The sequence below is a fragment of the Siniperca chuatsi genome, linkage group LG22 (assembly GCF_020085105.1).
Source record: "Siniperca chuatsi isolate FFG_IHB_CAS linkage group LG22, ASM2008510v1, whole genome shotgun sequence".
Taxonomy (NCBI): domain Eukaryota; kingdom Metazoa; phylum Chordata; class Actinopteri; order Centrarchiformes; family Sinipercidae; genus Siniperca; species Siniperca chuatsi.
The window spans coordinates 2,819,391-2,936,290 of NC_058063.1; the positions used below are offsets into that span (position 1 = coordinate 2,819,391).

General features: G+C 40.8%; 3 protein-coding genes across 13 annotated transcripts in view; 2 read left to right on the forward strand and 1 right to left on the reverse strand.

Annotated features, from left to right (window-relative positions):
* Positions 1-16,218, forward strand: part of LOC122870523 (PC-esterase domain-containing protein 1A-like) — a 40,532-nt gene extending 24,314 nt beyond the window's left edge. For 6 of the 9 annotated variants that reach the window (XM_044184772.1, XM_044184773.1, XM_044184771.1 and 3 more), the window contains one exon: positions 7,550-8,032. In XM_044184772.1, the coding sequence (XP_044040707.1) occupies positions 7,550-7,686 (137 nt within the window). In that variant the 3' untranslated portion in view covers positions 7,687-8,032. The other 3 variants (XM_044184776.1, XM_044184774.1, XM_044184775.1) reach the window with 3 other exon arrangements.
* Positions 16,219-21,401: 5,183 nt separating this feature from the next.
* On the reverse strand, positions 21,402-87,268 carry lrch4 (leucine-rich repeats and calponin homology (CH) domain containing 4). Of its 2 annotated transcripts, none has more exons than XM_044184763.1 (18): positions 86,875-87,268; positions 54,217-54,361; positions 53,224-53,353; positions 52,781-52,886; positions 50,924-51,170; positions 48,365-48,461; positions 47,119-47,230; positions 46,905-47,008; positions 46,718-46,770; positions 41,904-42,056; positions 40,301-40,369; positions 40,049-40,103; positions 39,891-39,951; positions 36,727-36,828; positions 36,536-36,627; positions 34,602-34,739; positions 33,152-33,229; positions 21,402-21,690 (listed from the first exon to the last, which is right to left on the reverse strand). In XM_044184763.1, exons 1-18 carry the CDS (start codon positions 87,044-87,046, stop codon positions 21,541-21,543), a joined length of 2,064 nt encoding a protein of 687 aa, XP_044040698.1. In that variant the 5' UTR covers positions 87,047-87,268; the 3' UTR covers positions 21,402-21,540. The 2 variants fall into 2 exon arrangements, with proteins under 2 accessions (XP_044040698.1, XP_044040697.1); XM_044184762.1 differs by lacking the exon at positions 21,402-21,690 and adding an exon at positions 27,813-32,741.
* A 19,496-nt stretch (positions 87,269-106,764) lies between these two features.
* On the forward strand, positions 106,765-108,519 carry LOC122870525 (histone H2A.Z). Of its 2 annotated transcripts, none has more exons than XM_044184780.1 (5): positions 106,765-106,919; positions 107,188-107,258; positions 107,424-107,544; positions 107,645-107,774; positions 108,226-108,519. In XM_044184780.1, the coding sequence occupies exons 1-5, from the start codon at positions 106,917-106,919 to the stop codon at positions 108,285-108,287; spliced, it is 387 nt and encodes a 128-aa protein (XP_044040715.1). In that variant the 5' UTR covers positions 106,765-106,916; the 3' UTR covers positions 108,288-108,519. The 2 variants fall into 2 exon arrangements, with proteins under 2 accessions (XP_044040715.1, XP_044040714.1); XM_044184779.1 differs by having other exon boundaries at positions 106,769-106,919; positions 107,188-107,265; positions 107,431-107,544.
* The last annotated feature ends 8,381 nt before the right edge of the window (positions 108,520-116,900 follow it).

The following is a 116,900-nucleotide window of genomic DNA, read 5'->3' on the forward strand; positions in this document are numbered from 1 at the left end:
GGCTGCTCCAGTGACGATGGTGTGTCCTGTTAAAGGGGGTGAATACTTACGCAATCATTTATGTTGTAATTTAAATGTGTAATCAATTTAGATGACTCTGTAGAGATCTGTTTTCACTTTGACATCCCAATGTTAAATATGATCGGGGTCCAAGCAGATTGCGAGCGTTTTGATGCTCGTTTCTTGAAATTTCTTAAACAATGTAAGACCAGTGAAGTCCGTAGATGATCCTGACTAAGTTTTGGGATAACTGGCCCAGTGATTTCTGTCAAAAAAAGGATTTTAAGAAAACTGAGCTGAGTTCAGCTTTCAAACAATCTCGTTTTTCTACGTAACTTTCTAAAGCAGTTTTCGTCTCACCCATCTTGCGAAGTGCCCTCAGCTTTTGAAGCATGTTGTTTGATGATCCGGAATCACTCTTTTCTGTCTTGAACTTGTTGAAGTGAAATTAAAAATACATTTTCAAAGTTCTAATCCTGTGTCAATGTGTGCATGAAGCCAACAGTCCTCTGCAGCTTTATATCTCTCCACAGCTCCATATTGCGTTGTATTCACTGAGCCACGCCCTCTATTGAGCAATCCAATCAAATCTGTAGGATTTGATTTAAATCCCTCTAGTAACTCAGCTGTTTCACTCTGAAATACGTCATCCCACTGCTGCTAAAGACTCTCTAACTTCTGTTTTATGTGACTTTAAGTTTTTACACCACTTGCGGCCTCTGGCAGCCATCTTCAGCCTCCCCCAAAAGCCTGTAGGAAGGAATTTTTTTTTTTTTTTTTTTAAATATCTTACTCAGATATTAAGTGAGTATCTTCAAATATCTTACTCAGAGTATCTAACTCAGGAATACATTGTGGTAAAATTAAAAGGTACTAATTTAACCCCAAAAATCTATTCTGGAAAGAATGGTGACTAAGGACAGTCTAAGAAGAACTGAAGAAGACTTAGAAACTGATAGAACAGTGAAGGACTGGGAATCAGCTCACCACAACGGTGCTGCATCTCTCGCTCTCTCTCTCCTTGCCGTCCCTGTGTCTCTTTACTGTGACTATCAAATAAAGCCAAAATGCCCAAAAAGTCATCTTAAAAACAAAATGTGATTTGAACAAATGTCACTCCAATCATATTAAATCAATATAATGCATTTATGCTCTAGATGTACATAGGTGAAGGGGACATTGTCAAACTGGGTTTGGTGATGCAGAAAAATACAACTTTTGGGAAGAGGTAAGAGTGGAAAAGTTTTTATTTATTTTATATCAAGAACAACACTATTTTTCTAAGAGGGAAAGAATAATAGAGGTTTGATTGTTTGCATGGCAAAAGACTGATTGCACTATTTTTGGAAAAAGACAAACTCAGTATTGAACAATGAGCAAGGCAGATGCTCGTAAGTCTTCCATTAGAACAGGTTACTTGTATATTAAAAGGAAAAAACAGTTATGTTTTGAAAAGGATTGGGGACCATTTATTTTTGGATTTAATCAAGAAGAGTTGTAAACCTTGCATTATGTTTTGTGGGAGCTCTTCAGACAGTAATTATATGAAGTTAATTCATGAAATATCATTTAATAATTTAATTCCAGTTCAGAAATGCTGCATTAGGGATTAGATATATGAAAAGACTGATTTGTGTCTTTGTTTTTAAATGCCTTAATGTATGCTTTCTGTTTGTGTGTACACAAGGCGATGAATAATAAGTATACAGTATATTGTAACTTCAACCTAAAGAGTGCGGTTATTGTCTTGTATGTGGATGAAAGGCGGAGCAGTGAACAGCAGACGGCGCTGGTGCCGGCGCAGACGGCTGGTCACCACTCCGGAGGTCATGCGTCTGCCTGCAGTGGAATTCATGTATGCCTAGAGAGTAACTGGGCTTGATGAACACTTATACTATTCCCACCTTTTCTTTATTATTCTCTTCAAAACTTTAGACATTGCCTGCTTCCACACACTTGCTGCAATAGACTTTCCAATTTTAAAATATATAGCAGGTTTAGGAGTTTGTGCTATTGTCTATACTAAAAGTAAAAAAGTAGAGTTTTATTAACTGGCACATAATAAATAGCCGGCTGAGTAACGCTTGACCTTTCAACCTTTCTAGCTGTCTCGTCTGTCTGTGGTTCCACACAATTTATTTTTCATTGTTCTCTTCAAATTATATCAACCTTAAATCTCTGGTTTGAATATACTTTTTAGCTACACTTAGACACTAACTTAATGCTTCTGGTACATAAAGAGACACACCTGCATTATGTATTTTGTTTTCCATGTAGTCTACTTTCTAGAAATTAGACAGAGCGAACGGTGACATCCGGTGGTCAGTTCAAACGCTTTTCAGCCATTTTCATCTAAGCTAACGAATTATGTCAAAGTAATGGACTTGCATATTTGAATCAGAAACTCTAAAGAATGTCTTCTTGAGACGTCTTCAAAACGTGGTTGGGATCCACCGCTGCGTACGCCTGATTGCATGTGATTTAGAGAGTTACATACTAGTCTTTACAAAGTCCCACAGTTCAGTGAATGTCTGAGCAAAAGAAACCAGCTATGAAGTGTCTGGAGGCCTGTGTCTGCGTAGACAGACTCGTGAGCTTCAGAGGTTCAATGGCCTAAAGGTTAGAGAAGCAGGCTGTTAGATGCCCAGTCCAGCAACATGCTTCTGGGTGGGAGGCATTGGCAGCACCTTCAGGCTTCCGAAAGCTTAAGTACGCTTCTGTGAAGATGCACATCTCTCCGAACGTGTGCAGAGAAGGGTGTTATGGGTAACCGTAGTAACAGGGGAGTCAACGTGCACTCGTCCCAAAGCTTAACAATGCGTTGTGTGGACCAGCATGCTGATTGGTTGATTCAGTTCCTTTCTGCCGGTGGGTTTGAAACCCACGAGAACGTCTCTGAACGGAGAAATGTGTTTCAACCTTCACACTCTGTTTGGCCATACCCTGTCTCTGCAAGAAACCACAATCAACACAAGTTTGTACCAAAGACCAGAAAACGTACTCGTGGCATTAGGGACTGCACGGCCACAGTGAATATTCACATACCTGTAGGGGAAAGACTGAGATGCTTCATTGCTAGCACACTGAATAACATAACGGTCAGTCCTGATTCTGTGCTGCTTCAGTATTTGCCTCCACAAATTCACTTAGTCCTGATTACTTTTGTTTTGCTGTAGCTCTTATAGCTATGAGCAAATGTCTCTTCCTCACTCATTTGTGCCATGTTCTCGTGAGGCTAGGAAGCTTCCCAAACGACATGTGGACCACAATGGGACACTAAAACTTTTCAGCAAGTCCCGCTAGCAACACTAGTGAAACTACTGACGTTGACGATAATGTAATACTAATACAAATATAAATCCTTATATCTGCAGAGGGGATGCAACTCAATTTAACTCAATTTAACCCCTTGTTCATATAACATTTGCTTCTCAGCAAATCATGTATTCATAACCATAACTTTATCCAATGAACATATTACACTGGGGCGCCCCACTAGCTCACCTGGTTGAGCCTGACATTGTTGTCGCTGTGATCTTAGTAACGGTGGTAACATAGTTAAGGCGGTAAGCTCAGGTTCGCTGCTACACTCTTCTCATTGCAACATATATCCAGCGCAGCCTTTTGATTGTGGCGGTGTACTTGCTGTACTCGCCCTTTTGTTGTCATGCCTGCTGCCACAACACTCGCCCGCAAGCTATGCTGACATTTGCTGCCATGGCTGCCGCCACCGCAGATGATAATATAGTATTTCAAAAGCCCCACCTCCACCACAGAGTTCAGTTTTCCCCTTGTCTGCGCCGTGCTTGGTGATTCCATGTGAGGAGTAACAAGGTCAGAACCTGGACGCCAAATATCAATGCTGTCCATATTACATTCACATAAAAACCTTTTTCACATTACTTGGGTCAGTGACCTATTAAAATAAGAGCCAAGATGTAATAAATGAGAATTATTCTTTAGGTATCTGAAATTATGTTCCCTAAATAAATACTTAATCATAATTGGCATATGTGAGAGTAATTTAAATATGCTGAAGTAAAAGGAAAAATGATTTTATCTACCAGCCCGGTGTCCCTACACCCAGTCAAGGGAAACTGTGTGGAGGCTAAAGACTGGGGCTTTGAAGGCAGTTTGGGGCCCAACAAGACTGCTCCCCAGTAAGTTAAGAGTCCCCATTTTTATTGGTCCCTCAAGTTTAGCTCTGTCACTCACTGCGCGTGGAGTCGACAGTGCAGATAGGAGGCTCCACTCTGTGAATGATGCTAATAAAACAGCTGATTTGTTTTATATAAAGAATTCTGGCTTGAATGTCCCCAGGTGACTTTCATCACAACAGTTTGATTTCATGTGGACAGAATTTTTACATTATTGCTCAATGAAGCTTAAATATGACTACACAATTTCATCATCTTCAAACATTTGTGAAATAGGAATTCAATATTTTTGAAACATGAGGCATTTTTATCAACAAGCCACTGGTAGATAATACTGCTACCTATAAAGGTCCCACAAGCCCTGTGTCTGCTGTTCCATCAGGCATTTTATATTTTTTATAGCTGCACTTGGCAATCAGACGTGTCTCCCCACTCGGCAGGGGCCATTGATTGCATCAGTACAGCAATCAGCCCTCATTCAGAGGAGAGCCCTCACCTGTTGGCGATATTCACAATAGCTAATAAAGAGCCTTTTGAGAGTTCTAAAAGCCTCCTGCTCACCTTTCGTCAGCCAGAGAGAAGAATCACCAAGTCATGCTCTTGTTTCTCAGCTGCGGTTTGTAAGTCAACTAACTTTAACACATATTCCTTCATGTTTGACTATCAGAGGTAGACGGGTTCAATCAAAAGTTGCCCTTATATCTAATTTGTGTTTAGTATATTCTCATATCACTTATTTTTTTAATACACCCTACCAACACTGTAGCATAAAATACTTGCATTTTCATATTGTTGCTTATGTAGTGTGTCTACTTTCAGTTGTGTTAAATGTTCCTCAGTTTCCCCACTGGGGCAGTTCAGTTTTATTTTTTTTACATTTCCTACCCTGCTCATCTAAAACCTTCCCAGGTTTCCGTGGGCGGCTCCTCAGTCTGTATTTGCCAACATTAAAGGAACAGGAAACTGCAAGTTGGGAATTTGTAGCAATGTCATCAATTGCTGTTAGTTGCTTATGTGAAATCAAAAATGTGTGCTCATGTAGGATGCCATTGCCTTGGCCTTGTTATCATATTGACTTCCTGGTTCAGACACTGGGGTTGAAAACATTTGGGCCCGGTTTCGTCTCAGTATAAAAAGGTATTCCCTGGCTGCCTCCTTTTAATGTGACAGTCTTTAGTGTAATTAGCAACTGAACTGTGAAGTCACCTATCGCAGGACAATTACAGGAGAAACATTTACACTTGGCTGATTTTTCTCCATTAAACTTGAGATGGAGGATATTTGTATGCAGAGAAATTTCAGCAGAACTAGAAACAAAACAAACTGGACTGGTAAACTCTTTACTGCAGGCGGTGGCAGCCAGCTCCATTGCTGAAATTACGGCGATCAGACACAGTTGAGAGCTGTGATATACATTTACCTACACGTGTTTTACTGTTACAACTGTTGGAGTGCACGTGTAACATTGAACAACTTGTCTGCTTCGTTAACTCGTCCCTCTCTCTGCGGCAAACAAGGTGCACACAAAGTCAAATATAGAGCTTACTGTATTTTGTCATTCATGGAGGACTTGAATTGATTTGGTGTATATGACACGTGAGACGGGCTCTTTTATCAGAGGTGTTGATACTCCATCAGCATTCAGCACAAACACTTTCCATTTGGTTTCTTGCGCTGTTAAAACCTACATTATATTGAACAAGAAAAATAGAAGTACATATTTATGTATAATTGTTCTGATCAAAATGTCATTAAAAGTAGTTCAGGTTGAGGTTTTTCTAATCTGGAAACTGGTCAGCAACACAGATTCTAACCCTTTGCCCCCTGCCAACCTGTGGCTGGGGCAGCAAGTTCATCTTCCGATCAGAGCCACCTGCTCACAGATGGACTCCAGGTTCAGTGCAGGTATGATGCTTTCTGTGTTGTGATGATAGTATCAGCTGTAGTTTTGCTGAAGCACTGTGGTTCTCGTACATTAAGAAGAGATGACACAGTGGCCGTTGTAATTCAGCACAACCTCCTCCCATTCATCTGTTGACTGAAGACATGTATTTACTTTGCATTGATTGATTAACTAAACTCACTTCAATGGAACCAAAAATACTTACAACCAGAGTTACCTAACTCCGGAAGAGTCCCTGCTTCTAGTGCTGAAACAATTAAATGATCAATTAGTCAATCAACAGAAATTATATTGTTGTTTTTTATTTTGGGGAGGCATTACATGCCTTTATTAGACAGTGGCAGTAGAGAGATGACAGGAAACAAGCGAGAGAGAGAGATGCCACAAAGATGGATTCAAACTGTAATGTGAAGCAAAAATGCCTTCATTCACTGGTTGCAGCTTCCCAGTTGTGAGGATTTGCTGCTTTGCTGCGTTTTGTATCATTGTAAATTTAATGTTAGAGTTTTGGACTGTTGGTCGGACAAAACAAGAAATTTGAAGATGTCGCCCTGGGACATTGTGATGGCCATTTTTCACTATTTACTGACTTTTCATTGACTTTTTCACACAGGAGCAAGGCATTATTACTTAACAGTGGCTTACTTGTAGTTAGTTTACTCTATGAAACTTTATTAGGAAACCAAGCACCAGAGGTGTGTTGGCACCCGTTTTTGTTTTCTTACTTTTTTTCAATGGCAGTCTGTGGCAGCTAGTAAAACTGATTGTTTGGCCTTGACATGCAAATGGATGTAGCTGTAAACATGCAGAAACAGAAAGTGAGCTCTTTCTATAGTTTTCTTTGCAAGGAAAAAAATCCTGCATCTGTAGGCCCACTGTGAAAAGTTCCTCTAGTGCCAACACTAGTCCAAAGTTTAACGGACATTTGTGCCTGAATCACTCGAGTCAAATTACTGTATGCATTAACAAGCCTTTTCCTGAGTTTCTTAGATCAAGACAACTTAAATACATTTTGATCAGTTTCAGCTGATTAAAGGCACCCTGTAGGGTTTTTGACCACTAGGGGCACTATGAAGCAGTGTTTTTATGAATGGGTACCTATAGCGCTTTGAGTAGTCAAAGACTAGAAAGGCGCTATATAAGTACAATCCATTTACCATTTGTGTGGGTAAATGTGTGGGTGATGGGATAAACAGTCCTGCCGATGGTTTCATGCTATTCCACTGATCGACATTTGGACATGTTAACATGCCAAGAAATGTAGCAATGCGTCAACAAAGGCAGAAGTTTGATACTTTGGTCATAACATGAATTTATTTGGCCAAATTGTGCATAACCCTATTCACAAAAGGGTTAGGTAGATTTAAGCCCAATTCATACTTACTGCAGCCGCTTGGCCGTGTGGGTTTGCGTGGTGTCTGCAAAGGGCCCTGTGAATGCAAATGGGCCAGTATAAAAAAGCCTAAGTTTTGTTGTCTTTTCTATCCAGGTCGAGGTTTCAGTCTCCACCCTCGTTTCCAAGCAGACGATCACTGTATAAGGAGGAGGAGGCCTAAATTCAGGACTCACCCATACCCCCCCCACCTTCCCTGGGTGACGCCAAGACACCATGCATATGGATGGTGAGCTGCAGATACAGAAACCTATTACAGCAGGGACACAAGGACACAACATTAATTGAGTGATTTCCAAAACAAAATGATTCACAGATGATGGGTCACTGTCGGTGTCGAGAAAACTTGTTAGGAAATAAGGCAAGTAAGGGAAAAGGAGGTTAAGTGAATTTAAAGTCACAGGCTGTTTCTGGTTGTTGATTAGTAATTAAGGTTGGTTGGAAGCACAGTGACGTACAATACCTGCATTAGAATACACTGATCAGTGTTTCTACATGTTTCCAAAACCAATATAATTTAGGTTTTAAATGATGTTTTTGACACAAAATGGTGATAATAAAGATTTTCTTCTTCCTGTCTGTGCTTCCTTAGTGGAAAGACTCAGTGCTGTAGTTCCTCACATACACTACCCCTGTTCTTTCTTTCACTTCATCCCCCACAATGTCGAATCCTATCATCTGTACAAAGGGGTTCATGTCTACCAAATCTAATCCACTGCTCTCCTCATCTAATGCCTTGATCTCTAGCCTCAGGCAGCCGGCCACCCACAGGTACACTGTGTTCACACAGTGAACAACGCGTTCAGCTAGTCAGCATTTGACCCAGAAATGTGGACTGTGTGCTTTTCACCTGATAGTTTTTCAAGTCACCAGTCAAATCAGGCTTTTGTGTTTGCAATTTGACATGTTTTTATAAACAGAGCAGAAGAATGCAAAATGGTGGAAGAATTGTTCTCTTCAACCCGAGTTTGAAGGGGGAACACACAACAGAAAACAATGTCAGGTGTAAGTAGTCTTATTATATTTCTGTTTCTATGCTTTATGTTTTTATATCATGTTTTCAGGTTGTCCGTCTGCCCCATTCTCATGAACGCGATATCTGAGGAACGCCTTGAGGGAATTTCTTTTAGATTTGGCACAAATATCAACTTGAGCTGCGTTTTGATTAGTAGTTCCACTTCCCCTCAGCCCTTGGTATTATGTAACAGCATACGTCGCACAGAGGCCACTTGGACAGCAGAGGGAAAGTGGGCAGGGGAAATATATGAAACATACCCAGCTGGATTCTGTACAGTCTGCAGTCGTGTCAAAGTTTTTTGCTATGGAAAAACAGACTCCTTAATGCGACATAATCTGATGTAATGTTTAAATACCTTTTTTAAAAAGCAAAACAAACATGTCAGGAGAAACAGCTGGATTTTGAAAGTATGCAGCCAAGAAAATTCCACCCCCTCCCTTCAAGCCTCCCTCCAAAGCCACTCCCCCAAAACACTTTTTCATGCACAATGAGTGGACGGGCAGAGTGCGCGCAGGTAGGTAGGTAGACAGGCAGGTAGGCTAGCGAATCATTTATTCAGGCCGAATGAAATGATTGGATGGGATTATTACGGGCCTGTGACAGCCACAGATTTTTTTCATTTTTTCCCCCAGAGCATTTGATTTGTTGATTGCTGTCGGGATGTAAAGAGAATTTCAACAAATAACAAAAAATGCTTCTGAAATACATTACCTACCCTAGCTTTGAGACGTCTCGTTTTTTCATAAACGTGCAACTACCTGTCACAGACAACAGGGTGTTAGAAAGGAAGTCCGAGGCACAGCATTTTTTGGCAATTGCTGTTCCCAGCTGATCAGGTTGTGGAGAACACAAACCAAAATATTAGGCTAAGCTATGGCTCACCTGTAGTGAGTGCCTGTAGTTAACTTTATCATGATGATGATGCACTGTTTATCCCATTCAATTTCAGTATCAATAACAATCATTTCCAAATCTGTGTCTGCTTGTAATGTTACCAGTCTAGTAACTAGGCGTTACTATGCACATTCACATGTTTGTCCCATCAATTAATAAAGCTGAGTGCCCAGCAAGTATGAGCAACCATGTATGCCTGATCTTTAACATGGAATTCCGCTTTATGCTGATGATCCTGTAATGTTTTGGTATGTACTTAGCAGTGGGCTACACACGCATCACAATATTTCTTCAGAAGAAAAGAAAATTAGATTCTACTATCCTGGTGCTCAGAGATGTTTACAGATTAAGTAAACTATGACAGGCAGAGCACCGCTCTAGTCAACAATGTTATGGAGGGATTTTGTCTGAAATCGTATCACCTAAATGTATACAAAACAAATGTAGTAGTGGATTATAGATGGCACTGATCTTGAATCTTGAAGAGTGGACATTGAGGTCGTCGTCAAGGTGGCTCTCTTCCTTCACTCACTTTCTCAGCGATACGCACAAGTTTTAGTCCAGCGACTGATATGGAGGGGTGAAATTTGTCAGTGGCTAGTCGAGGGGAGGATCGCATATTGAAAGACAACATTTATGGCACATCGGCATATGAACATTAGAAAACAAATGACTTTGTCCTAACCATTGAAGTTCTTAGTTTATCAGGGATTTTCAGTTATGCAAGAGCTATGAAACTGAACATTTAATTCACAGTTCTTGAAATGTTTCCAGTCAGGTTAAATGGCCAATGTGGTTATTATTATTATTATTATTGGGGTCATTCAGCTTCTATGACAACACTTCCAACACACACACATTGATGCAACCCTCTTCATGAATATATATATGTCCTTTATTGGCCACAACCAGAACAGGCACATTAACGCCAAAATGACACATCTTAAGGTGTAGAAAATCTACATGACATGTATATAAACACAAACAAGACGTTAATTGCGCAAATTGCAAGTTGCATCACCACCCACAACAGGAAGACTGGAGTGTATGACATCATCATCATCACCAGACCAAAGCCACTCACAGCATCCACTGGGAAGAGGTCAAAGGACATCGACCAGGAGTCAGTAGGCAACCAGGGAAGGATCAAGGAGGACATTCACGTCCAACACCTAAGACCATTTTTGAACAGAGACAGGGGTTACCACCTCCCTTCATATACAACCACCTGCTATCGCCTGGCTGAAGCTCCATATGTAAATAACAACTGAGAAAATAGGCACTAAGGAAGACCGTGAGATTCGGTTGAAAGCCTGGAAAAAGCTAGTACGTGGACCTTGCGTTAAACTGGAAACAGTTTCTATTGTCGTCTGCTGCTTCTGTTTCTGTATTTGGTTGTTTTCTCACTTTTTCTAAATTTGCTTGTGTTTTTTCTATTTGCATGTGTTTAATTTAGTTGCCGTGCGTTGAGCTTTCAGGGCCACCGTATTATGGGGTATTGAGTGTAGACTGATCAGGGGGAAAAAAATATTTAAATGATTTTAGCTGCAACAACAAAATGTGAAAAAAGTGAAGGGGTCTGAATACTTTCTGAATGCACTGTATAAATTGTATAAAAAATAAAAATTACAGTACAATTTCAAAACCGCAGAATCTTCCATAGATAGATCGATAATCTCTTAGATCTATAAAAGTCTTACATATAGCCTGCAAGAGGCCTTTATTAATTTAGATATGTAAATTGTTTAACAGCCAATTATTAGTGGTGTTATTACTGTTGTTGATGTTACTCATTTAATATTCCTTTTAACTCTTCCAATTTATCGTTCGTAATCTGGTAGGGCAAGTTTGGTTGTAAGCAAATACCAAAGATATTTATTAATAATTTAATCAATAAAATTATTAATAAGATTTAATAATTACAGAGCACCACCCTGGGATCAGGGACCAAACTGTGGATGCAGTCTCAAAAAGGGGTTGTTCACTTAAAAATGCCAATATTAAATATTAATATTTAATCACTATTTTACGTTCATAAGGTGAACAGTGAAGGACTGAATCTGAGAACTGACCATCACAGCTGCTTTTACAACACATACATCAATAATCACAGGCAACTGCACTTTAAATCTCTAAATGAGCGTAAGGCGTGTAGGTAAAAGGAAGAGAGGAAAAGGCAAACAAAGCAAGGTACAGAAGATTTGCTGCAGCAAGACACAATAATTGTCCCTTTACCACTCAGGAACCCGGCAAGCGAACTTGGATTCAACAGTCGTGGCACTGGTCTTTTAACTGAAAGTGCAGTTATTGGCTTCACATGTAGTGGCAGAAAAACTAACACAAGCAAAGGCCCAAGACAAGAAAGGAATGTGCTGTTGGGTCTTACCATGTGTGGGGAAACAAAGAACGGCCTGTATGTAAAAGGTAAAGCCTGAAATAAAGGCCTGAACTGAGAAACAACGCCAAATCCCCTCAGATTCATTAAGTCACACCTGAGTGTGAGGTTTAAGCTTGAATTTCTCCTCGCTGGACGAGAAACAGACTGCTTTGTGTTGGCTAAACACATTTTGAATCCTGAATGAGACTGTTATACTCCACATAACAATCTCCTACCTGCAGAATGAAGACTTCCCGTTGTCTTCACGGAGGAAAAGATAACTGCTGCGCCCTGTTTCCTCCACACCAACTCGACTCCGCTGCCACCTGAGGGCCCAGCCACCGTCAGTATCGGAGCTTGAAAAGATTCCCGCTTGATAATTCCAAACAGACTGAACTCGTCAAATTGCTATCAAGAAGCGGTATCAAGTAAGTGGCTTGTGTCTGGGCAGAGATTTATATCTGTGTTATTTTTACCTGTGCTTCATTGCTGTGATTTTGTTGTGCTTTACTGTGGGAAATAACAGACTGCTGTATTCTGTTTACTGCTGTGTGTTTTTGTGTTTAGCACGTTCCATTTTGTATCAGTGCACCGCTGTGGGCCCTTACATGCGTAAGTTTTCGCAACTGTGGAAGCCAATAATGGTGCTTTATCAGACCAAAGTCCAGTAACACGGCTGCCGAGTTCCTGTGTGATAAGACAATTATTGTGTCATGCTTCATGTACATCCACACACACATACATCTCAAACAACCCAGATAGCGTGGTAGCCTAGCCTAGCTACGCCCCACGCCATCATGAGGACAAGTAGCATGCGTCCTCCATTTTAGTTCTTACCCCTTTGTTGGCATGCCGCCATTTTGGATCTTAAAGTGGCAACCACCCACATGGTCACGTCCAGCATCTCTACCCCCCCCCCCCCGATTCACTTCAAGTGGCTAGCCACTTTTTGAGACTGTTTTCACGTTTTGGTTATTGGTCCCTGATCCGATTGTGGTGACCTGTTATTATTAATCCATATTAATAATAATAATAATAACCAAACCTGCCCTAGTAGATCCCAACAGTGCTAAGCACAGAAGCAAATAGCAGTAAACAGTACCCAGCGGTCTGTTTCTTCCCAAAAATAAAGCAAAATTCAAACCAAATTTCACACTCAGGTGTGATTTGCAAGGCCTGATGGGGTTTTGGCGCTTTTTCATTGTTCAGGCTTTTGTTTCTACATGTAGGACTCTCTTAGTTCACCCACGTGGTGAGCTCCCAACATTATTCAATTCAATTCAATTTTATTTATATAGCGCCAATTCATAACAGAAGTTATCTCATTTCACTTTTCCTACACAGCAGGTCTAGACCTTACTCTTTATAATATTAATTACAGAGACCCAACAAATCCCACCATGAGCAAGCACTTGGTGACAGTGGCAAGGAAAAACTTCCTTTAAGAGGCAGAAACCTTGGACAGAACCAGACTCAAAGGTGGGCGGCCATCCGCCGCTGCCGTGTTAGGTTTTGAGAGAGAGAGAGAGAGAGAGGGAAGGGAATTGGGGGGAGGCACAATGCAAAGTGCATGTAGATTATTTTTTAAATGGTAGAATAGTAATTGTAGTGTTAATATTAATAAATTAGTAATAACAGGAATGACAGCTATAGGATAAATAATGTCAGCATCAGTAACAGAGCCAATAACAACTGTAGTAGCAGTTGTCGAGCAGGAACACGGGGGCAGCAGGTGGCCCACAACCACAGATCCAGACTCTGCAGAAATACCTGCTGAAAGCGACAGAAGGAGAGAGGAGAGAGACGAGAAAGCACAAAACTACGGGAGAGAGAAGATGTTGAGTTAGTAACATGCAGTGGAATAAAAATGCATACAGATGGAGAGGGAGAGGAGGAGAGAGGAGCTCAGTGCATCATGGGAAGTCTCCCGGCAGTCTAGGCCTATAGCAGCATAACTAAGGGATGGTTCAGGACTCGTCCAGCTCATCAAACTTTATCAAAGAGGAAAGTCTTAAGCCTACTCTTAAATGTGGAGATGGTGTGTGCCTCCCGAACCCAAACTGGGACCTGATTCCACAGGAGAGGAGCTTGATAACTGAAGGCTCTGGCTCCCATTCTACTTTTGGAGACTCTAGGAACCACAAGTAACCCTGCATTCTGGGAGCGCAGTGTTCTAGTCGGATAATATGGTATTAGGAGATCTTTAAGATACGATAGTGCCTGACCATTAAGAGCTTTGTAGGTGAGGAGAAGGATTTTAAATTCTATTCTGGATTTTACAGGGAGCCAGTGCTAATATTGGAGAAATATGATGTCTTTTCCTAGTTCTTGTCAGTACACATGCAGCCTGATAATAAGGAATTGCAATAGTCCAGCCTATTCACTCTTGTCTTTATTTTATCCTGAACAAATTACTATTTTAAACTAACTTAACTAAACTATAACAGCCACATCATATTTAATTTTTACTTTTCTAAGTAGATTATATGTATTTCTAACTTTCTAAGTCATTTTTCATTATTTCAATTTTTTTAAAGGTGCACACAATTATTTTATTTTACTGATTTTCCTCTTTGCATCAGTTTTAGCTTATGACAATAACGTTCCATATATTTTAAAGCAGTTGATTATCACAGCTTCCAGCTACAGACACATCACAGATGTGACAGGAGCATGTTGTCCTGCTCACAGTGAGTCACAGCAGACTGACTCAAAGACCATGTGTGTGAAAACAGACTCAGATCCCCAAGTATGAGCTGCTGTTTTATCAGTAGCTTCCCCATTTAATAATCACCTTCTTCACCTCTTTCCAGCCTTGTCTCACCGCAGGTTGATGAAGCAGGACAGCAGATCTGCTGCTGGCTGATATCCATCTATGTAGGAGCGTGGGGATTCATACCCATCTTCAATTACATCCCATAAATGTCAGGCTGCCTCTTAAGTCCCTGCCTCGGTTATCGGTAGACCCCACTGGGGCATCCGCTCAGACGTGAGAGGAATCGGACAGACGGCATTTCAAGTGTGTGTCTTATCGAGGAGTGAGACGATAAGCTGGCAGCAGACGATCCTCCAAGGCGGAGCGTGATAGAGCAATTAAGATGATAGTCAATTAGGCCACGCTGCTAATTGATGCATGATTAAAGCCAGAGCTGATTAATAAAGTGAAGGCAGCTCTCTTCTTCTTGGCCTTGATAGGGAGGAGGTTTGATAGAGAGCCTGTATGTGGTGATGCATAGAAATAAACAAAGGAACAGCTGGGCCTTTCACAAGCTCTATGCTGGATAGATTAGCACTTGGGAGTGAAACTGTCTTATTTATTTGTTTTTCATAATTTTTTCATCTCTAGATTCAGCAGTCTTTCTTTGCAATTAAAGATAAGTAAGAAAGATCGTTACTGTCACACAGCACAGAATGACCATCATATACAGCATCTGAGGAGCTTGATAGATTTGTTGCAAATAAAAGATTATTTGGCCAGATGCTGAGACTTCTGGCTTCCAAACTGGTGCTTTTGATAAACGTCATTAATCACGAAATGACGCTTTAAAGATTCATTGCATCCAAATAATAATTAAACATTTTTTTTCTCATTTCTAGTGGTATCTACAGTGGTGTGAAAAAGTGCCCCCTTCCTGATTTCTTTTTTTTTTTGCATGTTTGTCACACTTAAATGTTTCAGATCATCAAACAAATTTAAAATTAGTCAAAGATAACACAAGTAAACACAAAATGCAGTGTTTAAATGAAGGTTGTTATTATTAAGGGAAAACAAAATCCAAACCTACATGGCCCTGTGTGAAAAAGTGATTGCCCCCTAACCTAATAACTGGTTGGGCCACCCTTAGCAGCAACAACTGCAATCACGCGTTTGCGATAACTTGCAATGAGTCTTTTACAACAAATGAACAATAAATAAAAAAACGAATAAAAGAATAGAAATTACAAATTAAGCTTGTTCTAGATATTTAAACCTTTAGAATAACTCGGGATATAACCAAATGCAAATACATTATTTGGTAATGAACAGATAACGTGTTCTGAGAAGATGAATTTGTGCAATGATTTTTTTTCTTTGTCACAGATTGACACAATTTGCCTCAAAAGTTGCACCCCTTGTTCTCAGAATCAGAAACCGGTCAAAACTGAACTGAACATACAAATGTCATTCAACTGTTTTAATAAGCATAACTCCTTCCAGTGGTAATGGTATCTCAGATGACCATTGAGGATAAACTTTTAGAAATCTGATTTATTAATCCAGTAGACTTTTCACTTCACTTATTTCAGTATCAAAAATAATTTATGTGAATGTTGTTTGTCTGCTAACACAAGATTATTTTCTGGTGGAGATTTGCACCAGAAGAAAGCACAGAGGTGTAGATTGTTTTTCCATTCATTCCTTCCATTTTTTGTTTATCAATTCCCACTTTAATCCCCCCCCCCCCAAACAACACGAGAGAGGTCTGGAGTGGCATGAAGAGCATCACTGGCTTCAGACCGACTGGCAGCAGAGGAGTTGAAGGCAGCTTGGACAGGGCCAACGAACGCTCATCCCCCTCTAACTCAGCTGCTGTCTGCCCTCAGACTCCTCTGAGTCCACTGCTCCCCCCCTCCTCCATCTTCCTGGGAGAGTCCTACTCCCCCGTCAACCGGCTCTCAGGCTAACGGCCCTCTGCAGACTGACGACTCCCCCCCTAACCTGCCTGTAACCTCTGCTATGTGCATGACTGCTGACCAGGTGAGAAGACAGCTGATGAAACGCCACTCAAACAAGGCTGCAGGCCCCGATGCCGTTTGCCCCAGGGTGCTAAAAGCCTGTGCCCCCCAGCTATGTGGAGTCCTTCAACATGTCTTCAACCTGAGTCTGAGTCTTCAAAGGGTCCCTGTTCTGTGGAAGACATCTTGCCTCGTTCCCAGTGGCTCCAACGACTGGTGCTGGAACAGCTGCGGCCCATGGTCAGACCCCTCCTGGACCCCCTTCAGTTCGCCTACCAGCCCCGGCTGGGAGTTGAGGACGCCATCATCTTCCTGCTGAACCGCATCCACACCCACCTGGACAAGCCGGCAAGCACGGTGAGGATCATGTTTTTTGACTTCTCCAGTGCTTTCAACACCATCCGGCCAGCCCTGCTGGGTGAGAAGCTGGCAGCGATGCAGGAGGATGCCCCCCTTGTGTCCTGGATTGTGGACTACCTCACTGGCAGACCACAGCACGTGCATCTGCAGCACTGTGTGTCGGACAGCGTGGTCAGCAGCACTGGGGCCCCTCAGGGCACTGTCCTCTCTCCCTTCCTCTTCACCATCTACACCACGGACTTCAGCTACCACACAGAGTTCTGCCACCTTCAGAAGTTTTCTGATGACTCTGCTGTGGTGACGAGACTGAGTACTGGGCTGTGGTGGGGAACTTTGTCTCATGGTGTGAGCAGAACCATCTGCAGCTCAATGCGACAAAGTCTAAGAAGCTGGTTGTAGACCTATGAAGGGCCAAGGCACCCCCATCCAGGGGGTCAGATTGGACATTGTAGAGGAGTAAAAGTACCTGGGAATACACATAGACAATAAACTGGACTGGGCTAAGAACACTCAAGCTCTTTACAGGAAGGGCCAGAGCCGCCTCTATTTCCTGAGGAGGCTGAGGCCCTTCAACATCTGCCGGACAATGCTGAAGATGTTTTATGAGTCTGTGGTGGCCAGTGCTATCCTGTATGCTGTTGCATGCTGGGGCAGCAGGTTGAGGGTAGTGGACGCTAACAGGCTCAACAAACTGATCCGTAAGGCCGGTGACATTGTGGGGGTGGAGCTGGACTCTCTGTCGGTGGTGTCAGAGAGGAGGATGCTGGCCAAACTACACGCCATCTTGGACAGTGTCTCCCACCCGCTCCATGACGTGCTGGTCAAACAAAGGAGTACCTTCAGCGGAAGACTCATTCCCCCAAAATGCACCCCAGAGCGCCACAGGAAGTCATTCCTGCCTGTGGCCATCAAACTCTTCAACTCCTCCCTCTAAGTGTCAGTCTGTATGACCCTAAGTCACTAAACTGGACATTGATCATTAACATCACTGTAATACTTGAAATAATTGTGCAATATTCTCTGTTTAATTCTGCTGTGCAATATACTCTGTTTTCAGTGTAATATTCCTTATTTATTGATATTTATTCATACTTCTATTACTGCTGTGCAATATCCACCGTCTCATAATCATCTTAATAAGCTACACTTAACTTGACAGTACATGCACTATTACTTATTACTCATACTATTACCTTGTATTATACCGTACTATACTTATCAACCTGTAAATCCACTTTGTACTTTACACTTATTTTAGCTTTATACTATATATCCACTTTTGTACTTAATTTAAATTAGCTGTATTATAGTCTATTATATTTTGATTTGCACATCTCTTTTTTCTTACTAGAAATAATTGTCTGGACTTAATTTATTATTTTTATTTCTATTCCATTAGTACTTCTATTCCTGTTTGCATTGACGTGATAGTGAGCAGCTGTAACAAAAGAGTTTCTCCTCGGGGAACAAAAAAGTATTTCTGATTCTGAAATATAGAAACTTTTATGTGTCAATATATTGAAGCATATATAGTATTGTATTCTGTCAAATACAATTCAGAGGGATTAATCATTACAAAGTGTGCTGAAGCTGTGATGGTTAATTTGATGCAGCCCTAACGCATAAACTTTGGGTCATTGGCTGATTAAATGCTTGGGCAAATTTATTTGTAGTTCTTATTTTACAACACTTGCAGCACTGAAGAATCACACTTAGACTTTGCCAAAAGTTACCTTAGCCTCTTTTATACAAAGCTTTCAAGCCATTCTTAAGACCATATCTTATAGGTTACATACATACCGGCTGGATAATCCACAGACCTCACTTTAAACAGATTTCATTACTACAACTACTTTCTACAGAAGAAATAGTCCCTATGAAAATTGTTGGCAGCGTGTTTAAGGCTTTGAGACGGACAAAATTCCATTTTCCGCCATTGTGTTGATATTTGTCTCAGAGACACCTGGTCAAATGAAACCAAAACTGCATGGCCACAGGAGCTAAGTGAGAAAATCTGTGGCTAAACTGCCGTTTGAGAGAAAGGTGAGAGGATTGTTTGTGTTTGACAAAATGTCAAAATGGGAAAGAAACTAGATGGTTGAGATGTTGAGCGAGAGTTCCATCATCAGTCTCCTGGTTCACAGCATGCATCATGTGGTGCGTTCAGTGTTAAAAAAATCAAATAAAATAAACAACTTGAAATGTTTTTTCAGCTACAGCAGTATGTTTTACCCTTTCTAACAGTGTGTAACACTGTGCAACAGCCTTGCAACAGATCTGTTTCCTCAAGTTGGACGAATGAGTCAGAGGTGAAAACAGTGTTCCTATTAGACACCAACGCACCTTGGATTGGAGCATTTCGCACCATTAATTAAAGCTTCACTGTCAGTGTTTGGATGCGTGCCCACAGAGGACACACACAGCTGTATCCATTCACTGATGCAGTAGAGACTGGAACCAGCACATTCAGTTCAACACCCTGTATATTTAGTACGCTCTGCTACGCTTTGGCAGCACTGAATGAGACACAGGTTGACTCGTTCACAGGTTTTTCAAAAATAAACCTGTATCTCAGAATCCCCTCCAAAATGATCGCCTGTCTCTCATTTGACTTTGTCTGCTGTTGCTGATAACTACTGCTATTTTACATGCTGTTTTTGCACATTTTCATTGATGTTTTTACCTCATTTTAATGTTTGTAATTTTATAGTTTCATTTATATCCTGTTTTTCATTGGTATTGTGGAAAATATTGTCCTGTTAATCATCATTGATACAGACATACAGTATATGTACAATCAAGTTCAATAATCATTCAGGTTGTGTTGCTAAGTGAACGCAGCGGCCTGCTTGTCCTGCACCTACGTTCCCGAGGAAGGGTGCCCTTGTATGAAGGAGCTCTCTGCCTCTCCACTCCTAGTTGTGTTTACACTCTGCAGCACACAGGGCAGAGTGACCTTCCCCTTCCCTGTGTTCCCAGTGCATGAATTAGCTCACTCTTTGGTCGCAAGTAATATGTTTCCAGATTAATGCATATAGTGTTGTAACAAAGCCTTTATTTTTATATATTTTAGAACAAGTGTCTACAGTTGATGGACATACATGAGAGTTGAGAGAAGAAAATGTGCATGCTCTCTGTACACACGTAACACCAACTGCTGTGGGCTTTGATGTGTTTTACCGAAGGTCGGAGGGTGCTCGTTTGTTGCAGAGTTATGATTTGCTCCATTTTAATCAAAGAAACATTGAATTTATGATCCAGAAACAACACACGAAAGTTTGTATTTCGTTGAACAGAGCCTGGGAAGTTTTGTGATAAACTCTTTCAGACAGAAAAGACGCTCTTCCCAGGAGTCATATCTCTCTGCCCGGATCCTCCTGTTTTAGTTTCTCAAAAAACAACCTTATCTTTACCTAATGTATTCAAGGACAGTCGAGGTAATCATGTTTTCGTGTCTTTAATCAGAAGTTTCCTTTTGTAATGGCGCCCTCGCGTGGGTAAAAGTGTAATGGCATAATAATTCCTAAACAATCAGAGACATCTCAACAACCCGCCAGGAGGAGCATGTTTTGGAAATATAAGTGAATGCACAACTGAGCCTGTTCAGTTGCTTCATGAACCAACTCGGTTTTACATGCACTTTGTTTTGATATTACAGTAAAATCTATTCTAATATATTGCATCTATTCGACTCAAGTGTTTTATTGAAGAAGGATTAAACAGTGTGAGAGGACCTGAAGACATCTGGCCCAGCTGAAGGTTTTTCCTCCCACAGTATACACCGTCTGTAATTCCACTTTGATTAAAGGAATAGTTCAACGTTTTTGGAAATGCACTTATTATTAAATGACAGGACTGATATCACATTTATTTCTGTGGATTAAGAGTACTCCACCTGTTTACAATGGACAGTTTAAAAAAAAGAGGATCTAAATTTATGCAGCAGAATCAGACATATCTTTTCTATTCCACACATTCTTCTTCCTTGTCAAAACCTACATTACCCACAAAGCAACGCAACCGCTTCGGTCATAGATTGGGCTGTGTTATGGTAATGTAGCTTGGAGCGGGCTACAGAGGTCAGCTCACTTCTTTCTAACTCCACACCAACAGATGTTTTTCATTTTCAGACTTGTAGTCTTCAGCCCCAACCGACGCTGACTCATCACTTGAGGACATTTATCAGACTTCACAGCTCCCTCTGGAGACACTAAAGGCTTTATACTACCTTTTTTCACAAATGTATTAGTGCTCCGCAACACCTGGAAACACACTTGGATGTGGAAAATTTGTGGAATTCCCTTTTAAGTACGGAGCTGGAGCTTGGCAGGGAGAAACGGTTAGCCTCAGTGAGCGTTAGAGGTGTTGGTAGGTGTATGTTTGAACTCTGGACAGAGCCAGGCTAGCTGATCCTCCCTGCTTCCAGTCTTTATGCTGAGTTAGGCTAACCACATCCTGACTCTAGCTCTGAACACACAGACATGAGACTGATATTGAGCTTCTCATATAAGTTAAGGGAATATTTCAACATACACGTTCTTTCTACGAATTAAATAATTAAAAAAGACACAGCAAGGCTTTTATATCATTTACACAAGTCTTTATATGGTTACCATGTATTTGATGTCAAATATGAAACATGTTCAAAAAACAAACACTGGCCCTGAGATGGATCACACTGATGTGATACTGTTAAATCTTTGCAGATGCAGCTACGTGGTGCTAGCATTGTGTTGAGCCAGCAGCCCCCGCGGTTTCCTGTTTCGGGGCCCGCTGGGAGCTGTCGGCCAGGTCGACCAACACCTGGATGGTCTGGGCCAGCCGACTCAGCCCCTCGTCCTCCATGATGAGTTGGACGGAACACAAGGAATCCTGGGAAGGGAGGAAGAAAGAGCAGATTTAGGTAAGATACATACATATGTTTTTGGCATGAATTTTATACGTATATATATTGAATATTCGTATAAAATTCGTTACTGTCAATTTGCAGCTTTAATAATAATAATGATCTCCAACAAGCTCTACGTTACTGTTGTCTATACTGCAGACTTAGTAGAACCTACTGTCAGTAAAGAAGTCTGTTAATATACTTTAACACTAATTCACTGATGAATAAAGTCACATTGTGTGCCATTGTGTATGTCATTTGCCATGGATGTGTTGATCAGGGGGGCAAACATGATGAAACTGCTCCTTTTCTTGAGTGTTAATTTCGCATCACAGTTCCAGCACGTAACTTTCCCAACCAGTGACCCCGGTTTCCATCCAGGGGGTCAGATTGGACATTGTAGAGGAGTAAAAGTACCTGGGGGTACACATGGACAATAAACTGGACTGGGCTAAGAACACTCAAGCTCTGTACAGGAAGGGCCAGAGCCGCCTCTATTTCCTGAGGAGGCTGAGGTCCTTCATCATCTGCCGGACAATGCTGAGGATGTTTTATGAGTCTGTGGTGGCCAGTGCTATCCTGTATGCTGTTGCATGCTGGGGCAGCAGGCTGAGGGTAGCGGACGCTAACAGGCTCAACAAACTGATCCGTAAGGCCGGTGACATTGTGGGGGTGGAGCTGGACTCTCTGGCGGTGGTGTCAGCGCCAGTTCATGCACCATTACCTTATACCGTATTATTATCATCAACCAGTAAACCCACTTTGTACTTCACACTTGTTTTATTTTATACTCATACCCACCTGGTACTTAATTTATTTTCTGACCTGTATTATAGTGTATGATATTTGTTTGCTCAGTACTTCTCTTCCTGTGTGCACTGACTGACAGTGAGCTGCTGTAACGAAACCGTTTCCCCTCGGGGATCAATAAAGTATTTCTGATTCTGATTCTGAAAACCAATTTGTTGTTTTTACATTTCTGTAGGTGTACACATTAGACAAATGAGGTACAGTTTGTTAGGTTAATTCAGCCATGCTACCAACATGGCCTCTAAAGCTCATTAACTACATAGCAGCTTCATTTTACACTTAAAGACCCAGAAACCACCCACTACTGCTTTGCTGGAAAAATGCTACATGGCCCCAGGTTTTCTGTGTGTCAGTTAGTTTGTGGCACCATAAACCAAATGATAAAGGTCTTTTAAGTAGTTTTCGAAACAAGACAAGCCCACAAGATTAAGAAATAATGCAGGACCTGTCTGTACATTAGTGGTGAAAATTCAAAGTTGCAATGAATCAAATTGCCAAAATAAAACAACAGGACTTTTTGATTTGGCCCCAGAGTTGCCCTCTTTGCCTTGTTGGTAATTGGTAATTGTATTTTTGAACTTTGGACGAAGCCAGGCTAGCTGTTTCCCCCTGTTTCCAGTCTTTATGCTAAGCTAGGCTAAATATGTCCTGACTCCAGCTCCGTATTTAAAGCGAGACTGTAACTTTTGCTAAGCAGCGGCCACTGTGGCCACAAGGGACAATCACAGGATATTGGTGTGGGAAAGAGTCATAAAGTCAGCACTCAGTACAGTTACACAACATCTACTGTACCTAAAGTTTGCTAACATGAGCCACCATAAGCTACTGGTCATACCACGCAGAAACGTTGTAGCAGCAAAACCTCTGAGTGTGTTGAGTAATGGCAATTCACCTTTTCAATTGTAAGAGGAAGATTGTGGTATTTTTTTCTTTCAAAAGTTACATAGCTTTAACGCACAGAGATTGATATCAATCTTTTTATCTGACTCAAAAAGAAAGCAAATAAGCAAATTTCCCGCTGGGAAAATAAGCAATTTGTTGAATGACCTGTGACCTGTTTTGATGTTCCAAAATTTTCACGAGCCCAGCAATCGGTTGTTTAGTTGTCAGGTAAATGTGAGTAAGGTAACTTTTGTACTTGTAGATGTAGACGGATTACACCGAAATAACATCAAGTCTATTTAAAGCCACTATGTATGGGATTTGAAAATTCCTTACTTTGGCGCCATCAGGTGGTAGTATCAAGACAGCGATGCACGCTGCTACCCAGATTCAACCCATCAGAATAATTTGACATATGCTATAATCACATAAAAGTTGTTCAGGACTTTAAAATATATTAAATTAATTATAAATTATATTTGTCTATTTTTAATCCCCTATGATTATGAATCTCCTGTGATCTTATCTGGATATCACGTGACGCCCCACCATCAAGGACAGGAGGATAGTTATGGTTGGTGATGAAGTAAGATACTGTGATGTGTGAATATAAAGGCCAAGCTGGTGGTGGAGGAGTCGACACATTTATGAGACAGGCTCAGTGGCATTCTGTAGCAAAGCACGTCATTTCAATCTCATATACAGTGGATAGCAGAAATATCCACACACCCTGTCAGATGTGTTTATTGCCTCCAGGCCTGAAATGAAAAGCCATTAAATCAGATGTACTTCCACTTCCCTTTGGCACAAGCAACCAGGCGCATCAATAATGGCGTGGCTCTGTCATTCAACCCATGGCGTTCATGAATTCTGTATGTTTGTTAGCTATTTGGATAGCTGTAGGCTACAGTGGACATTGGTCAGATAGGCTAAATACGTCAGTTTTAGTAAATGCCTGGGCCGTGGTCTTCAAACCTCCAGCACTCCATGACTGGATGACATGGCACCACCTCTACAAATTATGACTGCAGATGCACAGTAGTAAATTTAAAGCTGAATAACCACTTTAAACAAATTTCAACTATGCAATAAACCTGCAAAAATCTACCATAAAGAAGATTCAACTCTGGAGATTAAACTCATTTCCATCATACATAGTTCGGCAACCTTACTTACTTTTACTTTACTTTACTATAATTTATAACACTGACTCAAATTTAACTGAAATGAAGTGTTTCAGTTCATCATACAATTTATACACATGATGCAACATTTCATACATTTTTTATTTAAATGACAAATTCAAATCAAAAGTGTCACATTTTATTATGTGTTCTGGAGTCAGTTGCACCAGCTGTTCATAAATTCAAACTTCACCTAGTTATAACGGTCTTTAACAGTCAGTTATAATAAGTCTTTACCAAGTGGAGATTTCTGCATCACTAAATAAAATGGGTTTCACCACACAAACATATATTTCTGCATGAATGCAGATGTAAATAAAACAAAGTAATATCTATACTTACAAACGAATGACAGTTAGGTTGAATATATCACTTGATCCCTACAGCGGTTGTACTGAAACGTATAAGTTATGTTACAGTTTGTTATTATAGCGATACTGGATTTTTGAGACCATTACTGATCGATATTTGGGAGTTTAAAAAAATCCAAAAAACTAGATATTGTTGAGTAGTAAACAATCTTAATATGGATTGCTTGAATTTGTTGTTTTTTGTTATATTTGTTTGTTTTTTTATTATGACCAAGATACATACAGTACACTAAGCAGGGCATTTTACTGTGTAAAAACCAATTTGTTGGTGCTCTCTGGTGGATAACTCTGTGATGGACACACAGTTCCTAAATTACCTCCAACCTAGATTGGCATTTCTTCCAAACTTCTGCCTGTACTGCAATTTCTTGTTACTTATCAGCCGACATATGCACCGATATAGATACATGTAGGTTTGGATTTTGTTTTCGCTTAATAATAACAACCTTCATTTAAAAACTGCATTTTGTGTTTACTTGTGTTATCTTTGACTAATATTTCAATTTGTTTGATGATCTGAAACATTTAAGTGTGACAAACATGCAAAAAAATATAAGAAATCAGTAAGGGGGCAAACACTTTCACACCACTGTATATGTACAATAAGCTAACATTGGCCGATATATCTGCCTGGTCGATGTATCTGTCTAGCTCTAGTTGTGATGCTACAGTGACTTCCTGTGTACATAGTCGATAGCTTGTAGAGACTCATGTAAAATATAAATGTGTTTCCCTTTTGGGGCACTGGGGCAGTTGCGGGTTCACCGAGTGTCAGCTGGGTTTTGGTCATTTGATTGTTTAGAAATTTGTTAGAGAATTTGGTACAATATCAACAGTGGGGCCTGCTTTTTGTCTAATCATGTGACCCTGTGTCAAAATCTAGTTTTAAGACTTCAGCGTGAAAACTGAGAACTGATCAGCATCTGCAGATGAAAGCTGTGAGATGTGGTTGAAAGCTCCAAAAAAAAAAACAACAAAAAAAAACAGGTAGTAGTCAAGATTATTTTGTCAAACTAGTATAAAGACTTAATATTACCACAAACAGAGTGACACACAAAAAACATGGGCCAAGCAGTGCTATTTAAAAACAAAACAAGTGTTCATTTGTTTCTGGGTCTCGGGGAATGTAAGGAAGCTGCCATGTAATGTCCGCGGTGTGCACCTTACTTGATGGGAACTTGGGGGCAACAGGGCATCTAGTGGTTCTCAAGCGTTTTCATTTTACAGTCAGATGGGCCCCTTGGATCATCCTCAGTGACCCCTGAACCCCCTAGAGGAACTCACTCACCCACAAAAACGTGACATTTCCTGGTAGGTGTCTGAGAAATGATTAAATCTACATAATCAGTGCTGCTGACTCCGTAGTGATTGCTTGATTAACTGGTGAACCTGGTGAAGTCTGACTATACACATGAAATGTAGATAATCCAGAGCTCGAAAATACACACTCACAGCTCCAGTGATGTGTGTGAGCAGCAGGCAGGCTGCAGGCTGAAGTGATGCAGAGAGGGAAAATCAGAAAAGCGACAGCCCTATTTATTGAGTCTCCTTGTGAATGGTGCAGTACAAACCTGCAGGCTGATTTCTGCCTTTTCTCTGACCACGGCTCAACACACTCACCTGCTCCAACATGCGCCGCTGGAATTTATGGCGGTAAACCTGCTGTTTGGAGAGCACACAGGAGCTTTTGAAGAGGTTAAAGCACAGTGGATTAACATCAGGATATCTGCACGCTTGCCCGCAATTTTAGCACATTTCATCAGTTTGAAGGTGTTGTGAAACTGACTTAAAGACCAAGTCAAAACCAACATTTGGAAGCTAGCTGGTAAAATCAGTCATTTTGTTAACCCTGTTCTGTACTGATCTGAGAGTGGATGTGCATGATTTTGTCTTGCTTTCCAACTCCACCCATTACTGCTGAAAGTTTTGTATTTAAATGATAAGTCTGGTGTTAGTCTAGATTTTTCTTATTGTCAACGAATCCCATGAAACCAACTGTAATGAATCAGTGTGCAAAACATAGAAGTTTTTGTCCAGGTGCTGTGCTGAGATTTCTTCCTCCCAAGGACACAGTTTTTGATTCCTCTGTACCTGATTTAGAGCCAGTTAGGGCTCAAATGTACGCTGTGAGTACCTTCTCTGTTTGGACTTGAAACATACTTTTCCTAATGTGATAACACTCCCTTCATTTCTGTTAACAGTGCTGTCTACAGGGGGCAGTAACGAGCCCATCCCAGCTTAATGCTTCTGTATGAGGCGACGAAGATGCCATGCTGGAAAACTTACAAGCTACATAAAGGTGACATTCATGTTTCACCACAAGTGTTAAACTGTATTTTTGTTTCGTTTTCGAAGGATCAGGACTCAGTGTTTGGTCTGCCAAATGTATGTCAGGTTAACTTCCTCACAGAAAGAGCTGTCTCCCACGAAGGAATTGACAGTCCAAAAACATCCACTGGTTCCTACTGAAGACAGAAATCTTTAAAGACGCCCGACAAAGATGAGATTTGTTGACAAGAAGAAAAATACAGAACATTTAGACCTTATCCTGTAATGAAAATCAATTTGAAATTAAAATCTAATCTGTCTTGACATGCTCTCTGACGCAATAAGGCTTAAGAAAATAGACATTTGACAATAAATCATTTCATACTAAGGTCACATAATGACAACTGAGCAAACTCCATCCTCTGAAGACCATGAGATGCAGTTGAAAGTTCCATATAAAGCTAGTAAGTGGACCTTGAGTTAAATGTGTTGGTCAATAAGAGTGTTAAGCAGCTGCAGATACCCTGATGACATTCACAGCTCTAGGCTGATTAAGCAAAGGCACGACAGCAGGCAAGCAGACAAACAGCACGTGATCAAAGTTGGTTTTTAATAATTTCTTTACAGCAGGAGGAAGAAGAACTTTAGATATAGATTTATATAAACTCAAAAATTATTCTTAATAATACAAGGGTATCATATAAATATAAAATACACCAGTATTTCTGTTCCACTAACATATTTAAGAATATAGCTTGGTCTAAGCCAGTGAATGAATTACTGTATGTTGCTTATCCAGTTTCATTTATAAAATATACATTTGAATTGAGTACAATTTCATCTTAACAGCAGGCTAATAAAAAACTTCAGACATGAAAGGGAGGTTTTTACAGTGGACATTCTGACCTCCAGACATCAGCAGAGATGTGGACATGAAGTGGACGGTGGACGAAAATAACCAGTGTGCTGTACACCTAGTTAAATAAGTAAATCAAGTTATAAAACTATACTGCAGTTTTAACAAATTAAAAAGGCCAAAGTGTTCATGTAAAATTAAATTAAGAAGTCATTATGAAATTAATAATCATGAATACATAGATGTAAAATATATACACGAGCCAATTACTTGTGAAATAATTTAAGAAATTGTTAAAACTAAATGTGTTAAATGAAATGTTATTTCATAAATCTTTCACATTAACAGTTTTAGTTGAGTTCTTTTTTTTTTTTTACATTGTAGAAATGTATTTCAAATTATGTGTACCAAAATAATTTGGTATTTTTGTGATACTTTCATTTCAGGTCACATTGGTGTTGTCACTTATGTTCAGCTAATCACATGCCCCCTTGCCTCTTAAGCAAGCAAACTCAACAAGAGGTCCAGCGTCATTTTTTCTCCCACCAGCTTTCTGCCAAGTCCCGCCCCTACTCTGATTGGCTAACCCTAAACCTAACCAACAGAAGCAACAGTACTAGCCAATCAGAGGGACTGCTGGTGGAAAACTGGTGAGAAAAAACATGTGAAAAAACAACGCGGTGGTCCTACATTTAACCAGTTAGCTTCTGTTAGCTAGAACAACAACAATGCTAAAGTAATTTTCACTCTATCAACCAACTAGAGGCTGAGAAAAAAAAAATAGAGGCTGCTGCTGTAAATAAACACAGTTATGGTACAATAACAAGGCTGCACATGCTATCTACGTAGCTGGCTAACTAGCTAGGTTGGTTTTCAGCTTGGATTATTACTGAGCGTCAAAGTGAAGAGCTAGTGGTAACAGCAGCAGCTAACTGGCTAATTCAGAGTTACCTTGGCAGCGTTTTGATTTTAATGAAAGAGACAACTCTGTGAAGAGCAAAAATACAGTCTTCTCTGTGGTCACTCAAACCAACAGGAACTAGCTAACACAGCTAACACTGTCTCTTCACTTTGATGCTGAGTTCAAGCTCACAACCCAGCCTAGCTAGTTAGCTTGTTAGATAGGTAGCATGCAGCTCAGTTAAGCTAACTAAAAGGAGCTAGTTTATTGATTCCGAATTAATTTGACATTGTTTCTCTAGCTAACAGGCGCTAACTGGCTAAATTTGGTAGCAGTCGTTGAGCTTGCTTAAGAAAAGCAGGGGGCATGTGATTGTGGGCACTGACACCATAAAAATACCATTGTGAAAAAGTGCATTTTGAAATAAAAGTTTCTATGACATAAATATGAACTCTGACTAAATGAAAATTAGAATCAAAATCACAGTGTTGTTTTACATAATTTATTCATATGATTATTTATTTCATAATAACTTGTTTAATATTGAACACTTTAGGGCTCCATATTTTAAGAGAAGCAGTCCTGCTCAACTGCTTAAGAGTACAGTTAGACCAACATATGGTTTGCTGATATGGGGAAAATATCAGTACTGTTCACCTCTCTGATATTATGATGCTGCTCTCTTACCACGGTTACAGAAAAAAGCCTAAAAAGATATTTAGGTTACTACTTCATTTAATTTCCCTCTGTGATTGAAGTTTTCCCTACGAACAACTGATGTTGGTCGACTGCTTTTAGTTCATTAATTTGAGTTTCAGTTGAACATTTTAGTGTCCCATGAGGATTTAAATGTTTCAGAGGCCTTGATAAGAGTAAAAACAATAAATTATGTGAATTTCTAGGGTTTAGCAGCAGAATTCTAAAAATCACTCACTATTGATATTAGCTTTCAAACCCCACAAGTCCAATAAGCATTATAATCAGATTCCAATCTGTGTTTAGTTGCAGGCATTGACCTTTTATGAGCAATAAGCCAGACACAGCGTGTGGTAGAAACAGCAGAGGATGTTCGACACTCTGTGTCGCAAATGTGTAGCCTCAAGGGAATCAATTGTTTACCAATCCAATGAAGGGGGGGGGGGGGGGGGGATCAATGTTATTTTCAGTCTGAATAATTGAATATTGATTACATTTAATTTACCTGTGAGTGATTTAAAGCCCACACACTGATTTCACAAAGCTTTATGAGGCTTTAACACTACTGGCTTACAGGCTTAACTAAGTTAGTGAAGCCTCTGCTGTTTCACCACAGAAACAAAAATAACCAAAAACAGAACAGAATTCAAAATAAATAAAAAGCAATAATTTAATAACTTGTTTACATTTATACAAACATGAAGACAACTGGTCAAACGTACCAGTGCCAACCAAAGACTTTACACACGCAACCTCGTGCAGGGGTTTGTACCGTCAGTTTGGACACGGGAAGCCTGGAGGGGGATTGATGAAGCGACATCGCCCCCTGCTGCTCACAGTTAACATAGCAGACATAAAAATAAGAGTGGTCTAGAGAGTGGTCTTAGTCAGTGTTCAGTAAGAGGCACTGTATCATTTATTTCACTGTCACATTGTTGTGTGAGAAATAACATCACTTAACATCCAGGTTCCCCATTTCACTAACTTGCATCTTCAAGGCTGAAAGCCACATTCACAGTTTAGTCTCAGGTTACTTCAACAGCTTCCCTCAGGACGAGAGACAAACGCAGACTGGAGTTTGAGTCTGAATGTTTCTCAGAGGTGGAGCTGCTGTAAATAATCTCAAGTTCAACTTTGGTGAGCAGAGTTAAAGAACCACAGTCTCTCTGGCTAAGTGATGCTGAGAAATAAGCAGTAAAAAAGGAATCAATCCAGCCATTAAGTTTTATAGGATATCTAGTTTGCCAACAGCAATAATAATAACTAGCAACATCAGCATTTAGGTAAGCTACATAACTAGTCTGCTGACCTCCTGAGATTTATCACTGTTTCCCAATTCCATACTATACACTAAAAAACATACACTATGCACTAATGTTAGGGCAGTGTGTCAGTAAACTGTGATGGATGTTTACGACTTCTTTCTCTTCCAAATACGTCTGCCTAACCTGGGGGTTAAGTGAAGTATGAGAGGAGTCACTCATAGTGATGAACCCACTGAGAATGATCAACTCTGCAGTTCCCCTCAGCTCTACAGAGCTTTTTAGCTTCTTTTAGCTCACTGTTTAACGGACCGCAACGTCACTGTTCTGTTTTCAGTGAAAAAGCTCTGACTGTACACTACCCGCTCAGCACCACACAGCAGCAAAAGTTAGAGGCTAGCTGGTGAACATAGTGGAGCATTTAGCAGCTAAAGAGACATGTTGTTCTCAAGAGTTGGTGGAGACCAAACCAGAGCGAGTGGTCAAAAAGCAACAAAACCAAAGAAAATCTATTCATGGCGCTTTAAGTTTAACTACCCTGCATATCTTCATTTAGAGCATTGATTACGTGCGTCCTCAGAAGTTAACACTATGTGTCGGCAAGATACTGAACATATATGTATACAGAACTAAGCATATGAATAGTGCAGGGTATCAGAATGTTAAGTAAGGTCAGCAGACAACAACATTGGAGGAAAGTTTTGACACTACTAGAGCTGGCTCCCGCATGCACATTTACTGCTGTGGTCTCAACATTAACAATACAGTGTCACCATGTCTAGTTATTTTTGCAATGCGCCAAATTAGACATTCTCAAGGAGGGTATTCAGGTACTGGCCAAAAATGATTGGGCTCCGATTAACTCCTTAGTGGCTACAACTTTAAATCTCTAAACCATGTACACACAAAGCACGCAGGCAAGTACATGAACAATGAAGCTCGCGTTGCAGCTGTTTGTGAGTGTGCATCCGTAAAAAAACATGTATGAACGCAAGGTAGAATATGTCATTGGGATTCAACTGAGGGTGTGGTTCCTTTGCTCCGCCCACTCATGTCTCAACCAATGAGATTGTTTCTGCCTGTGGAGCAGCTCTGCCTCAGACAGTTAAACAGAAAACTCCCATCTCCTCCGAACATGCTGTGCGTTACAGAGTGAAGGCTAAACTAGGCTAAGGCATTTCTCTGTTCATCTGCTCTCATACAGTATTTGTCCATCAGTGTAGTGCTTTCTATTCCTCTAAACATCTAAATGAAGAGCTGTAGCTTCAGTGTGCTGTAGTGTATTTCCTTAAAGGTGCTCGGCTGCATGCTCTGTATGGCTCTAACATCCAACCAGTGCAGCTATAGAGAGTCGACACACTCTCAGGTCTTATGCGAGCTGCTGTACAGCCATGGAGGGTATGCATACTGAAAAAACACACACAACGCAGAGTACTGTCTGAGATGACAACTGTGGGAGCAGCTGTGTATGTTGGCCTGAAACTCTACAACTGTGACTGCATGTGTGTGTGTGTGTGTGTGTTCAGTAAGTGTGTCATGTTAATATATAAGCACTGTGTGTTGCTCCTCTAGCTGAGCAGGTAGCAGTAGAGGACGTAGAGCAGGGCCATGGCCGCACAGTAGAAGAGCAGGAAATCTGTGGACAGCAGCGAGGAGGAGGAGGACGATGACGACGAAGGTGAAGAGTGGCGGGGGGACTGGTCCTCCGCCATCTCCCCCCCCTCCACGACCAGAAGTGCCGTCACACAGCGCAGCACAGAGGGCAGCTTACACAGAAGCACGTCAGAGCACACACACATGTCGGTCTGGTCAGGACAGACACACACACACACACACACACACACACACACACACACACACAGGAAAATACAAGTAGTTATAATGTAAAAACTAGGAGACAAGAGATGGACAAAACAGAGTGTAGAATTACACAAAGCAGAGTTAGGGTTGGACTGATATATGGGCAGATATTGGCATTTGATTGAAAATGTGATTCATTTCAGGACAAAAGGCCTTCAAACACCAGTCCGACCCTGACAGGAATAATGTAGCAACACAACTGAGCTTAAAGCACATGGAAAATTCTATTTCAACTAACTGCTTTTTTAAACAGTGCCTTATTGGGATGCTTTTAAGAAACAACATTAAATTAAGATGTATCAAAGAGTTGTAATAAAAGGACAGGAAAGTGAGAATCGTGAGACATGGTCTTTACCTCAGGGACTCCCAGCTTGCGACAGGCAGCAATGAAGTTTTCCACGTTGAGTCGACTCTTTGCTGAACTCAGTTTTGGCTGAAATTAATATCAGGCAACCACATTTAGGTAACTTCATGTTGGAGTGAAATTATTGCTTTGTATAAACAGTTTTCATTAGTTGGGATTAGGACGCCGTTATTATTATTTCAGAATTCTAAAAAAGCAGCTTTTATTTACCTCAACTGCAGAGGAAAATATATTTGATCATGTTAGTAAGAAGCCTCCCTGTTTTCATTTGCTGTTAATGCTAACTCAACATTTCCTCCATGTTTATGTGTTGACTTGATAAATTATAATGTACATTTCCACAGTACTAGTCAATTACGAGTCCTGCCACACTCACCACTCTGCTGCACTCAGAGAACACACTGTTTTCATTCACTAACTTCAGTCACTTTCAGTTTTCCGATCGCTGTTCAGCTACCACCAGCGAAAGTCGTCACTTCCTGCACAGATGTTTCACATTAAAAGCCTTCCAGTGGCTCAAAAGGCATAATCCCTCCTGTTCCTGGTAGGCTGTTCATGTGAAACATATGCAGGAAGTGTTGAGTTTCGCTGATGGTAAGAAACAGTAAAGTCGAGGTGACGGACAATGATTGTTGAATGAAAACAGTATTTGCAGAGTGGTGAGTAAGACATGACTCTGTAGTCCAGCTAATTCTAACCCTGTTTATTAGTAACTGGTCTTTATTCGTTTGACCACGCCCCTTGCTCTTATTTCAGAGTATTATTTGAACTGGCTTTTATTCAAGAACTTACAGTGTACATGTTGAAATGTACCAATATCATTTAACATTATGTTCCATGGATTTATGCACACAAACTATTAATTTGAGAGAAAGAATCAAGTATTTTGGGAAAATAATGAATTTGTGTGCACAAATTAGTTATACTTTCTCCATAACACTTTGAATACCAGCTCAGTCACTTTAGTGACGTGCTAAAATGTAGTGTAACAGTAGCACAAGTAGAGAAGAATCACAAACTCAGCAAACAGACTCAGTAATGTCAAATATGCACCAACATCTATCTAAAGTTTTCTAACATTAGCCACCGGTCAGACCGGACCAAGTAAGGCTGTAGCAGCAAAACCTCTGAGTGTATTAAACTGAGCAAAGTTGTGTTTTATTGTGTACGAATTTGACTTTTCATTTGTAAAAACAGACAATGTGTTATTTATTTCTTCTTTTAAAAGTCACACAGCCTTGTTTTAATACTACAGTTACCAAGTCAAGAAATTCATTGTTTAAATAACTCTGAAAATACCAGACGGGAAGTGGAATTATCCAATAAACAGGTGAGAAGAACATCATCATTGCTGTTTGATGTCTTGAACGTTCTCAAGAGAGGAAACTGACTGAGCGTTGACAGGCAGAAAGGACAGGATTTGGTGGTTTATCAGACTCACCACTGCTGGGGAGGGAATGTGGATGATTGACACGGAGCGTGGACGAATCTGATTGACCAGCTGGCAGAGGACAGTGCCGTTGGATAAGGCCTCGCCCAGATCCTCCGGTAGAGTGATCTTCAGCCGAGACTCCAAAGTCTGAGGAGGGAGACAGAGAATTATGTCAGATCATAGAAAAGGTTTCAGTCGTAGTCATCTGGACACTGTTTTCAGAATCAAGACGTTTCGGCTCCCATCCGGAAGTCATTCTCAATTGTGAAAAAAATGGGACGGGAACTAGAAATTCTAGAAACTAGAAAAAGCCCTGCCCTCAGGAAGGAATCTGCCTGAGTATCTGTTAATAGCTAGTTTCACCTGAAACTGACCTAACAGTTTCCAAGATGGCCCAGTAATCAGTAATCAGGCCTATTGTTCTCTGGCTGCATCTCCTTCATCACTGTTAAGTACCTGATTAGCATTAGCATAATTTCTAGTTCCCGTCCCATTTTTTCACAATTGAGAATGCCTTCCGGATGGGAGCCGAAACGTCTTGATTCTGAAAACAGTGTCCAGATGACTACGACTGAAACCTTTTCTACGATAGAACACTCCTGGACGAATGAGGGACTACACCGTCTTATTATGTTAGATCTTTATTCTTGTCAGCATTAAAAGGCTTCTTCAGTATTTACACCACAGAACACAAACTATTTAAACCCAGGATTATCATAATAATGATGTTTTGCATATGTGTGTAGAAACATCATACGATTGTTAGCATCTTACATCTTCAAACTGTGAGAAGAAGCTGATACAGAATATGTGTATCACATCAAGTGTGATACTGTCACAGTGTGGAAGAAGTTATTTAATTAAAAGAGACGTTTAACTGACACACACCACAGGAGTGTTTGAGGGCATGCAAAGAAAAAATAACCTCCCACACACTATAAATAGTTAGGGTTCATTTATTAAAAGCTACATTCAGTCAGATGACCTTTGTTAGTTACAGGTCGTCTTACGTAGCTTTCAATACATCTGTCCTGATAGTAATAATAATACATATGTTCATGCATTTTTGTGAAATTTCATCAGAACCACTTGAGACTAAGACAACCAGTGTAGTATTGACACATTTTACAATAAATATATCAGACTACATCATGTCCAATGACTGAACCAACTTCTATCTTTATTTTTAACAAAGTGAACAACAAACAGTAGATTACTCCTCGTGGCTCTAACTATCGCCAAGAAAACTCTCGTCATGAACTGGAAATCAAGGAGCACTACACATATTGCACACTGGAAAAACTTACTCATAGATTACATCTCTATGGAAAATGTCTCCACTTCTGTCAAAAACACTGCAACAGAACCCCACTCCATCTGCTCAGCTCTCATTCATTTCTTACAAACCTGATTCCATCCAATCTTTCTTGCCTGTCTACCAATCATGATTTGAACACCTACACGTCCATCGATACATACATGCAGACAGGCCGACATAAAAGGGAAAGGGAGCTAGACTCTCTCTCTCTCTCTCTCTCCCCCCTCCCCACCCCCTCCCTCTGACTTTGGTATAATTATTATTGTGATTTTATTAGTAGTAGTAGCAGCATTGGTGGCAGCAAAGGTAGGATTAGTATTAGTGTACATTTTAGGTTTGTTTTTTTTGTTTGTTTGGCTGTTTCTCTCCTATGCTTTCCCTTAGTTCACCACCTCCCCAACTTTTCACCACACACACACACACACACACCGACGACATATCAACACAACACGCAACAAATAACATCAACTTGGTTTCTTGTTCCCTGACAAATTGTACGTTTAATTGTCCTGTATCCATTGTTTTTGTCTTCCTGGTGTAGTTCTGTTAGTGTTTTGTCTTACAAAAAAAAAAAAAAAAAAAATAATAATCATTTTTAAAAAGGTGTGTGAATATTGTGGGTTACCTTGCGTAGTTGTGTGATGTCTGGTCTCTCCTCTTTGGGAGAACGCAGCATCGTGCGAGACTCACTTCTGCCAGACTCACCAAGAGTAAAGACTGACCCGGACAAAAAGACAATAAACAGTGTTGAAACATTTCTGAAGCACTGTATGAAGGTGTAAAGTGTGTGTGTTGTGTGGTGTGTGGTTTGTGTACCTGTGGGTTTGATGTTGCTGCGGGAAGAGGTGCGGAACAGGAAACTGTTGGGTTTCAGGGCCTGGCCGGGTGGAGGGGAAGTCTTCGGGGAGGACGGGACATCTGACACAAACATTTAGTTCAATGTTACAGTTGTATTATGTGAGATACACTCACACTGCACATTTTTATACCAATGAATTCATATGATATGACAAGACAGAAGTCTGACAATACAATCTTAACTCCATCTCCATTTTATTTCAGCCTTCCTCAGCAGATGGAGTTTGCTCAGAGAGATGAGGAGGGCACAAGATGGGATTGAAAGCTCAGGGAAGAGCAACTAAGTGGATCTTGTGTAAAAATGTTTTTGTCAAACTGCTGTTTACAAGGTCAAGAATGAACTTTCATGATCAAAATAATACAGATTATATGGTACTTCTTTACTTTTTCTTTCAACAAAAAGAGCAAAACTTCTGAAATCTGTAACAGACGGCTATAGGACACTGCAACCTGAAGAAAATACACTATAAAATCAACCTAAATCTAATTCATATAAGAAAATACCATGTCAAAGAATTATTAACCAAGACTAAAAAAGCATTTGATGCCAACCTTTGGTTCTGTGGCAGATTTCTGTACTCATTTGGGACACAGTTTGGCTGGTACTTAAAAGTACTGAGGTTCACTGTCCAGCACTAAATTAGTAAGTTAAAATTAACTACAATTACCGTTCTTGTCATAAGAAAATAACTGAGGTGGCGAAAAGCCCAGGACGGTGAAGGCGGCGGTGTTGAACACCTCTCTGATTTATGTTCTTTTTTCAAGTCTGTTATTTTCCATTACCACCTGAATTTACCAAAGGAAACGGAAAGGCTACCTTTGTGCCAAGAAAAAGAAAGTGAACCCTATGGAATTACCTACATGTATGCATAATTCACCCATAAATTGTGGTCTGATCTTCATCAAAGTCACTATAATAGACAAATACACTCAATGTAAACTAATAACACTCAAATAATTGTTTTCCGAATTGGCATATTTATTAAATAATCTCATTATTAACGGCTGTATGCCTCTACCAACCAGTCACGTTGTGAGTACTTGGAAGTGTATTTTTTGGCCAAATGGAAGTTATCACATAACTTCATATATTGATGATAGATATGTATTGATGATGATGATGTATTGGCTGAACAGGTACACATGTACTTGATTACTTTGTAAAGATGGATTCGTATAGAGTATAGCTGCACAAAATGTGGTGCTTTTGTTTTCTCCTGGCATTTTTAGATGTGAAGCCTCTCTATGAGCTGCAGCTGAAGCTCACTCACTCACAGGATCACGATTAGCCAGGCGCGCTCCAGTACGCTGTTTGCAGTCACGTGATTCCGATGACGGAGCCAGAGGAGAACTGGTCCTCCTCTCTGGGATAATTGTGCTTCGAGTTTGTGTTATGTGAGAAAGTAGACTATATGCTCTCCGGAGTTGCCGGGCAAGATAGCGGAGGAGCAAAGAGTAAGAAGAATGTTTATGAAAGCGTGTGTGTGCGCAATAAAACGGACAACGTAAGTGGACAGAACTGTGTGAGACTGTTTGTGTTGAGTAGAACATGTAGCAACACTGACTCCTGTTACACTGACACTCATCCAGGGATGGGCACCGAAACCCAGTATTAAACGGGCACCGGTGCTAAATTATTATATTAGGACCACAGCATTGATAAGCTCCAACATTATCAGTTCTTTTAAACTTTTTGGTGTAATTTATTATCACGCTGCAACCTGTCCCCTGCTCACACACACACACACACACACACACACACACACGAGCAAAGTCAGCGGCCAGCAGAGCCGAGAGGCCGGTGGAGCCAGTGAAGTGAACCAGGTGAAGTGAAGATAACTCGAGTTGAGGACTACGGTCGCTACTGTAAGTGCAATAAAACCTTCATGAGTAAAAAGCCAACACATTATTAATGCATCTGTTCAACAAGCATAAACATGTTAACATGTAGAAAGCGATATTTTAATCTGCGCTGTCTGCAGTCTCCTCTACCGCCACTATGTTTTACACAAGCACAGCGTGCTAGCTTGGCTAATGGCGAATTGTTACAAACAAGCTCAAACAGAAGCTGTGTGTATGTAGTTTAACTGTTTCTTAGTTTGCCACGTATCTTAGAATTTGGCAAATGCTTGTAAACTTACTGCTGGCTGAGACAAACGAGCCCCTCAATTTCAATTCAATTTTATTTCTATAGCACCAATTCATAACAGAAGTTTTCTCATTGCACTTTTCCTATAGAGCAGGTCTAGAACGAACTCTTTATAATATTAATTACAGAGATCCAACAGATCCCACCATGAGCAAGCACTTGGTGACAGTGGCAAGGAAAAACTTCCTTTAAGAGGCAGAAACCTTGGACAGAACCAGACTCAGGGTGGGCGGCCATCCGCTGCTGTGTTGGGTTTTGGGGGGGGCACAATGCAAATTCCACCTAGAATTATAAAATAATAATATGTAATGGTAGTGGTAATATTAATATTACTAATTATTAATATACCTCCTCTCTCTACAAGCGGTACCTGCAGGCAGTGAATCACAGCACCAGCAGAGAGAGGAGAGGTCACTGCTATAAAAAATGGTTAAACTAGTTACTAAAAGCAACCTTTTTCAACCTGACTTTGAATGTTCAAGTAAATAATTAAAAAAATACACCAAAACATGCAGTTGTTTTTAGGTTGCCATTTCAGATAGATGTAGCTTGTCCATTATGGTGACTTTGAAGAATATCAGACCACATTTTATGACTAAATTATGCAAAAAAGCAGGGAAATCCAAGGAGTTGGCTTACTATTTCTTGGCACTGTATGTATAAATCATCATCATCTATAATCAGTCTCACCCTTTAAACCAACAGGGACAAAAGTCCCTCAAGTGCTCAGAGAAAATGCAAATTTAAACATTTCTTTGACTTCTGGGCAAACTGCATCTACTGAGGAAGATTGTGTGATATGATCAAGAGCTCTATGAGGTATTTTCTGTGGCGTGAAATAATATGCCCTCATAATACCGTAGCTACGGCAGCTCCTGTATTATGTAATAAAATAATAATTATAAACTACTGCATGTTCAGATACATTTAAATAAACTAATCTATTTTAAAAACAGACATGTGTTTGTGGTACCTGTTCTGCTGCTGGAGCGTTGCAGAAGTGCTGGAGACACTGTGCTCATCTGGTCAGCACTCTAATTAAAAAGAAACAAAATTCAGATTTTCAACAATGGAAACACACAGTCCAGCTGTGCACCTCACAGCTCTATTTACTGAAGGGGCGCTACTCACTGCACATCTCTGCCGAAGGCCTGAGTGGGAGTTGCTGTTCTCTGGAGATGCACCACTAGGGGGAGACAGACACTGAAGTTTGTTCACTACAGAAAACCAACACTTTCCACACCCTCATCCTTCCCTCTATTTGTAATTCAGCATAGACGGATGAAATGCAAGAATGAATAGAAGTGAGTTTTACTTGGACAGTCACTCAAAGTCATGTGTCTCTCTGCTGTGTGTTTTATCTGTTCAACAGGCTTTACTTACGCTGAGCTACTTCCTGTCAGTGGTGCAGTGGCCACATTACTTCCTGTTTTGGAGGATGACTTCAGCAAACTGCAAAATTAGAGTTTTGACATGGAGAGTATATAATTAGATATGAGAAAGACAAAAAGAAGTCCAGTGAAAAGGTTTCTGTGAAAAAGAGCCGTTCCTTACTGTACGTGTGGAACACAAACCGCTCTACACATGACGACTTATAAAAGCTCATATCCACACTTGATTCTTGATTGTTCTACACTCAGAGGAGAGGACGGAAAGCTCCAGATAGAAGTGTACAGGAAACCAACACATACGGATCAATACCTGCTCTTTGACTCACACCATCCATTACAGCACAAGCTGGGTGTAATCCGGACATTACAACACAGAGCCCAAGAAGTGCCCACAGGCTCAGAGGGGAAGAAGAAAGAGGAAAGACATGTCCAGAGTGCACTCTCAGCCTGTGGTTATCCTACTTGGGCTATCAACAAAGTTAAAAGAGCCAAAAAACAGGACAAAAGTGTAACAGAACCAAGAAGGAACGGTGTCTCCATCCCTTATGTATCTCGACTGTCTGAAAAACTACAAAGGATCTTTAGACAGCACGATGTTCCTGTCTTCTTTAAACCAGGCAACACTTTAAGACAGAAACTCGTTCACCCTAAGGACAAGTTACCCACACAGAAACAGAGCAATGTTGTCTACTCCATTCAGTGCAGTGAGGAAAACTGCAAAGAACGGTACATAGGCGAAACCAAACAGCCACTTCACAAAAGACTTTATCAGCACAGACGACACGCTAACTCAGGATTACAGAGCGCCGTGCATTTGCATTTAAAAGCTACAAACCACACATTTGAAGACAGCGAGGTGAAGATTCTTAGTAGAGAGAAGAGTTGGTTTGAACGGGGTGTCAAGGAAGCCATTTTTGTGAAAAAAGAGAACCCCTCTTTGAACAGAAATGGTGGTCTGAGATTCAATCTGCCCAAAGTCTATCAGAGTGTATTAGCACCTTGGTCACGCCAATCACATGCTAATCAGGTACTTAACAGTGATGAAGTAGATGCAGCCAGAAAACAATAGGCCTGATTACTGATTACTGGGCCATCTTGAAACTGTTAGGTCAGTTTCAGGTGAAACTAGCTATTAACAGATACTCAGGCAGATTCCTTCCTGAGGGCGGGGCTTATGTAACTCAGAGTAGCTTAAAATCTAGTTCCCGTCCCATTTTTTTCACAATTGAGAATGACTTCCGGATGGGAGCCGAAACGTCTTGATTCTGAAAACAGTGTCCAGATGACTACGACTGAAACCTTTTCTACCATATCCACACTGTGTTCCAGTGACAGAAGGAAATACACTCAAATTCATGTCGCTAATGTCTTGTGATGGCTGTGTCCTATCCACTCATGCACTTCAACCCTGTTCTACGATGGCATCAAATGCATCTTCCACTGTCAGCAGTAAACTCTGGGCTATGAAGCTTTCAATCCTTTATGACAAACATTTTCTCTCCAAATAGAATGTCAAATTTCAAAATAAATTCAAATGTAATCAGCCCAGTTGAAAACATCTTATGTCTGGTTTAAGAGTGAAAAGGAGTATTTACCTGGCCTTTTCTCTCTGCTGCTGCAGACGCTCTCTCTCCTGCCAGATGAAAAGGGTGCCCGGCCTCCTCCGCTCCTCCAGGGTGGGGCTGGAGGGGGACAGGGGAGAGGAGGAGGCTGATGATGGGGGGCCCACCTCCACTTGGAGGCTGGACCTAGGAAGGAAAAGGAGTGAGGAAGAGAGTTAGAGATTGCCAATGAGGCAAATAAGACAAATGAGAAGGAAATATTTTAATCTGAATGTCTCTAAAAACAGGTATTTGTTGAAAAACCAAAAAAAAAAAATATTTTCCCCATTTTTTTCACAATTTTGAATGGCCAGTTTCCCTTTACTGCAGTCCCCATTACTGCCAACTCCACTGTTAGCCCCAGGAAGGAGTTGAGATATATTGAGATATAAACTTTTTGTATATGTTGCACACTCTAGGAGTGAAATTCCACCAAATTCTACAGGTTCATTTGGAGTCACAGTTGCCAGATTTGACTGACAGCAAATAGCTTGTCATTTAAGTAGCCCAATTGTTTGTTTTTCTTGTTTTTGATTGGTAGACCGTTTTTTTGGCCATCCGATATATATGTGTGTGTGTGACGTAATAACATTAAACTTAATTTAATAACAATATAACGTCGCTATAAAAATGGCTGTTATAGGGTTTACCCTCTGATGCTGGGAAGGATCTTCCCTGTTATGCTCTGGGACTGAATAGGAATGCAAAGAGAAGGGAAAAACAGCGTTCGGTCCTGGGACACACCTCCGGTCTTGGGTTTTAGCTAGCTTACCGGTAGCCTGCAGCTGCACTTTTCGAGACACCGAGGCCACTGTCGGAGTCGGACATGACAGAGAAACAACAGAACTTCCACCGGTGTGGCAACATTTTGCCTTCCCCGTGAGTTATGTCAACAACAAACACATCACTGCTATACGCGGGTATCATGCGCTCTTCACAGGCCTCATAAACAAAGCCATTAGAAATTATAATCCTGGTGGCTTTTTGCAGGTGAGGAAAGTCAAGCTGTTGTTCTAAAGTACCCTTCTGCAATCTAGTGACTCTTTTTGTTTTTGTGTTTAACAGTTTGTTCCCAATTGGCTGGTCAAATAAGTTATTGTTATTACATTTTAAATAAATTATTAAATTTGACCATATGGCCTTAGTGTGGCACATTCCCCCCCAAAATATGGCGGTTATATCACACTTGATCTTTTTAAAAGAAGAATTTGAAAATGTAAAGGACAGTTGTCAGGGCATAAAACCAATGATCTGTTGATCTAAATCAAGACTTGATAGTCTAACAACAGCGTTAGTGCTGAAAAAAAAAAAGTTTAGATCGAAAATCGAATTGTGACCTTAAAAATCGAAAGTGTAATCAAAACGTGGATTTGGAGAATCGTGACAGCCCTACCACTGAGTCTTTCGAAAAACGTTGAAATAAACATAAAAAGTCTTCAATTATATAAACAGAAGCTATCTCAGAGCCTAGTTGCAATGACAATTGGTTCTGTGGGTATCGGCCATCAGTTACTGCGTGAGCCTACAGAATTCAGTGCACTGTCAATCTCAATCATACCTACAGTATATTTATTAGAGGAGAGGAAGGGCCTGACTCGTTGGAATGTAGCCTTTAACTTTTCATTGGGGGAAACCGCCAAATTGTACAAAAAGGAGCCCAACGTGTCACAACAGAAAAATATTTTTACCAGTTAATAGCACAAAACGATCACAAGTTATGGCAGTTTTTGTGAAATGGGCCCAACCATTAGACCACCACAACATTGAAAATAGATTTTGTCCAGTCGTAGTAAATATCAAACAATCCATTTGATATGTTTTATGCATGACAATCCAAATATACTCTGCACCACATTGGGTGAAGATTGTACACGGGCTAGATTCAGGTTCCAAGCAGTTTAACAACTAAAAATAAAATCAGATAAAAGCTTAAGAATAGAAACTTAAAGACAACATATGAACTCAAGTCTATTGAAGTGATTTGATAGACTTGCACCTTTATTCTGAAGGCTGGTCTGTGTAAAATCATTTTTATCATTTTAATGTAAAAGTCTGTTTAGAAACTGCGTGTTGAGTTTCCATATTAGTTCCCTGTATTCTATTTTTAGAAGTCCCAGAGGAAGTGTTGCAAGCCAAGATTTGGAACATCCGTTTGTTCGTGATACAACATGATTGGAAGTGTTGTGTTTGTAGAAGAGATACAGGATTGTGCAACAGCTAAAATAAATCTCCCTCAATCAGAAAGAACAGAGTGGCAGTCCATTTACCAGATTGAAGTCATATACAGTATATGAGGCTTAATGAGGTTTTGAGCGCTGAATGAATGTTAGTAATTTGGCCTGACTACAGTTAATAAAACTCAAAGATTTAGAACAATGGAGCATGCTGCTTGTTGCTCGGGAGGCTGAGAACAATGGCCCTGCATCACATATTAATATGTAGCCAAGGGGACTGCTGGGACAGATCTCAACAATGTAGTTATCTTGGCTATGGAGCAACAGGGCAGCATGATAAAAGCTGCCTGCTGGGCTTCAGCACAAACAGCGGCGTGAATGCGAATGTGTGGTAAACATGGGTGCTAAAATAGAAGACATGTTACAAAGTTTTTATATAGGAGCCTGTGACCCAATCCACAATGTGACAGAGGTCAACAGCTACAAGGGAAATATGTAGCTGTATGTTCATCAAAAAAATGGAGCAATTCTTACAATGTTTCAGCCTGATAATCAGACTGCCATTTTGTTCCACTTCATTCCTTTAGACTGAGTTCATGCTCATGTTAGCCAATTTCTGTTTGGGAGTGTGGTTACTTTATTATGTTTTGCCCTAACCAATCAGCAGTGATATCATTTTCAGCCAACTCAGTTCTAAAAAGCAATTAAGCTGATATTTTTGTACATTACAAGTTATTTCTGTAAATTGACTTTCAACAACCTGTAAGACAGCTATATCCATCTCATCTGTCCCTTGTCACCATTTTTGTGGCCACAATTCTGTCGAAATATTTCATGGATGTAGCCATTTTTCCTGGTGTGGCATAGAAAGGTGACGTCCCCATTCTTAATCTCACCTACAAAGCTTTGAGTGGTCGATTGTTTTTCCAACTGGGGAAACAGTGGTCAATGGCTGCGCTCCATTTGTTACATAGCAGCAAGGGTGGGGGAACCTGGCTAAATGGAATGCAAGCAGCACATGAAGCAGTAGATATGCCATTGAATCATCAGCTGATAATCAAACAGCAGCAGGTGGTAGAGATGCTGCGAACAACTTTAATTTAATCTTTTTACAGCTTGGAAATGTTGGCAAAGGCGCTACGGTCCCTTTTCCATGCGGATCAAGCCACAACAAGCTGTCTGAAATATATTTTTATTAAGTCTGTATCATTTATGAAGCAGTTGGTACACGTGGCAGTTTGTTTACGTGCATTAAGGTGTTATGACATAGCTACGGAGCCTATGGCGTAGCTGACATGCAGCGTCTCCAAAATGTAACTACATGTCGGGGTTGCAGCAGCTGTGGAGACGAGACATGTGATTCCCTCACATTTGAGAAGCTGGAACCAGAGAATGTCGTTTTTCTTGATCACTGACTGCTTAATTGGTTACCAAATCTATTGGCTAGTTTTTCTTAAGCAAGTAATTGACTAATTGTTTCAGCACTGAATAATACCTTGAATTTACTGGTATCTCATTTTGCTCTTTCACTCTCTCTGACACTTTGTGTTACATCAGCTTTCAAAAGACACACCAAAATTTAGGCAATGTTGTTATGTTGCCACAATGTAATAAATGTAAAGACTGGGCGAGTCTGCGAGTCAAAACGCTTAACTCTCCAAGATAACAGCACCCACAAGCACTCAGCATGCAGAGTTTGAGGGGCAGTGAGTGACTAACACTGTAAGTAATGGGAACTGCAGTCTATTGACTTTTCCCAGCTCTTCAAATAGCATGTAAAGTGACCCTGTAAAACAAGGAAGGAAAAGAGAGAGAAAAAGTGATAAATCCTTGTCTGTCTTTGTCACTCCAAGTGAGTACACAGTTTCCAACCAGAGAAACCAACACACTGCTGTGTTTACATGAAGAATCGGCAGAGAAACAGGCTGAGCAGAATTAAAGGTGATATGTAAATGCTTTTCAAATATACTGGAATACCTTGGCACAAGAACAGTAAACAACTGAGGCCTTGGTAGAGGTCATTACTAGCGTCAAATGCCAATGGTGTTGCAGAAAACTGAGACACTTCCCATAACCCTTTGGCTTCTGGTCCTTCACCCCCCCTCCCTTTAGATGATTAACAAATTGCTCAAAAAGACCAGTGCCCTCTTCCAGTTTTGTGCTGACACACAATATTCCTATTTTGCACTTTGAACTGATATTCCTGGTTTGCACTTTAAATCAATAGTATTGTTTTGTGCTTTAAAGAGTAAGTGCACCCAGTCTAATGATTTGGCTTGCCCTGCCAACTAGTAGTGACAACATGCTGTTCCCACATCCTATGCAACAGTCATGTATCGTGGCACTATAGTACCAAGCTACATCACAGCTGGGTGTGGTCACAATTACAACAGACAACACCGGCAGGTCTGGTGTTGTCTGTTGTACTGTAGTGCCATGTTTTTACTCCTTCCAAAATTTAGTGTGGAGTTACTCTTTAAACCAATATTCCAGTTTTGTGCAATAAACCAATATTTCTTTTGTTGTGCTATAAATCACTATTCCTGTTTTGTGTTGTAAACTTAAGTTTATTCTGCTAAAAATTAGCAGTGCCATGCACAGGATATCTTTTACAGTATGTTTTACAAGACTTACCTGCATATTGTTGAGTCCTGGGTTTGGGACGGTAAGGAACTCTCCTTCTGCTCCTGGAGATCAATAACACAATCCTATCACATCAAATCACGTCAATAACTTCCCTGTTCTAAGATAACATTCAAGGCAAGATGTCGAGCAACCAGAGGATGTGACAACTGCTGATCAGTCTGTGAATGAGTAGTACCAGAGGTGGTGCTGTGAGAGGAGGTGTGGGTGGATCCATCCTGGTCTCCTCTTCCTCTGTCACACTGCTGTCAATGAAGTCCACGTGCTCAGCCGCTCCATTCACTGCAGAGAGCGTGGAAAAGATCTTCTCTAAATGTGCATGTATCTTTTTGGCTAGAAAAACGGAAAAATACAGACCTACAAAAGTACAGAGCAGGTGTGTCCTTCCTCACCTTTGTTAGCTTCCAGAGGAGATCCATCCTCCTCTTCCTCCTCCTCCAGATTCCTCTGGCCTCTGCTGACCTCAGCCATGCGAAGAGAACGCTCGGAGAAGTCATCTGCTGACTGGACACACAGACAGACAGACAGACAGTCACTGAGTCATTGATATGTAGTCGATTGTTAACACTATAGATAGGAAGGCTGTATTTGTATTGTTCTTGTATTTGTTTCATTTTTTTCAACCATGATATATTCATATATATTTTTTCAGGTTTATTGACATCAATGTGTGTAAGTTCGACAAAATTAACCTGGTTTCTAACATTATTAAGCTTTCTGATCACCTCGACAGACATATCTTTGACACCTCATCACACCAGACAGCATCTGAGCTTTTCTGTACTGACTTTGTCTTTATTTATTTTAATTCTAGTTTTGTTTAGCAGCGCTTTGAGTAGTCAGAAAGACTAGAAAGGCAGTAGACAAGTGCAGTCCATTTACCATGTACCATTAGTTTTTCCTTACATAACACACCAGTGCACACTTTGGCTACAGCAGGCCTACATTAAAATTTGTAAAGCATTAAGATGTAAACATAACTTGCATCACAGTTTCACTAAAGCTGTCCTATAGCATTGTGTATAATGTCCTATCTCCATGTGCTCTACCTGCCTCCATGTATTTATGTTTGTTTGTGTCATGCTGTTGTATGTAAATGTATCTTTGTTCCGGAGGCTCACATAATGCAAGCTCTGGAAACAAATTTCCCCTTTGGGGGATAATAAAATCTAGCTACAAAATTTTGTAGAACATCCGTGTCGCTCTGCGGTTGCAGGTAGGTTTGGACAGTGTATAGACAGCCTCCCTGCTGAGGCATGACCAAGATGCTGAAGTTCAAATGCATTTCAACCAACAGCAGTGTGGCATTGTGACTCTGTGCTATGCCAGTGTGTTCATCCTGATTACTAAAGTACTGTGCTATTTTCATATTGTCATACTTTGGCTGATATATCGTCACTCCTTTACTATATATTTTGGTTCATGTAATATCATATTGCATTGACTCTGTTGGGGTCAAATATGTCCCCGTACGCCTCTAACTGTTTTGGGTCATCAGCTCTTGAATGCGGCATGAGTACGTTTACACCTTGATTTTACACACGTCTGTTTGATCAACATATAGTGTAGTCACTGAGGACACGTTAGGGCAGTGTATAAATGACTGTGTGTGTGTGTGTGTGTGTGTGTGTCCAGTACCTCATTCCCAGACCACCGTTTGCTGCCGCTGTCCACACTGTTGAAGCCAGAGTCCAGCCCTCCAAACTGACCTGTGAACAGCTCCTGGTCTGACAGACTGCAGGAAACATGCAGAGCACACATCAGGATAAGTTAAACACACACACAAGTAAATACACAAGTCTTGTTGGCAGACTGTTACATAATGGTTCATTAGTCTACACGGCAGTGACAGTTTTTTTTTCTTCAGACTCAGAGCTCTTCTGTCATATATTCTCTCTCTCTCTGTCCTTGGTCCTGTCTATTTCATGGAAATGGCTCACTAGGCATCTAAAAGGGGTCCATTCAAGTTTCTAAATATTTGATAACCCTGCTTCCTCTTAGTTAACATACCCTTTCACTGTCATCATTTATCATCCATTTTCCTATTCTACATTTACTGTACCTCCTGCCACTTATCCGCTCACCTCATGTTCACATTTTTCTTCCTCTCTTTCCTCAAGTGCATGTTGTGGTGGCAATAATATTTATTTCCACAACTCCACTATCCCATAATGACTAGCTGCAGTAGTTGCCACCATCAGTAAACAGTACTTCTGTCATGTCACTTGAATATGACAGGAATGCAACAAGTCGCAACTAATGTCTCCACTTTCTCCATTTTTCTGCTTTGAGTTAATGTTGTAGTCAAGTGTCAACTATCTATTGTATGTAAAAAGCTTTGTTCATCGTGAGAAACAGCAAGTGCAATAACTGTTACAAGTTGCCACTGAAGCCACTGTCCACCCCCCATCATTGCAAAATATCACAGTTTGAAACAAGCAGAATAATGTGGACAAAAGCATCGCCTCCCTTTTGATTCCACTGTCGGTATAAACCTCCCCACTGTGGGCCTGATGTAATATTCCATGACTATATGACTACGAAGAGTGCCTATATTAAAGTAGAATTGCAAAAATAGAAAAGTAGTCATACCAAGACACTTCCTTTGGTTTGTGTTCATTTGTTTGAGAGAGAGAGAGAGAGAGAAATAAAACTTTTCTGATCTTTTCACAGCGGTTACATTTTAAAGCACAAATAAACACAACCACACCCCACCAGAAACATCTGAAATCCACAGTAGGGCGCAGATTCTAGAGATTATTTTTTATAACATCTTAGTGCTGATAGTAAGTTAGTTCAAAGTGCCTAAATTTCGGTGTAGGAAAAACCAATCGTTTATCATCCTTTCAATCGTCGATATAGGATCCAATCGCCAATCTGCACGAGCCTACATGAAACTCTCTTTCCTACTGGTTTGTTAAAGGAATAGTTTAACATTTTGGGAAACAAGCTTATTTGATTTCTTTCCGAGAATTAGATGAGACCATAGACTGTATTAAATACGGCCGTACTGATGTCACCCATAGAGCCAGTGTGAAGCTGAGGGTGGTGGCTCCGGCCAACACCATCTTGGCAGTGCCTGACTCCGCCGGCTCCCAGCTAATACAAAAATGGGCAAAGACGTGGAGCATGGGTGGAACTGAGGCGGGCCGAATGAAGCCCGGTTGCTGAAACCAGCCCCCGGTGACGGCACCCACCTGTCACTCAAAGCACCCATGTCCTTAATTATGCATAACTTTAAGTCTTAATATAATTTAAATGGGTGAGTTATATAAAAATTCACCTCACAGTTGTCATGAAGGGGAAAATGAGCTATAGAGACCAAAAGCGTTTTTGTACCAGGCTGTAAAACATCTTTATTTCTGCTGTGAAGTTGGTCATTTCCACATGGGGCTCTATGGGGATTGACTTGCTTTTGGAGCCAGCCTCAAGTGGCCGTTTGAGGAACTGCAGTTTTTGGCGCTTCGCTGTTGGCTAAATTTTCAGCGCAGGATGTCGCCGCTTGGATGAGACATGTGTGGTTGTAGTGGGATATACGTGCTGGAACTATTTTTTGACGAACAACAGTTCTTCATTGTCTGCCCAGCACTTCCATGCAGCATCTCCAGCTATAGTGTGGGTAGCCAGATATGGGTTTAGCACAGGTTTAGCACAAACCTGGCAACCTCACTATGACAACAAGACTCCAGGAAGCTGTGCACAGCCCTGCTGTCACAAAATTGTTGTTTTTATATTTCTGTTTGTGTATAGCGTGTTAATTTGTGAAGTGTGGGTAGGTGTTTTTTTTGTTTTGTTTTTTTTACTTTGGGCAGAGCAAGGCTAGCCGTTTTGCCCTGCTTCCAGTCTTTATGCTAAGCTCGGCTAACCACATCCTGACTCCAGCTCTGTACTTAACATATCTTTTTCAACAGTGAAAACCACGTCTGAAGCAATTAAATTGTGCTATATTCCTGTAAAATGACACACTTGAAAAGGTCTTTAATTTTGCCTGATTTTCTCTCAAAATATATGGTATTACCTGGTGCTCAGTGTCTTAAATATACCTAAAATTGTCAAGATATTCTAGAAAATGTGACCAGTGGAAATTTGCTTGTTCTTTCATCCTTTCTGCTCCTCCCTGACCAACTCCTCCTTGAATTGCCTTTTCTCTTCTTTATTCCCTTTAGTTACTTGCTCGTTCCCTCCAGTCTTCCTCACCAGCTGTTAAACCCAGTGGGCCTCAGGTGTCTCTCCAGCTCCTCCTGGCTCCTCTTGCAGGCCTCCATGTTGAGGTACTTGAAGATGTGGTATTTGCCCTTGGAGCAGATCTGTGCAGGTGGCATTTGCAGCGGGTTGTTGTCCAGCGAGATGCTCTGGAGATGCCGGAGATGGCGGTAGCACAAGGGCACGTGGGAAATGCAGTTGCAGGACACATCGAGACGGACAAGGGGGAGCTCGGATATTTCTGGATGGTACAAAGTAAATTTGTTAGTTATAGTGTCATTTGAGCCTCAACTTGTTGATACTAACTATTCATGTTTTTACACATACCTACTTAAAACCAGTGATGGTTTGGTTAGTTCTAGTAATTGTTGGCACTTATCATAGTTTGAGAGTGGAGCTTGAATACTATAATTCTAATAGTTTCTTCCATAATTTCTAAAATATTGGTTGGGGCCAGATTACACAACTGACACCTCAATTCTTTTCACTGATTACACATCAAACCCTTTCAGGTCTCAGTGGGAGTTATGGGAGTTTCAAAAGTGAAGAACTGTCGTCTGGCACAATTTACTCCAACTGCTTCCAGTGGTTACACTTCAGTAGACTTTTTAAAGTTCTACCCTCGAACCGACAATTTATTTCAGGACTTCCACTTCAACTAACACTTGCAGCTCAATTTATCTCATATACTCTGATGATTTCAACTCTCCTCAGTGCTTGAACCTTAACTGAATCTTCTACCCCTTTCAGCACTTTCACTTTAGCTGATACTTCAACTTCACTCAGCAGTCACAATTCCCACACTTGACACTTCCAACTTATTTCAGTGATTATACTTAAAGGTGCCCTATAGAGTTTTCTTATAAACAAACAAAAGGGTCTCTTTACATTCAGTGTTTCTCATCAAAACGCAATGTGTGTCCTTGAGCCCTAACAAACGTGTTGTTTTTCCTTCCTCATAAAATATTTGCAAAATTGATTTTTTAATTATTTAAATTCTGCATAGTCTACATCCATGTTTACTAGCTTGCAGTCTTCTTTCCAGCCTTTGCTGGCTCATTGCTACATTTCTTGGCACATTACTGCCACCTGTCAATCAGTGGAATAGTACTAGTATAATTGGCAGGAATGTGTATCACGTCACCTGTGTGCACACATGAGTGCATGTGCATCCTTGTGCATGATACAAACAAAACAAAAAAAACTTACTTACTAGGCTACTAGAGGTCAGAAACTCCACAGGTTACCTTTAAACTGAAACTTTAACACTTACATCCTAACTTGGGCAAGTTTGAAGTTAGAAAAAGCTGGTGCAACCAGCTCCTGTAAACAAGCAAGACCCACTCGTAGTCCGTTTACCCTTGTGTTTACGGAGTATATTCATTCACATTTCCTCCTAATGAGCTAGGGAATGAGGCACTAATGGTGTAAGATCCATTTGGTTTGCAGTAAGTCAGAAGCAGTTCAATACTTCTACATGGAAACAATCGATAGTTCACAATAATGATGCAATTACCATCTAACTTGTAGAGATTCTACATTACAATGGTCCATGGTATACAGAGAGCTAAGTTATACTTTGCAGGCTTAACAAAGTTTAGTATTAGTGGATAAGATATATTTTATCATGTTGTATAGTTATATATGCACTAAATACCAAATGATGAGAACTGATAAACTGTGCAGAATCACTTCATTGGGACAAAGACATTGCTGATGTGTCTAGGGTTTGTTGGGTTCATCAAAGAGCCTTGAGAAATGCTGGATGGAAGCAATACGAGCTGAGGTGATCACACTGGGACGACCACTACAGGAGGTTTGAAGTCAGTGGATGATCGCGTGTGTCTATACCTTCAGGCAAAGTGGTGAGCTGGTTCCTCCTCAGGTTTAAGTCCCTCAGACACTCTAGCTGGCCGAGCTCTGCTGGCAAACACTGCAGCTCATTACAGCTTACATCCTGAGAGAGAAAGACACAGAAAGAATAAAGTCAACCAAGACCAGTCGCTGAAAACTGCAGAAGCTTGATAAGACCACTGACATGTTTTATTACATCAGAAATGGATCTGGACCCTCTTGCTTTAAACTCAGACTTTAAAACAGACACTATGGACCTTTGACTATGACCAACAGGGATATAAAAAGATCTATACTCAAAAACTTTTTTCTCCCTCTATTACCATAGAAATGACTGATGTTTAAACTATCTGCTGTTGCTGAGAGAATTATAGCACAGAAAGATAGTGTTGATGAGAGACAAGCAACGTGTGCGTGAGTGTAAGTGTGTATCATCGTACCAGGTGTCGGAGGTGTGTGAGGGAGTATATGGAGGCAGGCAGTGAACCCAGCTTGTTGTTGCTGACGATGAGCACTCGTAGGAGGGGAAGCTGAAACACCGACGGGGGTAAACTGGACAGAAGATTACGACTGTGGAGACAAGCACGCACACACACACACACACACACACACGGTGATGTCATTCAAGAGAAACATCCATCTGGGCCTGGTGCAAGGGCGCATAGGATTTCAAAGATCTCATCACTGATACACTCTTAAAAATGAATAAAAATGACATGCTTTATACATTTTCTCACAATTAGAAGAGGCAGTGTAATTTTGTAGCTAACTAGCTAGCCAGCCTATAAAAAATATGCAGCTACATTGAGTCTGTTATTTTTTGTTATACAGTATATTTGCTTTGAGCCTTTGAGCTTTTCAGGTCTCCTAGCAACAATAAAATGATAGTGTTGAGGAGAGGGGAGTGTCAGTGTGCTTCTGTTGTTGTAAGAAGGTTTGGATAGGATTTGGACGGCCTCTTTTCATCTCCAGCATAAACAAACACTCAAGTTCAAATGCAGTTTTTAAACAACAGCTGCGCGTTAGAGGCGTCATGCACCTGCAAACTGTGAAATGGATGCAAAGTGTGGACTGCTGTCTTTGTGTGTGTGTGTGTGTGTGTGTGTGTGTGTGTGTGTACATACACACACACCCCACCAATAACAACAATGTTGCCAATATGAAAACGGTCTGCGGTGCAGAATACTTTCCCATAACAACATTTCTCTCCCATTTGTCTTTCCTTCTGAGGTCAGATAGTTTAGTCAGGACCTGCAGATACCCCTTTTCTGGTTTACCTGCTCCACCATTGGCTTTTGTTAAAGTAGACTTTTTATTGTACTAACTAGATGGTTCAAAAAGGGAAATGGATGATAACCTGTCATAGTAAGCTGCAGTGCAATGAGAACTAGCAAACTGGCTCATAGGGTGGCACGTGTATGGTGTTGAGTTACCTGAGGTTGAGGTAGGTGAGGGCCTGGAGGTTGCCCAGGCTGGAGGACAGTAAACGCATCCCATTGTGGTAAAGGCTCAGCGTCTCCAGAGAGATGAACTGACCGAGCTCCTCCGGCAGCTCACACAGACGGTTCTTTGACAGATCTGACAACACACACAGTGACCAAACATCAGAGTTTGCCAGTATTCATACTGCCAACACAAAAGAGAAGGAAAGACGGAAGTGGAAACTAATGACTGAACAATTATATTCAAAGTTTCAAGCTAAAACAGACTTTTGGAATGACTTGATTAAGGGCTGGAAATTCAGTAGGGAAGGGAATTAGCAAAAGAGCTCCTGAAAATGATAATTATAATTCTTACGGGGCTGATTCAATATGTCTTGCGATTTTGCAATTTGATATTCCAATTCTTTGTGATTTCTGGAGTGGAATTTCTGGAAAGAACAGTTTCATCTTCAGGTAGGGTGAACCATGTTGTCATTTTTACAAACTGACATCTGTGAATCAGTTCAGCAAACTGAAGTGCACGATTGTCCCTTTTTAAAAAAAAGGTCCATGCAAGACCCTGTTAAGAAGAGGGCTTTGGGGCATCCTGGTGATCCAGTGGTCTAAACGCACACCATGTACACTAACTGCAACTTCCCCACTTTGAATTTAGCTGTAAACTTTTGTTACAGACACTCGCCTCTCTCTCCCCTCATGTTTCCTGTCACTGTCAAATAATGGCAATATGCCATAATAAATGACAAAGAAAGAGCTTTCACCAATATATGTAATAATGAATAACTCATTTTAGCCCTCAAGACCAATCTAAGGACAAACACTGGAGGTTGATGCAATTAAAAACAAGTGTTTCGAAGCCAAGAAAATAAAGACTTGCAACCGTGGGTAAAGACTTAAGTTAAAGGGGTACTCAGTATTGTAATTCCATAAAGTTGGAGTATTCACAAGAGACAGATTAAAAAAAAACAACAAAAAACAAACAAACAAGAATGGTCAAAGTCCAAGCAGCAGATGCTAAGAGATACTGACTTTAGTACAAAGTATGGGTCAAGTTGAATCCTACAATTCCCATGATGCCACTTGATAGCCTCTTTTGTTACAATTCTCTTGCCCTCAGCTTGTAATGCAAGCTTTCTGTTGTAATTGTGTAGTCTCTAAGCCCAAACAGAGATCATAGCCCTGATGACATCACTCAATTTCATACTTTGGTTTTATATTTTATGTATCCTTGTGCCATATGACAGTTTCCACACTATTTTTTAAAACCACCAGCCTAAAATTAACAAACAGCTCGAAGCAGGGAACCCACACTGCTGTGACAAAATCTTGTCAAGGCCAGCACTCATCCACTTCTGACCAAACTGGGTGAGCATTTCCAAAAATAGCTGCTAGTGGCTGCTTCCCGGTTTCTGTTTCCAGAGTTACTGTATGTCGGCCATTCTCATCCACCTTGAAGGATACATGAATACCAGTCAATTCTAATTTCAATTCTGAATTAAGATGAACCTTCCCAATCTGAGCATGGCCCAGATGTACAATTTCACAACAATATTTCCACTACCTACCCTAACTTAAATCCCTCATTGGGACTAGTTTGTCTTGTTGCCACTCACCAGATAGTCTGATGAATGCATCAGAAAGCTTTCTCCTTCTGGTAGGGTGAAGCATGTTGTCATTTTTACAAACGGACATCTGTGAAGACCCTGTTAAGAAGAGGGCTTTGGGGCATCCTGGTGATCCAGTGGTCTAAAACACACACCATGTACACTAACTGCAACTTCCCCACTTTGAACCAAGCTGTAAACATGTTACAGGTCATTTACCTAGGATTCATCAATAATGATAAAATGGTTCCAGTTTTAGCAGAGATATTAAAGGTGCAGTGTGTAGGATTTAGTGGCATCTTGTGGTGAAATTGCAGTTTGCAACCATTTGAAGAGCGCTCGCATCACGCTCCCCTTCCTAGCGTGTAGGAGAAACTAGAATGGCCTCGAAACTCGCGAAAATCAACAGATTAATCGCCAACGAAAACAAGAATTAGTTGCAGCCCTAAATACTTCTCCATGTTTTGAAACGGTTTGCAAAATTGACAATTCTCAATTTCTTTGATTTGTAACAAAGGTCATAATTCACTTAAGACTCAGTGAAATTACAAAAAAGCCAAGACATTTTCAAAGTTCTAATGCCATGTGCCTCCATTATTTGTTCCAATCTGTCAGTATGTGCCAAATAGTGATGTGTCGGTCACAAACCAGTCAGAGTTCCTGTAAGTGAACGATGGGAGCCATATGTACTAAAATCACTTTTGAGTATTTTTTACATCAAAATCACTCCTTTTTTTTCTCTTCCTGCAAAAAGGTAAGAATATTTTTAATGACTCCACCTGCACTAAGGGGTGTTTACATAAATGTATTCAATCAAATGGATTTGGGCCAACTTACTATATAATAGGCAGGTTTATATAGCTAGCTGATAAGAGGAGCATGTTTGGATACCAGTTGGCAATAACTGTGTTTGCATGTCCAATAGAGTGTGGTTGTGGTCTAATTAATTCGTTTCTTGCGAAGACTCCATAAGCCACGCCCACTTTTGAGTCATTCAAATTCCTCTCGAAAATGATGCCCCACCGACATATTCAGTTTCATTTCAGATATACATCACATTACCGAAGATGAAGATGTTTTAACTGCCATTTCACAAAGAATTCAGTGCCCCAAAATAAGATGATTGAGCTTGATTACACGTCATCTTCCACCACATTCTCTATTTTCTGTGTCCTTATTTTCTTTCCACCTCAAAAATCTTCTACCTTCCAAGGATTGCCTCTTCTGCCCAAACCTCCACCTTTCCTAATGAAGGTATTACTGGGCGTGCTCAGTACTGACCCTGTCATCAACATATCCTCTTCTCTACACAAGGCTGTGAGTGGGTTCAAAGAAATATGAGCGTGCAGTAGACACAATAACGCATCAATAGATTGTCTATAGCGCAGTGATTCCAAAAAGCACCATTAGCGCTGAGCTTTCACTGGCAGCAGGAGACAGAATTCTGTCAATGGCAGACAGCCCATTGGCTGTTTATTGATTGCTGTTGGAAGCAGCAGGGCTGGAGGAGGAGGAGGCAGTTCCTCTCTTTGTTAGGGCTTCTATGGGGACTTTCATTTTGGATGATTTAACCAAAAAATTCAGAAAGAAAGAAAACATAATCTATGACTTTTGCTACTATGCAGTTACATTGGTTAATAACAATGGGACATGGTCCATGGCGTATCATTCACTGATATGATAGACATTGTGCAGCTTCATTATTTAGATATTTATTGTACAGTTGAGTGGACATTCATTGTTTTAGCTTCCCATTACATTTTTAGGTGTTCTTTCTTTCTGCTCATTATCTCTCTTTATATTTACACAGGATTCAGAAAGCTTCATTCAAGACTTTCCTTGGAGGTCGTTAAGTTTTTTTCCCCATCAACCTTAGAGTTGAAACAACTGATCAAACAAATCAATTAGTTGATTGACAGAGAATGAATCAACCGCTATTTTGATAATCGATTCATTGTTTAAGTAATTTTTTTCTAACAAAAAAACCCTAACATTCATTAGTTCCAGCATCTCAGTTGGGAGAATTTGCTGCTTCTCTTTGTTCTATGTGATAGTAAAGTAAATGTTTTTGGGGTTTAGACTATTAGACAGAAAAACTATCTGAAGACGTTTTAGGAGATTGTGATGCGCATTTTTCACTATTTGTTGATATTTTAATACCAATGATTAATAAAAATATAATTAGCAGATTAAATAACCAATTTAAAAACCAAAATAAAAAAATAAATATGGCAAAACCAACCTATTTTTTTATCTACTTCTACTACTAATAGCTACCATTCCACAACAAACACAGCTGCGTGGTTCAATGTGTGTTTTGAGGGAGAGAGAGAGAGTTTACAGTAAATGTGAGGGTGGCTAGATACTGTACGGCAGCTCTAAAGCCTGATCTCTCCCCTTCTTCACCGTCCCATAGCTGGAGGGCAGCTGTCTGAACAATAGGTGGGGGTGGAAAAAGTAGTGTGTGTGTGTGTGTGTGTCTACTCTGGGGGATGGAGACGCTGTCTAGTCTCTGTAGCTGTTGTTGCAAAAAAACAGATATCTGAGAGCTCCAGTTTGGTTTAAAAAAGAAGTGATGGTTTGGAACTTATTTCTACGGCAAAATAAATAATTTGCTGTACAACCCACACACACACACACGTTTGTAATAATATACTTGTGATGACAACATTCATTCACTAAACTTAACCTGTGCATTAATACAGAGATGGATCATGTTTGGTCTTATGAAGTAAAAAAATACAAGAATACACACACACACATACATCCTAACAGCTGAAAAGTCCAAGGCAGCCTTTCCCTGTTCTCTTTTTTTCCCAGGAGGCATTTCTGCCCAAAGCCAGACTGACTCACTGTGGGCATCATGGGAAAAGCATGTGCTGTGGAATGGGCTGTGAAATGTCCAGTCTCTCACTGGCCTGCCATGGTTCAGACAGCAGGACGCTGGCTTTGAACAGACATGCTCTATGGTCCAGAGCCAACTCTGTCAGCTCAACAAAGCGGCATGAAGAGGAGGAGGGCCAACATGTCATGATGACAAGAACTGAGATCCTTCCGGTTAAAGACCTGACTCACACTGGTGCTTGTATTTTGTTTCCAATTTGTCTAGATCCAGCTGAGACAGTTCACAGCTGGCATTAAAGTGAGTGTGAAATGTGTCTTGAGTGACCAATTAGATTTGCCTTCCATGCTCCTTGATTTGGCTTCCCTGCCCAGTACAAACAGAGAGCCTTACAGCCAGACAGCTAGAAGGGACAATTGTGGCTATTTGTGACCTCACCTCAGGTACACACTTTAAAGCCTGGCTTGATTTGACATTCTGTAGGGAAATTAACACTCAAGCTCTTTACAGGAAGAGCCAGAGCCGCCTCTATTTCCCGAGGAGGCTGAGGCCCTTCAACATCTGCCGGACAATGCTGAAGATGTTTTATGAGTCTGTGGTGGCCAGTGCTGTCCTGTATGCTGTTGCATGCTGGGGCAGCAGGTTGAGGGTAGTGGACGCTAACAGGCTCAACAAACTGATCTGTAAGGCCGGTGACATTGTGGGGGTGGAGCTGGACTCTCTGGCGGTGGTGTCAGAGAGGAGGAGGCCAAACAAAGGAGCACCTTCAGCGAAAGACTCATTCCCCCAAAATGCACCACAGAGCGCCACAGGAAGTCATTCCTGCCTGTGGCCATCAAACTCTTCAACTCCTCCCTCTAAGTGTCAGTCTGTATGACCCTAAGTCACTAAACTGGACATTGATCATTAACATCACTGTAATACTTGAAATAATTGTGCAATATTCTCTGTTTAATTCTGCTGTGCAATATACTCTGTTTTCAGTTTAAAATTCCCTGTTTATTGATATTTATTCATACTTCTATTACTGCTGTGCAATATCCACCGTCTCATAATCATCTAATAACCTACACTTAACTTGACAGTACTCATTATTGCAAGTATTTCTGATTCTGAACTGTGGTTGAATGGTGTGTCAATGAAGGCTGGGAAATACAAATATATGGGCTTATTGTTATAGGCTGAATCTATGGCCAACAGACTTTTTTGGCTGATTTAAATGACCAAAATAAGTGCCTATATGCATTTGGCTTAAGTGGTTCAATGAACGATGAAAAGATTTTCAAGAAAATGTGTCTATACCCATCAAGGTATCAAAAAAAGTGCTTGCCGACAAAGTTCATCCTTGTCCTTGGAAATAGTTTGACAAAAAATAAATAAAATCCTAACTCAAGGTCCACTTACTAGCTTTTTCAAGAGCTTTCGACCAATTATGGTGATGAAAACAGTGAGATGCAATTGAAAGTTCTGGAAAAATCCTGAAAGTGAACCTTGAGTTAAGATTTGTTGGTAAATAGGGAAACAAAATCACAGTTGACCAATGAGAACTTGTAGGCGGGATAAAGAATGGTCACCTTCCTACATAGCTACCTAGCTACATTTGTATGAAATGAAAAATAGTGGGTAATGGTAATTTCATTTAATTTTCACTGAAAGTTTTTTTAAATATGATGATGTGATTTTTGCTGGGGTCTGTACCAAACAAGCACGTTCCCTTACGTCTGGAGAATATGATTTGTAGGCCAGGGCGTCTCTGTAGCACCACAATACTTCATTTAGAAACGGTATGCTGTGACGCTTTAAACTCACCTTTTATTGTCCTGTGTCATGCTTCTATGTTCTTGTGTCTGCCCTGCACCTGTCTTAGGAGCCAGATTAAAGCCACTGTGTACTGTTTATCAGTGCTAAATCCGCCAACCTAGGCTAGTTTCAGTGTATGCTGGTTGGATCTACACGTGGGCCCTCTTATAGCTAATAGAAAACACCTGCTATGAAATCACTGATTGTGGTGTTGCCAGAAGTGCAACATGCTTAAAAAGTTTCAGCCCACACAGCGGTACAGCAGCAGCCTCCTGCAGTCTGTTGATGTACATATCTGTTGTTGGACCCGCTTGCAACTTGGAACTGAGTTTAAAAGGTGCTACATGTAAAAATCATCATTGTGAAACTGACTGTGTTGTCTTACTCTGACTGCCATCAACAAAGAAGGCCGCTCAAGCCAATCAGTAGTAATGGTCAAACCAACTCTAACGAAATGGTTCTGTTTGTACATAAAACTGCACAATTTATGGTATTTACTTTTCTTTCTTGTTTTTACTTTCCAACTCCAGAGTGGAAAGAGTGGAACGAATTGGTCATCACCATTAAGTGACGCTATAGCTTTATCAAAACGAAACTTTAGCATCAAAGTGCAGTCTTGACCTTGGAAACAGAAGGTTTGACAAAACAATCCTGACTCAAGGTCCACTTACTAGCTTCTTCCAAACCTTTCAACCACATCACATGCTCCATCAGTGGATGGAGTTTGCTCATTTGTCATGAAGATGGATTTGTTGACATAAAGTGTTATGGATGATATAATAACAGCTACTGAGCTTGCATATCAACAGAACCATCTCAATGACAACTGAGCAAACTCTATCCGCTGATGAAGACCATGTGATATGATTGAAAACTCCAGAAAAAGCAAGTGAATGGACCTTGATTTAAAACAGACATCTGTTATTATGTGGTTAAAAACATCACACCTCTTATAAAGGCAGTTGAGGCATTTTAACTTTAAATTAAGTATTCAACCTTTCCAAACTTGTAACTAAGGGAAGGTCTATTAACTGTAACTATGAGACCAGATCACGCAGCCTAAAACAGTGTCACAAGATTTGAAAGGATCAGCAGAACAAGGAGGAGTGGCCTCTCAGAGGAGAGCACTGGGTCTAATTACAGGTCAGGATGTGATGGAGGAGGACTTCACTTCAGACTCTTATATCCCTGCTGACCCAATGACCTCTAGAACTTATGACACACTTGTAAGCAGGACTTTTGTCAAGTCTCTTAGCACATGAAGACAACCCCATCAGTACATCAAAAACAGGTTGGCAAAGTCATTGTAAAAAACAAAGGAAATACAGGCAACAACAACAGTCTCATATTCTAGAATGTATTGCATAACCTGGGGCCTCACTCAGGCACTGTTCAACACACTGACATAATCAGCCCAGCCTTTACTCTACTGTTCCAAAGTCACTTCACTTTCCAACTGAGACTATACTGGTACAATACAGTCTTCAAACGGTTTGTGGATTCTTTGTATACTAGTCGTCCAGTTAGACGTCGTGTCGACTGGTAGTTCAGCACTTGTTTCACTTGGTAATTGCTTCCAATGATGGCACAGATCTTATTTTCCATTCTAAAAAGGAGGTGTTAAAAAGGTCTTCAAGTCTTCAATATAAGTCAGTAGAACGTACACACGAACTGCTGTGTACTGTCAAAGTCAATTAACACACTAATCTGTTTGCAAATCTTATTACCTTTTCCAGTCACAAGACTGCTCCTGTAAAGTGTCGGTACCATAAGAAGCTACAGTCTTCCTCACCTTACGACATGCTGCCTGCCTGTTATGGGTTTCTGAAGGCTAATACAGACATTTAACTCACCAAATTCTTGTTGCTATTGTGAAAACCAGGTGTGGTTTGTGATTGGGCGTGGTTGATGTATCAACAGCTCGCCACCATAATGTGGACAACAAAGTCACGTAGGAGCCACAAATTGCATCACATATTTTGGTGCTAGTCGAGACACGCTAATAATCAAGCTCTGTGCTCAGAAACCTGTGTGATTCAGAATTCCCCTGTCGGTGCTCGGTCCTGCTGCCATCAACGCTAAGGCATCCGTATGCTTTAAGAATGTCCCGATCAAGTTTTTTGGCCCCAACCCGAATCCTTTCATATTGGGTATCTGCGAATATCAAGGCCAATCCTATATCCTAATACAACCCGGGGGAAAAAATGTGTGGCAAAGATGCCCAGTGTACATTGTAAAAATAATCATATACATAGCAGCAGAATATATGCAGTGTTAAAAATGTATCTGGAACACTGAAATAACATGCGTAGACTTCTAAATCTGACACCTTATTTTTCACGAGCTACTTGATCCAAATACTGGAGGTCATGGTTCAAAACTATAAAGCTGATAAGCTTATATGATAGATATAACATGAATGAAAGTTTAACTAGGAAAATGCGACTCCTGAAATTAAAGTGACGCGATCAGCTGGAGAAGACATATGACCCTGTTGGAGTTGTTGAGACTAGAGAAACACTCCAGTCCGAGTACAGACACCGGCTGCAGAGAGCACTTGAACCCGACAACAGCTAAGTTTCATTTGGGTCTCTATGTATTAACATTAATAATCAGCAGCTGATATGACCCGTAGACAGCCACGTCGGTCTTTTTAACCAGCGAAAGTGATGGTCAGTACTGGCAAAAAATGAGAAGCTGCTACCTGAACGTTTTGTACACTGCTCTTTGCTAACAAGAAACAGAGAGGAGCGATAAAAAGGTTTGATCACATTTCTTTAGGATCAGCTCCGGACATCTCTAGAAGCTGAACCTTTGCACCAGCACCATCTTTGGCATTGCGCGATGCTCAGATTTTATGCCTCGCCATTGGAAGGTCAAGCTGTTTCAGCTCTGATCTTGTTTGTCGATGACCTGTCAATGCATAACCAGTGAGATGAGAGTCCATGATATAAACTAAAAGCAAACCACAACGGACGCTCATTTTTGGCAGGAAGATGCTAGCATGGCGGAATGTCAGCAGCCAGACAGGGCTACCAGGTATGTGAAAAGGCATTTAGTAAGCAATGGTGCCTTCCACCTACCTGGCACTAATCAAGTGTTGATGGCCTTTCAGTAGCTCTCAGAGGGAATAGGCAAATTATCAGTAAAAACCTATAATGCTGCTTCAAAACTACCCAGTTTAATCAACTCCTTTTACACAATTTAAAAGACTCGTTAGCCTAAAATAGGTAGTATTTACTGCAGGGCTGTTGCATTGTAAAACTTGTTCCTGTTATTTTGTCCATCTCTTGTGTTTTCCCGTGTTTTGTCACGCTTACCCAAGAAATATGAGGATATTAGGTTTCTGAAAGCCTCACCTGATTTAGGGTTGTGGCTGCATTCTAAGGAGCATGATGAAAGCATTAAGAGTCTGTATTTTTCCATGAAAGAAACTAAAAAGAGTAAATTATTTATGTGACGTGAGCAGCTCATGAAGACCTGACCAGAACTGGAGAAAGACAAAGGTAAAAAGAAGGGCAAGAAAAGTAAAACAATGCTTTTCTCTCATCCCTGGTATGCAGAAAAGAAGAATAGAAATTTTAAAAAAAAGTCTGAGGGTAGAGGGCAAGAAAACCCCAAACCCCATTTAGCTGCTTAAAGCTGATTAGGTAGAACACGTTCACACTTGCAGCTACTAAAACTCACTCTTGACTATGATTTGATATAAATTTGAAAGTTTTCTGATTAGTGCGTGTTTATCTGAGTTCATAAACTGTACCTCCATCTCATCTCACCAGCTGTGCAGTGTTAAGTACAAACAATGCCAGTTTCAAAAGCAGCGAGCCTTACAATTTATTCCATGTCACTCAGCCAAGAAACACACTCACACTCCACGCGGCTCTCAGCATGACACTGAAATGGGAAGAAAAGAGGGAGCTTAGGTGCCTGTGTGTACGGAGGCATGTTTCTGTGTTCACAAAATGAGACTCTACTCGTATCACGTTCTGAAGAAGGGAGGTGAGATTCATAAAAAAAAGGTACAGAAGGAGGGGTGGAGTGAATGAGTAACAGGCAAATAATACCAGCAGGAGAGCAAGGACAAAGGAGCTGAGGAGCAGCTAGAGGCCGAGCATGAGGATGCCAAGAAAACAAAACCCCTGAGAGGCGTGACTCAACAAAAAGTGGAGCTCTTCAGTGGCTTAAATCTATAGGGCTGAAAGGACTGCTGGGAAAGACCTGTCTCTGCAAACCCACGAATAACTGACTCACAGGGAGAGTGCTATGGGTGGACCTCAAATACTGCCATTTACAAAGCCTGTCCAGCTTTTTCTAAATATGCAACATTGTCATATTTAAACTTTCCAATGTATCTTTGATTTTTTTAATGTTACAATACTACAAAACTTGTCAAAAGTATTTCCCTTCAGTATAAAACTTGCCTGTAGTGTCTTTATCTTAATAAAGTCGGCTATTAAGATATGGGGGTTCATCTTAATGCAACTTTTTTATATTTTGGTGGAAATTATAACCAATAAAAGGCATTGCTGCTCAATTCAATACATTCTGGGGTTTTACAGCTACAGTCTTACTTGGTCTGGTGTGACCAGTAGCTTACGGTGGCTAATGCTAGCTAATATTAGCAAGTGTTGCGTGCACTTGATTATTGTAAATCCAGTCTTCACTCTCTTTTAGCTGCTTTCATCTTTACTAACTCCTGAGAAAAGTAGCTGCCTCTTTAGCTGCACTACATTCACCAGCTAGTTGCTGACTTTGTCTCTCTGCTGTTTGGTGGGTTTTTCCTGCATTGTGGAATTTTTGGCGCCCCCCCAAAGAGGTTTTAGCCAGCACCAAAGGAAAATCACCACTGCCAAAATGATAAGAATTGAGAATAAAAATAGCAATTAAAATCCTCTGCGAATGTGTTTAATAGCAATTTATCAAACAACTGTTGAACATGCAGAACATAAACTTAAATACGACGACTTTGACTTCCAGCAGTCGCCTTCCCTCTCATCCACAGCTGCTATATTTTACACATGTGGCTGCTGCTGGATAAGCCAGCTAAGCCGCATTGTTTAGACTGGGCCAGAACGCTCCGCTGTGAAGCTAGCGCTAATGGGAGAGAGGACTTCCTGTGATTTCACAAAGGAAAAGCATTTTATTTCTGGTGAAAATCTTAAAAAACGCTGAATTACAACTGCAGCATACTTTTTGCGTCCTGCCTCCTGCACCCCTCGCCTAAGCCAAAAGGAGTATTTCCTGTAGGTGAGAACGCGTCTGGCACAGTTGTGTGCTACATGTGTGAAAGGGCAACTAATACATAAGTATATGTATACGATGTATACATATACATATATATGTATGGGCGATTGGACGAATATATCAGCTATCCATTATATATATATATATCTCGGAGGTTGTTTTTTTGGGCGATTTCTGACATTTTATTTTGCTAATTTAATGGTCCGACTCCGGAGAACGGGTGAGAGCCGCTGCTCAGCAACAGCGAGCTAACCCAGTAGCACAAAGAGAGAGGCGGTGGGGAAAAACAGCGTGTAAAGTTAGAGGCAGAAGATTTTCACATCTTGCCGCCGCACACACCTGCGCCAATATATTGGCAATCGCCAGTTTCAATTTTAACATATTGCCTAACCCTAGTAGTATACATGTGAACAGAACTCCCCATGCACAGGCAGTAATTGCGATCAGGTGCTGTTTGGTTACAGGAACAGCTCGATGAAATAGCTTTACTGTGACTTTATTAGGAGCAAATAAGCATTTCGCTTATAGCTTCTTCAGGTTCACTCAGCGAAATTACAGGAGCACTCACAGGTGTGATGAATACATACGGGTCACATGACTAACTACCACAGTCTTCATTTTTTCAAAGTATTTCAAAGTTTTTCCAAAGGTGAACATTTATCAAAAAACTATTACACAAAATTAAATTTTTCAAAAAACATGGCATGGTTAATATTACACAGAGAATTACACCATTTTACATAATTTTAAGTTAATTAAAAAACTAACCCACATACAACTGACTGAATAGGATATGCTAAATATCGTTTGACAGATATGCTATGGGAAGGGTGAGTGACAGGGGACCTAGTCTCTCAGCTCTCCCTAAGGGCTCAAACTACCTGTAGAGAGAGATATAAGTTCATATTTTCATGTCACAGATATGAACTCAAATGAGAGTCCTATATTTACCAGCCACACCACACCCTTACCATGGCTTATTTAAAATGCTAGAGGAGGATTTGAGCCCGCCATTCAATCTGATGCTGTTTCTGTTTATTTCGCAATGTTGCCAATGACAACACAACTCTATGTCTGCTGTAAGACAGGATGTGGTGGTGTTGATTCCTGTTACCGTGTTAGTTACAGCGAGTTGAGGAGCAGCACTGTAGACAGAAGGTGAACAGCACAGCTCCGTTAGTACGTGTGTGTGTGTGGGTGAGACTGTTGCATGACTAGGCCAGAGTGTGCGAATGGGGAGAACGACATGATGTTCTGTAGTTGAGTAAATGATGGAGATGTGACTTAACATTCAAAACAGGGCAAGACATTTGGATGTTAACTCAGTCCAGGGTAGTCACTGTTTATTATCACTACGAAATTCTTACATTATTAAGTAGCAGATTGTCCCAATCTCATCCCTATCAGCAGCGTCTTTGATTACTATTTTTCTATCATCCAGTCATTTGATATTCAGTTTTCTTTGACATCTTTCTACAGTTTCAATTAGTATACAGTTTGTGTTTTTGTATTAAAGTCAGTATGATTAAAAATAATAATAATATTTTGTGAAATACACTTGTTGACATGCCTTACCCAGACTCAGATTGTGACAATCATTATCACCTTCATTTGAAAATGGAGGTTCATTCTTAAAGGTGGAGTATGCGATTCTGGAGAAATCCAATACCATGACAAATACCATGATAGAGAGTGAACAACGACACAGCAAGTAATATAAAAAGCTAGCTTGTGGGTTAGCAAACTGTCGCTACAGCTGCTGCTGCAAAGCTAACAGCCAGAGAGGACGAGAGGGTTTCCCAGAGCCAGCACAGCAGCTCCAGACAGCGATACTCACAACTCTGCTGCTGCTGTAGCTAACATCACAACAACAGCAGATCTCGGCAAACTAAAAAATAAGCTGAATGTCCGTGGGCAAGTCGTTTAACGTTACCTGACACACAAATCATGGCTGAAATAGTGTTTGTTTGTTTTCCCCATTTACAGAGCCAGGGCTGAGTACACACACCAGATTTGTTTTCAGTGCGCTCAGAACGGACAGCTAGCAGGCCATGAGGAAATAATCTGACAAAAAGACATGTATTGGATTAGAATCACATACCCCACCTTTAACTTTGGCAACACATTCTCCATCTGTGATAAAAAATATTCTAAACTCAAGGTTCACTTCCAGCTCTTTTAGGAGTTGTCCATCTATTATGTTTATTATAATTACTGTATTATTGTCAAATTCTTGGTTTGCAACACCTCTTATTTTTCTCCATTCTCTGAATGCAGAGGAGGTGCCTTATTCTGGGGGGAAAACAGGCTAAAGAGAGACCAAGGGGGGGGGGATTTTTCTTCTCACAGCAGGTCAAGCGAAGATGAGTGGTGTTCGACACTTCCTGAGAGATTCATTTCCAGTGTATAACAGATGACAGGGAGTAACTCTCCTTTTCTGATGTATTGTACTCGGCAAATCAAGTCAGATTCACTTGCCCTCCCCCTCACTGTTTCCTTCCTCCTACACCAACTCCTCTCCTCTCCCCTTCCACCCTTGCTTCTTTCCCGTCTACAGACTGTAGGGTTTGCTTTAGCTCTCGTATGCAAAGCTCAGTATGTTCATGCAAAAGAGGAAATACACTACAAGCACACTCAGAACTCCTGACGACATCTAACAAGTAGAAAACAAGACTTGCACGGACAGAAAATGAAAATCACAAGAAGTCATTTTTTTTAACCAGTCATTTAGACAAGTGCAATGGGCCCAAACTAGAATGGAATTAGTTTAAATATAACCGTAAGCAAACAGCAAGCAACATATAGTCCGTTGACAGGAATTATAGCTTTTTAATTTTCAAAATGCACTGAAGGCAGAGGGATCACGTCTGTAGGTGAAACTTCTCCAACTCTGAGTGCAACAGATTGAAAAGTACCAAACAGGCAAGATAAAACAGACGGCTGAAAACCATTTACACCACAGAAAAGAGAATACAATAAGTATATATGCAATTGCGTATTGCGATAGAGTTTTGAACAAGCTGGAGTCAATTGATTAAAGACTGAGATAAACTGGAGAAAAGTGCGTTACAATAGTCTAACTAGTATGGATGCAACTAACGATTATTTTCATTATTGATTAATCTATTGATTATTTTTTCAATTAATCGATCATGGTCTATAAAATGCCTGAAAACAGACAAAATGCTCATTATGATTTTGTGATGTCATCAAGTTTTAGCTTGTAAAATGAGTAACAATTAAATGATTATCAAAATAGATGCATTACTTAATATTCTGTTGATTCTTTCAGCTCTAATAACTGGGAAGGTACAAAGGCATGGATAACCAGTAACATGTTACTGTAATTCCACTACTTTTGGCAGTAACTAGACATGTAGCTAATTACTTTCTCAAATTAAATAACACAATTACTGTCCCATTTTAGCCAGACTACTCTAATGGGTTAATCCCTGGTCATCACAGTTCCCACAAGACTTCAGTCTGCAACTGCAGTACCCCACACATCACTGCTCAAAGACAGAATTATACTACACCTTGTATAAATCTGTCATACAAGTCTTTCAGTTCATTAAAAATAGTCTCTGGACTTCCTTTGTTTGGTATATTAAATAAAATGTTACATTAATCCTATAATAACTCTATAGTATGCATACACAAACCTTGCCATTTCAACCCCTCCTAGGCCCCATGCCTTCTCTATCGTGTCCCGACTTCCTCAGTGAATCAGCCATCTGGACACCAAACACTGTGGGAGTTAATGGATCTGCTGGGTTTCATAAGACAGGCAGGGCCTCAGCTTTCATTATTCACCAAGCAGGCCACTCCACACCATTAGATTATTTACACTCACTCTTATAGTGTTACATTGTGTTGTGGGACAAACAGCGAGCCAGGAGGAATGGGACTGAGGCACGTTAACTAATGGCTGCCTGCTGAGCCTGAAGGAGACAGCAGCTACAACACAACAAATAAAGGAAATAAACAAAGTAGAGACCCTTGCATGCAACCATGACGTCCTGGTGTCTAATCCAGCCTGGGACCTTTGGTGTGGGTCAGCTGCCCCCCAGCCTCTCTATCATCTTGTCCGACTATACAATTAACTGTGAAAAGTTTAAAACAAGTGTGTGTTGCTTGGCTGGGTTCCCTGTGGTAGCTTCATGGACGCCAATTACATTATCCTTGAGATAGATGTAATGTCAATGTAGAGACATCAAACTGGGTGACAGGAGGATGGTGGAACAAATGATACATTTCCTTACTTCCTTTCAAAAGTCTGTTTGGAAATGCAGGTAAAGGATAAGGCTAACAATATTCTATAGGACGGTGTAGTCCCTCATTCGTCCAGGAGCGTTCCATCGTAGAGACCATTTTTCACAATTGAGAATGCCTTCCGGATGGGAGCCGAAACGTCTCGATTCTGAAAACAGTGTCCAGATGACTACGACTGAAACCTTTTCTACGAATATTCTATAGTTTTATTACTGAAAAAGGGCCAAATCAGCAATGAATGTATCCTACTAACAAGTATTATGTGTGTGTATCCAAAGCCTGATATATCTTTTTCATCTGTGCCATAGAGCTCCATTGTTGTCCAAAAACTCAAACACATCAATGAGCCACACTGTCGCACTGGGTGACATGTTCCTTCATTAGCATGAACACACACACTGTAGTTTATTTTGACTCAGTCCCACACACACCGTCCTGCTGCCCCAAACACTCACTGGAGCAACAAATGTTTGCTAAACACGACAGTGACCGGCTGTTTCAGTAAATTACTTATTCAAGGTTATTTTGTAAGTGAAACTACATATTTGTGATTTGTGTCTTCAGAAGGAACCGATGGGCTTGGGGCTGAGAGTCGCAGACAGAATAGAAAAGTGAGACTGACACATTGCTGGCTTTGGTCTTTTCGTGGATTTGTTGACAAAATGTAAAATAACGCTTCTGCTGTCCTTTAAAATAGTGTCTCCCAACTAGATCCAAAAGTGGTCCATTCTGAGTGGATCCCGAGCACGTGGGTCAGCTACGCCAAATTATCTTGAAGTACAGCAAATGTCCGGCACAGCACTTTATTTTGAAGTAGTCTTTCAGTGCCGTTAGCTACGACATGCAGCTTTACAGTACAAGTAGTTCCCAATTTACAGATTACAGATGATTTTTTAAGCAAAAATGGAAAGAAATTCACTGCTCCAATCTCTCAAATGAATATTTTCTGGGGGGTTTTGTGTTACTTTTCTATGATAGTAAACTGAATATCAAAATAACATTTGAAGATGTCACTTTGGGCTCCGGGAAATTCTGATGGGCATTTTTCGCAATTTGCTGACATTTTACAGACCAAACGATCAACTGATTAATTGAGAAATGAATCAGTGTATTAGTCAATAATGAAAATAACCTATAGCCTAGTTGCAGCCCTACTTTTGATGTGGTTGGTTTTTCCACATGGCCAGGTGTACTGCCTGTCACTCAGTGTGAGCTGGGGCTGGGATAGGCTTCAGCTCCCCACAGCCCTGAACAGAATAAGCGGGTGAGAAAATAAAATTGAATGGTTGTTAATTTAGCCCATGTGTGGACCATGACATCAGACATCAAGTAAATCCCAGATCCAGACCAGTTGGAGAACACTGCTTTAAAACTTAATGCAGTTAAAGTGGTCATACTATGCTCATTTTCAGGTTCATAATTATATTTTGGGGTTGTGTAGAATAGGTTGATATGGTTTGATTTTCAAAAAAACACCGTATTTTTGCTCACACTGCACATTGCTGCCGCACCTCTTTTCGCCCCGTGTCTACCGAGTGAGGCATCTCACTTCTCTTCGATCTTTGTTGGGAGTTGCACATGTGCAGTACCTAGGTAAGGACTACTAGCCAATCAGAAGCAGAGTAGGGCAGGTCCTGACGAGCAAGGTAGTGTGATCTAAAACAAAGCCGCTTCAGTCAGTAACTATGGCTTCGGTTCAGCCGTACATGTTAGAGCCCGAGTCTGATAACGAAACACAGGCAGAACAACCCGAACCAGCTTCACAACTTAGTCCAGAGCAAGACGTTTCAGAGTGGGAAGTTATTCATTTGTAACTAATTTATCTTTTATACATAATGTTTAACTGTGCACTGTCTCTACATCACAGTAACTACTTTATGCCTATTGACTGCCTGGTATCTAACGTTATTACAATTTCATATTTAGGTGTACTTGTGGAAGCTGCTCAATTCGTGCATTATGACACGTGTAACATAGTGACGTAGATACGTTACAGAAGTAAAGGCTGGACTACAATCGAGCTGTTTTCAGGCAGTTCAGGAGCAGTGTTTTCTGTGGGAGAGGGTGGGGTGGACTTTGGGCTTTTTCACTTTGCAAACATGCACAAAAAAGATATAGAACACATTAAAGGAAAGGGAAAAAGCCAAAAAGCATAATATGACAACTTTAAATAAAGAACAATACACAACCATCAAGGCTGTGAAAATATACTTCCCTATTTAGAAGTTAGCTTATGAATGCAATGTCACTCTCAAATGTCAGATATGATGCAACTTATGCAAGTTCTCACCAGTACATGAAGAGCTTAAAATGCTCAGAAAGCATTAACTAAATACAGCTCACTGCTTTTTCTGTTTGGCAGTCCCATTTATAGAGCCCTCAACCTCAGGCTGATAGCTGGTTGTGCAGGGAGACCTTCACACCTTAAACCAGCTAAATGTTGCTGACATCCAGTTGCCTGACAACATGGTATCCACTTCATGACTCAGTGCCCAAGGAACAATAGCAACCGTGGAGAAGTTTTGACCTGTGCTGTCTCCACCACACACATAGACACATCCAGAGTCCAGACTGGGCTATGTATGGCACAGTATATGTTCGTTGGCAGACTGGTAGTGTTGTCCTACACTCTGGTTACCTCCCATGGGACTGAGGAGGGATTCCCCCTCCCCACCAGCTGCTGTGCTCTGAGAGAGAAAACACACCAGCAGGTTTCAGACAGACACAGACCGAGAGAAACGTTTATCCATTAAACTAAAACTACTGTAAACTAAAGCATGACAAAAGAATTGAGCATACTGCAGCCTCATTTACCCTCCACTGGAATGAATAACTGACTTCTGGTCCCTGTTAATGCAAGAATGCCTGAAGATGTGCACGCTGCTCCGTGCTACAAGAGGAGAGCTTTATTCTATAATTGCACAAGCTATGGCATTCATTAGCTGACACTAACGACTTGTCCAGTATTTATCAGTTCATGAAAGACTCCTTCCAGTTTTCCCATGAATATCTTTTTTGAGGAAAAAGATCCATCTGGAATATTATTTTCGGAGACAATTAAAACAAAAGTCCTTTAAAAACTGGCTTGACGGCTGGATGGAGACATGTTGGCTGACAGAAAGTGTGGGGCAATCAGAAAGCCAAAGCAGTGAGGACTCAGAGAAGAAGACAGACAAAGCAGAAGTGAAGACTGAGTGAACGGCAACCCACATCCGCAGCACAGAGGAAATAAAACACAGGGGGGTGAACACACACACACACACACACTCACACACACTGCACCAACATCCATGCACGCAGTCTCATTTAATGACAAAGAACAGATGTAAACAACTGACAGAGAAGGCTACAGCCATATGTTGAGCTCAAACTGCACACACACACACACACACACACACACGAAATCAGGGCTTGCTCAACCCGACCATTAACTGACAGTACAGTGTAGTTTTGTAGTTTCTAGCAGCTTAGCCATAGAGCCTTTCCAGGCCATTTGTTCAGGGTATTTACTGTATCACTCTTTATAACTATACATCATTACACTGATTTAAAGAAACACATCAACAACATGGAGTATTTTCATGGGAAAACTGACACTTTCAGTATTTGATTTCTGTTTCCCTTGAGGATTTTAACTGCTGCAAGAAAAACTGGTGTGACTGGCTGGCAGTACTGGAATCTCTGCCCCCTCCCAGACATATAAGAGGATGGCTTTTCCAGCAATGTCTACACAACTGGTCTGTGGTTGGGCTGGCCCACTGCCACTGACAGTTCACCCCAAAATCAAAAGTATATAAATTTCCTCCTAGCTGTAGTATTTATCCATCTAGATTGTTTTGGTGTGAGTTGCGAAGTTTTGGAGATATCGGCCGTAGAGATGTCTGCCTTTTTTGAATATAATGGGACTATATGGAACTCGGCCTGTGGAGCTCAAAGCGCCAAAAAATACATCTGAAAAACTCAACAGCAACGTCAAAATCATGACCCGGTTACTCAGGATGATCCACAGATTTGTTGTGAGCAGTTTCATGTAGGAACTATCGATAAAAAGAAAATAGTTCCTAAAAATAAATAGTTTTTCAAATGTGGGCTTTTGTTTGTTTTTTTTGCGCTTTGAGCACCACAAGCCGAGTGCCAAATAGTCCCACGAACTGTCCCTTTAAGAACAGGAAGATGGAAAACAAGACTAAGAGTCTACAGCCATGCTAGCAGCTCTGTAAGATATGTTAGCATGCTAACGTGCTCACAATGACAATGTAACATGTTAATGCTGAGCAGTTGCAATCTTTACCATGTTCACCTATCTATCAGGTTAGCATAGTAACCTGCTAATTAGCAGTAAGCACAAAATACAGCTGAGGCTACTGGGAATGTCATTAGTTGATGATGGCACTAAATGAAAAGTTAAGGGATCACTTATTATATCAAGTTATTATAATTCATCCTGTGATGGACATGAATGTCTAAACCAAATTTCATGACAATTAATCCAACATTTCACTCAAAACCACAAATGTCAACCTCACGGTAGTCCAAGAGGAGTCAGGAGATCACCAAAGTCATCATACATAATACATAATCTGGAGACCCTGGATATCTGTACCAAATTTCATGGCAATCCATCCAATATTTGTCCACATATTTCAGTCTGGACCAAGAAAGTGGACTGACTGACCAACATTGCCATCCCTAGTGTCAGAACGCTAGCATGGCTAAAATAATTGCACATGATAAACTTCCCACAGCAAAAACGAGCACGTCAGTGGCCCCGATGAGGAGGTAAGGAGAGATTTGACACCTTTAGACAAAATTGTTTTCTGCACTGGACTAATTTTGTCTCAAAACAGCAACAAAGAGGGAGGAAGGAGGAAATAGCATTTATTAGCTACTAGCTATTTGCTAGCATCAGATGCAGGTGCTCTGGTAATGAGCTTCTGGGACGATAGCCCCGTCCCTCGGCAGCTGTTCTAGGAGTTGTCAAAGCTGTCCAAAGTGTATTCTGCACCATTTTTCATTTCTTTGCACCAGAATATACTCTGGTCTCAGCCACAACATAGAGAGATGGAGCCAGGACTTTATTGCCATGAGACTGGTTCACAATTTGAACCCACTGTAACTGTTGTGAATCCAAGCTAACCACAGCTGTTGTCCTTCACAAAAGAGAAAGCTACAAAGTTGTTCAGAGCCACCTTTTAAATATTTTAAATGACTCAGCTGAAGCAGTCCTTAGCAACAGCTTGACATTTTCTAGGTATTTGAGCCTGAAATGCAACAGAAGGAAATAAACAGGAATTTAGAGTTTTGGACTACAGACATGGGGTTTTACTGGTTATATTTTAAACAGCCTGGATAATGATAAGCCACTTCACAGGAACATGGTATGGAAATACCCCCCCCCCACACACACACACACATATATCCTTTTCCTCATTCATTATTTCACTAAGTCAGCTGCTGGCCTTCTCAGTTGTGGTATGGAGTGTGTGTGCTGGCTGTCCACCTCCCTCCTGCTCTCAACAACAAGCTCTTGTCTCTTATATCCCCAGAGGTCATATGAGACTGGAGGTCAATTCTTTTTACTTTGTTCCCATGCAGCAACATTTTCATTGCTTCTGTCTGCTACTGAACAAACTAAAATTGCACTTACTTTTTTAAGTAAGAACTCAATATCTAGTATATTCCTAGGAGGGATGTCCCGATCCCAATCTGAGTCCTTTAATATTGAGTATCCGATGTTTTTATTTTCTTCATTTTCTACATTGCTCACTTAGCGTTAGGTAGGCCTAAAATTGGAAACTCAATGCTCACACAATGCTCTGTGGTTTCAGTGTTTTAATGGAGAGCAATGTGGCGTTTCTACAGCTGACGTTCCCAGAGCAAATAAATAAAGGACCACTGGGCTTTATATACCAGGCTGGCAACAAGTTACCAGGTCCTTAAAGGTCTCACATCTAAAAGGCCAAGTGTTTATACCTGTTCCGAATGGCCACACTCAAAGTTGGGGTGAACAGCCTGTGTCTTTTGCATCTTTGTAGTCTTGATGTAATGAATTGTACAAATGAGGTTAACAGCACAAACTTTTTAACAGTCTCTCTTCGAAGGTATTCATAGTGTTACACTCGGTCATACAGTACACAAGAAAAGTGACAGAAGTAGCTGTCTGAAGAATGGGGAAAAAAAAGAGAGAAGTTCAAACCCCACCTACTTTCAATCTCCACACACTGGGCCATTCACTACAAACGGTGGTTGTGGCTCTCAGATTGTCTGCTTTGAAAAGTCATAAATCGTGGGATGCAGCCTCCCCCAATTCTGCCGTCGGACAGTGGGTTTCAGATTCTATTAGATGATCTGACAAGCACTTAATTTGAAGCATACTGAGGCCTTAACAAATGCTGCCACGCATGTCAAGCATAACTTGATGGATTTGAACCTGCTTCTTCTCTAAATGGGTCTCCATGATCAGCAGTAGCTAGATGAATCTCCTAAATTTGCAGCCAAAATGCTATTAAAGCTCTCATTCATCATTTCCACTGCAGGCTCATCATTTTCCACTTAGAGGAGAACAAAGCACAGAGAACAGGAGGAATCCCAGCCAAAACAAAGAATGCAAAATACTGTATTGTAGGTAATTTGCAGTTGAATAGACTTTCAGATTTAGGGCTGAATTGTTTAACTAATTAAATCAATTATATTAGCTATTTTAATAGTCAATTAAATGTTTAAGTCATTTGTCAAGCAAAAATGCAAAAAACAGCTGCTTCCAGCTTCTCAAATCATGTTTTGCCTTGTCATATATGATGAATAGCTTTAGGCTCTTTGGACTGTTGGATGGATAAAACAAGCAAGTTGAATACATCATGTTGGACATTTTATAGACAGAACAATTAATTGAAAAAATAATCTGCATTAATCAATAAGGAAAATAGGAAAACAGCCCTTTTTACACGTCATATACAGCTGACTTGAATAAAATCACAGACTACCTCTGCACTTATTAAATACAGTATCACATGAGATCCCCAGGTAATACTAGTCCAATGCAAACAGGGCTCTTGCCTTGTTCATGACATATCAAATTGTAAATGGCGTTCACATCCAACATCCATTTCAGCCCTATGTCACTGTAAAAGAGCCAATGTGGTATCCTGAGACCAAACAATGCATTTCCAACTCAGTAATGCTCTTGAAAGCAGGGAATATGTCTTCTTTATCAGAAAGCTCTCTTACTCTCTTTCCCCTTTTTAATTGCATATATTAAAGTGTTCCTGTCATTTTGCACACTTACTGGATGTAGGACACTGGACCAATAAATATTACTTTCCCATACTTATATATTAATTTTCAGCATGAAAGTGATCAGATTTAAAGATACAGAATATTGGCACCAGAAACCTCTTATTTGACAGCTTCAGTCCAGTAATATCCACAAATAATATAATTTCAGAACCCATACTTGGTAAAAATTATCAAATTATTTGCCCAAGGGTGGGCTGTGTATATTCACTCTGCAACAACACTCAGACTTGTGGGTCCACAAGGTGCACACAACATACAATAGCTGGGCTTTGTTCTCTTCAACCGCTCAGAGCTACCGGGAAACACTCTGGGGGAGGCAAGCCAAGTCCTCTTCTTTGTGTGTGTGATGGCGTGTGTGCGTGTGTGTGTGTGTGTGTGTGTGTGTGTGTGTGTGTGTGTGTGTGTGTGTGTGTGTGTGTGTGAACCTTTGACCTTCCTGAGGGAAGCTGCTCCAGTGGGGAAGGAGGGGTGCTTATGTCATCATAAACACTGCTGGGCCTCCGCAGCCCAGTCTTATCCCAGTTCACCCACCATATTCATCTCTTTCTGTAACAATACAGCCGCACTAATATCCTGCCCACTACAGCTCACTCTGGATAAGATGAGCTGCGTCTGCATGGAAATGCTTCAGTATGAAAATGTGCCTGAAACAATGTCTGAAAAAAAAAAAAAAAGCAGTCCAACATCAGTCCATAAATAATAATAAAAAAAAATTTGTTTGTGCTAATTATTGACTATATGACCAGTTCAAAATTCTGGACATCTGGAGTGGACCAGAATTTTGACTATATGACCAGTTCAAAATTCTGGACATCTGGAGTGGACTTGAGGCTGATTGGTTGGTTCAACTTCTAGTTGGCTGACACTGATTGTTGTAGCTACTCTCAGTTTAATTATATGGGACTTATTCAATTAAAATTGCCATGTGAGTATATTTCTGTAAAAGATTCACAATATTGATAATTTGATACATTTGTTTTATTGTCCAGTCCTACAGTAGTAGCCAAAGAATTACCAGCCAACTCTGTAGCTCTACACAGCTTTCAGGTCAGTGTTTTAGCTCTTCAGCCTGAACATAGATGAGGATAATAATAATAATAATAATAATAATAATAATCTTTATTCATACAGAACTTTTCAAAGACAAAAGTTACAAAGTGCGTTACATGGTTGATATAGGATTAATACATTTCAGGACTGATGCAAATAAAATCAGGCAATTAAACAGAAATAAAATGAAAACCCCAACAATAAAGATAAATACTAATAATAAAACATTTGAGACATGTTGGCAATAATACGGAGTACTAGAATTAATAAAAGGCTTTTTTTGAAAAAAATATATGTTTTGATAAGTGATTTAAAAGATGTCACTGATTCAGCAGCCTCAGATCATCGGGCAGGGAGATCCAGAGCCGAGGGGCCCTGACTGCAAAAGCCCCGTGACCTTAAGTCTTGAGCTGGGACTCAGGAACCCTGCCCGAGGATCTGAGGCTGCACCCTGGCTCACACGGGAGCAGCAATTCAATGTAACTGAAAGTTAACTGTCAACTATTACACCCAGGGTTCTGGCTGCAGGTTTGATATTTGAAGACAGGGAAACAAGATGTTTCTTTAAAATAGGGATGGACCTTGGGAGACTGAAGAGAATTATTTCAGATTGGTTTTCGTTTAATTGGAGAAGGTTTTGGGACATCCAGCACTTTATTTCTAACAGGATAAAAGATGATTAAAAATTGCCTTCTTCACTGGTTTTTAATGTGACATAAATTTGCATGTCATCTGCATAATGGTACTGGATTTTGTATTTATTTATGATCTGGGGCCAAGGATGGAGCCTTAGGGAACACCACAGGTCAGAGGGGCCACTGAAGAAGAGGCATAGATGATACACAGTGCCACCATTCCCATCAACCCTCCACATGACAACCAATTTCAGCAATTTCTTACTTTGAGAGTGCGCACACGGCGAGGTGTAGATCAGTGTGAACTTCAATGCAAGTCCATTGCTACCTGTCCAGCACCAAACACCAGGGAGGCAACATAAACAAGTGGAACATTTACCAGCTATAGAGTCAGATTTGTTTCTCAGGATTTAGTGGAGACCAAAATAAAGCTACTGTAAAATGAGAAGGAATACTGGACTTTAACACTAGTTAGGTGTTTGCTAACAGCAAACAACAATGGCATATTAGAATCAAAAGAATTAGGAGTGGGCAAAATTAATATTGATATAGATTGTCATTTACTTCAGTTTCTGGAAAATCAGGTAAACTGACAGGAATGTCTGTTTTTGGCTAATCCAGCAAATTAAACACTTTATCATGTTGGTGCAAAAATCATGAATGAAGCAACAGTCCTGCTCACTGATTTGCAGCATGTCCTACAAAGACCTGATAAACACAGAGACATTAAAGGGATAACTACCATGTAGGGCTGGGCAATATATCAAATATATCTGATATATTTGAGTATCAATTCATGAGCGATATGGCACATGACTGATTTTAGTCATTTATTTTTGCAGGAAAAGCAGGTGGCATTTACATTACAGTCACAGACTACCCAAACTGATTAACCATCGTTGTCCTTACTGAGTTAACTTCAGTTCCAGACCAAGATAACAGCGTGTCGATCATATGGAGGTGGTTCAGTTTCTGGAGGGCAGATGTGAAACAAACTATTATCCTCTGCAAAATGTACCCCGAAACGATTGCTACTGAAGGCAGCAGTACCACAAATCTAACCCTTTACCTAAAACAGCCCCTAGTGCAGAATGAAGCATGCATAAAACTATATAAAAAATACTAATGTACAAGTGCCACAAGATGACAGCAGCTACATTTGAAGTTTATGGGATTAAAGTTCTTTGACACTACGACAGATTTCCATCTATCGGATTCCAGAGAGGACATTTATGAGTGTAGATCCAAAGGGGAAAAACTTACGGGACTTAGAAATCTACAGGTGACAGGTAGCTGATTTGTACAGACGTACAATCTACTGTGATGTAGGCTACCACGCGATCAAATAATGGCTGTCATTATGGTGATCTTACCACATTGGTTTCACATATGCTGCAGATTTATCGCCTTTTTCAGCCACTGTTGAAAGCAGCCGCGAGTAATGTTGTCTATGTCGCCCCTGAACTGAAGCGAGTGCGTGAGTGAGTGTCTGTGAGACAGAGAGAATGTGTGTGCGTCTGACAGTAGTAAACTCCCTGTCTCCGGGACACCAATATTTTAATGTGTCAGAAAAGATTGATTACTGTCAGGTCAACAAAGATTTGTGTGTGTGAGTAAAGCTTAGTATTGTGTCTTATTATTTTATTCCTACAAAAGTGTTTTTTGAGTGGCCTTGTCAAAGTACTGTTCCTAGTTGCAATGATGAAGTGATTCATGCTCAAAAACCTTCCAGTCTCTCTGAATGAACATCAGATACCAAATAATAGGTGCCATTTGTTTTCAGTTAACAAATGTTTTCATGCTTGTTGCATTGGCTTTAGGAATATTGATTTGTTCATACAAAAACAATATAAGGGTGCAATGACTATTATATTATTTAAATAGATGTAGATATTTGCTCACTTTTTCTGGGAAAAAAACTGCATTGTTGGTATTAACAGCATAATGCAGTAACTTTAACATGGCAAAACGGGAGCAGATCAGAAAACGAGGCTTCATACTAAAACATGATCAAATATACTATCAAACAGAGAATGCTTTTTCTCAGAATTTCACGAATCGCTGCCTCTCGCTCATCCTCATTGCTCAACCACCCACTCCTCGCTATCTCCTGCATCACAGCCAATGACGTTACAGGAAACTGATGGTGCGTGACGTAGACAGCACATTTTATCAGTTGTCTGGTCATGGGCGTGCACCTCTTCCAAGCTCTACATTTGGACAAGTCTTTCTCAGCTTTAGCCTTACTACAGATTCCACCAACGAAAAAGCAAACCATCAAACAACACTATCTTTGTGAAGCTCTTCATTAAACCTTTACTAAAGTATGGCTGCTATGTTCTCAGAGGATGTCATGTACCACAGACCGCACATTCCATTGTTTCAAGAAAAACTGTACTGTAAATGCAAATTTTCTCTTGTCCTTTTGTAATTTCAATAATGTTATGTTGAAAATAGAAAGCTTATTAAATATGAGCTTGATGTAATGTTGATGTAATACTCTTTGTTCCTTTCAAGCTCTTGCCCTCTCCCTGACTAACACCACTCAATACTGAGCTGTGCGTAAACAGGAGAAGAAAATATCACATCAACACACTAAGAGGCAACTGTTTCATTATCAAATATCACTAATAACTGAATCCAGTTCTCCAAATATTTGATCATTATCTTGTAAGGAAAAGTTTATTTATGCTTAGGAGCTTACATTGTGCTTGTTATGCATCAGATCCCAGATCCCACTCAAGTATCTTACCTCCTTCACTTAAAAGGTCCAGTGTATAACATTTAGGAGGAGATATTGGCAGAAATGGAATATAATATAAGTGCGAGTTTCGCAGCCACCGTAGTTTCTCCTACAACGCTTGGACGGGGAGGGGGATACGAGTGGTAATCAAATGGTTGCAAACTGCAATTTCACTGCTAGATGCAACTAAATCCGACACACTGGACCCTTAACATAGGGCTGGGCGATATATCGAATACATTCGATATATATTCGAATATTAATTTATGTGCGATATAGCAGATGACTATATCGTCATATTCAAGTTTTCAGTGTTTCCGGTCGCCACTGAGGGGTAGTTATGTTACTTTAGTCAGCCATAAAGTGTTCAGATAAGCTTAGGTTGCCGTATTATAGTTACTGAAGGGCTGTGTGTTGTGTTTGCTAGCAAAAAAAAAGTCCCTGTTTATGTAACGTTACTACACCGTCTTTTACTCTGCCAGCAGCTGGTCCAAACTGTGAATAGCAAGCTAGTTAACAGCTAACTTTAGGAGTGTTTTTTTTTTTTTTTTTTTTGGTGTGGCGTAAAAAAATCATAAGAAAAAGGGCGATCAATCATCTGATCGCTCGGATTACTCTACCTGCGGTTCCAGCTCCACAGCTCTGAAACGTATTTGGGAGACCTCCGGTTTTAGGATATTTTAATCGACTTTAGCCTGATTCGAAGCTGCTAAGTAGCTAGCTGTTCACGGTCTGGAACAACTCTGCTGTGAAGAGTACAAGAAGACGCCATAGCACTGTTACATGAACAGGGACTTTTTATTTATTTTCTGTGGCAGCGAACACAACACACAGCCGTCCAGTAACTGTCCTGGATTAATATTACTGCTGTAGATGTTTAGGGTTGAGCTAATTTTAACTGCTTTATATACTGTTGGTTAGTTTAATCTACAGCAATGCATCATATTCTACAAGATCATCTTATGTTTGCACTATTTGAGAATTTACGGTATGTTATTTTAGAGAAAATGTGCATATAGAGATATTTATAGTACAGCGTGGCATAGCCTAAAAATATCGCAATATTATTTATAAGCCATATCGCCCAGCCCTACTTTAACATGGAGAATTAGTTTAGATTTATGGCAAGACCATACCTGACATCCATCATGACATCAGCGAGGACTGTCACCACCCACACACAGGGTGTCTGCAGGTTTCAACAAGTTAAGACCTTTTTAGCAGCCCAAAGAAGAGCAGCAATGTGTTGGTTTCTGGATGGAACTTCTATACCTTGGAAATTGAATGTAGTACAACAACTCCATTACCTTTGAGTCTACAGTGGTGTGAAAAAGTGTTTGCCCCCTTCCTGATTTAATGTTTTTTGCATGTTTGTCACACTTAAATGTTTCAGATCAAACAAATTTAAATATTGGCTGAATTATGTGGCTGAATTACAACAATTCTGCAAAGATGAGTGGGCCAAAATTCCTCCACAGCGCTGTGAAAGACTCATTGCAAGTTATCGCAAACTCTTGATTGCAGTTGTTGCTGTTAAGGGTGGCCCAACCAGTTATTAGGTTTAGGGGGCAATCACTTTTTCACACAGGGCCATGTAGGTTTGGATTTTGTTTTCCCTTAATAATAACAACCTTCATTTAAAAACTGCATTTTGTGTTTACTTGTGTTATCTTTGACTAATATTTAAATTTGTTTGATGATTGGAAACATTTAAGTGCAAGAAAAATAAGAAATCAGGAAGGGGGCAAACACTTTTTCACACCACTGTATATTTGTTTTTTGACTCTCCAAAGAAGCTAAAAAACAGAACGTAAAACCCTTTTGTCAGAAACACAGTTGAAGTCTGGTTCAAAGTACAAAGTCATTTAGGTACAAATTCACAGATATCCTCTTTTACTCCTATTTGGGGTAACAGGAGATTTATACCACAAAGACAAGATCCTGGGTTAAAAATATGGGCTGACAAAGGCCTCAACAAGATCAGTGATTTATACAATAATGACATACTTCTGACCTCTGATGTTTGGAATAAACATAATATTACTTTGACATTTCTTTAAATATCTGCAGCTTAGGAGTTAGATATCTATGACCTACTTGAAACTAAGTCAAAGGAGTCATCAGAGAACAGGAGACTTGCTTAGCGTAGTGACCTGGATACAGAGACAACAAAAGATGAATGGGAGCAGGTATGCCATAAAGGCCAGGTTCAAACTATTAACACCAGATTTAGACTCCATCAGTACAAACGGATCATGCGTACTTATGTAACTCCATCCCTATTAGACCATTTTGATGCCAATAATCCAGACCAACGCAATGCTGATAAGGGCACACTGTTTATGGGACTGCCCAAGGATCCAAGAATTTTGGAAGGATGTATTTGACACATTATCACAAATAGTTTCAGCCAAACTACCAGAATGTCCAAACTGTGTATTCTTGGTCTGTTCTCTGAGATTCCAAGACATAATAACACCAAGAAAATAAAATTATTGTTGTCTCTCTTCTTCAAGCTAAACATACAATATCTGTTTTTTGGAAAACCCCAGAAAAAACCCTCCATCAGTCAGTGGTTGACAAACCTCTCTCAATGTCTCGCCTTAGAGAAATTAACCTTTGCTATCAAAGGAAGGCCTTACTTATTGCTTCTAGAAGTACCTATTTTTATTTTTTACGAGAGGAGACGTCACAATAGCCCACACACTACATCGCGACACACTAGCGGGGTGTGTGCCGATAACCACTAATGCAGTTTGCATAAGTGGTTATTGGTTCCATGTTGGTTTTGTTTTGTAGTTGTAACAGTGTGATCAACACGAGTTTTTCACAAAAAAACATTTAAAAGCGAGACTGAAGTTAATGCAACTTTAGAAAAGTAACGTTAACTTCATAATCCAATCAATTTTTAAGACCTAAAAATCAAATTATTGGATTTTAGGCTTTTTAAGGACCCGTGGAAATCTTGCACACAGACACATACACACACAGAAACAGAAGGTGTAGGGGCAGGACTCTCAGCCAGGTTTGCTGTATCTCACAGCTGACATAATGTCTGCCTGATTAGGCATAACTACCAGGTATCTCAGTGAAACTGAGAGCACCTCATCACTCAAATACTCGACATTACCACAAAGATAGCCTAGGTGCTGCAAAAACATGTATTCAAGACTAAATGTCTACAATTGGGTCTACAGAAGAGCACGACCCTAGAATTAGAGCTGAATGAATAACAAATGAGTCACCATGAGCCAGTGTGAATGACAGGGATGTCAGCAGCTGCCTTGTTCAATGTGAGGTAAAGCCAAGGTCAACTGAAATGATGAACATATCCCATTTTGAAATTTTTGGATGATATTTCTTGACATCCCATCAAATTTTCAGACTTTCCCTTTCGTTAATGTCTAAAATTCCAAGTCTCCTTCAGAATATGACATGAGACTTCAGAAGTGTGAATGGAATGCAGCCCTTATTAATCAATGTTATTAGTTTCACCTGTGTTTGGAAAACCAAAATGTCAACTGTGCCAAAGGTCTATTACAGTCTAACAATGCAGGGCTCTAACCTATCCCTTATGGTCACCTACTGTATGTTGGAGTTCTGCCATGTGAAAATCAAGACCTGCGTTTGTCCAAAATATTCATGTGAATAAAATGTGCTGTTTGCTGAACCCAGATGACATCACTATGACATCATCAGGGTTATTTTGTCAGACTCCTTCAGAGCCACAGAAGACATTATACAACTGTTTTCACAGGCTGAGTAATAGTCATGATGAGTAAATTGTACATTGACATATAAATAAATTTAAACTTAACTTTGAGAACCGCAGTTGTATCTTTCACTCACTTGGAGCTGGATTATTCATTTATCCAAGAACCTGCGCTTGGATAAACACATCCTAATCAAGTGGCATTAACTTAGGTATGGGATGTATTCGTCACTTCCATAGCCATTAGGGATGGGCTGCCCCAGTGGCAGGTGCCTGTGTGTTTGTTAACTGTGTTCAAGGCCTCCTCATCCCACAGGGCCCAGACCTGGGTTGTTACGAGCAGATGGTCATAATTACCAAAGCACAGAAAGCAGCAGCAGCAGCAGAGGATAAGGAGTGTTGCTTTAAGTCGCTGCGTAGCCAGATTGATTTCAGCAACCTGGATGGGGTAATCCTCTTTTCAACAAGGCGAGGCCATGGTAGTTCCCTTTAATCCACAGTGTCATCCACACTTACTTCACTGTTAAGTTTCACTCTCGGTTGTTGTTATCTATCGCCTTCTACAATGTCCTGTGCAACTCAGCTCAATGTGATAAAGTGGCACACATTCAGAGAGAGAGTCCAGGAGGCTGGTTAGTAAAAGGTTGCCATGTTGTTACACTATAGGCTCATCACTCAAATCAGAAAGACTAAAAACTACCAAAACCACTGTTAAAGCCAAAACTGTAAAGCTATGAACAACACGAACCTAGTGAATGAAGCTCTAACGTTAATTAAAACGACTCAAAGGCAAGCACATAAGGGGGCTGGCAATGTAGGTTTTCAGTCGCGTAGAAGAGAATATGTTGAGGAAGAGGAACTCGCATGTCTGACGTTTTTGTTCCTTTTTTTTCCTTGAAGTCCACTTTAAGAGAACAACACGTCAAGCATGTCTTAAAAAGATGGAACTTCACTGCCTTTGCTTAAAGAGAGTAGTCGCCTAAATACCCCACACAATAAGCCTCGACTTTAATATAGTCCATCAAGCAGGGACTTTTATTTAAAAAAACATAAAATTCGGGTGCATATTGCATGCTAACGGCAACACTGGAGCTCACTGGAACTGCAGTTTGGTGTAAGAAGACTAACGTTATGGGCCAATTTTAAGAATTCTTATTGATGGAACAGCATTTTGGTGGTTTTACATGTGCCGAATTAAGAGGTAGGGCCTGATGATTTGAAAGACGTCTTCATTCATAATTTTCGAGGTATACAGCTGTGACAGTCACCAGGACCAAAAACTGCGGAGTTATTAGAAAGAGTCTTGTGAAACGTGTCGTAGCTGAGGAAAGATGTGCCTTCCTCGTAAGAAGAAAGAAGCAGGTGGCGATAAAACAAAAGGCGGTTGTCATGATAACAGCTAGCTCACTTGTAGTGCTTTGTAAGTTACGGAAAACTATGAAAAGCAGACCGACCTGCATGTGTAATGTCGGACAGGTCGTAGTTCCTGGCGCTCCGGGGAAACTCCTTCAGTTTTCGGTTGGACAAGTTAAGAGCCCCGCTCGCGGCAGCCTCCTCGAGCGCCTTCTCCACGCTCCGACTGGCCGCTACTGTGGCCGGCAGCTGGGCTCCATCCCCAGCAGCCATCAAACGTACAGGTCTTTTACTTTGTTTGAAGCGTCCGCTCCACTTTCATACCCCGTAGATTCTTAAAAACTCCAAACTGAGCGCCGGCCTTGTAAACTTCTTTAAAAGTACAAAATTAAATCCGAGAAAAATCAGTTGGCGATATGAGTTGTAATTGCGTTTCTCACACAAGGGGAGGGTTTCCACTACTAAACGATAGCGGTACAAGCTGTCAATCTTTCAGGAAGTTGCATCAAGCTTGCACATTTCTCAACAGTATTGCGGGAAGACTATGTATTGCCTTCAAAATAAAAGCGCAAAACGTGTCCTTAAAAATAACAATAAAATCATCTGTTTTATTCACGCCATTCCACAACATTTGCACATTTTAACCCAATAGCTAAAAAACATGTTTAGTCTACTTTATATTACTGTGGACACACATTTTTAGAATGATTTCATATGTTTCATGCCAGTGCTGCATAGAGCAGATTTGAGGCTTGTTAAAATGCAATGATACAACATGCAGTTAAGAAGAGGTGCTGTTTTGAAGACTCTTTCTTAATGATGTAATAAAAATGACAGCAGCACTGAGATCCTCCCAGTGGCACTGGCAGCTAGTGGCACTCTGTGGCAGGCAGGCACTCTGTGGTAGTTAATGGCACTCTGTGGCAGGCAGGCACTCTGTGGTAGTTAATGGCACTCTGTGGCAGGCAGGCACTCTGTGGCAGGCAGGCACTCTGTGGCAGGCAGGCACTCTGTGGTAGTTAGTGGCACTCTGTGGTAGTTAGTGGCATTCTGTGGCACTCTGTGTAGTTAATGGCACTCTGTGGTAGTTAGTGGCACTCTGTGTAGTTAGTGGCACTCTGTGGTAGTTTGTGGCATTCTGTGGCACTCAGTGGTAGTTAATGGCACTCTGTGGTAGTTAGTGGCACTCTGTGTAGTTAATGGCACTCTGTGGTAGTTAGTGGCACTCTGTGTAGTTAGTGGCACTCTGTGGTAGTTTGTGGCATTCTGTGGCACTCTGTGGTAGTTAATGGCACTCTGTGGCAGGCAGGCACTCTGTGGTAGTTAATGGCACTCTGTGGCAGGCAGGCACTCTGTGGCAGGCAGGCACTCTGTGGCAGGCAGGCACTCTGTGGTAGTTAGTGGCACTCTGTGGTAGTTAGTGGCATTCTGTGGCACTCTGTGTAGTTAATGGCACTCTGTGGTAGTTAGTGGCACTCTGTGTAGTTAGTGGCACTCTGTGGTAGTTTGTGGCATTCTGTGGCACTCAGTGGTAGTTAATGGCACTCTGTGGTAGTTAGTGGCACTCTGTGTAGTTAATGGCAGTCTGTGGTAGTTAGTGGCACTCTGTGTAGTTAATGGCACTCTGTGGTAGTTAGTGGCATTCTGTGGCACTCTGTGTAGTTAATGGCACTCTGTGGTAGTTAGTGGCACTCTGTGGTAGTTAGTGGCACTCTGTGTAGTTAATGGCACTCTGTGGTAGTTAGTGGCATTCTGTGGTAGTTAGTGGCACTCTGTGGTAGTTAGTGGCACTCTGTGGTAGTTAGTGGCATTCTGTGGCACTCTGTGTAGTTAATGGCACTCTGTGGCAGGCAGGCACTCTGTGGCAGGCAGGCACTCTGTGGTAGTTAGTGGCATTCTGTGGCACTCTGTGTAGTTAATGGCACTCTGTGGCAGGCAGGCACTCTGTGGTAGTTAGTGGCATTCTGTGGCACTCTGTGTAGTTAATGGCACTCTGTGGCAGGCAGGCACTCTGTGGCAGGCAGGCACTCTGTGGTAGTTAGTGGCATTCTGTGGCACTCTGTGTAGTTAATGGCACTCTGTGGTAGTTAGTGGCACTCTGTGGTAGTTAATGGCACTCTGTGGTAGTTAGTGGCATTCTGTGGCACTCTGTGGTAGTTAGTGGCACTCTGTGGTAGTTAATGGCACTCTGTGGTAGTTAGTGGCACTCTGTGGTAGTTAATGGCATTCTGTGGCACTATGTGGTAGTTAATGGCACTCTGTGGTAGTTAGTGGCACTCTGTGGCACTCTGTGTAGTTAATGGCACTCTGTGGTAGTTAGTGGCACTCTGTGGTAGTTAGTGGCATTCTGTGGCACTCTGTGTAGTTAATGGCACTCTGTGGTAGTTAGTGGCACTCTGTGGTAGTTAGTGGCACTCTGTGTAGTTAATGGCACTCTGTGGTAGATAGTGGCATTCTGTGGCACTCTGTGGTAGTTAGTGGCACTCTGTGGTAGTTAATGGCACTCTGTGGTAGTTAGTGGCATTCTGTGGCACTCTGTGGTAGTTAGTGGCACTCTGTGGTAGTTAGTGGCATTCTGTGGCACTCTGTGGTAGTTAGTGGCACTCTGTGGTAGTTAATGGCATTCTGTGGCACTCTGTGGTAGTTAGTGGCACTCTGTGGCACTCTGTGGTAGTTAGTGGCACTCTGTGGTAGTTAATGGCATTCTGTGGCACTCTGTGGTAGTTAGTGGCATTTTTGTGGCACTCTGTGGCATTTTCAAAATTGTACTTTTTATTTAATATTTTATACCAATTAACTATGTCAGTGTCTCTTGTCACGATGCTGCTGCTTAGATGTTAAGTGAAAAACTTGTAGCTGAATTTTTCTCCTATTTTTATTTTATATTTATTAAGTAGCCTACATGTTTTTTAAGAATAATACAACGGATGATTTGTTTTTTATTATTGTAATAAATGACTATAAAACTCATTTTTAGTAAAGAGTGTATTTTTGTTCGAGTACCGCAGTTTTACGAAACTGACAGAGCAATGAGAGCGGGCAAACCTATGGCTGATTTTGTTTATATCCGCAGTCCTGGGTCTTCCGGTGTTCTTTTTTGAATGCCGAATGCAGACTACCGCACCTGCCGGTATGGAGAGTTGTTACCTCTTGCACAGGCGCAGAATGCACGTGCTAGTTGGCTGTTTGCTGTAGTCGGTGCAGTATGTTCTAGTGTCACTTTTTGGCCAAGACACAGGCGACGTGAGGCGACGCAGTCGGCTGTTGTTGCCCCTAGTTCGCGACCAAAGCCACCAAAATGGTAAAGTTGCGACTTATAATACTTGGTTTATGGTTAATAAATACTGTGCAGCTACTGCATCTATAAACATTATTTGGATGGTCATAATAATGATGGCCATAAATAAACTGTTAATAAATAGCTTACTAATGTAATCAGAATGTAACTGTTATCATCTCTTGCTATGATACAATATATAATTTATAAACAAATTATTTTATATTACACAAACTAATGATAAAATAACAAAATTATGGCAATACTAATAATTAGTAAACATTATTATTTACCATTTCATTGTTTGTTAACATTGAAATAACTACTAACTAAAGTTTAATTAACTATCAATTTACCATTTATTAATGATGGTTTTTATAAAGTGTTACGTGGGTAGTCACTAGCTTGTGAGTGATAGTTTGATATTTTAGGCAGACAGCACTGACATGTTTGCCGGAAGCAGCAGCAACCTGATGTGAAAAATGTATATAAATTGTATTTTCAATAAATACATAAGCATCCCAGAATGTATTTCCTTACTTTCTCCTTAAAGCATTGCATGTGGCCTAATTCGAATTTTATTTTGATAGTTACAACCGGAAGTCGACCGAAACAGATTTTCTTTCTACCTGGCTTTAACGGGGCGGTTTCGGAAGCCTGAGACAGGGAGCGAGGAGGAATGGGCGTGGTGACAATGCGAGTATTTTTGAGAGGCGGGGTCTCTGCTTGCATATTGAATGTAGCCTGAATTTCAAGACAAACAATGTTAAATTGATGCTAATACGCACCAAAGATATCAGAGTAGTACAGACACTTTTTGTGGCATAATTAAAACATTAACCAATCATAAAGCTGTGTGCATAATGAGGTAGCAGCCAGGTGATCCAATTAATGTCCTATTTATCATGAATGAATGCTCATGTCATGTTAATTGAATTTGTTAAATTGTTGTGATCGATCTTTATTCTTCATAATAGTAATAAAAACAACAAGATCAAATTACCCAAAATAAAACACGGGGAGTACTACACTAGTGTATGTCCAGTGTGTTCATGTGTGTTTGTGTGTCTGAAGGGTTAGTTTTAGGGTGTCTGAATGCACACACATATCTAAACATCTGAATAAGTGTAAATGCAGTGTCAGCAGGACTGCATGGTCCCCTCTTGCCTCCCATGAGGTTTATAATCCTTATTCTTATTCTTCCATTCTTTCAGGAACAGATGACTCCCCTCCTACACACACACACACACACACACACACGCACACACTTCTGCATCCATTAGCATTGTCCCCTCCTCTCCATCCTCTATCCATCCTTCCCTTTAGCTCTTGTGTCCTCCCTCCCTCCCTCTCCACCATCCCATTGGACCATCTGTCAAAGTCCTGTCAGACTAGTCGCCCAGCTGCGACCAGGGCTAGTGTATGTGTGAGTGTGTGTGTGGGAAGGGGGGGTTAACTTTCCCTACATGCACTTGTAAAATCCATTAACAGTCACTGGTTCACTCATTCTGCCCACTGTATTTCTGTAACATTATAATGAAAGCATAATACCTCCCCCACACATGGGGATGTTGTGATATTGCTTGATCTGCTGTTTTGAGTTTTTCTTTGTTTTTTCTTCCATCTTATGAACCTATAAAGTGTATGGAGGAGCAGTATAGGGCCACTAAATGAAATCCATATTAATTACATAAATGAATAGTTAACAAATCAATCAATGCATACATTTTTGCCAGTATTGGTGATACTGTGACAAATACTGAAGAAAATGCATGGGCAGTGACTCAGCTGTCCTGACTTCAGTGGGGAATCCATTCCACCACTTTGAGGCCAGAAAAGAGTCTTGATCAATATGAGCGACCACAGGGTCCTCATATCAGTCAGTCACCTTGAGGCAGGGGAACACAATGGCTAGGTTGGAGTGTGGCTCAGAGGTAGGATGCAGTAGTTCCCTTCAATGCCCTATAGGCCAGCACCCTCTTGAACTGAATGTGTTGTACAGCACGAATCTACAGGAGCAGGCTACTGCTTCCATGTTTGCCGAGGATAACAGTTCATCATCCAGCTCCACACCCTCGCTGTCACAGTTGGCACCACCACAGTATTGTCATTGGTGAAGGAAAAGTCTCTGCATAGGCATCCTGTATACTGAAGAAACAGTTTTTTTGTCACTGTGACATTTTAAATTTCTCTCGCAAAGGTTTTTAAAGTGTTAAATGAGCTGCTTGGTTGAAGCAACTGCCTGTAGGTCTCAGTGGTACAAAACAACTGATTTAAAAGACCCATTGTGTAGAATTTGTGTGATTATTGCATCTTAAATTTTTCTGATGGTATAGGTTTTGTAGAAAATACGACAATTCAAGTGAAATTGGTGTAGTCTCAGGTGCTTTTGACCTATTCTTCTCTGGGTCCCTGGCTCAGATCTGCAGGTGGAGGTTGGAGGGTCTATAGACATGCATTGTAGTGGATTTTAATGGCAGTAGTGCCAAGATCGTAAAGTGGCTGATGGTATACCACTCTTGTTGTAGTGGCATGTGTCGATTCACATGTCACTGTTGGTTTTTGGTATGCTGCTGCTGTTCTACCATCTTATGACACTTATAAATGATATGTCACTCATGTTCCATTGTTATATACGACTTGTCATCGGCATAAACCAATTCTTATTAACATCTGGCACTGCTGATTATGATATGCTGATGCTATGTGCAACTTATAAATGGCTTATCACTCCAATTTCACTGGCAGATACTACTGTCCACTGGCATACTGGTGTTGTGCTACTCTTGTTTCAGTGTCACATGTTGCTTCTTAATGGTATGCCACTTGACTAGTGGCATTTGTGCCGGTGGAACACTGATATACCACAGTGGCATACCACAAAGAACTGACATGTGATATTGAAACAAGAGTGGCACGCCACCAGTATACACCTTCATGGATCCAACATTTAGACCCTGATCTGAAATGGACCTGTGAAAAACTTACCTCAACCAGACAAACAAATCTTTTTTATTTTTTTAAAGACAGTCAGACCCAATCAATCTTGAGGATAATTAGACCCGATCCAAAATGTGGTCAAAACACTGGCAGCAACATTATGCTCCACCAAGAGAAGCAATATATGTCATTTTCCTGCACTTCACACTTCCACCCAAGACCCACGTCAATACAACGGGACCCTACTTCACACAAATAGATGGGACAAGTGACCAGGGATCAGAAGAATGGAGGGCTGGAAAGGGGTAGAGCAGGAAACCTCAGGGCAGGCGGCCTGGAGGAAGGACAAAGTCTGTACTGGAGCTCTCAGGCAGATGGCCTGAGGGTTGGATAGGTGCAGGGCAGAAGACCTCAGGCGGACGGGCCAAGGGCTGGACAGAAGAGCAGCGCAGGTCTGGAGGGTGACCAGGAGGATGGGCCGATAGGCGGAGCAGGTCTAGAGGATGACCAGACGTGTAGAGCAACTCAGGAGGCCGGCGACGAAAGCGAAACCCCTCAGGCGGTCGAGCTGGTGGCCGGCAACGTAGATTGATCTGCTCTGGAGACCAGCAATGTGGCTGGAGATTTGAGCAGGAGACCGGTGATAGGACAGCAGGACTGGAGGCCGTCGACAGGACAGCCAGACTGAAGGCCGGTGACAGGGAGACTGGCAGAGGAGCAGGTGGAGACAGTGATGCTAGGAACCCAGGAGGCTGATTCTGAACAGGAACTGGATGTTGCATTAGCTCAGGAACAGGAGATGGCTGCAGCTCGGAAATCCTTGTGGGTGCTAAGGAAGTCCATGGCCCACTTAGGTATGGTGTCTTTCAGCCCAGGCATTGCCGACATTCTTTTATGTGTCTCTCTGTGGAAGTCATTGATTACCTTTCTCCACATGTCCCTGAGGCACACCAGGTCACAAATTAATTCATAAAGTTCATCTGAAACCGTGTCTGCTAGGTCCATTGTGGCCAGTTCTTTCTGTCACAGTGAGTCAAGCAGGTTATACAGGGATTTGGACCCAAACGCAGACACGTAGGCAGAGCAGGTGCAGTTCAACAATTTATTGGAGAACAAAAGCTTACAGGCTTACTGAGGCAGGCAGAGATAATATCCAAGGGAGCAGTCCAAAAAAAAAAAAAGCAAGCAGCAATCAAAAGTCCCACAAATCAGGCAGAATATCCAACAACCAAGGTAGTAAATCCAAAAACACAGGAAAAGGGCTTGAACAAAGACTTAAATACACTCAGGTGAGGGGAGAAAACGAGACACAGGTGAAACTAATCAGGGCAGGGCAAACAATCAAAACTGCCAGGAAAAGCAAACAAAGACAGGAAGTAAAACTACACAAGAGACAGAACAATTACAAAATAAAACAGGGAATAACACAAGTGAACCCCAAAACCTCAACAATGTATAGCTTTAAAGTCAGTGATGTTAGCAGCCTTGCTAAGCAGTTCAGATGGCAGCTGACACACGCTATTGTACAGTATAAGTACAGTATTTATATCAGAGAAAGGGAGAAAGGGACCAACATTATCTTGGTTTAAGCATGTGCTAGAAATAGAAATAGATTTTTTTCTTTAATACACTTATTAGCTTATTTTCCGAGAGTGAGATGAGAAAATTGATGTCAATTTCATGCCTGTGCGTTAAGTACAGAGCTGGAGTTGGACTTGGTTAGCTTAGCATAAAGACTGGAAGCAGTGGGAAACAGCTAGCCTGGCTCTGTCTCAAAAATACACCTACCAACACCTCTAAAGCTCACTGATTGACACATTATATCTCTTTATTTTAATCTGTACACAAACAGAAATGTAGAAACAACAATTTGTGATTTTAGGAGGAGTTAGAACTATTTCTTGACGAAAGATTTTAATGACTGCATGACCTTAGCCCTACTTCTGGTAAGGCTTTAAGAATGGCAAAAGCTTTACGACACAGTTAGTTCCATCCAAAACTTAAGCATTGTAGTGTGTAAAGAATATACCAGCGTCTAGGAGCCCCTTGTAGGGGCTTTACACTGTTAGCTTTTCTCTATAACTCTTTTGCAGCTTCAGTGACCTAACTTCCCCATGTTGATCATCTCATTATAATACAAACACACAAGAGGAGACAAGAGGTCAGGAGATGAGCTGAAACACACACCCTTTAATACACACACATGATCATCATGTCTCTGAGAGCAACACAACATGAGCTGACACCAAAAGAAGCAGCAACACAAACTAAAGCCTCCTGCTAATGAGTGTGGATATTCATGCTCTTCATTGACCTACATGCTTCTGGAATGATGTCATCAGTTTGCACTATGACCAATCAGTAGAGCTGAATGTCCCATGTGGGTTGGTATTCATATTTACTTGGATTAGTTCTTCTCTCAATAAAATGGCATCCTACCTCAGATATTATTCAATTTAAGTGATTACATCATGTATTTATTAAAAAACTGGTTTCTCTACTTGTTTTTGAGGTCTTCGTAGACCAGTGACCCAGTGAACAGCTCTGGAGTCTTTTCCCACCAATTTTTTTTGTTCTGTTTTCTTTTTGTTTCTACTTGACTCCCAGCAGGCGGAGTGACATCACAGTTTCTCACGGTCTTTGTCCATGCCTTCTTCCTCTGAGCTCTCCCTCTCTTCCTCTCCCATCCTCTTGTTTTTTCTCAAGTGGGTTGTAGAGACATTGTTGGTTTCCTGTTACTTCTGTCTCAGGTGCAGACAAACATGCATTCACTAATCTTCTCTCAGCTTAGCAACAAATGCATTATGTGTTGTCATTAACATATTAAATTCATACTAGAAAATCTCAAACTGAACATGTGTAATTGATGATTGAATGATTTAGACCAGTGCAGGAGTGTGTCTAAAGGGTGGCAGAGGTTGATCCTAAAATTTGATCAGCCACCCTGAAATTCTGAGACATGATTGGTTGATTGTCATGCGCTTTTATCTCAAAACTCTGTTCATGCAACCATACTCAGCAAGAGATAGATAACTGCTGTGCCCTGCTCTCTTCCCACTAAGTCGACTCTGCTGTTTTCCTCCGCTGCCGCCCTAGGACCAGCTTTGCCGTTGAACCTGCCGACAGTGCAGTATCCCAGCCACCGCCATTATCCAAGCCTGAGAAGACTCCGCCGGATAACCCAAATGGACTGAATGCATTAAATCGCTTCCAAGAGCAATCCAAGTAGGAGGCTTGTGTCTGGGCAGAGATAGGTTTATAACTGTGTATTATTGCAACCTGAGCTTCATTGTTATGCGATTTTGCTTTGCTGTGGGAAATAACCGCCCGCCATGTCCTGTGCTGCTGTGTTTTCCCATGTTAATCACGTTGTATAAAGTGTGCTGGGCCCACACAGTTGGCCCTTGTTGTGTTAGTTTTTCTCCCACTGCGGTAAACATAATAGCTATCAGTTAAAAGTCCAGTAACACGACTGCCGAATACAGATTTGTTGCCGGGTTCCTGTGTGATAAAGGTACAATTATTGTGTCTTGCTGCGGCATTTAGGATCCTATGAGCAGTGCCTCCTGGATACTTATAAATCATTGGGACTGTAATTTATTCAGATAAAGTAAGCTATTGCCATATCTTCAGCACTTTTATGACTACATGAGTGTGGCCTACCAACAGCACAAGCCTATACTGCAGTGACTGGATACGTAGTTAAAGCTAATTAGCAGCAAGATGCCTCCCTTCTCCACGGACAACTTTCACAAACCTCTACAGAAAATTGCAGTGCTGGAAACCAAAATCCGCCGGTAACTACACCACTTTACCATTGACTCAAAACAGTGGACAAGAGCATTCTAACACACGGCTAATTAGCACCAACAAGACTACCAAGAAACAGGAGGGCTGTGTACTGGGTAACACATCTAAAAGTGGTAGTCCTCCCTGGAACTCTCTTGGTGCAAAGCCCAAGAATAAATCATTTCCCTGGGAAATGGGAGGACGAGTAGCAGGCAGAGCTCAGCGCCCTGAGATCTGTGATGCGACAGGCTAGCCTGCATTATCATCCAGGCAGAGCACCTCTTCAGTCCCTGTTCTTAGGAGGACACAGCTTTGGACAGCTGCGAAAGGGAGAGTTAGCAACAAACCTCCCCAACAACCAAGTGTGCAACTGCAGAACAGATTTGCTCTACTGTTGCAGGACCCTGGATCTCCGTCTGATGACCTGGATAACATCTCATCTTCACTAGTAAGGACTGAGAGTAAATCAGAAAGTAAAAGGCTACAGGGAAAGTTAACTACTGGGCCTCAAACCGTAATTGTGGGTGATTTTGCTGTAAAAGATGCAAGAAGCATGTGCAGTAAGAACACCAAAATACTCAAGGACGGTCTCTGACTTGGCAGAAAGAACCCTGCATATCGTGGCTGCACATCCAACTGTGAAAAACATCATTGTGCACATAGAGACCATGTGGAGGGAGTCTGAAGTGCTGAAAGGAGACATTATTGATCTGTTGAACACAGTCAGCTCTCTGAATAAGGTGTTTATCAGTGACCACCAGTCAGAAGATGGTAAATGGACTGTACCTGCCTCTCTAGTCTTTCCGACTACTCAAAGCGCTTCACACTACTTATCACATTCACACACTGACACACTACAAAGAAACTAACTGATCAGTCACACACACTCACACACCGAAGGCACAGCCCTCGGGAGCAATTTGTCAAAGTACCCAAGGACACTTTGACATGTGTTGTCAATGTCAAAGTGCCCAAGGACACTTCGACATGTGGGCTGGGGGAAACCGGGATTGAACCGCAGACTTTTCGACAACCCACTCTACCACCAAGCCACTAGAAGAGGAGTTGAGAGATTCAGCAGATTGTTGGCACTGAACACATGGCTCTCAGTGGCATGCACCGTCCATTCAGTGCCCTTTATTGACAATTTCAACCGCAGACATCTTTTTAAGGCAGACTTCATCTTAACAAGTCAGGAGTAAAACTTTTATTTCCGTCACCCATCTGTTCCCTCTACCAAGGACAAAAGACAAGAGGAATCAAAACAGGAGGAAGACATAACACAGCACGGCAGAAACCTTGAAGGAGAGCTACCCCAGCCCCTGCCTGAAGAGAGCTTTAATCAGCAGAGACATCAGAGCCGAGAGGAAGGAGTGTCCACCCCCCTCACCAACAACCACCAGTGAGGATTCACTTTCTTCACCCCCCCAAACCCTATCCAGGTCACCCTTTCTCCCTCCTCCCTCCTTTTGGAGTTCACTGACCAGATGAAAGAGCTGGTCACTGCCGGAACCAAACTTACCCCCTGCCCCTTCCCTCACACTACTCCCATTAGCTCTCCCCTAAAACCCCCTCAATGTCCACCTCCAGGATTGGCTTTAAGTCCTCAGCCAGCCGTTCTTTTGAATATGTGGCTCTTCAGTTGAATTCCTCTTCTTGATCTACATTTCTAAATACTTTGCAAACTTTTTTGATGACTTTACTGAACTGCTGTAAATAATCTGTATTGACTTTGACTGTGTAGTCATTGTTGATGATTTTAACATCCATGTTGACAACCTCCAGGGCAGAGGGACTAAAGAACTGTGTTGAATTCTTCTTCTCGATAAGTATGGACTGACTCAGCATGTGACGGAGCAGTATAATTTACAGTATAATTTAAAACTGAGAAATGCAAGGCAGTCCTTCTTCCCTGACATCATCGCCAAAAACAATAATAATGCACGTGCCTTGTTTGCTACTGTCGACAGGCCAGCAACCTCTCCTCCTCTATCCACCAGGGCCTGCGGTGAATTTGCCTCCTTCTTCTCTGACATGCAGTCAGTGCCTCCAAATCAGGCACAGGATATGTGTTGTCCCTGTGTCCACTTAAAATCAGTTCAAATAGCGTGACACAATTTGATCCTATTAGTCCTATTCTCCCACACACACACACACACACACACACACACACACACACACACACACACACACACACATACATACATGCCTGCATCACGTGCTTGCTAATTGTTGCATACGTTTATTGTGTTTAGAGTAGATAATAGAGGTTTATTGGCTGAAGTTTATTGTTAAAAAAACTCTATTGTACCTTTTAAAGAGCAGTTGCCTGTGGTTATATATATATATATATATATATATATATATATATATATATCTGTGTTGTAATAACAGCTGGTTGTGACTGGACCGATTGGAGCCAATCAGGGTCCAGTATGCAGCTTACACAAGTGTGATGTGGAAACTTGAAGCCTCCAGTGCACACACACTGATAATGGACTTTTCAGTGAAATACAAGACATCTTGTGTCAAGCAGTTAAACTTTTGAAATGAACAATATTTGTATATAGAGTCTGGATTGTTCAATGAGTGAGAAGGGGTAGATGTAATTTTAACAATTTTTAACAAGGTAATTGAACTTTTTCATGAAAAAACTATATCAGACACAATTTTATTCAAAGCAGAGTATTTTCACGTCTTAAAACTTGTTTCTTTGAAGATAAAAGATGACAGTTCACTTTCTTTCTGGGAGTGAGATGAGAAGATCAATACCAAGCTCGTGTCTGTGAGTTAAGTACTGAACTGAAGTCAGAATTTTGGTTAGCCTAGCTTAGCATAATGACTTTTCCCCTTCTGTTTCAGCAAGGAGAAACACTTAGCCCGGCACTGGCTAAAGTAAAACAAGACTTAGGCTGTATTCGAAACCGCCTACTATACTAGCAGTATGTACTGATTTGGCCAAAATGTAGCATGTAGTATGTAGTATGCAGCATGCAAACAAAAGCAAAATCTACAGTATGCCAAAAATACCCGGATGTTGTACTGATTCGGAAAAAATCTCCAGTGTGTATTGGACCAGTCTACCTCACGTACTGTGTCCCACAATGCAAAGCGCTGGATCGGTCACAACAATGGTTATTTTTTCAAAATTTAATCTTTATTTAATCAGGCAATCTCAACATCCGGTCACCCCGCGTCAGTGGTGGACAAGGAGGAATATAACTGCTCTGTCCCTGATAACAAAAATATAACTTAACGTTAGATTTAAGTTATGCATGTTGTGTTGTTTTCTTTTTGACCGCTCGCTAAGGTTAACGTTGCCGTCTTCGTGATAACATATCAAACGTTAGCTTAGTAGGCTTAACCTAAACGTTATGGCTTTGTTATGGGTAACGTTAGTAGGACAAATCTAGACAGGCTGTAGCCTAGTCATGATTGTGAATTGTTCTTACACAAGATTAAAAATGTTATAAGTACATTTATATTCCTCCTATTGTTAACTTCCGCTTTCCAAAACCGGAAACTGGCTAAGCCTGGCCTAGCATACTGCAAAATAAATCGATTGAACAGTTTCATACTGCACACTACTATGAAAAGCAAATGTGTTTGTCTGTTGTATGTAGTAGGCGGTTCCGAATACAACCTTAGAGTCTACAGCCATGCTATAAGCATGTACTTCGGTAACACTGTGTCACAATGACAATGTTAACATGCTGATGTTTAGCAGGTATAATGTTTACCATGTTCACCATCGTAGTTGAGAGTGCAGTCAGCTGATAGCAATCTTCTCGTCTAACTCTCAGGAGGAAAATGTATTTCCCAAAATGTTAAAATATAGCTTCAAAGAAAAATGATGGATCAAACACATTTCCAGAACACACTTGAAGATAAAACCAGGATAATGTGCTATTTTCCCCTTTTTCTGATGAAATTGCGTCAAAATGTTAAGCTTTGATTTTAACTAGCTTTGCTTGATAATAGTGTGCATCAGCTGCCCTCTGAACTGGCTAAAGCTGCTGTTTATGTTAAGAAACATCAGTGATCACTGAACTTCATTTTAGCAGCTTTGAGTTGGGAGTGCCTGGAAATTCCATACTCAATATGCCCTTGATTACGTCTGTACCCCACTGGCCACTTCTTTCAAAATGGTTGCCACATGCCACTGTTTACTGATACATCAGGAAAAATTGTCCTTTTACTAAAAATGGAATATTGGTTGATTAGTTGGTGGTTTGTGAGCCAACCAACCACATCAAATTAAGCTATGCAAATGCATTTCCCATATTGTAGAATTATTCCTTTAATATGAAATAAATAACTGCAATATCAATATGTAATGTAAATACATTCCAAGTAACTCATATATGAAATAAATATATGTGAAACAAAAAATACAGCAGGATGCAGTAGCATAGTATAACACTGATATAAGGAGGACAAAGTATGCGTAATAATACCTGTTATTATAGGCAGAAGGCAAATGCAAATTTATTTCTAAATTGTTATAACTTTTTTGGTTTTTTATTCCTTCTTTACAGCTCAGAAGTGGATTACAATAACTTACTACAGGAACTTCTTACACACCAGTTGTGTCATGTATTCTTTTAATACACACGGTCCAATAAAAAACAGAAAAATACTTTCAGCTTTACATACTGTATGTCACACTCATACCTTTCACCTGGCAATGGCTGCGCATGTAGATGCAGAGCCTGGTAGCTCCTTCAAACTTTGCCACATTTTTGTTTTAATCTGTTATTTTTTTCGGCTTTATCGCTGAACATCAATGAATGATGTCTGATTGGATGTGATTTAAAGGGCTAAGCCAAAATTGTTCAAATCGACTGGATCAGAAGATTCTGACTATGGCAACTGCTGTGCGTGCAGATGCTGCGGCCTGTAGCTCCTTCAAACTCCGCTAGCTACATTCTTGTTTTTCATCTGTTTTTTATTTTATTTTTTTCCCATCTTTATTGCTGAAACATGTATTACCTATGACAGAAATACATCATCGTTGTCATGTATTAAAGAGCAGCGGACCTTGAGCCAGATCAATCGGACACGGCGGCTGCTGTGATCACCCAGGAGGAGAGGACAGACAGCCAGGATAGGAGCCATGCATCTCATGTCACAAATGTCAAACTTTTTATGTGACGATGAAATCCATATTATTATCACTATCTCTATCTGCTGTTTACATTCCAAATTAAAAAAATGCACTGCAGAATTAATTCCTGGGTGTATATGTGTACAGTAGGCTATGTATATTGTGTATATAAATAACTGTATATTGTTTTATTTTACTTTATATGTTACACGTTACCCTATTTTAATATGAATTTAGTTATCTGTTATGTTCTATGTGTGTAGCATGAACTTTCATTTCATTGAACAACCTTGTGTTGTAAAATGATAAATAAATTACCTTGTACCTTGTATAACATACTGACTAATTAATAAACTCTATCGTTTACTGTTACTGTCATTTGCTTCATTATAAGTTATAAGTTCATTATAAGATATTAGTGGAAAGTTTTGTTCTTGCAACTGCATTTATAAACATTTTTTACTCAAATGTAGATTAACCATGTCATGTGATATTCTACTTCAGTACACTTTAAGCACAAATATTACTGGGACCAATACAGAAAATTGCAGATGAACATTTAATATCCAGGAATTCACATTGTAGACACTATCACTGACTATCTGTGTAACGATTTGGCTGCAATTTAGCACATTGATAGTACACGGTCCAGCCATATACTAGAGTTCGACCTAGTCTTGTTTAGGAGTCTTGTTTTTTGGGGGCTAAACCAGGAAACAGACCATTAAAATAATCTAACTTACTCGTAATGAGGCATGTATTCGCTTTTTCAGGTCAGCTGTGGACATGAGGTTTCTTATTTCTGTTATATTTTTAAGATGAGAAAAGTTAGATCTTGTAACAGAGTGAATGTGGCTGCTGAAGTTTAAGTCAGAGTCTGTGACTGCTCCTAGATTCCTGACTTGATTTGATGTTTTAATTAACAGAGAGGTTAAGATGAGCACTAATCTTTGTGGAGTACTGAAAACAATTACTTCAGTTTTATCCATATTAAGTTGGAGAAAGTTCTGGGACATCCAGTCATGTGTAAAGTTGAGTATGGTCAGCATAATTACGATAGGAAATATTTTTATTGTGAATAATATGGCCATGCGGATGTAGAGTTTAAATAAAACAGGACCAAGAATTGAACCCTGTGGAACCCCGTATGAAGTTTTGTATTGTGTAGACCTGAACTCAAAAAAAGTTCCTGATTTAGGACTAGTCCCCTTAATCCCACCCACTTTTCCAGTCCAATATTTTGTGATCCATTGTATGAAATGCAGCACTGCAGTCAAGAACAATTTTAACACATCCTATGCAGTAAGATATGTGTTGTACAGAAACAATCAAGAGCTCTATTTCCAGTTTAATTCAGTTTCAGAATATCAGTTGGAGTTTAATTTCTGCAGTGGGTGTGTTTCTTTTGCTTCCTGGTTCACTGTCACCGGTGGTTTTCTCTCCAAAATTAAACTTTCAACCAATGACCAACGTCCTGTGGACGTCTCTGACTTTGCAGGGAGGGAGTGACCTAAAGGAAGAAAGGTGGAGGAACTCTGGGTGAAAACTGGGACAAATAAAGGGATGCTGAAGGACTTCAGAACTTTCAAACAGGCTGTTAAAATCTCAGTGACAGGCAGGAGAGACTGGGAGGTGACTGACAATGACTGAGGAAGAGAGGGAGAGGAGAGGGAGCGAGGTAGAGGTCAGGGGAGAGAGTGAGTGAGTGACTGCTGAAAGGGGGGTATGCCTGGGAATGAATGGTATGAGATTTAGACATGACCAGCCCACCACCAGCTGTGCATGTTGTCCCAGACACACACACACACACACACACACACACGCACGGATTATCTTATCATGTCCCAACACACACGCCTTGACTGGAGCCTGTTACACATTAACACTGCAGTAAAACAGGATGAAAAGGAGACTGAAATCTCTCTGGTTTCATGACTCTTTACAAGTCACTGTTCCTCCAACTGCTGCTGAAACCAAGCTAAACTATAACCTCCACTATGTTATGATCATAAGGCAACCAACCACTTTCACAAACCACGCATGTGGACTAAAATCAATAACACGCTCATTTATGCCTCACCCACTACCCTAAAAACACTGTATAAACTGACTTTGAGTAAGGTGTGCAAAATGGATATCATTTTAAGTGTAAAACTGTGAAAAAATGTTTTTTACTTTGCTGTATTCATTTTCATCATCTACAGATATTTCTTCTTTTTCTGAGAAATATAAAATTCCATCCATCCATTAGCTATACCCGCTTATGCTTTGGAGCTGATCCCAGCTGACATTGGGCGATAGGCGTACACCCTGGACAGGTGGAATATAAAATTAACAAACAATATTGTTGTATGTAACATTTCTTGCCTGTATTTTTATAACCCTAGCCCTAACTATTTTTTTTTTTTTTTTTACAAACATCAAACTAAACATAGTAAAACATAAAAATACACTCATACCACCTAACCACAAGAATGACATAACAGTTGTTATGACACAACACAAGAAAAGTAAAGTCATTAGTGCGATGAGTGTGAAAGTCTGGAGACAGTAAAAAAAAATCTAAACTCAAGGTCCACTCTGGTATTCTGAAGCTGAAAAACTGCATCTCATCTTACTTTCTTCCAACACAGTGACATACAGTTAAAAGCTCCAGAAAAAGCTAGGTAGTGGACCTTCAGTTTTTTTTTGTCAAACTGCTGTGATGTAAAAAACAAAACAAAAACGGAACACAAAATAAGTAAACAGATTCATGAAATTCTATAAAAAGAGGAGGGGGCTTAGTCTGGAGATAAAACTTTCAGATTGTTGAAATAAGTGATAAAAACATTTTCCAAAAAATGTCCTGAAGCCAAGGGGAAAGGGTTGGGGCATGGGTTGATTTCCATTGATAAGAAATTTTTCCAGCGAAACATTAGAAAAATATAGGACCTTAAACTGTAGGAATCCAAGTTGAGATATCCAAGAGATATTTGAATGCGTCCTGTCAACAGTTTCACCACTCCTCTGTTAAGTCTGCGCCCGGTTCAGCAGCCCTTGTTTTACAAATAGAAACTACTAATGCAGACAGTGCAACATGTATCACTATTATAGTGAAGTAGAGTTGATGCTTATTCTGAGTATTTAGAGCAAAGACTGCATGTAGAATCGTGAGCATTCACTGTCCTCATGTGGCCACAGTAAGAAACTACAATACAGCAATAAACTGATGCGTTAACATCAGTTAGTCACAAACACTTATCCTGCTTCTCCACTTCAGGCCTTCAGTTTAGAGAATGGATGGATGGATCGTGAACAGACAGGTACTATAGTGATGTATATGTAGGATAAGATAACAGATTAGCCGACAGACCGGCCACAGTTTGTAAGACTGAGGAACTGCGTGTCAGGAACTGTGATGAGCACCACAGGGCCCCCAGGGACTGTCCTCTCCCCCTTCCTGTTTACTCTATACTGTACACCTCTGACTGATGACTCTGCCATTGTGGGATGTATCAGTGGACAACAGGAGGAGGAATACAGAGGCCTGGTGGGTGACTTTGTTGGGTGGTGCAGATTGAACCATCTGCAGCTGAATATTAGCGAGACGAAGGAGCTGACTATGGACTTCCACAGGACTAAGCCTCCTCTGACCCCTGTATCCACCCAGGGGGAGAATGTCGAGGTGGTTTACTCCAATAAATACCTTGGAGTGCACCTGGATAACAGTCGAGAGTGGGCTGGGAACACAGGAGCCCTCCATACTACAGGACAGAGTCGGTTCTACTCTGTAGGCTCGGAGGCTTCGACGTCTGCAACAAGATGCTGCAGATGTTCTACCAGTCTGGGGTGGCCAGCGTCATCTTTTATGCTGCTGGGTGCTGGGGACTCAGTGATTGGAGGAGGAGTTGAGCTGGACTCTGGAGGAAGTGACAGAGAAGAGGATGCTGTCCAAGTCGGTTAGCATCCTGAACAACATCTCTCACCCCCTCCACGACATCCTGGTTGAGAAGAGTAGCGTCTTCAGCCAGAGACCCCCCAAGGTGTTCCACTGAGAGGCACAGGAGATGGTCCCTGCCGGTGTCCATCAAACTGTTTAACACATCCCCATTCTGTCGCGGTGTGGACATCAGGGGACTGGGAGGCTGCTGAGGTCTTCCTGGACTTGCTTGTCATTACACAATGACATTTTGTGTAACTTCTGGCACCGTGCAATACCCCTTAATAACTTCTAATTATATCCATTTCACACACCTTACTGCAATTAGCACACAAAAAGGCATACATTTATATATTTATGTTAGTATTTGTGTTTGACATTTGTTTTTGCACTATTCTTTGCACAGTGTTTGTTCGTGTACTGCCTGTGAATTTCCCCCCGGGGAGAAGTAAAGTACCTAAAGTGACTACCTACACAAATTGTTGTTGCTGATTCTGGGGAGTTGCTGCTTTCCCTTTTATAGTTTAAAAAAAATTATTTTAATTTTTGGACAGTATGTTGTGTATGAAATAGACCATATGTTGAGGGTTCACTGTGTCATTTTGATAATATCAGTGAGCATTTTTTCTGTTGTGGTTCATGTAATGATAAATGGAATGCCCCTATTTTCAGTCAACATATTAACTTGGCCTGATGACACAACAACTTCATATACTATGTATTTTCTAAGTTTCCAAATTAAATAAAGGAATAAATTACTTGTGAAAGGCAATTGTTTTCAGAAATAATACTAACTTGTTCTTTAATAAATGAAAAAGACAATGGGAATAGACTATCTAAATGTCGGAACTACATTACCCATCATTACTTTGAACGAAAATGTGCTACTTTTCCCGCAAAGTGAGGTATTTTCTCGTCTATTGGCTGAACGCCATGGAAGGAAACGAATGACGAAATATGATTGGCTAGTGCGCTCCCTGCAGTTACCCGGATAAAGATTGGCTATATTTTCTGCACAATTGAAAGCGGGGGCTGTAGTTCAAACCACTAGTCGGCAACAAGAAAGTCGATTTTGTGCTGCAGTGTCAGAAATTATTAGTGGCTGTTAAATATGGTAAGTAGTTCATGTCGTCTGTTGACATATCAGAATAGTTAATTGTGTATGACAGTGGTTTGTTGGCAATAAATAGCGCCAGTGCATTTCAGTGAATAGCTAACTGTTGGCCGATAGTATTAGCTGTTGTAGTAGCTAGCGGCTGCATTGAGCAAGCGATGTAATAGCCACAGAAAGCTAAAAGGGGCGGTAAATGTGGCAACCCTCAGTTAACGTTATTCCACGATTTGACGGCTGCAAACTCATTAACCGTATTCGTGTCTTCCAGGCTGGTGGTAAGGCAGGTAAAGACTCTGGGAAGACCAAGACAAAAGCTATTTCACGCTCGCAGAGAGCAGGACTACAGGTTTGTCCATTGAAATTCATTAATTTCCTCGGCTGTGCTAACACAAGCTAACGTTAACAACCAGACGTCGCAGAGGTTACCCAGCTGGTGGCCGCCTCTCACAGACAGGCCAGTGAACCCTTTGTTTGTCTGCACTAATGTCCGTTCTCTTTCTTATCGCTGCAGTTCCCAGTGGGTCGTATTCACAGACACCTCAAGTCCAGAACCACCAGCCACGGCAGAGTGGGAGCCACTGCAGCGGTGTACAGCGCGGCTATACTTGAATACCTCACGGCCGAGGTAAACCTCCATTTATCTTACACCATATCCCTAAAAATCTGCTCTGGAGAGCTGCTGTCTTCTGCCCACTGTAAATATCTAAAGCCTGGCATTCTTCCAGGTTCTGGAGTTGGCAGGAAATGCATCAAAGGATCTTAAGGTGAAGCGTATAACCCCACGCCACTTGCAGCTGGCCATTAGAGGAGATGAAGAGCTGGATTCACTTATCAAGGCCACTATTGCTGGAGGAGGTAAGGGAACAGTTCTGCACCACGGTGGCCTGTAAAAGTGAACATTGTTATAAAGAATTTCATATTTTAATGTCTAAAAATACATGTGTGAATAAATCTAAACTTTTTGGGGTTTTTTTACTGTTTGAAATAACTCATTTTATGTTGTACTTATCATAGAGGCTACACATTTTTTGGATTAGAGCCGCAAATAAAGATTTTTCCTCGTCTGTTTATTTTTCAATTAAGCAATTGATTCTATAACATGTCTGAGAAATTCCCATCGATTCATGGAGGCCAAGGTCATGACACTAACATGTTTTACTTACTAAATCATGATTATTTAATAGTCAAAATTGCTGCCTCTTAATTTTGTCAATCAGATTATCAACCAATGTAAACAGCAAGTATTCTAATATATCTTGACTTCAACAATGTTAATGGCTCATCCATTGTCCTCTTTGTTTTCCAGGTGTGATCCCTCACATCCACAAGTCTCTGATTGGAAAGAAGGGCCAGCAGAAGACCGTATAACCTAAAGTGCTCTGGAAGTTTGCATCACGTGGTTAAATGTCTTACATTAGAACACCTTTAGGAATTATTTGTATGGTTGAGCTTGCATTTACTCACCTGGGGTATTTTTTAAAAAGTGGCTTCAGAGAAGCTCAGTTTTTGTTTTTTCTGGTGCTGCAGTTTTTGTGTTGAAACTTGCTTTTGTGGCGTTCCCATGTTTAAAGTGGTGTTTTAATAAAGCTCTTATTGGGCATTTGCAGTTTGTTCTTTCAGTTCTTGCATTTTCATGAGCTTGTTATCATTTCTACAGTGAAGGTATTCTGTTGACCACTCCAGTGTGGCTGGTGTTCATGTGTTTGGCTTTAGTGGTCTAAATCGTCCCAGTTGGAAAGAATCCACGTCTGCAAAGGACTACCATAGCTTGCATGTGGAAAGCGTCATGGCATGCTTAAAACCAGCTTAAGCAGGTGAACCATCAGTTTCAGCATTGTGTAGTTGCATGAATTGCAAAGCATGCTTGACACCAGTTTACCCATGGACTGACATGAACTGGGAAAACCCTATGGTCATTTTTGGATTCCTGAATAAAGACTGAACTGGCACAGTCAGAATATTTTGCATATTGTGGTGTATGGATGGCTTATTGCATGAAGGCAGTTTAACTGCATTCCTGGCTTCAAAGGGAGATGGTGTGACTAAGAATAAAGAGAATAACTTTTCCTTCAGCTTTTGAAATATATACATGGGGGGGGGGATTAACCCTAACCCATCAATACATTTTTGAAATGCATAAAAGATGGCTTAGTAAAATGATTTATTTTCTCTTAAGGGGTTATAGAAATTCTGAGTTTGAGCTTAAATGTAAAACTCAGCGGCCATCCAGTTTTCTACAGAACATTTTATAGGTTAAATGTAACATCTGAATATTTGGATATTATTTTTACAAGGGAGCCTGATTTGATAGCACCAACGACAAATAGTTGATTTTTGGACCTATTTTAAGGAAGTGCTCATGGACCAAAATTCATTAAACACCATATAAAGAACATAAATCTCAAAGCATCCATGGGTCTAGACAGGAATGGTTTGAGTAAAATCTTGAAATCACCTTCCTCTTCAGCCATCTTTTAACCATAACATTAGACCACCACTGGGTGGCACTATAATACCACCACAAGCCTCCTTCTGTTGAAGTGCCAACCATGGCCTCAGGTATTCTGATATATGGAGCCCATATGACCAGAAGCCAGGGCCTGTATTTACCAAGGATCACCCTCTTCTCTTGGGAAGAGTATGAATGGCCTCCGTGATTATGTAAAAGGAATTATGTGGATTCAACAAATTGAAAATGCTGACGGGCAGATCTAAACCATTCCAGCATCTAAAAATGTACATTTATCACATTCTCAACAATAGTACGCTGTTTTTTCACAGGTGTTCAATTTGATCCCAGACAGTCGAGTGATTGACTATAAACAGGATGGAGCTCTGTGGTGTGTGCGTGTCCAGGCAGATTTATGGGGACAAAACCATCTCCAACTTATCGACCTGGATGACTTTGAGTGGGGTTTTATGGCAAGTAGACACTGACTCATCTTTTAGGTAAATTTATAGTTGCATTAACCAACTTTGCATTTTAGCAACACTTAGTTAAAGGGAGAGTTCAACCCAAATCAAATATACATATTTTACCTCTTGCCTGTAGTGCTGCTATCCATCTAGATTGGTTTGTTGTGAGCAGTTTCCTGTAGGAACTATTTTCTTTCTACCGATAGTTCCTACATGAAAATGCTCACAACAAATCTGTGGATCATCTTGAGTAACCGGGTCATGATTTCTGGAAAGAGACGTTGCTGTTGAGTTTTTCAGATGTATTTTTTGAGCACCACAAGCCGAGTGCCATATAGTCCCATTATATTCAAAAAAGGCAGACATCTCTACGGCAGATATCTCCAAAACTCAGCAGCTCACACCAAAACAATCCAGATGGATAAACAGCACTACAGGTAAGAAGAAATTCATGTACTTTTGATTTTGTTAAATTTGATTTCTGCTAGAGAGTATTTATTTATTTATTACCCAGAAATCCTTGAGATATAAGTGGTCAGTTACAGTTAGATGGATGAGATGCTGTCTTGATGTAGCCCCACTTTCTCACTTTGAGATTGTAGCTGTTCTGGAACTTTCGATCATATCACATGATCACGAATGACCTTTAAAAATCAATGTTCAAGCCAACGTGGACAAGCAGTCCTTACAGTGTTAAAAAAAAATTGAACATCTACATTTTTATGGCAGCTTGTCAACTCCAATCTGCTGATGAAGACCATGTGATATGCTCCAGAACGGCTACTAAATGGACAGTGAGGTGAAATAGTTTTGTCAACTGCTGTTTGACGAACAAACTTTGAAACTAGACCTTTTGATATTTGATTAAACTTATCAAGCATCAAATAATTTGACAGTTCAAGTCACCATTATGAAAGAGTTGGCATAATAGTAGATCTCCCCCTTGGTAATACATTTCCTAGCTGTCATCAGTGCTAAAGCTAAACATATTTTATCACATGAATTCTGTAGCCTCACTACGAGTGCACTCACTTTGATTTTACCACCAAGTAAGATGTTAGCTAATCTGGCTAAACTGTCAGCTTGTTTAAAACCCGTTTGATCATCTGACTTGTGATTCGTGCCCTGCTGGATCTGTATTTATAAATTTCCCTGGGCTTTGAGCAATGAACTTGGTGAAGACAATGTTCCCATAACAAAAATAAAACCCAAGTTGTAATAAACTGTAGTTTTCCTTTAAATGGACAGTTACTCATCTTTAAAGCTGTATTAAAAGAGTACTCCAGAGATATCGCCTTTTTGATTCCATGTATTCTTCTTGCTTGTCAAAAACCTGGTACCTATATTACCCACAATGCAACTCGACCACCGACAGTTCGGTTGGCTAATGTAGCCTGCAGCAGAGATGAGCAGCGGGCTGCAGAGGTCTGGTGAGCTCACTTCTGTCTAACTCCACACCAACAGATTTGTTTCATTTTCAAACTTGTAGTCTTCAGCCCCAACCGATGCTGACTCAAGTGACATCACTTGAGGACATTTATCAGACTTCACACAGCTCCCTCTGGACGCACTACAGGCTTTATACTTCTCTTTAACATTTGTAGTAGGACTCCCCAACACACTTTGATGTGTGAAATCGATGGAACTCCCCTTTGAGAAACTTTGAGATTTAACAGCCCTTAGTGGCAGCAAGAGACAACTGATATTCACAGATTTAATTTTTTTTATTTTGTAGAACTTTACTACCCATAATTCTTTTATAATGTGGTCAGTAAGCTTACTGTCTTCTTTTTAACAGGTGTCGGTTCAGACAGTGTTGGTGGATCCAGCTGTTGCACATTAAGGTTGGTAAGCTCCTGTGTGCAGGTTTCCCGTAGAGCCAATAGACAGAGCAGACTTTTATTTGGGCAAACAGAAAATTAATAGCTCTATGGTGTTTCAGTTAATAGGAAATAGATGTTCCTAATACCATAGTTCAATATAGGTTCAGCACATAACCCTAAAATCAGTAGTTGTCATTTTGACATTTCTGTACATGTTAAACAAACGTGATACGTGCTAATTATTGAGCTTTTTACTAGTGAGACTGTTACCATCGTGGTAGTCTGACTCACAGGAAGTGGGCTGTGGGTATGAGCCCGCCATTGGCCGATTATTTCAGTTGGAATTCTCCTCCCCTTCCGCTATCTGCACGTTACCGTTTTGCAAGGGCGCCGTTGCTGCATCCTGGGCTTAGCGCCACCCAAGACAATTGTGATTGGTTTAAAGAAATACAAACAAGCCAGAGCGTTTCTTCCCCTATACCAGAATGATTATGGGTTCAGCCAGACCTTTCTCCAGCACTGGCACAGCGCTAAAACGTGTGGAGATGTGTGAGACTACCATCGTGGTGGTAACAGTCTACTGTTGAAGGTGCTCTTATGTGTGACCAGCACATAGTGGAGAGGGGCAGAGTCGTTGATATTGGTCTTTTCATCTCACTCTCAGAGAGAAAGCAAATAAGCGTATTTCCCAAAACTATTCCTTTAATATTCTGGCTGTTTGGAGTTCACTGAGTTTCATAGGTCCATTTATTTTACCTTAAATCATGAGCAGATAATGTCAGGCTGTGGGCATGAAGCACTGTAAATCTTTGAAATCTTTAAGACAAATAGGAAGGAAATCACAAATTCCTTGTTAATTGTGTGTCAGTGCACAGGTTTAAGGCCTTTGCAGAATAAAATTGTGTTCTTTTCACTCTTTGTGTAAGTGAAATCAGATGTGACACTTAAAAATAATTAAGAAAACTTTTCAGTGTAACAAAGATTTGGCTTGCACACAGCACCGGAGCTGGTCTTGCTGGCTTGTCCAAACTAATCAAACATGCAAGAGAGGCTGAGGTCCTTAACTGGACAAATGAGTCCAAACACTACCTGGGTGCACTCCTCACTGTTCCTCATTTATGAGGAAATAATTAGTAAACTGATCCCATATGCGACAGCACCAAAACTCATAACAGTCGAAGTTGGTTGTACTTAATCATGAGAAGGGGTCAGCTCAGTCTACTTGTCAGTTATTTTTTGACTGATGCAGACATTTTAGCTTTTTTTTTCATTTTAAAGAGGTAGTGTAACTTCTTTGTTTGTCTTGTTCAGGGTTCCATGGGGCTAGACCCATTATGCATTGGGTGAGACACTATGGATTATTCCTTTTTCTTTACACAAAAACAACGATCAGGCCTTTCTTTTCAAAGTCTATTATTATGCTGTCTAAAGGAAAAGTTTAACATTTTGGGAAGTTAGCTCATTCGCTTTCTTTCTAAGAGATGAGAACATTTTAGTCTTAGGTCTTAACCTGAGTGACAGAACCTTCTCTGTATCAATTGGAAATGTCTCCTCTAGCTTTGTCAATATCACCTGTGGCGTTCCTCAAGGGTCTATTTTTGGCCCTTTACTGTTGTATCTACATGTTACCACTGGGCCAAGTTATCTGCAACTCCAATATTTCTTTCCATTTTTATGCTGACGATACACAATTCTATTTGTCCATAAATCCATCAGACCTCAGCTCAGTTACCTCACTCACAGCCTGTCTTACAAGGTCCTGGATGTCAAATAACTTCCCAGTGCTGAACAACGATAAAACTGAAGTGATGGTGTTGAGATTGTGTAAGTCGGACATTAGAATCCGAGGGTTTGCAGTGCACCTATGAAGCCAGAAGTCTTGGAGTAACCTTTGATTCAGTTCTAAACTGCTATAAACATTTTAGCAATATCACCAAATCAGCCAAATTTTGATCATTAATTTCATTCAGTGATGCACAAACTCTCATTCATGCTTTTGTCTTCATGCTGCCCCAGAAATCAATTAACCGCCTCGAATGTGTGCAAAATTCCGCAGCCAGGGTTCTTACAAGAACTTGAAAATATGAGCACATTTCCCGTATTCTTGCCTCATTGCACTGGTTACCTGTGGTGTTCAGAATTGATTCTCTTGATTCTGATTTTATTACTTTAAAATTTTAAATTAAAAATCATTGAGTGGCCTTGCAGCTTCCTACATTACTGACCTGCTCACACCTTACACCCTTGCTTGTACTGCACCCCTACTCTAGCTGCTACTTTATCAAAAGGAAACAGAGCTTGCTGTTTAACTTCTTCAAAAAACCTTGCATTGATGACCAGCCAGACACAAGGCCTACAACAGCTGAGGAGGATGTTTCTCCATTACTCTCCCCCTCAACAAGTGTGTCTCCTTCGGCACCAGCACCTGCGCAGACAGAATCAGAGGATGCAGAAATAGCTAACTCCACAGATCTTTCGGCAGTAGACAAACCTACTTGCCAGCCCAAATTGCGTGCTCTCCCTGTCACCCAAACAGTCAGTGGAAAGAGCAGTAGTTTTTCAGCTAAATGGTATGACAGGTACAGTTGGTTCGAGTATAGCATTAAGCCAGTAAAACCCATGCTGCTCTGCTGTGGCCAGACACAAAGGTTTTATGGACATTAAAAGGGCTGGAAAAGGTGACATCGTGCATCAGGTCACAAAAGACAAACAGGAGCAATTCACTGACCTTATTGAAAGAAACTGGGCACATGTGAAAGTTGTCAATGATATTTTGTTTTTCTGTGTGAAACAAGGCATTGCACTACATGGTCACTAGGAAGACACAGAAAGCATGAACAAAGGAAACTTTCTGGAATTGTTTGAACTGATTTGTGCATATGACCCAAGATAAAAAAAGCACCTCGATGAGCTTCCAAATAATGCAAAAATGATGAGCCCTGACATTCTAAACGACCTCCTTGAAACGGCAACATCGCTTCTCCTCCAAAAAAATCAAAGCAGAATGCATGCACAGACTGACACCTATTATGCAATTTTAGCTGACGAATACACAGACCTCTCGAAGAAGGAACTAATTGCAGTCTGTGTGAGGTACATGCATAATGGCAATCTGAGAGAGAGAGCTGTCGGCTTTGTTGCAACAGAGAATAAGACATCCTCTGGCATCGCTAACAAAATTTTGGAAGTACTGGAACCACTGCTGCTGGACCCTGAATTGTGTGTGGGATTCAGTTTTGACAGGGCATCAGTCATGTCAGGTGGGAAAGCTGGGGTGCAAGTGCTGCTCAAAAAAACGTTCCCCCATGCAGTGTATGAACATTGCCACTCGCACCGCTTGAATCTCGTGCTTTTGACAGCTTCGAAAGTGTCTCCTACTGTGGACATTTTTTTGGATGTTTTAAGTTCACTGCACCATTTTCTGACTGGAGCCAACAGACCTGCACGATTTCTATGCACCCAAAAAAAGCTTCATCCTGACAGACCCTGTGTAGAGCTTGTTCTCAACAGATATCAGATGGAGTCTGTCAGTCGAGTTTTGACTTTATATGACGTCATATTAGAAGCAGTGAATGAGTTTGCAGAAGGCTCTGGCCAGACCAAAACAGACGCAGTCTCTCTTGCAACAAATGCAGACCAAAAGATTCCTTTTTTCTCCTTGTGGCATTTTCTAAGCTGTTCAGTGCCAGTGATTTTGCGACAAAAGGCCTACAGTCCCCATCTGTTTCTGTGACTGACTGCATCCACGTGACTGAGGGCCTCAAAGAAACTTTTGCTACATTTAGGAATAACTCGGATGGGGAATTTGAGAGAATCATCGGACTTACTGATGACATCATGAATTAAAATTATGTGCAGAACTGGGACGTCGCAGGCGCTCATAACAGGAAATTACCTTCCAGGTTTGCAGATTCTCATGTGACCTCTACATTGGGCAGGTCTGCGCCCTTTAGGAGTGACTTGGATTTGCATTCATTGTGGATTTCGATTCTTGACTGAGCTTGTGGAACTCAACAACCGTTTTTAGTGCGACTCCTACAGAACAATGAAGGCTGCTGCCTCCCTGCTGTCCGCGTCAAACTTGTTGGCCAGATGGAAATACTACGGGCTCCAAGCAAGCATTATGGATTTAGAATGGAAGGGCCTGAACTAACAGTATTTTGGCAACTGATCAAACGAAAGGTGAATGGGGGTCCCTAACTGAAGTCTTAGGCTCATGGGATAAAGACGTATTCCCTAACATGAACAGTTTACTTCATGTTTTGATCACACTGCCTGTTACAAGCTGTTCTGCGGAGCGCCTGTTCTCAACGGTCAACAGGATAAAATCCAGCAGCAGAGCAACCATGCTCACAGGAAGACTAAATAGCTTCTCGTTGCTGGCGTTTGAAAGGGAACTGACAGAGACTTTGGAGTCTAACGAAATAATTGACTAATTTAAGGCCAAGCCACGGCGTCTTGCCCTTTAAGCTGTCGACTTGCACAGGTAAGCTGTGTCCCAGTAAAGTTTCACATAAATGTAATTTGGGAGAATGCTGTGTAGATTCTAGTCTTGCCTAGTTGTTATATATTCTGTTGTTGGCCTATTATGTTTTATTTGATGAGTCTATGTAAACCATGATTGCACTGTGACATTTAAAATAACAATCAAAGAATGGACTGTACAATGACTAAAGCACATTTTATACTGTGTTATGGCTATGTTGTAGGCAAGCCTATACTGTATGGAGAGTAATGTATGGTTATATTTTTGTGGAGGTGCACATCAGTCTAGCCTACTCTGTGTTGTAAAGAAAATTAAATGTGGCCAGTTTTTCTGATGCACACCCACAGTCTTTTTTTTCTGGCTACGCTACTGGTACGATGGTACCAAATCTGACTACCTCACTTTGACGATAAAACTAATAATGCTACGCAAAGTCACTGCACCCGGCTGTTGTTCCTCAAGAAATTGTTCAAGCACGTAATTTCCTTTCTAACCACAAATTGAAATTTTTAGCCATGCTAGCAGTGGCTCTAGCGATGGCAACTTTTCCTCTAGCGACACTATGACATTCAGATTTGTGGTTTTTCAAACAACTATTGGATGGATTGCCATGAAATTTGGTACACACATTCATGTTCACCTTAAGGATAAATTCTAATAACTTTGGTGATCCTCTGACTTTTCATCTGGCGCCATCATCAGGTCAAATTTTCAATTTGTCCAATATTTTGGTTTATGACCAAATACCTGCAAAAC

Bases quoted from the DNA above. Each gene is read 5' to 3' on its own strand.
- lrch4 (XM_044184762.1), bottom strand. From the start codon at position 87,046: ATGGCTGCTGGGGATGGAGCCCAGCTGCCGGCCACAGTAGCGGCCAGT. The intron at 39,952-40,048 runs GTGAGTAGCGCC...CTTTTTAATTAG, and splicing joins GCCTTCGGCAGAGATGTGCA to AGTGCTGACCAGATGAGCAC. The intron at 33,230-34,601 runs GTGAGTCTGATA...TATTAATTTCAG, and splicing joins ACATTCCCTCCCCAGCAGTG to CCAAAACTGAGTTCAGCAAA.
- LOC122870525 (XM_044184780.1), top strand. The intron at 107,259-107,423 runs ACTACAGGTTTG...CTCTTTCTTATC, and splicing joins TCACGCTCGCAGAGAGCAGG to GCTGCAGTTCCCAGTGGGTC. The intron at 107,545-107,644 runs GTAAACCTCCAT...GCATTCTTCCAG, and splicing joins TTGAATACCTCACGGCCGAG to GTTCTGGAGTTGGCAGGAAA.